The sequence below is a fragment of the Pyxicephalus adspersus genome, chromosome 2 (genome assembly GCF_032062135.1).
Source record: "Pyxicephalus adspersus chromosome 2, UCB_Pads_2.0, whole genome shotgun sequence".
In the NCBI taxonomy this organism is placed as follows: domain Eukaryota; kingdom Metazoa; phylum Chordata; class Amphibia; order Anura; family Pyxicephalidae; genus Pyxicephalus; species Pyxicephalus adspersus.
Window position 1 is genome coordinate 58,322,212 of NC_092859.1, and position 123,951 is coordinate 58,446,162.

At 38.4% G+C, this 123,951-nt stretch overlaps 1 protein-coding gene across 1 annotated transcript; it reads left to right on the forward strand.

The window, feature by feature from the left end:
• The first annotated feature begins 26,868 nt into the window (after nt 1-26,868).
• On the forward strand, nt 26,869-106,620 carry TGFBI (transforming growth factor beta induced). The gene is made up of 17 exons (XM_072400818.1): nt 26,869-27,057; nt 27,579-27,677; nt 55,324-55,388; nt 56,924-57,081; nt 57,220-57,384; nt 58,129-58,275; nt 59,677-59,821; nt 69,807-70,019; nt 72,390-72,527; nt 83,054-83,199; nt 86,610-86,746; nt 90,171-90,301; nt 93,483-93,607; nt 97,203-97,305; nt 99,275-99,348; nt 100,377-100,401; nt 102,467-106,620. The coding sequence occupies exons 1-17, from the start codon at nt 26,939-26,941 to the stop codon at nt 102,511-102,513; spliced, it is 2,037 nt and encodes a 678-aa protein (XP_072256919.1). The 5' UTR covers nt 26,869-26,938; the 3' UTR covers nt 102,514-106,620.
• Nucleotides 106,621-123,951: the final 17,331 nt, after the last annotated feature.

Below are 123,951 nucleotides of genomic sequence, written 5' to 3' on the forward strand. Positions count from 1 at the left end.
AATCCAAACTATAAGTGCCTGTCACTGGAGCATCTAATAGTCAACCCAGTTACAACTCTCCAACAATACACAATGCAAGATCACATTTTAAATACTGATGTAATAAAAAAAAAAAAAAAAAAAAGAAGAGCTACCTACAGATCCATGTTATCTATATATTTTGTTTATTAATAATGTTTATAAATAATGGTTCATTCTACATCCTCCTACCAAAGCACATCTTCCCAAGACAGTTGTAGTTCTGGAATGTTTGTTCCACTCAGCTGCAGCATGTAATTTTTTCCTGACAGTGTTCCTTTGTCGTTGGAATTAAACTACGAGAAGAAAAAAAAAAACTAGTATGGCATGCCAATTGGCTGCCTTATTAAGGAAAGTGAAATGGCAAGTGTTGGATTGTAGGAAGTCCACATACCCTTATAAAGCTGTGCAGAGCTCAATTGCAATAACAGTGTGTCAGCTTTCAAGAAACTTGGCATCCAGAAGACCCCCCTCTTACATCTGAATCAGTTGTCGTATATTGTATCTACATAAGGAATGGAACTGATTCCTATTAACAAAAGTAAATATTTATAGCTTTCTTTCATTGTGCTTATAATAAGGATTTATCTTGGACAAATATTGTGAGTTTTTACAGATCTTCAAAACTACAAATTAACATTAGGCATTCCATTATCTATAAAATTGTGAAAATGTAAAGGTTAATAGGGTATTGTAGGGTTTGAAGTTTTCTTCTATTAGAGCAGCAAAACTGTGTTCACCAAGAATATTTAATCATGTTCTAGGGATAAAAAAAAGAAAATCTTTTAAGTAACTCAAATAACATAGCTAACCTTTGCAATCTGCAGTACACATGTTGTATTGAAATCCCCAGGTTTTATGACACAATACGAGTCTGATTTTGTAGAGCTCTCCAAGGCTGGAGAGGATACACTTTCACCAGTGAATCTAGGTGATCCTGCAAACCTGGAATGGATTTCCCAAGTCATTTGCTGTTTGTTAGCATATGTTCTCAATAATGGACAAGATTCCAGGTTTGCTGGATCAACCAGCTTCACTGATGAAAGGGGATCTTCTCCAGCCTTGGAGAGCTTTAATAAATCAGGCCCAATGTGTCAACAAATCAACAATAGTCTTGTAGTCTAGTCAAGTAGTGGGGGTCAGCCTGTCAGAGTAACCAGTCAAAGGGAGAAACAGCATATATACTGAATACATCAAAAAAAGATCAACCTTAGGATAAAATCTGGCTAGTTAGCCCAAATCAAAGGAGGAGTCAAAGGTGAGATAAGATATAAATCCAAAAGCAGATGCTGTGTAGTACTATCTGAATTTAAATTGTGTTTTTTTTTTTTAATAAAGATTTAAAAAATAAATATTTATATAACTCAAAAAATGTAAATCTTATGTGTTGGTCAAAATTGTGTACATTAGTGGAATGTGGCACCCCCCGGGCCTTGTAATAAATGGCAAAGACCCCTGCAACAGCAGCCAATATGCAAAAGACAATGTACCACGCAGTGGGTCCTCTCCATTACACGTGGACTCTAAATCAGATATTGGATGATCAAATTGGGAGGGGGTGGAAGGAAGTTCATAAAATGGGTCCCAATATTGGAAGAGAATGCTCCGATTGTAATGTCCCTGCAGCTAGCCATTGGGAACCACTCAAAAAATGGCGCCCTGAACACTCCCCGCTCCCTCCATATACAAAATATCTGGTCTGTTATGCCCAGCTGAAACTGAGGGTGACCTAACAAGGGAGTCAGTGCAGATGGATATGTCCGTGACCCCGCTTCTCTGAAATATTTCCCTACAACACTGTAGGGGTCTGCCTTTTTCTATCTGCTTGCTAAGTTGTAATTTTGTAAATAGCAAATAAAGTTGTTGAAGTTTTTCTGCCCCTGATAGTGGCTTGGGAAACCCCATCAGGATATAGAGAAATGCAGGAGGTACAGGGACAGAGATGAGAACATGTGCTCAGCCAGGATGGATCTCTGCATCCCCTTTTTAGAACACACTGACTGCCTTGCCTTTATGTAGTGCATTATTATAATAATTCCCTCTGTAGTATTGGGGTATATGTGATATCTTATCAGAGATCACTTTGGGATATCCCTACTGTCAGTGTATCTGCTATATACACAAATATATATGTGTGCTGCCCTTTTCAATTATCTTTCCTGATCTGCACCCTCTGTCTAGTTACACCTAGCATAGGTTAGGCATCCGATGGCCCATAGGTAGCAGAGGTCCGGTTGCATTGGCAGATTAGTGTGATTGCTAGGGTTTAAGTGGTAGGGCAGATTGTTCCTGAACTCCAGAGACATTGCCTGCATCCCTGCAATCCAGGATCACAGCATACACAGCCCAATTGCCGGTTGGAGGATTTCCTTGCTGCTGTTTTGGAGGATCATCCCATCAGGACATCTTTACTACAGTCAACTCCAGAGGCCTCTGCAACTCATCCTGACACTGATCAGTACTGGAGGTATTTGTGGTAATAGACTGTATATATACCCGGGTATATCTGTGCACAATTCTTCTCAGGACTCTGCTATGTGCGTGTTATGTGTACTCATTGCTGTTCATTGACGGTATATATTGTTATTACTGTTTTTAGAGATAAAGCTTACAAATACTCCAACCTGTGTGTTCATTTAGCTGCAATGGTTAATGTTGTATGCTGGGTGTAGTGGTTCCTCAGATGTTTTATATTGCTATTATTTCTGGTTAATGTCCCAGGAAGGGAGCCCCTCTGCTAACAGAGACCCTGTCCTGGGTGGAGGCACTGCCAACTTTATTATTATCCCCACTCTTCCATATAGCGAAGGCTCAGGATCCTCTTTGTTTATCTACAGGTTAGCGCCATAGCCTGGTTTGTGGGAGTCATTTACATTACCCCCCCCATAACAGGGCTACAACACGTAATGTTGGACTAATAGGCGGATGTCGGGACTTTCCAGCCAAAACCCCAGGGGTCAACCATGGAGATCCCACTAACGGTACAGGTGACATTGCCTCCTCCAAGCCCATCCACTGCTTCTGTGCCATTTGCCTGCACAAGTCAATCAACCGTGCTAAGTGCACCGCTTCCTGGTATAACATCCGGTCTGGGAAGTTTATACCTCCCTGCATTTTGTGTAAACGAAAGATCTTCTTCTGTATAGGAGGGGTATCACCACCCCAGACAAAGCAGAGAAATTCTCGTCTGAACCTGCACAAAATCATACGGGGTATATGGTGTTTGTAACAAATATAGCAAAGGAGGCATTTCATTCATTTTAAGAACGTTGCATCTACCGAACCAGTAGAAGGTATGCTGTAATGGTAAAAAGTTCATGTTTACTAGCAGAGAGTGTTCAGCCAGAATTTGGGTCTCCAGGTAAGTCCATGATGAGACAATGCCTCAGATTTTTGAAGGTTGATTTTATAGTTAGATAAATGTGGTTCCAATATCAAAATCAAAAGAAGTGGTGATAAAGGTCATCCCTGCCGGGTACCATTACCGATCGATAATGGGCGTGAAAGAAAACTGTTGACTTTAATTTGGGCCGTGGGGGTGAAGTACAGGGATAGTATCCACTAAACCAATAGGGGAGGAAATCCTATATGGACCAAAGTAAGTGATAGGATATCCCAGGATATCCCTGTCAAACGCCTTTTTGGCATCTGCCGACAAAAGCATCACAGAATTTAACAAGAGCATGTGTAGACAATCAGATTTAATGTCCTAATGGTGTTGTCACGTGCTTCACGCCCAGGGAGGAACCCCCTCTGATCCGGGTGAATAATGGTTTGAAGCACGTATAGCTAATATAGTGCTGAACAGTTTAAGGTTGCAGTTGAAAAGGGAAATTGACCTATAACTGCCACAAGAATTCAGGTCCTTCCCCGATTTGAGGAGCACGGATACACGAGCTGCAAGAGTATTCAGCAATTCCGTCCCCTGTGTCAGGGCACTAAATGCTTCCAAAAAATATTTGGATAATCTAGGCAGGAAACTCTTATAATATTTAAGTGATAAAAGGAAGAAAAAAACTCTCTCCCAATAAGGAGGGGTGGGGAAGAGGCAAGTATATCAAAATACTCTTTGCAGGGGACTTCCAAAACAAAATCAACCCCCTAGTGAAGGAGGGCTATCCCTACTTGGGGAAGTGGTACCCAATGGCATCCCCCCTCTGCCATTGCAAACTTAACCTCCAACAAATAGTTGTGGGCACCTGAAGCTGAGCTACAGGCAACGAGATGAGCGCATCCTGAGAATAGAAAAACTTTAAAAATATTGCATTTTAGCCAGTGCAGCCAGCCTCAATGGCTACAGCTCCATAAAATTGAATAGCCTTCAGCCAATGTCATAGTAATCACAAAAACTTATAGAACCAAGGGGCAGAGTCACCCAGCACACCCTTGAACCTCAGCAGCTATCTTTAGGAGGATCTCCTGCAAAAACAGATCCACATCAGTCGGCTATAATCAGGATGCCATAACAGATAACCGAATCTGGCATTTTCGTAGATTCTCTTAAGTAGCATCAGACAGTGAATAAAATAAGTGCCAAACAAACAAGACCAGCATATTCTGGCAAAACAAGGTCAACTCCTCAATATAAATGCATGTTACGCTAACCATTGTTGCCGTCCAGACCGCTATGACTATACAAAAATGTGTGAACATCATATAAACAGGTTAGTCCTCATTTAGTCCTCAGTAAATCTCATCAGAAAAGTCAGCCAGTCAGGAACCTCTACTGGTGGGATCTGAAGAAAATCAAATAGAGCTGGCAACTTTGAGTGTCTATGTAGCAAAAAAATAATATCACCTTTGGACACTAGCAGGTGAAAGGGGTATACCTATTTATAGGTTGCTTGTGCTGTGCGAATGGTATCTAATAATGGGCGCACAACGCGCCTCATCCTCAAAGTATGGCTGGAAAGATCTGGCAAAAGCTGTATTAGGCCCCATCAAAATCAACCGTGCCATGCCTCCATGCTTACCACATTGCTTTCACTTTAAGATTATAAAAATGGATGGCTCCAGGGGTAGCACAAACTCCACTCACCCTGTGGACTCTGTCTTTCCCTATGGCTTTGTTTGGAGGGTACAGATTCAGTATTGCAGTGACAGTTGCCCTCAGATCAGGACCTCCCGTCGCCTCAGTGATGCCCTGGATCTCACATTGTTCCTATAATTCCTATTTTCGTTGTCTTCGGTGTGCAAGAAAAGTGAGGTAAGTTGAGCTTGCGTATGGGCTGTCGCATCTTCCAGGGCCTTTAGTCTAGTTGCAGTCGCCGTGGACCCAGAATACAGTACTAAAACCCTTGTGTCAACTGAGACAAGTTGTTGTAAAGATTCCAGCTCTCCTTTAAATGAGCTCTCAATTCTAGTGGCCAGGGCATTAAGATCATCCTTAGAAGGGAGATGGCTCAATATGACTTCCAGCTGCACGTGTGAGCAGACTGGAGCCTGCTCGGTCACGGCTGAGGATGTGAATTAACATGGAAGTATCTTGCCATCACTAGACAACAGCTGCCTAAACAGATGGTATATAGATAGGAATGAACAATGTCTCAATGCTGACGCGTTTCGCCAGTAGACTTCTTCAGGGGATACGCAGAGACCGTTTGAACAATTGTATATTAAAATACAATGATATATTTCAACATCTATGTACAAACATTAATATCAAAAAATACATATTAGCAAAAGCAGTTTGCCTGGACAGTCATACAGACAGATAATTATGATGAGCAACAATGTCACAATTGTTTGAGAGTGGTAGGTAGGTGAGAGGACAAAATTAAGACACCGTAAGGCTGTCATTTATGAATCAATGTGTCATTTGGGTTTATAGGGATACTATCAGATGAATTTATATTGATTGGTTTGTATTAAATAGTTTCTTGTGGTGTGGATACACTCCTTAGAGCTGAAAATACTCCAGCTCAATTCTAGAAAGAATGCCTACATACTGATAACTATGCCATATCATAATAATATACTATGTCAAGAGCATGGATTCAATGAATATATAAAGGCATAAAGATTGGCTTAATCAGCGTTTTTATAATCAAATCCTGAAGGAAAATAAATGAACAGGCTTACCAAGAGAAGGACAGGTGGGGAAATAATCTAACTTTTTATATTCTTCCCAAAATTCACAAGAACCCCACCAACCCAAGCAGTCGACCTATAGTTTCAGGGGTCAACTCCCTTACCACCAATGCGAGCGAGGTGGTAGACACATATTTGAGACCCTGGGTAGTTAAACTACCGTTGTATTTCAAAGATATGATCGAATTACTCACCGACAACTTGGTTGTGCCTTCAAATAACATACTAGTTGCTATAGATATAGAGGCTCTATACCAGCATCTCCCACGAGAAAGGGCTTGAAATGATCAACAACTGTCTGAACAGAGAAATCCCCCATGAGTACCAACGCAACTCCTTTATAATATCATGAAACAAAATGGATATTTAATCTTCAAGCAACAAAACAACCAGGACTCAATGATGTCCTCAGGTTTAACCTTTTCATCTTCAATAACCACCAAGACATAATACTGTACTTCAGTATTCTATGACCACTAATGCACACCTACCCCTACCTTTCATTTCTGTATTATCATAGAACCCCATGGTCGAATGGGTAAATCCATGGTCTTGACATAGTATTTTATTATGATTAAGCATAGTTATCAGGTGATTATTATCTATCGACCAGTACATTTAATATACTCAGTGCAGCAGTTTTATAGGTATGCTTACTAGCATACCGCTGTGCACTTCTATTTATACCTTTCCAATGTAATCAACTACATTAAGAGGAACTAAACTCAAAGTCCCCCAAAACAAAAACAAAAAAAAAACACTTACCTTCAACCCCGCGGGGCTGTCGATCGGTCCAGAGGTCTCTTCCATTGGGTTTTAATTTATTTATAAAACTTTTAATAATTATTTATTATATTATAATTTATGATTTGTGTTGCAAACTTTATCAAATCTGGGAGTTATTCCTAAGAATTAAACAACAAATTTCCACGCAAAACAATCTACCACTTTTGACATAAAAATACAGACATAATTAGAACGCCAGGGGGTCACTTACCTTCTCTTATTTTTTATTTTTCATGAAGTAATAATTCCCATCCAAATACTAAACATGTATGTATATTCTTTCTAGAATGGAGTTGAAATATTTTCAGCTCTAAGGAATGTATCCACACCACAAGAGACTACTACAGCTACCTAGTAAGTTTTCCTTAGTTTTTACTATCCACACGCATGTAATTTTCTATTGCTAATCAATATAAATTCATCTGATAGTATCCCTAAAAACCCATATGACACATTAATTCATAAACGACTGCCTTACGGTGTCCTAATACTGTCCTCATACCTACTTACAACTCTCAAACAATTGTGACATTGTTGCTCATCATAATTATCTGCATTTCTGACTGTCCAGGCAAACTGCTTTGTTAATATCGAAAAATACATATTAGTTAGAGATGTTGAAATATATAATTGTATTTTAATATACAGTTGTTCAAACAGTCTCTGCGTATCCCCTGAAGAAGCCGCCTGGCAAAACGCGTCTGGATGGAAATGTTGTTCACTCCATACCAATATACCATCTGTTTAGGCAGCTGTTATCTAGTGCTGTTATGTTAATTTGCATAGGACAGCCTGATTTGTATTATATGCTTAATGCACAACAACTGTATTTGTTTTTCACGTATTAATGGCTTCCAAGTTGATATGCTGAATACAATTTTGACATTTGTCTCTTGAAACTCCAGTCTTATTTGTGTTTCTTATTTTTTGCGCTTATCTCTGGGGCCGGCAACTATGATCAAAGTAATTTAAGTAGGGGTACACTCCTTTATTATTGTATATAGCAATGGCTTGGTAAAACTGGACAATATATTTATTTACACATGTATTACCCTTTGATTGATTTTCCAGGTGTAAGCAAAGTGTGCAATGTACATATGAATTAAAATCAGTATAAATATTACCATTATTTGCAGACAATTATGTCTTTGGTAAATCTCTCTCACATACACACATATCATACCATATCAAATCATTCATATACAACATACATAATAGGTTTGTGCTGAAGGTATGACCTCTAAACCCTCAAGCCTTTTTAAGTAAAAGGGCATGTATTTGTAATAACCTTAAAATGCAACAATGTTGTAATGTAAATTTTTATATTAATGTTTTTAGGTATATGCCTTCACCCACAATAATAGAGAGGCATTTGTATGTATCATATATACTGTATAGGATAACCTTTAATATATTTTGGAATATCTTAGCATTAGGCTTTTGTTTGTTTGGTTCCATGTGATTAAATGCTTTGCTTTGTGTAGACATACCAGTAAAGAAATGCTCCAGTAGACAAATAACCAAATTTTCCAAGATCTTAAAATGTTCCCTGCAATCTTTTTACCTGTATAATCTACTATTTACAGTTCTGGTTCATTAAAAATAATCTCTGTAAGTGCACAAGACTTGCCAAAATGAATTAAGCAGTTTTTATTCTCTTCATGATTTTTTAATTAGGTTGTTTTTAATCAGCATTTAATTCCTGCTGTGATAGCTGCAGTTACTGTAGGGTGGATTTGTTTCATTGAAAAGTTACTTCACAGATTTCTGCACAGATTACACAGTAAAAAAAATCAGGCTGTGATTAAAGCAGAATTTCCTTACTGACTAGAAACATGCATAGGAAACAATTATTTCATGCAGCTGAATTTTTGGGGACATTTCCAAAAAAATCTGGCTGGAGAAGATAGCCTATCATGGGGGAACCTCAGTGATTCAGCAAACCTGAATGGGATTTCTTAAAAATCATTGCTATTTGTTTGCAAATTTTTACAATGCTGGATCAGTCAGGTTCTCCAATGATGGACTATCTTTCCCCAACTTGGAGAGAATTGATAAATCAGGCTCAGACCACTGAATCTGATTATCACTAGCCATTGTCTGAAAAATTAGATACGCAGGGTATTCTTTTTTAAAATCAGAGAATGATGTTGTAAACGATGACTGTTTTTTGTAATATATTATTTTATCAATGAACTGGACCAGAGGGTAAATTATCAATCAAGTTAAGTTTAATGCAAACAAAAAAATAAGATGGAAAATTGGAAGCTTCATGACATTTTAAATTTTGCTGTTTTTTTACCAACAGAGGGCAGTAGCACAATATGTTCAATTTTATTCTATCACTGAGAAAGTCGTGTTTTTATTTTAGAGTGTCAACCACTTGAACAAATGAATATAGTTCACATAGTAGGTCAGGTTGAAAAAAGACATAAGTCCATCAAGTTCAACCACCAGGGAAATAAACATATTCCAGGTATAAAACCCTATGAACATAGTTGATTCAAAGGAAGGAAAAAAACCCTGGTACAATTTGCTTCAACAGAAGAAAAACATTCCTTCCTGATACCATGAGGCAATCGGATGTTCCCTGGATCATTGGTCTCTGCTATCTTTACTTTAAAGCCTTAATGCCCAGTTATATTCTGTGCTTCTAGAAAAGCATCCAGATTTTTCAATCAATCTGTGTAAGTTGCTGAAACTACTTCCTGAGGGAGCCTATTCCACATTTCAGACCTTACAGTGAAGAATCCCTTCCTTATCCCGGGCTTCAACTTCTTTTCCTTTCAGACACAAAGAGTGCCCTCTTGTTCTTTGTAATGATCTCACAATGAATAATTGGAAAGAGATTTCTCCATATGGACAGTTTATATATTTATACAGGGTTATCATAACCCCCCTTAAACGTCACTTTTCAAGGAAGAATTGATTCAGTTCAGCTAATCTCTCCTCATAGCCGAGTTCCTCCATTCCTTTTATTAGTTTATTTGCCCTACTCTGCACCCCCCAGATACTTCTCTATTCCTGACTCCCCCAAATGTATTCCCCCTAGACAGTATGAAGTATGCATGTTTTTAGCCCTCAAGTGCATAACTTTACATTTATCTATATTAAAGGTCATTTGCCACTTGGCTGCCGAATCAAACAGTACATCCAGGTCTGCTTGTAGATTATAGACATCTTGTATGGACTTAATTCCATTACATAACTTGGTGTCATCTGCAAACACAGAAATTTTACTTTTAATCCCACACTCTATATCATTTATAAAGATGGTAAACAGTAAAGGTCTCAACACTGAACCCTGGGGTACACCACTAATAACCTTAGATCAGTGGTCCCCAACCTTTTTGGGGAAGAAACTTCTCCGCCAGAGTAACGTCATGATAACAGAACAGAACCCGGCCACTCTTCCATCGCAGGGTTCTGTTATCATTAATCACTACTCTCTGGATGTGGTCTTTAAGCCAGTTCTCTAAACCTTTTGACCCTAACTTGCATATTAACCGTCTGTACAGTGTCAAATGCTTTAGCAAAGTCCAAGTACACTATATCAATTGCTATTCCACTGTCTACCTGTTTACTTACTTCCTCATAAAAAGAGAGTCAATTTGTTTGACAACTTCAGTCTTTCTTGAAGCCATGCTGACTATCACTTATAATATTGTTCTCTTGAAGAAACTCCTCTATGTGTTAACTGATAGATAATGCTAATCTAACATCCCTATAATTTCTTCGGGCAGCTCCCCTAGATGACATATCCAAATAGAAAAAAAAAGAGACAGGAAATAGCTGGGGTTTTTTGTTGCGGCATAGAGATATGTCAAATACACTAGCAATTTGCTAGCATATTGTGAGATCGCCCATAGCAAGGGGGGTGTTTCATATAGGAAACAGGGCCAGCAGGTTATCCGTGCAACCGTTTTATTCACAAATACTATACACACAAAAACAGGCAAAATTAAACAAACTGCAAAAATAAAGCCTGGTCCTAACCATACGGCTTTTCCAACAAAGTCTGAGTCTTTACTCAGTTTACCTTGGACCTCCTCCCAGCTCACCAGCCAAGAACAGAGCCACAGGAATAAACAGGCTGGGAGTTTATATCCCCAGCCTAAATTCCAGGATGCATTTCAGCTGGAACAGATACACTTGATCATACCCAGGCCTCTTTTGCTCCCCCACCTGGCCAAGAAGGTCATTGTCATTCAGCCTGGTACTTAAACCCCACCTTCAGGTCAAAAGGAAAACTGTCTTACTAAACAGAAAAATACTCTGCATATAACCTGTATCTGGGGCAAATGTACCTGTCACCTTTTGTTTCAAACTTTGGGTTGGGACACAGGCTGCCAAGTAGGTATGAACCCGAAAGATAAAGCATAGGCATTCCCCATCTGTACACCAGGACTATGCTTGAGAGTACAACTAAACTCTTGAAGGGCCTAGAACCATCTATTAGCCCTCCTGTTAGTTACCTTGTTTTGGGCAATCCCCTTTAATGGGGCATGATCGGTTATTAGCAGAGACTGTCTGCCCAGCAGATAGTACCACAAGGAATCAAGGGCCCACTTCACAGCCAAACATTCTTTTTCAATCGTAGCATAATTTAACTCATGGGCCTATAAATTCTTACTGAGGTAAACAATGGGGTGTTCTTCCCCATTTTGAACCTGGAATAGCACTGCTACTAGTCCAACATCGGAAGCATCCGTCTGCACCAAAAACTCTTTAGAAAAGTCAGGAGGATATAGCACTGGCTCGCTACACAAAGCCTTCTTTAATCACCCGGGACATAAACGGGGTTCCTTGATCAGTAAGTACCTCTCTGGCCACTCCTACTCGGCTGAAAACTTGGAACATCTCCCGGGCTATGGTTTTAGCAGAGATATTTCAAGGAGGAATAGCCTCAGGATACCGAGTAGCATAGTCTATTATGACTAGGATATATTGATGGCCCCTAGCTGACTATATCCATGGCAATCCTCTCAAAAGGGACCTCAATGATGGGGAGGAGATCCAAAGGGCTAAGAAAATGTGGCTTTGGGGCAGACACCTGACATACAGGACAGGAAGCACAGTACACCTCCACCTCCTTAGCGACCCCTGGCCTATAAAACCTCTGGACTATTCGCTCTCTGGTTTTCCCAGCCCCCAGATGTCCCCCCAGGAGGTGCCCATGGGACAGATCTAACACCAATTTTTGGTACGGCTTGGGTACCACTAGCTGGTCAACGGTTTCACCTCCACTTTGTGACACCCGATAGAGTAGGTCCCTTTCAATATTAAAGTATGGGAATGCAATCCCCTCGTCTAGGTGCACTAGGTTCCCATCAATTTTTACGGCATTCTCCCAGGTCTTTCAATTGCTCTGTAACAAAGTTCTCTCTATGTGCCTGGGAATTCCAGGGTTTGCTGCCTTTCCTCTGAAGTTGCCAGTTCTTCCCTAGGGTTAACTTTTTCCCCTGCTAGCACAGACAAATAAAACCCCGGAATGCCCCCACAATCATCAGAGGACTCCTCAGTAGCCTCATGCTCTGAGGATGCCAGCACTGCATGGGGTGGGTGATCCAAGAGCTCCCAGAATTTGGGAAAATCCCTCCCAATGATAGCATCATATGCTAAGTGGGGAACCAACCCCACCTGATGACACAGTTTACCTAGGGAGGTTTAAAAAGACACTGACGTCACAGGATTCTCCCTAGTATCCCAGTGTACACATGTAACCCCCACTGTTTTAAGACAGGATGTCTTTGTAACCACTAGCTCAGCTTTCACCAGCAATACCACACTACCTGAGTCTAACAGCCCCACAATTGGTTTGGTATTCATATACATTTTACGCAAATATTTTTCATCGCCCCATATAGGAGAGCATGCAATGGCGGCAAAAAGAGACTGTCATCTGCCGCTCAGAAAGCCACAGTGCATTGGTTCATCCACCACAGGGCAATTTGTAGCAATATGTCCTTGTTCTCGGCAGCAAATAACATGTTTGGCTCCCTCCTGAGGGGGCTAGCGCTCCCAGTCTCACCAGCAATACATTGACTGGATTCTGTTACCCTTAGCTCCCCTTTTATTGCTGTCTCCACCCCCATCCCTTGGTTCCCTCTTACCCACAGCTGGGGATGGTCCGGTCTTGGGGTGGAATGTCCATGAGTACTGAAGGGAGGTGTTTAAGTTCTCGGCAACCAAGTACATTTCCAGTAGGTCCACCGGCTTGTCGGCTGTCGACGGGTCTCACCCACTTTTGTATGGAAACGGAGGGATCTTAAGAACCAGTCCACAAGTGGGGCCACTAATCCTGCTCACTGTTCCCTAGGCCAACTTTCCCTCTTGGCCGTTCTTTCAAATGTGGTAAAAAACTCCTCAGGATCATCATCCGCAGTCATTTTTGGCAACAAATGGCTTACCAGAAAAACTGGCCAACGCCCAGTACCACCCTCAACGTCAGCTTGCTCTCATAAAAGATCTGCTGTTTTAGTGCATCTTATTGTTGTTGGTAGCTCTGTGCTTGTATTCCCAACAATGCCTTTTGGTGGGCCTCTGATTTTTCCAGACATAGCAGCAATTGTTGGTTAGTACTCTGTTGGTTGGCATTGACCTGCTGTTGGTTGGCATTTGCCAAAACACGCTGTTTTAGTATCTCCTCCATGCTGGCCTTCCAAACAACCACTTATAAAGCTGCTAGCATCCTCCACCATATGTGAGATCACCCGTAGCAACAAGGGGTGTTTCAAACAGGAAACAGGGCCAGCAGGTTATCCGTGTAACAAGGGCTTTTATTCACTAATACTATTTACACACAAAAACGGGCAAAGTAAAAAAAAAAGCAAATATAAAGCCTTGCCACTTGCCCTCTAACTCACTGTTAGATTCTTTTACTAACAATCCAGCCCAACCTAGTGCTGTGCAGGACTCTAAGGCCCTAACCATACAGCTTTTCCAACAATGTCTGAGTCTTTACTCACAGTTCACTTTGGTCCTCCTCCCAGCTCACCAGCCAAAACAGAGCCACAGGAATAAGCAGGCTGGGAGTTTATATCCTCAGCCTAATTTCCAGGATGCATTTCAGCTGAGACAGTTACACCTGATCATACCCAGGCCTCTAGCTCCCCTACCTGGCCAGGAAGTCCATTGTCATTCAGCCTGGTACTTCAACCCCACCTTTAGGTCAAAAGGAAAACTGTCTGACTAAACAGAAAAATACTCCGCGTACAACCTGTATCTGGGGCAAATGTACCTGTCATCCTGGACGAAACCCTGTGATTTCTTTGGCCAGCTGTTACAATATATTATTGATTACAATAAGCCTTTATTGATACTCTTGTATATATTTATTCATATTTTACATGATGGTATGCACTGATGTGTATTCGACATGATAATATACATTGTATTGCACAGTATAATAAGCTCAGCACATCCCCTGAGAAAGCCTATCGGCGAAACGCGTTGGGATTCAAGACGTTTCTCCTTGCTTTTTGACTAGGGATATCATTGTCCAGCCTATCGGACGATCCTCCCACAAATTTCTGTCGGAAAGACACCAAACGCAAACGCTATATTGTACTAAAAGTTCTTATTTAATATTTTGCTCTTTTTAATTCAATATTTTTATCTTTTTGCCGCAACAAAAAACCCTAGTTATTTTCTGTCTCTTTTTTTACTATTTGCAGCTCCTCTATGTGGTTCTTTATTAAACTCTTTAGGACCTTTCCAACTATGGAGGTTAACCTAACAGGTCTCTAGTTACCTGGTAATGACTTTCTGCAGCACTTCCTTTTTGTTACTGCCTGACAGAGTATGCAGCTGCACTTCCTGGTCTCACATTTCAGTGGGAATTCGTACCCCAGCTCCTTAGCATTTGCAACATTCCCTGGCACACACTTATCCTGTACCTGCCTTCTGTTTCCTGACCTCTTGCTTGGATACTGACAAAGCCTTTTTCTTATGGCTGTCTCCTCACTCATTCTTTGGTAGTACTTGCCAGCAAAGAGCCTGGTAGTCACCAGGTGCCAGGTGCTCTGTTGAAGACCAGGTACCCCTTAGACTCCACAGCATAGTTGATCCCACAATACCGTACATACTTGAGTATAAGTCGATCCAAGTATAAGCCAAGGTACCTATTTTTACCTTGGAAAACAGGAAAAATTGATTGACTCGTGTATAGGCCGAGGGTGACAAAGAGACAAAAGTAATTGATCCTCTCTCCTCTCTGTATTTTTGTATTTATATCCAGCAGTCTGGTGCGGTTATGTCATCCTACAATCTGGGTCCCCGGCACAGAGGTGGGGTACCGCCCATTGTCATTTTGCTGACTGTCCTTGGGTGGGCTACAAGGTCTCAGCATCCTGCCAAAATTTGCAGATATTGATCCGGGGGTCTGCGGGGGCAATGGCAGTGTGGGGGATGGGTACAATGTGGTCCCTGATGATGGTAATGGCACCCCTTAGATCAGTGTCCTGTGTAGGACTGCCCTGTGTGTCCCCTGTGTGTTGCTGTAGTCACTCAGCTCACTGCATGTGCCTACCACACTCTTCTCTTGCACATGCAAACCAAAGCAAGCAGGGACGGTGAGCCTAGGATCAGCAGCTGCAATCCAGGAGCCCTATTCTCCTCTCCAGCTTCACACAGGGTGAGTACCGGGCACAAGGAGGAGGGGGGTCTGCTAGGTACCAGGGGGGCATTCAGTCCTCCTGGGACCCTCATAGTGAACTCAGCCACCCAGGAACAGCAGACGGGCAAAGTGCAACTTTTTTTTTTTATTCTACAGCAACTTTAAAGGCAGCAACCCTGAGATTGGAACCCTGGGCAAACAAAAAGCTGACCCTTTGCCAGGCAACAGGGGCACCAAGTGCACAACCACATCTCTTGGCAGCAGAGCCTGTACATGGTGTCGTGATGTGCGGGTTCCGCACAAGCTGCGCCCTATTCAGTGATGTTGGGGATTCCCTCTGCAGGCAGAGGGCCACCAGTCTCATGGAGACTGGATCCTAAAGGTTTGACAGTTTGCCGTTTTTGAGCATTCAGTTGCCATTTTAACACAATGGCAACTAGGAAAGACACTAGCATTCATCTTAGAGAAACAATAATTGTTGCCCATCAATCTGGGAAAAGTAATAATGCCACTCCCAAACAATGTGAAGTCAGTGGTTCTACAGTTAAAAAAACTATTCAAGAGGAAAACATTCAAAACAGTTGCCAATATTCTCAGAAGTAGATGTCCCAGCAAAATCACCCCAAGATCAGACTGTGCAATGCTCAAACACTTTATACTGTTAAGAATGATGGTGGAAGGGTGAAGATTTGAGCTTCCTTTGCAACCACGGGACCTTGGCTCCTTGCAGTCATTGAGTCGACCATAAACCCTTCTATTTACCAAAGTATTTTAAAGTAAAATGCGATGCCACGATGCACAAAATAAAGCTTGGCCAAACTTGGGTCATGTAATAGGATACTGATCCCTAAGAACACCATCAACTGAAAAAGAAGAATTTGGTGTTGTAATGTCCCAATCAAAGTCCAGAACTAAATTTGGTTCTGCAAGCTATTGCATCAAGGGGTGTACTTAGTTTTTCACACGTCTTTTACATTTTGGCTTTATTTTTGTTAAATAAATAATGTGATAGTGGAATCTGGAATCATGAGTTAAATATTTTAATTGCCTGTATGACTCCTGTTATCTACCCAATGGGAAAATCTTTACAGGTAAGTACCTCCAAAAAAACACTTTCTTTTAATAAATAACAAATACTTTATTACACTTGATCTCCCTTGTATATGGGTACGGGTACTTCCTCTTATAAAGTTGCTAATTGAAGCCCAGTAAACAGCTGTAACCTGAAGCAGTGGGGTAACTAAAAGAATATGAGATAAAACATTACCTGGTCCACCGGCGTCTTCCATCCGTGCTGCCCGTCTGATCGCATCCTCTGGCCGTGTCTTCTGCCTCCAATCAGTCACCCTGCAGTATTGGGTGACGTCAGTGCGTGCGGCCATTGCGTTGGGGAAGTGAGTGTTACAGTGCTCTGCCTGTCTGCCATTACCTTTGATTACTGACTTCTGCCTGACTTTTGATCACTTCTCTGCCTGCCGCCTGCCCTGACCCCTGCCTGACCGCGTCTCTGCCTGCCTGACCCCTGCCAGACCTTTGATCATGTCTCTGCCTACCGCCTGGCTGACCTCTGCCTGAATTCTGAGCACATCTCTGCCTGCCGCCTGCACTCACCTCTGCCTGGATTCTGACCACGTCTCTGCCTGCTCTGACCTCTGCCTGGATTCTGACAACGTCTCTGCCTGCCCTGACCGCTGCATGCATTCTTACAACGTCTCTGCCTGCCGCCAGCCCTGATCTTTGCCATGGCTTCAAAAAGGGGTCTCTCAACTCAAGCTGTTTTTGAACAACTTGAAGGCAGCGAGAGCAACTTGGAATTGCTAGTAGAGTCAAGTGACTGTGATTCACCTGGAGACCTGTCATCGGACACCGAAGATTCTGTCACTGAGGCTAGTAATGTCTGGACTTGGTGCTCGATTGACATTAGTAAGGCTCAACCAATGCCCCCAAGATTCCCATTTACTGGGGCACCTGGCCTGAAGGTAGAGGTGGAACACAACCCCTTGGCGTACTTGAAGTCAATCATAAAATAGTTGAGAAAACCAACAGGTACGCCGAGCAACAATTAGCTGCTACACACAGGAGGTTTTCCAGAAGCAGAAAGTGGGAACCTGTCAACGAAAAGGACATTTGGCTTTTTCTGGGCCTAGTTATTTTCCAGAGAGTGGTGGGGAAACCCCTGCAGAAGTGGTATAGGTCCACGAATAAACTGTCACACCTTTTTTGGCACAATCATGTCAGAATCATAGATTTGGCTTGATCATGAAATACTTACATTTTTCCAATAATGACACTTTTGGTGAGACCACTCATCCTGCACTTAAGCCCAAAAAAATTTGTGAGGTCTATCAGATGATCCTAGATAACTTCAAAAGCAGCTATGTGTCACAAAGGGAAAGTCTAATGACCTACAAGGGGAAGCTCAGCTGGGTGCAATACATAGCATCCAAGAGAGCATAATTCGGTGTGAAATCATTTATGCTGTGCGAATCAGCAACAGGGTAAATTTGGAACTTTCTAATATACACTGGGAAAGGCACAAAATTTAGTCCCAGATTCAACAGCTATGGAGTGGCAACATCATCTGTCCTGTCAGGTACTGAGCCATCGCTCAATCAAGGCTATTGTGTCACTACAGACAATTTTTACAGCTCCCCTGAACTATTTGAGTTTTTCATCCAGCATTAAACGGATGCTTATGGAACCGTTAGGGCTAACCGGCGCAAAATGCCATCCATGTTCGCCAATCAGAAGCTCAAGACTGGGGAGGTCAAGAAGCTCAAGCTCAAGACTGGGGAAATCGTCACCTGGCAGAAAGGCAAAATGATGGGACTGACAATGATAGCGTGACAAAAAGGATGTCTGCCTTTTAAACACCATCATAACCCCGCCACTGCCATGACAAGAACAAAAGGAAACCACAAGTTGTCTTGGATTATAGTAGCACCATGGGAGGTGTTAAAAGAGCCGACCAGGCGATGACTTTCTATCCAGCCATTAGAAAGCAACAACAGAATGACAGGCGTGTACTTGATCATTTGGAAGGTTTGTTAGGCCATATGTTTGAAATACCAAGCACCACAATTGGATCCATGTTGAGTTGCATGGTGTGCTACTACAGTGGTGAACCCAGAACGCCTGAATGGTCGTCACTTTATGGAGCATGTACCACCAAGAGCAAGAAAGGAAGCGCTAACAAGAATGTGTGTGGTGTGTTGCTCTAAGTGGGATGACGCCGGGATAAAAATTAGAAAAGAAACCCGGTTCTACTGCCCGGATTGTGATGTTGGACTCTGCGCTGTCCCTTGTTTAAAAATATACCACACCCAGGATGTTTATTAGTTTATTACATAAATGGTCTGCTTTTTGTGTTTTTTTTTTCAAAGTTTATTTTTAAATTTAATTTATTATTTTGACATGATTTTGTGTTTCAAACTTTACTATACTCAGATCCGTGTTTGGACATATTCTGGTGAGTTATGCCTAAGAATTACGGCCAATGTAAAATAAATTTTCATGAAAAACAATGTACCACTTTTAGACATAAATCCAGACAGAAATGTACTGTCCAGGAGGTTAAAAACACTAAAGCAAGCAATTGGATATGCAGAGTTTTCAAGTTTGTTACTTACATTTATTTTATACAACATCCCAGCAGGTAACAGCTTAGGCATTGAAGACCCCTTTTAGAGTACCTACAGTAATGTTCCTTACCGGAATACATGAAATACAAAGATGTGGGGCACATGAAGTCCTGCCTGCCCCCTGCCTTCTATTTAGACTATTTCACTAATAAATCACTATGATGCACATTCATTGGAGCCCCAGAACAGTCAAGTTGTTTGTGGAGATTCCCACAACTTGGGTGCTGCAGAGGACTCGGATCCAATGCTGTGTGGCTGGCAATTCATCTTCCTTTGTTTCCTTCCTTATTTTTTGCTTTTCTTCCCTATTTTTTATTCCCCATTCCCCATGTGTTGCCACAGCCTTTGCCTATACTCCTATCCACCAAAACTGGAACTTATGTATCCCCCTAAAACAGTTGGCTTATTACTAATGCTCTTTGTATTTCTTGTATTGAATGACTATGTATATTGATATGAAAATATAGTTTTACATAAATTTTAAACCTCCTTTGATTTTATTTCTTCACAGCATCACAGGTAAAGAATGTATTATTGTTCCAATCCCCAGGAATCATTTGTGATCCAACGACCTTGAGCTTCTAAGAATGCTATCTCAGTGATTCAGAGATTTCAAAAGACCACATCCCATTATATGGAATCCAAACAAAAGGAAGAAAAACCTTTTACCATAAATCCAGGGACTTTGTGTTGCTATAACAAATATACAGATCTCAAAATGTTATTAGTAGGAAAACAATTAAAACTTAATGATCCACATGATTTCAATAGTAATAACCAAAAACATCCTTATTGTTGTGTTTGTTCCTCAACAAGGCTGATTTAACAAGATAAGGTTTTTTTTTTTACAGGATAGCATATTCAGTTTTGACCTTTTGTTTGCTTTTGCTCTCATTTGCTATTTGATAGCAAACATTTTCAATCCTGGACCAGAGCCATTTCAGGTTTGCTGGAACCCAGGTTCACTGATGAAAGTGTATTTTCTCCAGCCTTGGGGAGCTTTAATTAATCAGACCCAATGACCTCAAGTGACCCCTGTTCTCATGTGAACCTTTGTGTTCCTGTAACCCTGGAGGAGCCTCAGAAGCTCTTTGTGCTATCATGACCATTCCGGCTCCAGTGACCTATGTGCTCCAGTAAACACTTAAATTAAATTAAAAACTGCAATTTTCATGAGATTGCATATTTTTGTGAAAATACATTTCTCAGGTTTGCTCATTGCTAGGAAAGTAATTTTAACTGTATATAATTATAACTGTACCAGCTTTAGATAGGCATGGTAAAAGGTTTTGTGTAGAACAAGCTGAGTGGCTTGCGTACAGCCCTGACCTCAGTCCTACTGAACACCTTTGGGATGCATTGGAATACCAGTTACAAGCCAGATCTTCACATCTAATCTCAGTATCTTACCTCACAAATGCTGTTATGGCTAAACACAGACATTTTTAATTTTTACAGCCAAACTTCAATAGCTTGTGGTAACCCTTCCCAGAAAAGAGAATGATGTTAAAGCCACAAAGAGAGGGTTGGTGGAATGATGGGGGGTTGTCTGGGAAATCTATATTCATACCAATGATTTATGAACATTTTGCCATATAGTGTACTTGTGAAATACTAGTGATTGCCATCCATTTGGGGGTGATTTACTAAAAGTTTTAAAAAGATTTACTAAAACAAAGCATTTAACATTTGCATAACATAAATAAAATAGGAGGAATTTTAATGAAAAGAAAAGTAAAGATTGAGAGGACAGTACAAATCTGTTTTGGTAACACTACAACACAATTTCCACATTGTGAATTGCTGGGCGTAGATATGTCAGAAAACCATAAATTAGTTTAGTCACAACTTGAAAAAAGGGCAAAGAATTATAAAGAAAATAAATAGTACAGAGGAGCAACTAGCTCAGACATGTATGTAGCCTTTTTAGGCATAGTTTATTTTTTAGTCTTTTCCTACTCACTTCTCAAATGAAAAATTGAATATCTTTACAATGTATATATGGACAGACATATGAAGGTATCTTTTTTTTGTAATAACAGCTTTTGCTAACGTGTTTAACATTGACAAGGTTTACATTTTCCTTCCAATGATTTTTTTTCATTGGTATTATTGGTGCATCTATGCAAGTTCATAACCTCATCTATAATCAATCACACTAAACTGAGTTGCATAGAAGCACATCATTTGTAAGATGACCAAAATAAAATAAAACACTTGTATCTTTCCGGCAGAATCTTTTTACTATTTACAGAAATAATTTTACTGTTGGAAATAACCTTATAATAACGAAAAAATACAATCTTCAGGCTACTCATCTGATACACTCCTCACAAATTCAGTCCAATGGATTCAAATATGCCAGTATTTCATACTACCTACATTTACCGGTACCTGTTTACATTTACCTCTCTCTACAAAAGATTTGGTTCTGAACCTTTGAGCTCAATACACTGGACACATGGACTACTATTAAAGAAGATCAGCCTTGAAGACACATAAGGACTTCCTGCAAGGAAATCAATATAATTTGAGATGGAAATTGTGGGTTTATTGGTAAGTTTACCTCTATCCCTAAGAACATTTAAAAAAATGAGTACCATAGTACGTGTTAAGAATGAATATGTTTGTAAAAAAAGGAATCATCTTTTTTCTTGGCATACTAACTTATTAACATCAACATTTGGCTATTTGCCTCTTTGTTCTTCAATCCTTTCACTACAGTGACTATCATCACTTTTTCAACAAAGTAGCTAGATTAGTTGTAGCAATTCCAAATATGGCAACAAAAAACACAGTACAACCTTTAAACTTTATGCATTTCCCCTTTATATTCTTCTACATTATTTTTACAGTATATAATATGAAAAAGCAAAAACACTTTCATCACCAGAGTATCCTTGCACTCATTTATCTTCACATCCTCAGAGAACATGCTCAATCCATCTGTTTGCACTCTGCTTGCAAATCCACTCACACTTCTCTTCTCTACAGAAGAGCACTATAATCTACTGGCATTATTACTAGAATGTTCTTGAATACATTTATCTATGTACACTTGGGGCTTATGCACTTCATATGTTTCATTAGTGTCACACTCTCCCCCACTTTCCCATTTGCTTTGGCAATGTTCATGAGAATGCATATTTTTGTGAAAATAAATTTCTCAGGTTTGCTCATTGCTTGCAAAGTAATTTACAGTATGTTACAGCATAACTGTACCAGCTTTTAGTAGGCATGGTGAAATGGTTTTGTGTGAAACAAACTGAGTGGTTTGTGTACAGCCTTGGCCTCAGTCTTACTGAACACCTTTGGACCAGTTCTATGCAAACTCGGGGCTTATGCACTACATACCTTTCATTAGTGTCACACTCTCCCCACCTTCCCATTTTCTTTAGCAATGTTACATTCTTCTCCTGAATTGCCACATCTCCTCTGTTTTTATTGTCATTTTATGCTCCCACTGAGGTTCAGAGATTCTGGAGTAATTAAATGCCCAGTTAAAACACCTCCACTTAAAGCTGCATTACGAAAGGTAGCCACATCACCCACCCTAGCTCTTCCAACACATTTCCCTCTAATTGGCTTAGTAAAATAAATACAAAAACATGTTTTTTTTTTAAATGTGTGTGAGAAAGGTTTTCAAAATGAATGTATTTAGAAAATTCAAGGAGTTTTTAACTCACACTGCTAGAATGGTCCTGTGGTAACCGAGAAGAGGTGGTGCTTTTTTCCAGGTCTTCATGTACATGAGTTGCAGCTGGATCATATCCACATTTCCAACAAAGCTCTAGAGATTTAGATTTATTACAAGAATATAGCTGATAAGGAGATTGTAGATTTATAATAAACCACAAAGCTGATGCTGTAGTGTTGTTGGTAAGCCACCAATGGACACTCTATCATAAAGCAATGGTGCTAGCAGGCGAAATGTTAGCATACATGACCTGGTAAAGGAAAACAATAGCATTGAAGTATAACTAGTGGTGCCTACAAGTACCTATGTTAGGCTTCAAGCAATCTTTTGGCTTCATACACACGCGCAATTTTTTTTCTGAATTTTGTTAATCTGTCAAAAGAGTGACAGATGAACGAACAAATTCTGTACACACAGCACTGTTCTGTTCTGTTCTATGGAGAGGGGAGAGGAAGTACAAGCACCCTGCTGTGCTATTCTTATTGACTTGTACAGTGTTTTTTCTCTGTTGGTCATACATGGATCTGTCACAATAAAGTTATGAAAAACGTTGAACAACAGCTGTACGCATGTCAGATTCTCACTGGAGAGGATCATGACTGTAAAGATATCAGGACTTTGATTTCTTTTTAAGTTGAGATTAAACCTTGAACCTCCTGGAGCTAAGCAACTTCACCTGTCATTCAGTGTTTAATGCCAAAACTTCAATTGGAAATAGGGTCTTTGACTTAATAAGTTTGATGATGAGGAGGGGTTGGGGCTTAAACCGTCAAAATTGAGCAAATTGAAGACTATGTATGCTTATGTAGGATCCATCAACCTCTACAGTGATTATACTTAAGCACCAATGTTACCATAAAGCGTTCTATATGAAAATAACTATGCAGTATACCACAAAATAAACAAAGTCTAACAATGCAATGTTATTATTATTACACAAACACTGCTTTCAACTGCACCCCAGCATTGTGTGGAATGACAACAGGGCTGGTGTATGGAGATCAGTAACAGGAGTGAGATGTTACTGGTGGAATATTAGGATATGTTGATTAAAAGATGATAGTGTCGAAGGGGCGGGTGATCAAAATTTGATAATCTCCAGCAAAATTGGATCAATGAATAGGTGAAATGTTGCTTGTGTTCATTTGAATTGTTTCTCTAATTTATTTAGGAAGTAACTAGTATATGTACCTAAATTTGATTTAAGATCTCCCTCTTGCAATACCCTGCACAGCAGAAATAATTCTAGAATAGAGAGAAGCAGCAAAAGCAGTCAATCAGCTGTGTTTTGTTGACCCAAAACATGCTGACAGGAGGAGAACTCAGAGACAAAGTGATTAGCTCACTATTTTGTACAATTACTAGATGTTTAACCTAAAGCTAAATACCAGCCTAACCTTATTTTACCCTAATAGGGAGCTTGTGCTGGAATCAGGTATTCTTTTTTCCTAGGCCGGTCAAAGGTCATAAAGCAGAGCAAAGGCAGAAAATTCAAAATACAAAAAGTCACCAGGAAGTAGAAATTTTTAAATTGAATAGTGAAGCAGTTGGGACCCTGGTTGAGCCTGCGGTAAAACACTGCAAATAACCACCAACAATTAAGTCTGCAATTGCCCTAGAAACCCATATATTGTGACACCATTAATTTTACCTATACCTTTAAGACTAGAGGGGGGATCTCTTTACTGGACTACCCAAAAACAAGAAGCCTCACATTGGGATTCTACCGATTTACACATTTCCTTCAGCCCAGTCTTACCCCATTTCTTCCTTTTCCATGCAACTATGAGATTCTGGGGGTATTCTCTACATATTCCGCTAATACCTATTTCCCACTTCTGCGATTGCTCACTGTTTTTCAGTTATGCATAGAGCTACTGCAACATCAACTCTGTTTTTTAGATATAATTTCAAAGTATCCCCAATGGTTTGCTTAAATAAAATATTTCATAATGCTAATCTCAGACCAACGATATTTTCAAGCAGTACCACTGAGGTTAACACTTTTTCTACCTCATTTATGATTATTATTGAACCTAATGGGTTCATTTTCCTATTCTTTTTAAAGGTGTTTGCTTCTTGTTGCATTACTGTGTATTGCCAGTACATCCCTGAGAGCTGTAAATGGCGAAGTTATAAACCTAGCAGTCCCGAACATAACCACAACAGATCAAAAGGGTAAAGCCGCCCTATCAGTAAATTTTAAAGAGGTGCTATTAGTACAAACTTAGAAACCTTGTAATGTGTATTTTTACAGGATGTGGATTGTCCTATTTAATGAATTTATATACACAGATGAGATACATTTGCTGGACATGTTGATTTTTTTTTATAAAACTGCACTGTATTGTTGGTCCAAGTTTTAACTATATAAACCCTATAACAGCCAAATCTACATCCGGGGATACAGTGGGCCTAATTTACTGAAACTAATGCATTTGCAGTGCCCATGATGTGTGAAGAAGTATTCACAGCATAAACACCATAAATTTACTAAGAAGTGTGGTTGGCTATAGAATAAGTGCTCCAGTGTCCAAACATGTGCCAGGCAACTAAGGAAAAAAAAGTGACAAATGTCTTAGGCTGATTACTGTTAGGAACTTTACACATTCATCTCATGTAGGAAAGAGCTGTAGCTGCCTGTTTTGCTCTGACAATATGGTGTTATCATTATTCATTGCTTAGCATTATTTTATTTATTTCAAATAAAATGTTGCGTTATTAGTGCACTTGATCAGAACAGATTTGGAGGAAAGTTGCAAATTAGCTTTGGACCACATAAACTGTGCATCAATAATATTGAACAGTGAAAACTTGTGAAAAAGTGAACCTGTACTGAGAGAAACACATAGACTATCATTTGTGAGCTGAATGAAAATGGTAGTTGCATGGCTGCCTCTTGCTTGCTGAGTACTTGAGAGGTGATTTACTAAAGAAGTGGAGACTATTAACTTTGCTAAGGTGATTACCAAAAAGAGAGAGGGGCACCATAAGGAGTAGGCACAAAGCAGGGATGCAATTATTTTGCTGGTGGTGACCCATGATTTGTACATACACCACAGCCAGAGTGTTACTGAAAGCAGAATCAGCATGTAGCAAGAATAGTAGGAGTAGCTTTAGCTTTTATTAGCTTTTATTTTCTAAATTGATTTTAAAAATATTAATACCAATGGATCACATAGCTAAACAACTAGCATTTTCAAAGAATGGGGTCATTATTGGCAATCTACATTTTCTTTAAAAAATATTTCAGTTTTTTAAGGGTAGGTCCAGCCCAAAAATTCGATTTATTAGGTTTGTACAGTGTGGGTAAAAATTAAAATTTATGTTGGGTTATTGTTGGGTTATTGCTTCTGTCAGTGGCTCCATTATATTTCGTCTCACTCACCCATTCATCCCTAGGTAGCAGTAAGACCTGACAGGGGGTCTAACCTTTTTCTCATTCTAAATAAACCTAAAACAAAGTTTGGCTGAACATACATATAAGGCGTCTGGCTTCTTCCATTTAAAATTCTGGTAAACATACTTTGATTAACTTTCCTTATAGTTAATAGCTTGATTGTCAATATTCACATGGACTTTTTGTATGTTTTGTTTAACTCAAATGTCATTAGTCAAGTGATGCATTATCCCGCAGTTTACTTAATTCCTCCCTACTGACTCAAGTATACAAACAATAATCTCAGTGTTTAACAATCCCTTAGAGTACACTGGACAAAGACAAACTTCTAAACGCTTTGTAGAAGTTATTCAAGGCACTTATTTAAATCCAGATATAAATTTGCATTGCAGTGAAGTATCCAGTGACTAAAATAATGTCTGCATTTTGCATAAAAGGGATGACAGCTGGCAGCAAAGTCCAGGCCTAATAATTGTAACTTCTGAATTTCTAAAACTCTTTCAGACAAGCAGCCAGGAGGTTACATATTCCCCAAAGAGTCAGCCTGGAAAGTCAGGCTCATATTGCAGCAGTAGCTTGTTTTCTCCACCCATTTCAGCTCTCGGTCTATTTAACACAGCACAGTTTATGTTTCCTGGCTTTTGGTTCAGAGCTGTTGGAGTTCACAACCTGCACTTACTACTCTCAGAATGAATCAGATTGTGCTGCTTGCCTTGACTCTTACATTTCTGGCCACATCAGTAACTACGGCCAGGTATCCTTACCAACAAGTCTTGCAGCACAGCAGGATTAGAGGCAGGCCACATGGGTAAGAACTTTTTAATTTCTTTTTTTGTTCATTGCTAATTTTTTTAGGCAAAATATTTTTTTTTCTTCTTTTCAGTAAGTTAGCTAAATAAAAGTATATATCTTCCATATTTCTTTACAGTAGTTCTCTGCTTTGCAGTAAAACTGTGACTGCTAAGTTTTATTTGGAACTTCTACATAGCGAGCAAACAGGAATAAAATCTTATAGAGTACTATGCTAATTTATATAGGAAATTTTGTCCTGGATGGTCGGTTAGCATACAGTCTTAAGAGGTGCTTAGTGCTGATGTTTTTGACATTTACATAGAGTTTGGAGTTGTTGTTAGTTGTTATATATATTAGTTGTAGTTGTTATATATATATATATATATATATATATATATATATAAATTAATATTAATAATATTATAACAAATATTATTAGTATTATTATTAATAATAATAATAACAATAATAATATTATTAATAATAATGTTTTAGTTCTATTCTATATTAAATGTGTGCCTACTTTCCATGCTTTAGCCCTAATGTGTGTGCAGTACAGAAGGTCATCGGATCAAACAAGCAATACTACACAAACTGCAAACAGTGGTACCAGAGAAAGATATGTGGCAAATCAACGTAAGTCATCTTATATAATATATATATTTGCTGACAGTAATTTTTGAATTGGCATGCGACAATTATATGAGAGTTCGGTGTGCAGTGCTTTTATTGTCAGCCTTTAAATTATGAGTATTCCTTTATATGTTGCAGCTAGTCTGAATTGTGTTGTGGGGGGTTAGTGCTACTGTTTGCTGACTTGCTGGCTGTTAGGGAATTTGGATGTTAACTGTGGAAGTGCAGAGACCACAAACACCATGCTAACGCTAAAAGTTTCACTGCCAATCAAACTACTGACACTATGCAAGTAATAAAAGTTTAGTGAGAGTGTAAATATGAATATACCACCTATGTGGGGCATGCTGCATATGAAATGAACCATGGAAACAAATGTATATTTTTACAGCAAAACCACTGTAACATTCTCTGATTCCCTCTAAACATGCCATTATGTACACAAGATTATAATTTTATTAGTACTAGAATGGTATTTTATTAGAAATATCAAATTCTGTTTTTGCCTTTTGTAATTTAAAGTGGAATGCTTTAATATATATATAATGGTAAAGTGCCAGTTCAAAAGTGATTAGTGATAAGTGGACATTTTTGGCCTGATTTGTTAAAGCTCTCTAAGGCTGGAGAGGATGCACTTTCATCAGTGAATCTGGGTGATCAGCAAACCTGGAATGGATCTGGTCCATGATGAAAACATTTGCTAACAAACAGTAAATGGCTTTTAAGAAATCCATTCCAGATTTGATGGATCACCCAGCTTTACTGATGAAAATGTATCCCAGGGGTCGGCCAACTTTTATGGCCACTAGGTCATTTATGTGGTGGGCGGGAGTACATTAGACTGGACTCTGAGTCCCGCCCTAATGGCTCCGCCCCACCAGGGACCCCCCCGAAATGAAATCCCTCTTCTCCGCATATGGAGGGAGCATATTACCTTCAGGGAGCTTTCCCTATTTATCACGGCGGCGGAATATCAACACCCGTCGTGGTATATAGGGGAGCAACAGCGGCTCCAGAGCTCCAGCGACTCTGGTAGTTTCTAACGCCCCCTGGACTAATGCTGGCCAGATTGGCGGGGGGGCGTTAGGCTGAATGAAACTACCGGCTTGGCCTGCCCCGGCCCGTTATCTGGCCTAAAGTTTGGAGTTTGCCGACCCCTGATGTATCCTCTCCAGCCTTGGAGAGCTTTAACAAATCAGGGCCATTGTGTCAAAAATATCTCCCTGCCACATTTCCTTAATATTACTTTGAATATTTTTATTTATAAATGTTTATTTATAATTTCATCCATCACCACCGTTATGTGTGTTAGCACCTCCCATTCGATGGGACTTTTCACTCCCACTATCACCTAATAAAAAAAAAAACAGGCACATGAATATGGAAAACTTTTGGCTCTTTTGGGGTTTAACTAAAAAATTAACTTTAACTTTACTAACTCATAAATTATAAAAATAAACATTTTATAACCAACATTTATAGTCTAAGACTCAAGCAACATAAATCAAATAGAATTGACTATCTTAAACCCTGTGAACTACTGTCCACCTACAAAGTGGGCTAAATCATGTGAACTACTGTCAACCTACATTACCCTACAGCAAGGCTTTAAAAAAGCTCTGAACAAAAATGAGTATCATAAACCATGTAATAACTGCCTATTCACAAACAGGGCAAGGATACCTTTTATAATGATACATTGTGACAAGCTGGGTGAGCCAGAAGCTTGCTGTTTGTTGTTGTAGTCCAAATTAACAGCTTTTAAACTTCACGAGCAGCAAACCAGTCCAAAATTTAAAGTTTTTATACATTATAATTCAGTTTCAATAAAACTAATAAACAAAGAAATGAGCTGGGGTGGGAATTGACATTCTCATGGGGCTACTTGTTTATATTGGTAGCCCTGACATTTTTATCAGATTAGAGTCCATGGAGAGAAAAGGAGAACAGACACATCAGTGTCCTGAAAGAGTGATTACTGTGGTTGGCAGTCACTGGGTCATAAGCCAATTAACAAGGCTGAGGGTCATTGTGATTCTGTGATATTTTGATGGGGGTAATAACTAACATCTCCAGAAGTATTCATTATCACTATTCAGATAACTTACAAAATGTATAAAGGACAGTTGAAGATGATTTTTTTTCTGTACATCTGAATACCCAAACTACAACACTAACATTGATTTAGTGGTACAATGATCAAGAAAGACTGTTTTTATTGAACACTGAACGGTACAAAGCTAGTGGAAGAAATGTTGCTGATTTATTAAAGCTCTAAGACTGGACAAGATCTCCCATTATCGTGGGAGAACCTGGGTGATCCAGCAAACCTGGAATGGATTTCATAAAGATTCCCAAAAATTTTGGCAAATGTTTTCAATCCTGGACCCGATCCATTCCATTTCAGTAGCTTTAATAAATCATGTTCAAATGAAATCTGAAATTTGTTCAATATCCAGTGGATGAAGGCAGTCAAATGATCAATATTTCCCAGGAATTCATGTATCATCAGGAAAATATGAATCTTTTGCATAACCAAGCATACATCCATTAGTGTTTACCCAACTATAAAGGTAATAAAATTGGTCTAAAGCTGATACTTACACCAATTTTGAGTAATCTGTCAAACATTTCCTGCCACAAAGGGATGCATTTTGTAAGGCAGAACTGATGATACTGCTAGGATGGATGTACAATAGGCGCAGCATTGGATCAACACCCCTTTGACTTTCATTATCAGTGAAACATGGGTAGTTGTAGGATGCTGGGTTAAAGCATTGACTTGATTTTCAGGATACTATTTGCATGCAGCCCATACCCAAACTATGAGGGGGCTTGTATACAAAAGGTCCAAAATGGTATATAAAGACCCAACATTTTATTAGAAGCGCAGAGCCTCCTGGGATATTTGACTTAGCTTTTGCTTTTTGTAGCAAAGTGCTAAAAAGTGCAAAAAAGTGCCAATCTCACCTATGCGTAGTGACATGAGCACTCTTTTTTTTCCATTTGCAGCAGACTTTGTCCCAACCACCTTAAACCTCACAGGTTGCTCAGGCTAAAGGCCTGCCCTGGATGTAGGATGTTACTGTAGAGGATGACATGATAGATTGTCACCAGAACATTATCAACATAATTAAAATTTTTGAAGACTTCAGCTTACGGCTAGCAATGAGGGAGAAGTAGAGAACAGGGGCTCCCGGAGGTTCTTGGGCAGTTACCGTTCAAAAACCACCTGTGCACAGCCTGATGGACAGATTTGTGGCGAAACATGCGATTGGCGGCTTCTCGGTTTCGGGAAAACAACAGGAGAAAATCAAGGAGCCTAAATCCAAGATGGCCGACGGTGCTTCTGGTTCTCAGTCAGCTACAGGGGAAGACACAGACGGTGAGTCACCTCATGTTCCCAGTGATCATACTAGAATGGCAGAGGCAGTAGCCGAGCTGCTTAGGCCCACTATTCAGGAAACCATAGACTCTGCCATTGGGAAAGGTATCAAATCAATGAGGCAAGAACTTAAAGTTCAATCCACTAGGCTGACCACAGCAGAAACCCGTATATCTACTAATGAGGATGATCTCCTCCAGGCCAGAACGTATCAAGACGTAATAACTTGCACATCATAGGCCTGCCTGAAAGCATCAAGCCTCATCTGTTACCTGATATATGTACCAACACATCCCCCGAATTACTGGGCCTTGATCACGCTTGTAAAGTGGAGAGGACCCACCGAGTTGGTCCCCCAGCAAAGGATTGCAGGGGTCCATGACCGATCATAGTTAAGTATCATGAATATACCAATCGATCAGAAATACTTACCACATTCAGATCTCAACGCAACCTACACCTGGGTGATGCACGGATCCTTATCTTCGCCGACTACTCTGCAGAAGTGGCCCGTAAGCGAAAGCTCTTTCAACAGGTTTACACAACCCTTTTCAAGCATAATATTAGGTTTGCAATGGCTTATCCGGCCACCCTACACTTATTTGGGTTTCGAGGATCCAACCACTCATTCAAGCCCGCTGATGAGGCTGCGGATTTTCCAAACTCCTACACGGAAAACCAAGCCAGCTGGGATATAACTCATTACAACCCTCTTCCTGATCCACAAGTGTCCAGGGAATGTGAGAAACAGGTTAGAAGGAGAAAAGATAGGGGCTTCTGGCTTTTTTTTTAATTGTGTATAGTTTCTAAAAGCAGTTTAACAGTCTGGTGTCATAAATCAGTACAATAGTGTCTTACATTACAAAATACCATTCCCCATTGTGGAATCATGGGGTGGTGGTTGGCTAGGCTGAACAGTTGTGTTCTAGGCTAGAAAGAAGGTGTACATGAAAAAAAGTCATGTTACCCAAAGCGTTTTAAGGAAAATGGAAAGGTATCTGCCCCCATACCCCTGAATTTTGTCTCCGGGGAATAGCTCCTCTTCCTCTGGAGGGCACTTACCTTCTCAGCATCCAAAGACCTACCGTGACGCAGTGATGAGGAAAACTGAATAGTCCAAGAAGGATAAATCTCTTGGTAAGGGACGTTGACCTTTTCATCCAAGCTTCCACTTCAGGCAATATTTATTGATATAATGCCATACACAGGCTTTATCTTCATACTCTTCTTTTCTAGGATCTTATTTTCTATACCTCTGGGCACAAGTCCTGACTCGTTTTTAGCATCGCACTCATGGATAGAATAGAAATGTCTTCAAGGACATATGTTTTCTCAGTCACAGGCCGCTCATTTCTACATTTACTGGTTTGTTTTTTGGTGTTTTTTATTTTTACATCATTTTTGTCCTTTTAATTTTGATTTGTATTTCAATCCTGTCTGTTACTGTCAATGTGGCATCAGTGCTCCATCAACCTTCCATCTCAACCCTGGAGTATTGGATTAGGCTACTTATTTGCCTGGACTACCCCTCCTAGGTGAGTTCTGGTGGGACTCTCTGTGGACAATTTTCACTAACATAGGAAGGGGTGTCATCAATTCCACTCACGTTTCAATGCCAAAGTTACATAGTTAGGTTGAAAAAAGACATAAGTCCATCAAGTTCAACCACTAGGAAAATAAACGTATCCCAGATATAAAACCCTATCAGACATAGTTGGTCCAGAGGAAGGCAAAAAAAAACCCTGGTACAATTTGCTTCAACATGAAAAAAAATCCTTCCTGATTCCATGAGGCAATTGGATGTTCCCTGGATCAGCAGTCACTGTTATTTTTACTTTAAATCCTTAATACCCAGTTATATTCTGTGCTTCTAGAAAAACAGCTTTTTCTTAAAGCAATCTATAGTACTTGCTGAAACTACTTCCTGAGGGAGCCGATTCCACATTTTCACAGACCTTACAATGAAGAATCCCTTCCTTATCCGGAGCTTAAACTTCTTTTCGTCCAGACACAAATAGTGCCCTCTTGTTCTTTGTAATGATCTCAAAGTGAATAATGGGGAAGAGAGTTCTCTATATGGACCATTTATATATTTATACAGGGTGATCATATCACCCCTTAAACATCTCTTCTCAAGGGAGAATAGATTCAGTTCAGCTAATCTCCCCTCATAGCTGAGCTCCTCCATTCCATTTAGTTGCCCTTCTCTGCACTCTCCAATTCCACAATGTCCTTTTTGTGAACTAGTGACCAAAACTGGAGTGCATATTCCAGATGTGGTCTGACCAATGCTTTGTACAGGGGCAGGATTATGTCTCCATCTCTGCAGTCTAAAAAAGAAAGAAGAGAAAGTACTAGCTTTAGATATTGCAGCTTGGCATTGCATGCTGTTATTAAGTCTATGATCTAAAAGAACCCCCTAATCCTTTTGCATTCCTGACTCCCCCAAATGTATCCCCCCTAGACAGTATAAAGTATGAAGCATGCATGTTGTTAGCTCCCAAGTTCACAATTTTACATTTATTTTTATTAAATGTCATTTGCCACTTGGCTGCCCAATCCAACAGTACACCCAGTTCTGCTTGTAGATTATAGACATCCTGTATTGACTTATTTCCATTACATAGTTTGGTGTCATCTGCAAACACAGAAATGGTACTTTTAATGCCAAACTCTATATCATTTATGAAGATGTTAAACAGTAAAGGTCCCAACACTGAACCCTGGGGTACACCACTAATAACTTTAGACCATTCAGAGTATGAATCATTAATTACAACTCTCTGGATGCGACCTTAAGCCAGTTCTCTATCCATTTACAGATTGACTTTTCTAAACCTATCGATCCTAACTTGCATATTTACCGTCTGTGGGGTACAGTGTCAAATGCTTTAGCAAAGTCCAAGTACACTATATATCAACTGCTATTCCACTGTCTACCTGTTTACTTACTTCCTCATAAAATAACAGTAAGTTTGTTTGACAACTTCTGTCTTTCTTGAAGCCATGCTGACTATCACTTATAATAATATTTTTTAGCAGAAACTCGTCTATGTGGCTCTTTATCAAACTCTCTAAGACCTTTCCAATGGACGTTAAACTAACGGGTCTGTTACCTGGTAATGACTTTGCTCCCTTTTTGAAGATAGGAACCACATTGGCCTTACACCATTCCATTTGTACCTTGCCAGTGACTAAAGAATCTCTAAAAATTAGAAATATTGGCTTTGAAATAACTGAGCTCAGCTCTTTGAGGACACGTGGATGTAATCCATCAGGTCCTGGTGCTTTGTCAACCTTAATTTTTCCCAGCTGTTTCTCAATCATATCAATTCTGAGCCATTGTGACTCATTTAAGACAGTGACATTGATATTATGAATTTGGACTTGAGCTCTGCCATTTTCCTTTGTGTACACAGAGCTAAAAAAAAGTGTTTAGTAAATCTGCCTTGTCTTTATCCCCAGTTACCAACCTAGCCACATCCTTTAAGGGACCTACATGCTCAGATCTAAACTTTTTGCTAATATTATATTTGAAAAATTTTGGGGGGTTTGCCCTACTTTCCTTTGCAATCAGTCTTTCATTTTGAAGTTTTGCACATTTTATCTCCTTTTTACATCTTTTGTTATATTCTTTATAGGTTTCAAATGATGAAGGTGATCCTTCATTTTTATATTTTTGGAATGCCCTTTTCTTGTTCCTTATGGCTTTTTTAACATCAGCTGTAAGCCACATAGGTTTTAATTTTAGCCTCTTAAACTTATTACTCATTGGAATATATTTTTCAATTTGCTTTTGTAGAACACACTTGAAACATTCTAATTTCTGTTCTGTGTTCTTTGGACAATATTCTTAGGACAATATTGTCTCCCAGTCTTTGTTAGGTATTTGATTTAATGTTTTGCGCCTATATGCAGTTTAATGAGCTTGGGTGGCTAAGTGCTTATCAATCAGGTCTATGCTCTGCCAGTACAACCCGTATATGTTGTTATGAATGTATGGTATAAAAGTAATCTCATGGAATGTTAAAGGGTTACGATCACCTCACAAGCGCATAATGGTCCTAAGACACTTACAAAATATAAAAACGGATGTAGCATTATTGCAGAAGACTCACCTGACATCTTTGGATTTTTTCAGGTTGTCGAAGCTCTGGGTGGGGGAGGTGCTGGGGTCCCCGGCACTGAAGCGGAAAGCTGCGGTGGTAATCCTGCTCCATAAGAGGTTTCAGGGTAAAATTGTTACCACTGATCATGACAATAGAGGGAGATTGTTCAAAGTTGTTATCCAGCTCCCAGACAAGGGAAGTGTCTTTCCATAATATATATGCTCCCAATACTCCTTAGACAGGATTTTTCCAGCGCCTTACCCGGTGGGTACCTCAAGATCCCACAGTACATAAAATTATTGGGGGAGATTTTGATTCTGTTATGGTGCAGAGTGAAGATCGACTTCTATGAACAGCTGGTAGGGTGCAACATTTGACTAACCTTGTGCCGCCACCTACACATCTACAGATGTTTGCAGACTCTTTAGAGTTGAATGACATATGGAGACAAAGGTTTCCATTAGAACATCAGTTCACCTTTTTCCCACATGTTCATTATTCCCAGACTCGTATAAACTACTTGTTATGTTTCTCCACTCTGATCTCATATATTCAAGACTCAAAAATCCACCAAATAGTGATATCGGATCATGCTCCTATGGAGTTGTCTCTATTGAATGCTACTCCAAAGGGGATGCCATTATTTGGAGATTCCCCTCTTTTCTATATAAGGATACCTCTCTTCAGGCTGAGCTGCAATCATTTTGGCATACTTACTCCACAACCAATGCTGTTCACAGGGATAACCCCCCCCCCCCCTGTTTTGGAAAGGTGCTAAGGCATTTCTCCGTGGCCGCATTATTTCATATGTCACCACCAATAATTATTTCCAAGCTCTTTGAGCTCCAAGAACTTTGTCAAGCCCAACAATTGCTAACTGCCCAGCCCTCCCCAACCACAAGGGAAGGTTGGTTACTAGCCAAGCGCAAATTTTTATACTGGGCTTGAGAGGTATGAGAAATTTAAGTACAGGTACACAGAGGCAAAGTTTCATAAATATGACAACAAGTCTGGGAAGATGCTTGCCAACTTGGTTCGGACTTGATATAATGTGCAAGGTATATTTTCCCTGCTCTCTCAAACAGGCGAGTTGGAAACAAACTCAGGATGAATCAATTCTTTAATGGTGGAATTTTATCGCCTGTTGTATAGTAGAAGCCTAGACGGTAATATTGCACAGTTATTAGATTTTGCTTCTGTATATTTACCTTCCTTAACAGTAGATCAACTGGAGGTTGTGAATGTCTTGGAGGTCGAAATAAGCATGGTGAATAAACAATGGACTAATGGCAAATCACCAGGGCCTAATGGCTTTACGGCCGAATTCTACAAAATGGTTTGTGCCAACTTTCCTCCTGATATGCATAAATTATATGTGCATATGTGGGGGAGGGGTACTTATTTCCTATCGGGTCCTGAATCCTACATCAAAGTACTTCCCAAGAAAGATAAGGATCCAGGCATCCAGAGTCTTACCGCCCTATTTCTTTAATCAGTCTTGATGCAAAAATTCCCTTTAAAATTATGGCTAATAGACTAGCAGCATTTCTACCACACTTAATTCTTTCTTCTCAGGTGGGCTTTGTCTGTTGCCGCTCTGCGGTCACGAACATCTGCAAAGTGCTGTCGGCGCTAGAGTACGCCAAAAGATTCCCGCTGAAGAACCTTGCAATTATTAGCATGGATGCCGAGAAGGCTTTCAACTCCATAGGTATTCAATGTCTCTTCTTGGTACATCGGAAGATGGGGTTCAGTGTCCCTCTGCCTTTCACTACTTATGGCAATGTATGAGTCACCGAGTGCCGACTACCACACAGCGACCGAGTGCCACACAGCGGGGTTAATTTTTCAAAGCATACTTTTGGAGAGAGGGACAAGGCAGGGAAGCGTCCTCTCCATTGCTATTCAATTTGCCAGTTGCAAACTCCTTGGTTTTTTTGAATCCTCATCTGACCTACATGGGTTCAAAATGGGTGATGTCGAGATTAAAACAGTGTTCTTTGCCGATGACATTTTACTTTTTACTTCTGACCTAATCAAGGATATTCCCTATTTTTGAGATGTTTTTGCAAGATTTGAAGCATGGTAGGGCCTGAAGAATAATATCCATAAAAGTGAAATTTTGACTTTGATTTCATGTCGGCATTCGGATTGGGAACACTGTTCCCTTTTTGCATTGGCCAAACACAGTATTACTTATTTAGGGGTGAAGATTGGCAAATCTCCTTCTTCTTTTAATGGTTTAAACTACCCCCCATTGCTTAAAACTCAGTGAGAACTGCAGTTGTGGTTCAACTTGCCCGTCTTTGTTCGGCAGGGTACATTTGCTAAAAATGATGACCTTTACAAAATTACTATATCCGTTGCATACCATTGCATTGCTTTTGCAACGACAGGATGTCACAAAGATACAGAGAGATGGTTTCAACGTTTTATATGACATGGCAATGCCCTCGAATTTCCTTGCAGAAACTGTGTCTTCCCAGTTCAGAGGGAGGGGTTAACTTTCTCAATGTTCGCACCTATAACCTAGTGTGCCTCACCAGGCACATATTGGATTGGATCAGGGGTACTTCCAGAGCCTCAAATTTTCAGATGGAACAGGTGATGGCATACCCCTGAGATCTCAAACCTATTTTCACTCTCTAGTAGCGGACATTAGAGGGGCCCTAAGGTCAAATTGTTATGACAATCTGCTGTCTCTGTCTGTACCTTCCATGGCTGCTTTTGGGGTGGATAGTTTCCCTCCCCCCACAAATCGATTCGGTGATGCGTGCACTAAAACAGGTAATTTATAGAGAAGTGCTAGATGCCGAAACGACAAATACATCACAAAATTTTTTGATAAATGGTATCCATTTATACAACATACTTTTCCCCTCACGCTTCAGAACGAAATTCTGGAACCTTTTCGCCACTCCACGTGGTATATACTAAAATTTATTTAATTGCTGTGCTCCAGTTCTGGTTTGGGTTGAGGAAAATGACTGCTAAGGTTTCTATTATATTAAGCGCTCTGGGTGTTTGAGGGTTTATGGTAACAGGTGTTCTCCAGTACTAAGTTTGTCTAAAATGTGTTAATGGGACTGATTTTGCCATGTTGTATATGTGCCTCCACCCCCTTTTTCTTTGATTTCCGTGATTTATTTTGGTTACATTAATGTCTCTGTGTAGAAGGATTATTATATTATTTTATGATTCTTTTGTTAATTTGTGTATGTATATCTGTTATATAAAAACAAAAAATCAAAAAAAAGTTTTCAAAAAAAAAATTTTCTAATAGAGACTTTTATTTAAGTGGCAATTGTCTAATAAGGCATTTTTCTTTTGAGAGATTTCTCTGTCTTCCAGTAAAGCAGAATCTCTCTAATGGGACCAATATGGCAATCAAAAAGTTGTGCTTTGGAAATACAATGGGTAAGATGTTTGTTAACCTATGTGTTCATTTTAAAGAAAAAAGAAAGTTAGTAAACAGAGTGCTATTTTAACATTGTGAGAAAAAAAATTAAATCAACAATAGAAGAAATTAGGACATGCGACTCCTAAATGAAACAAAGGAATGACAACTGTTTCCAAAGGCCTTGTAATACAGAATAGAGGCAATTCAATCTCTAATACACTTCTTAGAACAGACTTTTTAGAACAGACATTATTTTATATGGTGTTAAGACAACTGGGGGATGGAGGTGAACATAAGGGATGTGTGAAATGTAGAGCTGTGAGGTGAATGAAAAATGGATAATCCAGAGCCAGAGGAATATGAACAGACTGTTAACAAGGAGTCCTTGGACAAAACACACTTTTAACAAATGATATATAACATGTTCTGCAAAGGGTGTAAAAGCTGATTCGATGAGAGAAAAGTAACAGAATTCTGCAACAGCTTAAAGCAGATTTAAAGCCATATGTATTTGTTTTTAATGATTAAAACCTCAATAGTTTTTTTTTCTTCTTTGTTGCTGTTGCGCAGAATCACCTTTATGTCCTTTCTCACAGACATATTGTAAAAATAAAAAAACAGTCCCTGCAAAGTGAGTTTAATCCCTTTATAACCCCTATTTGGACCCTGGACCTCTTTTTCTGCCATGGTTTCAGAGATGTGAATTTTAACAGCTTCTGAAATAAAACAGGCAAATTTATTTTTAACCACTTCCATTCTGGTACAGCCTTAATGGATCAAATCAGTTTTTTTCCCCTATTTTCCACTATAGGCCTGTTCATTTGGAAATCATTCTGTCATTACTTATTGGTATGAATACTTATAAACAGTCATAATAAACACAAATGAATGCAGAGGTATAACCATTAGTACCCCAATAAATTTATTTTTGTGGAAGTATGCCAGGTATCAGGAATTAGCTGCCTCCCATCCCTGTTTAGCAGAGCTGGAGTGTGAGATGAAGCAGTAGTGCAAGAAGCCAATCAGTTCTGTTTGATCTGCTAATAAGGAGGGTATTTTAAACTGACATAGAGATGAGTTCATCACTTATCTTATTATTTTTAGGCTTTTTTTGCAATATTGTTTTGCATTAAAAAAAGTTAAACAATTAAAAAAAGTTTTACTTTTAATAAAAATGTACATTTTCTCCTAAAATTTTATGAATTCACCCAACTCTAGACAATAATATAGGAGAGCCAGCAGTCTTGTACACACCGGACACTTTGCTTCCAAGATATTAACTAGAGTTGTCCTCCTTTATTGCTGATGTACCACCAGTTACTGCAGCTTGACAGCTGTTAGAAATGTCATTTTTCTACGTTGGTTATGGTCTATTTTTATTCACAGTATTAGGCCAATATATGGCAACCCTGTTATATGGATAATAACATTTGGTTAATTAACCCTGGGACTCATTAAGTGGATTGCATTCTGTGAAACATGTTACCATAAACACACGTGAAAAGACTTAATTACATGCAGGCTTTTAAACTTTACAACTGTAACAGAGATAACAATAGAAACCAAGGTTGCTAACTTCTTGAATGAATAGTTTCCACTACTGGACTGATATGCTCATTGGGCATACCTTTTATATGTTTTATAGTACTGTTAAATTTATGTTTAATATGTAATATGATGAAATACGTATTTTGTATTTTTTCTAAAAGGGTGTGCCGACATTCAGAATTTATAGTTCTTAATAAATAATTTAAACAAGGTGAATTAAGTCTCTTTTAAAATGTTCTTCTCTATGTTTTGTACCCAATATACTTATTTGATGTATATTTGATGTTAGGACAGCAGAAGGTAATGTAATTAGGCTAATCTGTATAAAATTAGTCAATAATAAATAAAGTAGGGCATGTAAAATTGCCTCTCATTGCACCTTTTGTTGTTTTATGGTGTGAAGAAAATATTGATGAAAAGTACTCTTCAGCAGAGAAACGTGTCCTGAAATAATTCAGCCTACTTTGTGTGTAATAAATAACACTGGTTAACAAACATTATCTTGCCAAACAGAATAAAGTCATTTTATGGTATGTTTGATGCACAGATTCCAAATATGGTATTGGTTTTTCTGGATTGGCTCTAGTTTTTGAAATATTTACCTCAATATTCTTATAGAAAACTAATGAAACATGAAAATTAAGCAAAATTAAACTAGATATGCCTACGTATAGAAAATTAAATTTTTGATACTTATTTCAATATATTCTATATTCAGTATATTTACAGAACTAATAACAAAAAAGACATTGAAAAACATCTGCCCTGATACCTTTCTTCCATCAGCTTTATATCTATTGAACCTCTCCCTTTGTTCCTCACTGAAATCGCCAAGGTTTCCTGTAAATTTTTGCAAATGGCTATGGAGATAGTGTACCTTTATGCTCATAGTGGCACCCACATTTTTAAAGTTTAGAAGCTTCAAGAATCATTCATGTAACTTGTGAAATTTGAATCAACTATCAGCTTCTGAATCTGGGGTCCATCAAAATTTCTGCTTTTAATTTTTAGTACTCAATTTCAGGGAAGAATCTACAAATGTATTTGAAGCAATCACCATCCTTGTTCAGAGCTCTTACAAATTGCTTCATTAATCCCAACTTTATGTGTAGTGGAGGGAGAATGAGTTTTTCTTTTTCAACCATTGGCTTGTTAATGATGTTCGCTGCACCTTTTTTCATGTTTTTCCTTGGAGGCCATATCACTTTTTTCCAGTGATCCTGCTTTGCTCTACTATCCCACAAGCAGATGAAACATGGGTACTTTGTGTATCCACTTTGCTGTAGGAAGTTCATAATTTATAAATCAACACATATGGACCATTGGTGTTCATGATGGCAAAGCTTTTGTAAGACCATTTTGATATTTTCATTCTCTTCTTTAAGTTTTGTTGAGTGACCAATTGGAATTAATGCAAAGCAGTTGCATTATGCAGTAAAACCAGTTCTGTTCCAGAGTTCTGTTCCAGAGTTCTGGTACTCCCATATAGGCAAGCAGTCCAACTGTTACAACAGTACACAAAGTCTCTATCTTCACTGAAATATGGTAGGAGTGTCATCTCTCTTGTCCTATAAACTGTTATTTTAACTTCCGCTCTCAGACAGTTCTTTTCTTTTAGCCTGGATGCTAAAAGTTCAGATGCTTGTTTTGACAGACTTAGGTCACATTTTAAATCCTCGAGCTCTTCTTGGGAAAACTGCTGGTTTGATGAAACACTTCCTTCATATTCACTTCTAGTGCTAACTCCTGGATTACACTCCAAACCCTGTATATCCTCCATGTCGGATACAGAAATATCAGGGAATATACTGAACACTGGTATAAGCACCATGCGGCACAGGTCGTCTTGCTGATTATAAATTTTTGTAACAATTGAAACTTTTTACATTCACATTACAAAAATAACAATCATTATGATGATTAGGTCATGTCAATGCAATAGTCCCTGTGTTATTATTTTACTATTGGTTTCCAGGGACAAAAAAAAAATTTATTATTTTCTCTAGGGGCAGAGAACAATGAACGTATAGTGGTTGGTAAGGTTCTGGTTTTTGTTGTTTTCATGTTCAGACTCCTTTAAGGTTAAGGTTGCAATCAAGCTCTGACTTTATGTTTTACTGTTAATTAGCTGGTAATTCTCTGATTGTAGTGGTAGCCAATCTCAAACTGTGCTGGTGTTAGCATGGTGACCACAAATCTCAAACCCCAAGGATTCACCTTGATTTCATGGTGGTAGAAAACCTAAACCCTCATTTCCTCATAAACCCTTCATACCTATTGCTAGCCCCATTATGGCCACTATGGCCACTATATTACAAGTTTTACCCAGGTCTTGCTGTTACAAGAGGACCGAGACTTCATAGTGAATATATATAATGAAGAATATATCCACATTTATGATTTTAACAAATATTTTCTTCTAAAACACTTACATATAGATATGTTGAAAATGTATGTTCACTTCATGTTATTTACTTTGCTTTTTTTTAAAATATATTTTAAAAGAAAACATTAAATCTTCATTCAAACATTCTTTATAGATAAATGCGGTGTACATTAATGAAGCATTATTTCTATTGTTGCCTTTTTTAAATCTCTTACAAAATTTTAATGGAATTCAAATCAAGAGTGGGGCCAGCCTATAACCCTCCATTTCTTCTTTTGAGCCATTCATTGGTGAATTTGCTAGCATTAAAGAGGTGCTAAACTCAAAACTGCAAAAAAAACTCACTCACCTTCAATCCCGCAGGGCAGTCCGATCCATCCACCCTTTTATGTAAAGTGAAATCTCAGAAGTTAGGTACGCTTTAAAGTCATTATCGTGTGAAAGATCCACTTTTGCTTTCAATTCAACTTTTAGACAGATTGTCTCACATTCTCATTCACTTGGGTATAATGCCGAATTTATAGTTTAATGGATGTCTGCAATCCATAAACCAGCAAAACAACTCTAATCCACAACATTTCATTACAAGATTTTATAGCAGGTATGAAATCAATTCCTAAAGCACGTCTTCAAACTTCTTGTTGTGTGCTTGATAAAGATTTTTTGATCAGATAATGAAAACACTACATACATCAATAGCAGAAAAACAGGAGCAAACCAATAGTTAAGGTTTAAAAAGGGACTAAACTGAAAATTCTCAATTTCTTCTATTGAGCCATTCCTTGGTGAATTTTCTAGCTAGCATAAAGAGAAACTAAACTCAAAACTGCAAAAAAGAAATTACCTTTATATCGCATTAAAAGGCTCTGAGATGCTCGAGCATGCGCAGAAGGAGCACCCAAGAGCCTCCTGGGATGCCTGACGTAGGTATCCCGGGAAGCTTTGCCCTCCCATTCATTCTCGATCACTTAGGTAAATGAAAATTACTTTACATAAAAAGGTTTTCTACCTTTAAGACAAGATCTCCCAGCAACCCCCCAAGCAGATTCGTAACAATGACATCTAATGTGGAAAACCTGTTTCTAATTTTATGAATTTTAAGTAGTGGTAAATTTTTGGGAGTACTTTTTTTTCCATATGACAAATCTTCATTTTTATTCATTTAGATTCGAGAATAAATACACAATATCAGCACGGTTTGAATGTAGATTGTCAGGTAATCTCCAGCCATACCATTTTTTGCACACTTGTAGATAGTCCTCTCCTGTACTAAAAGTAATTAGTCCCATTTCTCTGCACAGTATATTTTTTACATACCAAGATTTATAAGCTGCAGCATATATCTTGAATCCTCCTCATTTCCTGTCTAATGGACAGGAAATGAGGAACAGCCTGTTCCTCCCCATCTTCTATCCTGGCCCTCCACTTTCAGCAATCTGCTTTCTGTTCTTCAGTTATTTAGTCTCAGCTTTATGTGTGTGCATTTCCCGGGGTGATGTATGCAAATGCAGTTAGTACAGGAATACCTGCGTGCTGAAACAGTGTGTGGGAGGCTGTGAGCTGAGAAATCCCCTGCTCTCAAGCCCCTGGGGGGTTACCCTGAGTGTGACTCGGGGTAGAAAAAAGAAGCTAGGAGTGGTAACCCCGAGTCACACTCAGGGTAGGTAAACTTATGGAAACAATAGTAAATAAATCACTTACCTGATCTGCTGGCGTCCTGCATCGTCCTTCGTGTCTTCTCTCTTCCCGGAGTTCCCGGTGACATTGTTGCGTAAAAGCAGTACAGTCTTTCATGAACATTTATTTTTCAGTATAATATAATAGTATGAGTAAATTATTAATTTTTTTTTAATTTAAATCAAATCAAAAAAACATTTTTTTAAATTTATTTAATTTAGTATTTTGACATGATTTTGTGTTTCAAACTTTAATATACTCGTACTATTAAAATATACTGTATTTTTGTACATGTAAATTAATGTAAATTTTCATGAAAAATAATGTACAGCATTATACATATAAAACTGGACAGAAATGAACCGCCCAGGAGGTTGATGAAGTTTGTTCTACTGTTATGGTGTTTATTTGGACTGGAGTGGAGTCACAAAACAGTTCACAAAAAATTGGGGATAAGCCATCTTTGCAAAACATGTACCTGCACAAGCACACATACTGTCAACAGTGGCAGAGCAGATCTGAAAATATGGGTTAGTGCAAAAATATTTGGGTAATATGTGCAGCATAGGGAGGGGAAGAAAAGGGACTAGGGGATTTTTTACATTTGCCCGGAGCTCAGTGTTCACAAAGGGTTGTTCTGATTTCAGTAAATTAGATATATAAACGATTACCTGCACACTATAATAAACAGCATTCCTACAGAGTGTGAGCTAGAGGTAATCATTGCTTTGGCTGTAGGAAGCTGTGATATTGGTGGTAACATCCATCTAAGTTTTTCCAGCAATGACATGTCCCCTATCTTTGATTAGTGACTGGCATAGACTTTAGACTCCTCCTTATGGCTTCCAATAACATAATTTTCCAACTTCTGTATTGATGGCACAGGGGCTCGGAAGGACAGTACAAGGTCAAGGTAAACAAAAAAGTACCAAGGGACACTACACTAGGGAAAGAAGAGGGAGGTTTAAGGATACCTTATGGTGGTGACTATTTATCTGATTTGATATTTGCTTGTTCAAATTTGCTTCTGCATTTATTTATTTTTTGATAAATGACAGTGAAATCATTGAGTATCAACTCAAAAAAAAATATAAAAAAAAATATTTTTTTTTGTATGTAGGGCTAAAATAATTTATGTGCGTAGTGTATTTTACTAACTTATTTTATTGCATATGCAAGCTGTCAATTTTAACATTCTGTTCTAAAAAAATGTACCTCAATAAAAACGTGTATAAAAACCATTATTTAGATTCAGAGAGGGCTGTGCGGGGCTGAGCTGCTCACACAGACAAAGAAAAGGATTTCTTTATGCAAGCATTTTCCACATGGATTTTTCTATGTCTAGACTAAATGAGTCTGGTTTTGCATTGTAGTTTACATTATAAAAGTGTGACACATACATATCTTTTCTCCGATACAATGACGTGAATGTTACTGTACACAGCTTAAATAATATACTTTCTGCCAGTGACTCCATAAATCTAGACTAACACTGAGTTTTACAGTAAAAGTGTGTTTAGTTTTATTTAACCACATAACTGTTTAGACTAAAAAATTCCTGTGTCCCTAACCACATGTGTTATCCCTATCATGTATTCATGTATATTGGGAAATACTAGATATTTTTAGACATACTGTTAATATGAATTGATTTGTTATATTTTGGTACATTGGATTTGTGGTGTTTTTGTGAAAAGTTTGTTTAATATTGCATTGATATTACAGTACATATGAGTAGTAATATTGTTCCAAAGAGTTCTCATGAAGTATCTGTTATTTTGTCATTTGTCAAAAATGCTATTCTAATAACAGCTGTTTTTTTATTATTACTCTGTGGGTTTTTTTAAAGCTGAACCTCAGGCTATAAAGGTACAGATGAATGCAGCTCTGTAAATATATCATGCTGATAGGAGGAAAGCACAAAGTGACAGAGAATAGGTTCATGAGAGTTTTGCTTCTCTTTTCCCTAAGGGTGGGAAGGGTATTTAAAATAAAAAGTTAAATCATGACAGAGAAATATTGGATATCTTCCTCTGCTGGGCAGGACTATGCTTTGTTAATTAAAATGTGTATTTGGCAAGTAAAACTGCTAAGAGGTTTATGCAACTGTTTGTTTGAAGTTCAGCTTTAAATATGAAGTTAGACTACTTAGCTACTTATAGACATATGGCATGTATTAGGTCCAGGAACAAACAAATTATTAATTCTCTAAAGACTATAATTAGAGATGGGACAGTTTGCCCAAATCAATCCAAATCTGTTGGGTTAAACCCACAATTTAACAACTAATGTTTGATCAAATTTCTATGCATGGGTTACTATTTTTGTCACCCTATTCAAGTTGATTGCAAACCCTTTAAACCTAGTATTGTTTTTAAAATTTCTGGAGAGGTTGGAACCCATACCCAAAGGGTGGTGTAAATTACAACACACAATGTAAAAGAATAACATGCTTTATTCAAAGCCCTCCAAACACAGACTCGACCCTGTGCCCCAACAGGCACTACCTACAGCACAATATAGTGAAATTACATATTCTGTTGTAGATCTCTACCTTTCTAGATTGTAAAATAAAAAATGATATGTTTCTACAATGTGTCTTTACTTGGTAAATAATAAAACTGATATTTTATTCCCCCCTTTAAAAATTTATATCAGTAGTAAGTATAGATTTTGTTCACAAATGACAACATGATGGAAATGTCTAGTAATTGTAACACTGCAGTATACATACAATTCTTTAAAGACATTATTGTTCATTTACAGAACTAGATTGATTTCTCTTTTTACAACTTAAAGCCAACAGGATGTTTAAAAGCTTCAAAATAAATAAAAATTTGTTGGCATATAGTGAATGGTTGTGACTCTAACCTTACCAAAAAGCGTTCCATAAAGTGCGCCATAATCTGTACAAAGGGAAAGTTTGTAGTTTCATTTAACACATGCTACTGAAGGATTTCAAACTAATAGATACTTTGTAAGTGGATACTCTCTCTATTACAAATTGTAGGGTATGTTTATTTTGTAGTTTGCCAGGAAACTAAGGTATTAGTTTTTTTTCAGATCCATTGGCAATAATCCATTTTCCTGTGTTGGTGTAATGCTGGACTCCTAAATACTCAGATCACCTTTTTAGTACCTACATACCTTAATTGATAAGGTTCCTGATTGATGAACCCACACTTAAATTGATTTATACTGAATAGAACACTTATTTAAAGTTTGACTATCATAAACCTTTGGTTTCATGGCAACATTTGGCTTTGGTGCGATCATACCAAAGCCTTTCACCATTACTATGCTATATTATATAATTGTTTTATAAGAATTACACATACTTGCAAGACAGAACTGGTCACTGCTTGTACAGACTAAAGGATACACATGAAAGATACTGAGATTAGATTAGATGTGCAATGAGCTGAGTTTTAATGTAAAAAATGTGTGCAGAACAATAGACACAAGTGGAAATTACGATGACAGAGCAGTTACATATAAATTGTAATTTTCCAGCTGGTATAAGTAATTTGTATTGACCTTCTTTGAAGTAAATTAGTAATGGTTGTGCTTACAGGAGTTTGTGAAAATTAACTTTAAAATTAGAAAGAATTGTATTTATGGAAAAAATTGCCCTTATTTTTTTATCTTTAATGAGGTAAAGTCTCAGGCATGAGAAATTCAAATTAAACTACAATTTTCTACCTTTTACATTAAAGCGGAACTGTACATATTAGTGAATGGTGAGATTCTGCCATACATCAAATATGGCACAGGGTTACTTGTGTGCATGCACTACTGCATCCTTGGGAACTGCCATCCTCCTGAGTCTTCTCTGGCCCATTGGAGATCATGTCCACATGAAGCTGCAGTCTACACTAGAAGGCACACGCACTATGCAAAAAGTCACCATGAGTCTGGGCTTTATTTTTTTGTCACAAACTACATTGCATGTCTTTTTTATTAACTAGTTTTACCTCCTACTGACTTTTTGCTTTTTTAGTTTAGGTCCACACCAAACACACACAATGAAATGAAAGGGTATATAACGAGGTAAGGTATATAACTGGGTACCGATTGTCTGACTTGGGGGACCTCCCATTTCTGACTCATGTTCATACAAAAGTAAGTAAACCTAAGAAGGCAACTATTTTGTTAAATAATAATAATTAAAAGCGGGGCTAAACCATGTTTATACTCACCTGTATCTGTTTTGTTGTTGCAATGGCCATCTTTCTTTGGCCATTGTCTTCCTTGTTTTCATGTTCAGCCATTGATTGGCTGGGTTGGGATGTGCCGGGTATGCCTGCTACCAGCAGTTTGACAATTGAATCAGGATTATGAGTATATTTTATTGGAACATCTGACCCTGCCTGGTTGCATTTTTATTTTTTAATTGTGTTTACTTTAGACAAGCCTGCATTAGGCTTAGTCTACACGAACGTTTTCCCTAGCATTTAACCCGAGGCTTTAAAAGTCCATGTTTGAAATTCCCATGCATTTCAGTGGTCTAATTTACACCGTAGCGTTATTTATACAATGTTTGCAGCGGTTTAAAAATTAAAATGCAGGGTTAACGTGGGAAAACACGGGTAAATGCGTCCATTGATTTTAATAGGTGTGTTTTTTGGCGTTTTCCTGCATTTCTAAGTGCTTGAAACATAAAAGCAGTAAAAACTAATATAAATGTAGTAGGAACGTTTACATGCGTTTTTAAATCCGCCGTGTAGACCCAGCCTTAGGTGGTAATGTTAGCATTCATTTACTGTGTTTGCCAGTGGTTGGTGACTTACAGCTATGCAACTAGTATTTAAAGTTAACAGTGGTAGCCTCCATGTTTCTCAATTTTTGTTGACAAAAAACATAATTTATAGGTGGAATGAGCAAGAACAAACACTTGATTCAGACTTGAATCAATAGACTTGAATCAGAAAAGTAACCCACCAGAATTAGGATGTGCTGTTACAAAGTAACATTTATGACATTATCAGTTAAGTTCAACAAGATTTATAAATATGGTCACATAACTGAAATAATGGGATTCATCCATGTGCCAAAGTTTTGTAAATTCCCACCCAGTGTCTTTACTGTAGCTAACTAGGATACATTCAATATTCACCATAATTTAAATGATTATCATGCTGTTTACATTTCCCTAATGCAACTCAGTTGTTATAAACATTTGTAGAGGCGTTATTATTAGGCTTTAAATGAAACCAAAATATTTATTAAGCATAAGATGACAGACAAGGAGAGTATAACATTTTAGCTATTCTTAGAATTGTTCATTTTTTTTTACCAGTATAAGGGAATTTGGCTAAGAATTTTTTAAGTTTTCACACTTACTGTCTTTTGTGAAAAGTAGCATTTTAAAATGCATATAAAGGCCCTTGGTCTTTACATAGCATTATTGTCATACTATAAGCAATGCCATTTCTTTGGAGGATGTATGGTCTGCCACAACTGAAATCAGAAACATTAGTTTTATTCCCCCTAGACCTGCCTTAAACGTTACCTAGGCTCCACAGGAGATCCAGACTTTTCTTCTTCCTTCTGTATAATTATTAAAACAGACAGAGACTCTAGCCATTCCCCATTTTTATCCAAAACAAAGAAAACTAGTGTTGGCTAGCGTTTAGCTTTTAATGGTCTAATGTACTAACATTTTAAACACATTATATGTGTTTAAGAATATAAAATTTCAATATTTCTTTTCGGATTATTAAAACAATCCTATCATATACCCTCAAATTTTATTCTAAGCACTTGCAACAATAAAGCATTATAACTACTTACACATTGTTGTCAAGTAAATATCAATCATTCAACAAGAGAGTATAAAAACACATTACATTTTATTCAAGGTTTACATAATCGAATCTATATATAACAATAAAGAGTTGTATTTAAAATGACATATTTGTGTAAATCTCCTTGTGGAAACCTCTTAAACTGAGATATTCCACAGTTTCTACATGTTTCGCGAATGCCAAGTCGGCTTCATCAGGAATTGGAGATCTACAGATAATAATCCAAGAATAATCAATTAGTATGATATTTTTCCATGGTTAAATAAAATGTAATAACCATATTTCTCAAAAATTTCAATTACTAATAAACTTACATTCACATTGAGTGCTAGCGATCGCCTGTATACCCCTTTCTCATAAGATATTAGATACAGCCAGGACACAGCGTGGAGGGAATTTAATGCTTCAAATTTATAATTTAAATGAGGATAAATAGAAGACAGAACAAAAATGATCAATTAGTGCAGATAAGCTCTAAGTTCTCCATTGAGCCAACAGCTGATTGACATTCTATTAATTGAGAATTATTTTTTTTTAAAACTGATAATGCAATCACTAAACCACATTTCAATTTCTTATCTCTAACGATTAAAGCTACGTACACACTTCCAATTATTATCGTTGGAAAACGAACGACGAACGATCCTGCACGATATATACGAACGATCGTATAGCACCGATCCTGCACATAGAGATAACGACACGATCGTTCGTAGATATTGTACACACAATAGATACGATCGTTTAAGCGATAGAGGAACTATGTGCACGACAGGAAAGTAAACGAACGTTCGTTCATTACGCATGCTCTGAACATGGACGATCAACGAACGACCGTACACACGAACGATGTTCAACGATCGTCGTCCAATCTGATCCGCCGGTCCGGTCGTTCGTTTCCAACGAGTTTCCTCGTTCGTCGGCGTCGTTGGTTACTTTTTTATGAACGATTTTTTGCCCAATCGATCGTTCGTCGTTCGATTGGAACGATAAAAATTGGAAGTGTGTACGCACCTTAAGGGTGTTTTCTCCTTGTCCTTCAATTATCCCAAATTAGCTAGTTACTTTATCTGAGCAGTATCTATTTACTTGCCTTTATCATTCCCACTTATAAAGTCTCTACTGGTCACATCGGGCTATTTTCCCTGTTTTGATTTGGTGTAACATAGCTATCTCTCTCTCTCTCTCTCTATATATATATATATATATATATATATATATATATATAAATATATATAAACTCAAATTTAGACAGCATTTAAACCATATAATAAAGTGAAATTTATTAAACTTATTTTCTACAAAATTTATACCCCATAAGAAAAATAGAATTCCAGGTAAACTTTTATAAATGTGTGCTACACTCATACCTAAAAAATCAAAATAGTGTGAGATTTTCCAAATATTAGTACAGTTTATGTCTTCCTGTTAAATCAATATATCATACAAAAAATAGCCAAAATAGAAAAACTATAGCTAATATACCATGCTACCCTGTCACACTTAGCTGGCCACTTACCTTCTCTGGACCCTAATTTCTCAGAAACGGGGAGATGTAGGGACCTAAAGATGTAGTGGTATAAACATGTACCGCTTGGCTATCTGTCACATAAATTCAATTTATCGGGAAGTATCCATTGCAGCGATTCTTGATTTGTCATCTCTTTTATTTGGTGCATGTATTTCATGTGTTTCATTTTACATTTTAAACATACATCCTTAACATTTGTTTGCATTTTGGCTTGCACGTTTTATCCAAATGTCAACAGCAGCCCCCAGATGAAAAAGGGTTGGACACCACTGCTATAGAGCATTACCAAAATGACAGATGTTCCTCTCAGGTCCAAAGATGTGAGGCACCTAGCATTGGTCTGAGGCCTTCTTTATTTGCAGCACAAAATAATACTACTGTATTTACTAAAAGAGCTAAACTAAAAAATAAAATATCATTACCAATATCGCCCCCAAAAACTTTGCATATCTCTAATTCAAAATAAATGCTTTCCCTGGTAATTTTTAGATGGGTGTACACTTTTTGTTGTGCATGCCCAGTGCGGGGTTTACCCCAGTTCGTCCACATCTGTAATAAACACAGTAGGGTGCCATGCTTGTGTTAAATCAGAAGTGTTTGTAAGTAGGTCATCAGAGACATGAGACCTAGAAGGCATGATGGAGAAAATGATGACAAAGGGAGAGGTAAGGCCCAGTTTTGATCATCTATACATAGGTAAGTACAGTTCTGCTGTAAGTAAAGATGACATCAGAAGACTAGAAGAAAATGTTGTTTTTTTGTTTTTTTTTTAATGAAAGATGAAAGATCTGTGTCTTTAAACAAACTTATTTATTTTTTGTTTTTATTCAAATACAATTTTGTAATAAATAAGAACATTTAACACATGGTAAGGGATTTGCAGAGCATTTTCTAAGTACTTGATTACACACAAGTAGTTTGTTCTTTTATTCATTCTGTCACACTGAAACCTCAGAGCAGAGTCATTAGGAAGAAGGGAGAGAGAATTTGGATCTACCATGATGTATTTGTATTAATCCAAAATGTTTTTTTTATCTTTGTAAACAACACTTTATCACAACACGAAGTAAGAAATAAACCAAAAAAGTGGCAGGAGCCTAAAAGGCCACCTGCTGCCCCTGTATAGTTCAGAGACAGGCCAAGGTCAAACACAAGAAGGTCAGTCTGATAAGGTGAGGTACAGAATGATGAGGCAGAAGGCGTAGTCAAGGACAATCGAAAGTCAGGGCAGGCAGAGTTCATGCAAAGTCAGTATTTAGGCCGAGTCGCTGTTGGCAACAAGTCTGAGCTGGTGACAAGACACGGGTAAAGGCAACAGAGGTTAACACGGTAATCAAATTCAAGAACACGCCCAAGCACACTGTAACACAGAGGCGAAATTGTGCAAAAACTAACGAATCCCCTGCGGCCGCAGGAAATTCAAACTTACCAAGCTCTGCCCCACGCCGAGGCAGCCGACTGCCTCGCCCCCGGGGGTACAAGAGGCGCACATAGTAGCGCGCGCACCTTCTACAGCAGGGCTTCTGGTCCGTACTGTGCTGCACACGTCCACAGGAATGCTAAAGATGCCTCTGCCAGAGCGGGGAGACGCGCTGCTAGCAGAGCAACGGCGGCCTCGGCCAGGCTGCCTGCTGCAGTGGCCTCCCCTACACTGCCTGCTATCCCAGGGGCTGCCGTGGACGACGCAGGATCGCCAGAGGGGTAAGTATCTTACAGTATTTTTTAAAAATTTTTTAGCCCCGGATATATTAATTTAATAGAAACACATGTTTAAAGTAGTTATACATTTCCTTTCAACCTCTATCTACATACATAAAAATAACAGTCCTTTGCATAGAGTTTTCAACTACTGGCCACTGTGTAGATCTATTGAAACCATTGACAATGTAAATAGCTTCTAGTTAAGGCCATTAATCGTTTTGATGCTGTTTTAAATTGGAGAGAAACAAACACAGCTGTCATTGTCTTCTCAGGTCTGTAAATCTTGATTTATGATGTGTTTTATTTATTTATTTTTTAGTCTGTTAAAAAGATCTAATTCCTTTGACCTGTTCATATATATTTATATATATATATATATATATATATATATATATATATTTATATATAAAATATTTCCAACTGCGAATAAACACGTTAAGTCTATAAATATTGTAAAGTCACTAGCAGCCAGCTCTGCGTGGATCTTAATCTCAGCAGGAGAGACCTNATATATATATATATATATATATATATATATATTTATATATAAAATTTCCAACTGCGAATAAACACGTTAAGTCTATAAATATTGTAAAGTCACTAGCAGCCAGCTCTGCGTGGATCTTAATCTCAGCAGGAGAGACCTACTGTATTAGCCTCCCAGGTCATAGGTTGGAAACCCCCATTGCAAGTAAATTAAAGACTTCTGTTTTATGTCAAAATTTTTATGGCTATGACAGTACAAATTTTTCCTGGCTTTGTCATCTGCAACTATTTATGGGCAGTACTAAAGAGTTATAGTTTTAGCAAAAGACTTAAGGAAGCTAGCATTAAATAAAACAGAGTTTGTTGGCCTGATTTGCTGCTTTAGCCATTTGTCTTGTGTTCATCAACACAGAGCTTAATGTTAACTCTAAATACTTCTTTTTTAAGAAGTGAGTTCATCTAAACAGGGAAATGTTTATGCACACCGCATAATATGTAATGGAATCACAAGGTTGTTTTTAGTTCAGCTGTTATTTATCTTCAAGTAAAAAAATCTGTGTAACATCAACAGTGAGAACAAAACACTGAGATACTTACGAAATCCAGTGCCTTTTATACACAATCTACTAAAAAAAAAATGGCTGTTGCAGGAGAGGTAACTATGTAATGTTACAGGCCTATTCTGCTAGTTGTCCATTTCAGAAGCACATTTGGGAAAGTCCTTTCAAACTTCAAGCAGTATATAACATTCTCTGTTTGTGATGGTCTCTGTTGTCACTGGGAATGAAAGTAATGTAAAATCCACAATTTTGAGTTTTCAAAAGATCAAAAATAGAGGGAAAATGTTTCATTGAGGGCAACTGCTCTGGTGCTTCTGAGATGGTATTCAATTTATTTTTGATCAGTTTGACATGACACAGATACATTCAGACACATGACAAATTTAAAAAAGTGTAATAATTCATCACACTTTCACACTTTCCTGACTTTTTTTTGTACACATCTTCCAGATTTCAAATTTTCTTTCAATGGACCATGTTGGTATGGCTGTTGTCGCTAATGACCAGTAAACTACTGGGAACTGTCATTATTTGACTAGTGAACAGTGGTAGTTCTTGGGCATGTAATGGTGCTAGATGATTTAGAATGGTTTATAAATCAGAACTAGCAGGGTTTTTTATACCAGTTGTGTGAGGTATGACATGGTTCCTGAAAGGCCCTTTTAGGTTGCTTTCCCTTCTTTGAAGGAAGAACCTCACAACCACCACGAATGCAATGGCAACAAATGTAAACTCATTGGCCCCTGGTGCAGTTTACTGTCCTGGAAGCATAGCAGTTTGAAAGATGCCTTCGTGTGACAGGTAACAGTCATCTTAACAAGTCCCTTATGTATCCATGCACAACAGATTCTGGTGTATTTGAAATACTGAAGCTGATAAAATATACGAACAGGCAATTCTTAGTCACCAAATCTTTACATTTGCTTTGGACAAATGACTTAAAAAGTGTCAGCAAAAAAGCCAGATATGACCCCCCTATATAGTGCATGACAGATATACATATTAAAAAATTTTTCTGGTGTTGCATTTAAAAAAAATGCTAATGTTTTATTTTTATAGAATGATTACTTATGAATGTTGTCCTGGATATGAAAAGGTACCTGGAGAGAAAGGCTGCCCAGCAGGTAAATTTTATTATGTTTTTTTTTTTACACATGTATGTGTTCCTAAGACAGAAATGTATATCTGAACTATGAAAATAATTTATGAAATTTTCATCTGGTAATAACATTTCTGAAGGTTCTCTAAATGGGCACCACTTGCAGTGAGCCCCAGTATGAAGTGTGCATGGATCACAATCTTTAAAGATATCTCTAATAAAATGAAACCTACATATAAAAGGCCTTATAATCAATGTTTATTTTAAAGTTAAAAGACAGCTAGTAAAGCAAGACATTTCCTGTATTTTACTGAGCAATCTACAGAAAGCTTCTATACCAAGTGCTTCTATATCAAGTGCTAGAACCAGGCATATATATTTATTGGTTCTTTATGAAGCTTGTGTTTGTAATTAAATCACAATGCAGGCTGATTTGCTCCAAACAGACCGCATCAGTACATATGAGAGACCATATATGACACTGAATTTTGGTGTCTGTAGGCTAGACAGTGGTTGCTTTGGTCCTAGCTATTTCACATTTTAATCTGGATTGCCGCTGATTTTGCACTTTTGTTGTGGTAGATTATTAAGAAGAACATCAGAGGAAACCTGCTTGGAAACATGGTCATGTCTATTGTTTTTCACAGTTATTGCAATAAAACTACATTTTGTGTGGGAAATTTACTTCATGGGCAATAGAGATTGTGAGAGAACTGTTGTGTAGTCACGTAGGACAGAGATGATGGTTTCCACATGGAATGGTGACTTCAAATGTCCAATGTGAACACCAGAGCTGACTCATTAATTTTTTTAATGTTTAGTAAGCCAACATATATGTTTCATGTTATGAATGATGTTGAGAAGGTTAACAACCACTGGTTAGGTTTTCCTTTTATTCAGGTCTCTTGTTATAGAGATTTCCACTTACTATCTGGTGACAACCAGTCATGAAGTCAGAAGAAAGCTGCAACGGGCACACACAGGAATAAAACGTTGGCAAGCTTCTAGTCCTCCTCTGTTATTCGAAAAAATATATCTGTTCTGTCTTATAGGAAGATTTTTCCTCACTTCCTCATGTCAAGTGCACCTATTGTCACAATGAACTAACAGAGTAGGTAAAACTTGAAAGGGTTTGAAATCTTTTCTCATTCTATCAAAATCTAAAGAGTTTTTCTGTACATACACTTAGGAATAGATTAGGCAAACCACTGTTTTTTTCAAAGATAGGCATGCTATATAAACCTTGCATATTACGGGATATTGATTTACCTGTACATATTGTACACATATTGTACAATTGATGAAGTACACTTATTTCTAAATTAAAAAAATAATTTCTCAGAATGGCCCAGTGAACCGATGTTAATAATAAAATGAGCTTGCTAGTTTCATCTATGAATCTGCTCTTTTTCTTTTTTGCAAAGGGGGGTTTAGATGCAATCAGAGATTTGAGGTAAGTGAGCCATAAAGGATGTAATAAAGGGTCATTACAACCAAAATAATTAACAGTAAACATCCCAGTGATTTACTGATGTTTACCAACTTTAATGTCATTTACAGCACTTCCTCTTTCAAACATTTATGAAACTCTGGGAGTAGTTGAAGCTACTACAACACAAATATACTCAGAAAAGGCCAACCTAAAACCTGAAATTGAAGGTCCTGGCAGCTTTACTATTTTTGCACCAAGCAATGAGGCATGGAAAGCTTTGCCAGCTGTAAGTACAGTTTTCTCCTAAATAAAAAAAATATGCAGAACTGTGCTTGAAAAAAAAAACTAGCACAATATGTACACATTGTCTTTTTGTCTAGCTTTTTTTTTTTTTGCATATTTATCTCTACATTATATCCTACAGGAAATATTGGATGCCTTAGTGAGCAATGTTAATATTGAGTTACTGAATGCACTCAGATATCATATGGTCGACAGGCGCCTTCTCACAGATGAGTTAAGACATGGAATTACCATACCATCGATGTACCAAGACCTTAGCATACATGTACACCACTATCCTAATGGTGTAAGTATATTTTAATTCAGCTTTAGAATCATAACTTAGACGTTAACAACTAGTCACATAAAAATATGCAATCAAGAAAATGTAATGTAACAGTGCATACAAATATATATATTGTACATTGAGTATGTTTAATGCTTACATTTGATTGAAATTCATAGACTTTAATTCCCAGGCCCGAGGTTGACAAAACACGTCGAAGCATTTTCATAGAGACAACACTATAATGCGATGTGGGCTATTGTACATATGCTTTCTTGCTGTTTTTAAAAGCAAGCCATTGTATTTCATCAGACCAATGATTGTGTACTATTTACTAAGTAGGAAGCAAAACCAGTATTTGTAAGAAGCAAATCTGGTTGTCCTTTTGTACTATTAATACAAAAATGAAATTGCCTGTAGCAAATTGCCTGTAGTTAAATTAAAAGACAAACTGCAAAGTAGTTGTAACAAATTAGTTAGCGATATTAGATTTCCCTGCTGCTACTAAAAAGAAAAAAGAATCAAGGAAATAGATTTCTATGAATGGGTAATGGTGCAGGCACATACAGCGGATGCAGGCCTGTCTGCATTCTCTTCTCACAGGAGACCAGCCAGGGGCGACAAAAATCTGCTGCCTAATTGCAAGGCAAACAAGCAAACATTTTTCAAATGGATATATATATATATATATATACACAGTATATACAAATAGACTTCTCCCTAAATTTTTGAGTATATATTTAGTCAATTTTTTCTCTTTTAAAGATTGTTACAGTAAACTGTGCCAGACTTATAAAGGCAGACCATCATGCTACAAATGGCGTTGTTCATGTGATCGATAAAGTAATAACAGCCGTCACAAACAACATTGCCCAAGTGGTTGAAACTGAGGACAGTCTGGAAACCCTACGAGTAAGTTCCTATTTCTTATATAAGAAAATGCTGAACATGTAAAAATCTCTTTACAGTGGTTGAGTCACCAACAAAGTGATGTAAAGTTACAATTTATTGAACTGACAATGACATATGGGATTAAAACCACTTCCTTGCAAATTAGTATGACTTATGTTTTTGCAGAAGTTAATGAACAGCTGGTTGTAAGAAAGGTTAGAGCAAAAAAAAAGAATAACATTTGTGCAAATACAAAGGGTTCATTTTACCAAGCTTTAGGCAAAGTAAGCCACATAGGGAAATAAACATATCCCAGAAATAAAACCATATAAGACATAGTTGGCCCAGAGGAAGGCAAAAAAAACCCTGGTACAATTTGCTTCAACAGGGGAAAAAATTCACTCCTGATCCCATGAGGTAATGTCGGATGTTCCCCTGGAACAAGTCACTGGTATTTTTACTTTAAAGCCTTATTACCCAGTTATATTCTGTGCTTCTAGTAAAGCATCCAGCTTTTTCTTAATCTATAGTATTCTTTTCTGCAATCTATAGTAGTTGCTGAAACAACTTCCTGAGGGAGCCAATTCCACGTTTTCACAGACCTTAAAATTATTTTCCTCCAGACGTAAAGAGTGCCCTCTTGTTCTTTGTAATGATCCCACAGTGAATAATGGGGAAGAGAGTTCTCTATATGGACTGTTTATATATTTATACAGGGTGATCATATCCCCCCTAAACGTCTCTTCTCAAGGGAGAATTTTACCAAGCTTTAGGCAAAGTAAGCCACATAGGGCCTCCTGTATGTCAGTGTGTCTCCATTAAGAATTGTCAGTATTACATCTCGCTCAACTTTTTTATTTTAAGTCATTTTTAAGGCTATGACTGAATCTGACAAACTCATACATAAGGCCTACTATAAGGAACCATTTACACTTCAACATGTTAGCGAAAGGTAATACATTTACGTAATGCATAGTGTAATTATAATTGATTTTGGGGTGCGAATTCACATCTGTTTGGTAAAGTCACATGCGCACAACACACAATACAAAGGTCACAAATGAATGCAGCACAATAAAAAACCATAAAAAAGTGTCAAACCAGTCCTAGATGTCCAGCATGTAAAGTATTCAGTAATTTAAAATATTACATAATGAATCAATTACATCTTTTTTTTATTCATTTGTTACTTAAGTTAAAATACAGTTATTTAAAATCCTGTCTGAATAACATCATCTTTTCTCTCTTCAAGAGTTAAAGGTGCAGTTCTGAAAAATTATATAAAACTAAAGATTTGCATCCCTACAAAAAAAGTTAAGAAAAATAGGTTCTAACATGAGCTGTTTTGGGGTGAATGTGTCAACAAAGTACTTGAAATGCACACACTTTACTTTACATTAGGTTTTGTTTTTTTAATTTAAGGCTGCTGTAGCTGCATCAGATCTTATTGATATGCTGGAAGCTGAAGATAAACAGTACACACTTCTTGCGCCCACCAATGAAGCCTTTGAAAAAGTTTCACCAGAAACACTCAAAAGAATCCTCAGTGATCCAGAAGCTTTGAAAGGTAACCTACCTGTATAGAAAGCTAAAAAATGTAAAAATATAATATAAATATAAAAATATAAAAGTAGAGCTTGTGTTGAATATATAGATTCCAATGCCAAGCCTCAAAATTGAACTCGATGAAAATGAAATTGTGCACAGATTACACTTTAAAACATATACATGTGCTCTATTTTGAAAAAGCTGTGGCTCTAAAAATATATTGCTTTTCAATGGCTTGCAGGCTGATAACTAATATGTGTGGTGCAAATGTCATTTTTATATGTGTGTACACTCAACACAGACATTTGCATTCATATGTAAATAGAAAGGGAAAAAAATGTAAGGGGTTGTATGTGTGTGTTCTTGGGAAAGGGGGGGGGGGGATGGGAGGGTGCGTAGGAGTACAGCAGGTTGACAATTTCTGATCAAATGTGATGAAGCATTTTACCAGGAGGGCCTTCACATAGTAATGTAATACACAAATGGTGCTCAAGCTTTTTCAAAATGATCTCTGGTGGGTAGGAAATTAATAATTAATACTTTGTTTGTATGGCATCACAATGCACTGATGTCAGTGTTGTGGTTTGCAATTGTTAGTTTCTAATAAATGATGGTTTTAAATACACTCATTGTTTTGAATGAAGGTACCTAAAAAGGCCCAATAATGGACCTAATTTATGAAAGCTCTCAAAGGCTGGAGAGAATATACTTTCAGAAGTGAAGCTGGGTGATCCAAAAAACATGGAATGGATTTTTAAAAGACATTTGCTACTTGCTAGCAAAGGTTTTGAATCCTGGACCAGATTCATTCCAGGTTTGATGGATCACCCACCTTCACTGATGAAAGTGTAATCTCTCCAGCTCTGGAGAGCTTTCATAAATCAGGGTCATAATATCTTTTCAATATTTTGGAAAACATGTAGATATTACCTCAAGATCTTTATTATTTGTTATTATGCATATTAGGCGATCCCAACAATATAGTTACATAGTAGGTTAGGTTGAAAAAAGACATAAGTCCATCATATTCAACCACTAGGGAAATAATCATATCCCAGATTTAAAACCCTATAAGACATAGTTGGTCCAGCGGAAGACAAAAAAGCCCTGGTACAATTTGCTTCAACAGGGGAAAAAAATTAATTCATGATTCCATGAGGCGATCTGATGTTCCCTGGATCAACAGTCACTGTTTTTTTTACTTTAAAGCCTTAATACCCAGTTATATTCTGTGCTATAGAAAAGCATCCAGCTTTTTCTTAAAGCAATCTATAGTAGTTGCTGAAACTACTTCCTGAGGGAGCTGAGTGTGACTCGGGGGTTTATTATTAAACCTGCCTTTTCTTTATCCCTAGTTACCAACCCAGCGGCATCCTTTAAGGGGCCTACATGCTCAGATCTAATCTTTTTGCTATTAATATATTTAAAAATATTTGGGGGTTTGTCTTACTTTCCTTTGCAATCTGTCTTTCATTTTGAAGTTTTGCACATTCTATCTCATTTTTACATCTTTTGTTATATTTTTTATAGTTTTCAAATGATGAAGGTGATCCTTTTTTTTATATTTTTGGAATGCCCATTTCTTGTTCCTTATGGCTTTTTTAACATCTGCTGTGAGCCACATAGGTTTTAATTTTATCCTCCTAAACTTATTACCCATTGGAATATTGAAAATTTGCTCTCCTAAAATTAATGTTTTTTTATCTGTCCTGTTTTTGCTTCCTGTTTAAAGCTTACAATAAATTAATTTAAATTATGGTCACTGCTACCCAGATTCTGCTTTTTTATGCACATTTGTTTTAAGCTCTGCATTGTTAGAAATAACTAGGTCCAGCAGAGTATCATTTCTAGTTTGGGCTTCTATAAACTTTAGCATAAAATTATCTGTTCCTGAGGTGCCCCCAGGCATTGTCAGGGTAGTTGGAATCTCCTATGATTAAAACACTTTTTGCTGCTTTTTCTATGTGTGCTAGTTGTTGATTTTCTATTTCTTCAATAGCACTGGGGGGCCTATAGCAAACTCCAATAATTAACTGTGAGTTTTTCAACTCCACCCATAATGCCTCAACCTCATCGCTTGTTCCATCCGCAATTTCTTCTTTCACATTCACTTTTAGATCACTTCTCACATATAGACAGACACCACCACTCTTTCGTTTCACTCTGTTTTTACGAAAGAGAGTATACCCAGGAATATTGACAGCCCAGTCATGCAAAGAACAAAGCCAGGATTCAGCAATGCCAATTAAGTCATAATCCTCCTCATTCATTAAGGCTTCCAACTCCCCTATCTTGTTTGCTAGACTTCTAGCATTGGTGAACAGGCTCTTGAAACCATTGCTGCATTTACCAGCATTGTTTGCCAAATCCTTTTGCATAGTTCTCCCCAGCCCTATTTTGGTGGGCAGACCGCCCAGCTGCCCTGCCCACTCCACCCAGCACTTATCAGCAGCTCTAATCTAGCTGCTGATTAGAGCCCGTGGCAAACAGCACAGCCACAATGAGATCAGGACACAGCTTGCCCCTCCCCCATCTCATTCCATATTTCCATAATTGAAAATGCAAATTGGGATCCTCTGGGGCCACTTACATAGCAAGGAGCATTGGGGTGGGGCCCCTAAATTGATATCTACTGTTATGTCACGAATATAATTTGTGACAGTTTATTAAAATATTAATGGGTTGAATTTGAGTACAAAGAGAGATAACACATAGACTTGAAAGATTTTACTATTTAATAATAAAGACAGATAAAACAATGCAGGAACAAAGAGTTAGATATAACAAAAATACTTAGCTGCGGAAGTGAGTTGCATTCATCCAAGGAGTCTTCCAAATTAATGGCTTGGCAGATGATCAAAAAACATGTTGCATCCAGTTAGTTCTGGTCAAGACTAGTTAATTAGGTATGGCACTATGTTTTTAACTTCCCAGGAACTAAGACAATGGCCAGTGATTGACCAGTACTGACTAATGATCATCCTTTAACCAGCATTTTACCTTATAAGGATACCAGTTAAAGGATATGCTGCATTCCTTTAGGATGACCTCATATATGGTATACATATACCAGTATATACTGGTAAAGCATTACTGTTGGTGAGACATAACTGATATTAAATAAATTGTGCTAACCCAACACTCCACTCCCTGGCTCACCAACATCATAATGAAACACCAACAGTACGCAAAGGCAGAACTTCCAGTGTTGAAGCAGTACACTTAGGTATAAAACAGAAAACAAACCAACACATAAATAATTAGCATAACAATTACTATATACCATAAAACATGTAATATAGCTTCACTTATAACTCCCAACCCTTAAGAATCAAATGACAGGATTTAACCAGGATTAGAAATTTGGCCATTTTAGAATTCAGTCACTCTTTCTGTTATTTGATTCCTGTTTTTGTATAATATAACGTTCCCAAAGTTAGGTCCCCATAAACAATCCATGTCCTTTTTAAAAGTTCCTCTGGTAATACAGGGATGACAATATATGGCATAGTTCTAGATGACAATGGACTACATCTTATTCATCAGCTGGGCATAGGTGATGCATATACAATAATTTATTTTCAAGAGTGTCCTATAAAGGATGTTGATAATCAGAATCTACTCCAGGTCATAGTGAAACGAATTAGACCCACCAAGATTGGAACTAGTCTGTGGGAAGGAAAACAAACAGGGTTAACATCAAAATCTCTGAGTTTTACATTATTATTAGCTTTTACTAGCAAATACTTCATCTTTCTTCTTACTTTCCCTTCCTCTATCTGCTATACTGGATATTATCCATATCCATGCAAATAATCACATACCAATATTGAAAAATGTCTTGGGTCAAGTCACTGTCATATCAGTCAGGCAATTGGTCATAGTTACATCATCTTTTTTATGTATGCCTGATAGAATACGTTAGTCCAATTTATACAAACTCACAGTTTTTCTCCCACAATGGACCCCCAAAAATGTCTATCTTGTCCTGTAACTTAGTTCACTTTTTACCATTAAAAACTAGTTCAGAAAATTTTTTGTTGTCCCTAACCTAACATGTGAAGGAATAGTGTACTACCCCCAACACCCACTGATTTAACAAAAATGAGGCTTGTGACACAACCCAAACCCAATCTATCAATGTATTTGTGGGGGTCAGCTCTTTTTTGTTTGAGCAGGCCATTATAACTTTCATTAAGTCCAGATGAACTTGCAGTATCTTCAATCTTCATGTCCACTGCATGTATTTCAGCATATCAGCTAAACCCTCCCTCTCAATCTGATAAAACATTGGCCCTGATTTATTAAAGTTCTCCAAGGCTGGAGATATTACACTTTCATCAGTGAAGCAGAGTAATTGAGCAAACTTCAAATGGATTTCCTAAAATCAAGCTATTTGTTAGCAAATGTTTTCAATCCTGGACCAGATCCGTTTCAGGTTTGCTGGATCACTCAGCTTCATTGATGAAAGTGTATTCTCTCCAGCCTTGGAGACCTTTAATAAATTAGGGCTATTGTCTCTGTGGAGGGTTGAAAAGCAGTAGTAGTCCAAATTTGGGCTTTCGGTGTGACTATAGCTTAACCATCAGTGTATCACACAATTGTTTACTCATCAGCTGTCAAATGCTCCCAATCCGAAGTTTCCCATCAATCACAATCACAGGTGCTTCCAGTTCAACAGGTGCAGTCACCAGTCCCGCTAACTGTTGATTCAAAATGGGTGATTCCTGAGCAGAAATACCACCGCTTTAACCTAACTCTGTCAGTTTTACCACTGGTTGTTGTTTGGTACTTCATCTAGGGCTGTTCCAGATAAGAAATTGTTGGAAGCTTTTCTAGATCTTTAGCAACCAATCCATGACAAACCGTTGGGCTGTGTGGGTAACCTTGTAATAATCCAATTGTGGCATGTTGTCTTCCATCCCAGGTAAACACAAATTGATCCTGAGACTCTCCATTAATGATCTTTGGAAAGAAAATGTTTGATAAATCAAGTAACATATGTCACTCCCCCACTGTCTGAGCAACAGCCTCTACAAGTGTCACCATAACCAAATCAGCAGCAGCCAATAGATGGACCATTTTTTTTAAACTCTTGATAGTCAGTGGTCTTTTTGTAGTATCCATCAAGTTTATATACTGGAAAAACAGGAGCAATAAAAGGACTGACTGATGGTCTGAACGCCCTAGTTTCCAACAGGGCCTGGATAGTCTCTGTAATTTTATTATGTACCCCAATATTGCTTTAAATAAACTGGGTGCTTCAGGGGTAGAAAGTACACTGATGGCCATTTAGCATGACCCCTCACAATGGGTTTGGCTGCAAACACAGATAAACAACAGACTGAAGTGCCAAACACATACATCCCTGTCATTGTATGGATAGTCTGGCCCTGTAAGATATCCTTTTCTGTTATGTTGTTTGGCAATTCAGATGCAAATATGTTGGCATTAAAGACAGGACCATTGCCTATTTGTAGTCTGCAGTGAACCTTAGAAGCCCATGAATTCTGTCTTCCAAACCTTCAACTGTCACCCATGTAGTGTCTGTCCCCAAACTTCGGGTTCTGATCAATGCAGCAGGGGATTTATCTTTTAGTCAATGATATATAGACTGTGGAACCCCCCACCCTTTTTCTCTCTTGGAGGGTGTATGTGTTGTAACATAATCATATAAAGCAGTTTGTGCCTCCCCATATGGGTTGTTTCTTTTTGGGGAGGTGTAGAAGGAGGGGTTATTTTTTCTACATCACTAGACGACACCTTCCTGAGTCTGGCTGGCTATCCTTCAGTTGTTTCCAGTGCTTGAACAAATCAGTAGTAGGAATCCCATCAATGTCTGCTTTGGGAACACCACTGTTAAGCAGATGAAGAAACAACTGTTTTCTGGTTGTTTTAAACCTCTTTATGAAATCCCCCTTTTCTGTCCTTTGTATCGGTCTTTGCTTATGTCCTGGTCCTGGTCCTTTTTCAATCTCTCTAACTGACCCATTATTGCTGCTGCTTCATGCACATTCCCTTGCCTCCCATCCAAAGCACTTAAAACTGTGAATAATGCAGGGCGTAAATGTTGTGGCGCTGTCTTAAGGATTTTCTGTCTCATTAAAGGAGAAAATCGGGACATGTCTGGCCCCACCCAGGTGGTAGATACCCCATAACGTCCATCTATAGGAAGGGGATTCCTAACAATCCTGTAATACACCCAGCCTCTCGTACTCTCTGAATCCCCTTGCCCAATGTCTGCCAAAGTGACGTATCTATCAGTTCTGCTGGGGTCTCATATACTTGAGCCACGGAGTCTCTAGGCAAATGCAATAAACTGAAAGGGTGATCAGTATTGCGTGCCCTGTGCATTTGAAGATGGACTTTGGAGTCAAGGGATACACTTCTCAGTCCAATTGCTTCAGTATTAGTCACCATCACACTGTCTCCACCCTGATCCCAAATTCGCAATAACCAAGTCAAAATTCCTTCTCCAGGTATCTGTCTATATTTCTGTCCTAGCTCAGTCAGCTCCCCTGCAGTATATGAACGAGTCTCCTCTGTCATATTCTGTTCTGCAGGCGGTCCCTGTGGTGGTCTCATGTCTGTATCGCCATTAGTTCCAGTCATTCCACCAAATCTCCCGCTCACTTCACATCTCTGTCTAGTTGTCACTATTGGTCTCATAAATTCTTCTGTCTCTTCAATCTCAATTTCTTCATCTGACTCAGAAGATCCTGACCAATGTTCAACCTCCTCCCATTTTCCTCTTGAAATCAATGCTCTAACATGCAACTTAGCCCTTTTCTTGTAAGAGGCCGTTTCTTACGACACTGTTTTCTCTTCACAGCATTAACTACATACTTTGAAAACTGTGAAACAACTTCTTCTCTCTGCATATCAGTATCACGCAAACACATTCTTAATAGAGATAATTGCTCTGTAAGAACCTGCAGTTCAGATTCCAATATCTCTCTTTTCTCTGTCTCAGCTTGGAGCGCCTGAAAACACAGCCATCCCACCTGTGCAGCGGCCTTCTGCTCCTTTTGTCATACCGAGACAGATCTAATTCCCTCACCGACTGGCAGGGATCTGCCAATCGGATCGGTGCAACATATTTATTACACTCGCGAGCAATTGGGTTCCACTGTCCAGATGTGGACACCCAACTTGGGAGTGGACTCGCACTCTGATCATCTTGCAACTTTCTTTTACCCCAGCTAAACAACTTCTGCATTTTATTCTGATTGCACTATGACTTACAATACAAAAACCAAAATAATAAATAAGCACAAACACAATCAAATTTCTCCCACTATCAATCTTATCATCACTATCTCTAGTTTGCACACATCAAACCCCACTCCTGGTACCAACTGTTATGTCACGAATATAATTTGTGACAGTTTATGCAAATATTAATGAGTTGAATTTGAAGTGTACAAAGAGAGATAACACAAAGACTTGAAAGATTATACTATTTAATAATAAAGACAGATAAAACAATGCAGTAACAAAGAGATAACAAAAATACTTAGCTGCGGAAGTGAGTTGCATTCATCCAAGGAGTCTTCCAAATTAATGGCTTGGCAGATGATCAAAAAACATGTTGCATCCAGTTAGGTATGGCACTATGTTTTTAACTTCCCGGGAACTAAGACAATGGCCAGTGTTTGACCAGTACTGACCAATGATCATCCTTTAACCAGCATTTTACCTTATAAGGATACCAGTTAAAGGATATGCTGCATTCCTTTAGGATGACCTCATATATGGTATACATATACCAGTATATACTGGTAAAGCATTATTGTTGGTGAGACATAACTGATATTAAATAAATTGTGCTAACCCAACACCTACCTGTCACAAATCTATACCTGTCATAATATGTTACCCTGTCTGCTTCTCTTCCATGAATCCCAACTTCCCTAGAATGGTGGTGTGTACAAAACCCAAAACCCCCCTCCCCCCATCCCCACACACACAGACTAAAATTTAATTACTATGGCAAACGCACTGCCCTGTTACACATCACTGGCCACTTCCAACACTGGAACGCCAATTTCCCTGGAATGGGGAGGAGTAGGAAACTGAAAATGTTTCACTATGCTATCATTAGAACATCTCTGCCCAGTAAAATCAAAAAGTGGCTCAGGTACTGGTAGGGTAAAGTCATGTGTAACAGCAGCGTGTTTTGATGGGCAGAGTTTATGTTGTAATGATGCCATGGTGATGAAAGTTTCCCCCTCTTACACCTATAATTTTCTTTACCTGCACCTCTCTGTTCTAGCGAAATTAGGGTCAAACTTAGGGGAGTGGACAGTTATGTGTAACAGGGCAGCATGTTTTGATGGACAGAGGTTTTTTATGTTTTAATGATGCCAGGCTAATTAAATTGCACCTACATTTTCAATTGCCTGCACCTTCCCATTCCAGGTAAATTAGGGTTCAAGGAACAGAAGCAGAAAATGTAGTGTAGCATTACAATTATAGTTTTGTGAAAGACGGGTAAAAAATTTAGGGGTCTCACCCAAATGCTCCTTGCTATGTTAGTGGCCCCTTGGGGTCCTTATTTTGCAATTCCAATTTTGGGCTCCTAGATGCTCTTTCTTATGAAGCAGCAACCCAAATGTTCAATCCCTACCAGTTTTTAAAAACGTGATCCCCTTATCTTGATATTCTTTAAAGAAATTTTAGTTTTTAGTAGCTATGAGAGTCCTCTGTGTACCAACAATTAGGAGATATGAAGGTTTGATCACAGTGAGTTGTTAGGCTGCAGAATATGGCAAAAATACTTTACACACACAGCTATCACACTGCAGGTTAAATAAAGTTTTGCAGTTTTTTTATCCACGTAAATCTGCAGCCACCTGGGGTATTTGTGTCACATATTCCAGGTGTCTCTAGGCTACTCCTTTTGTGCATGCCTGACATTGGGAACACATAATCAGGGGCTTTCCTATAATGTAAGAAACATGCTCAATCTCACACATGTCCAATGAGATCAGCAGTTGATGGAACGGTGAGCATCGGAAAGAAGCTGGAAGCTGAGCAAGCGTGGGACTCACTGGGCTCAGTTCATGGACAGACAAAAGTTTTGCGTTATCTAGATATAACTCTAGGAGGCCATATCTGAAGTTAGGCTGAATTCACATTGGCAGTAAGGTTGCATTTGCTGTGTTTACCCCTCAATTACCTCTCGCCAGGAACTACTGCTGCTTGAAAAACTGCTAGGCCTGAAAAAGTCTATCTTAACCGTCTGTTACCAATCCCAGGTGCTCAGCAGTTACCAATCCCTAGCACTTGCCAAGTAGTCACTCAGGAGGGGTAAATGGCCCAGTTTTTTACTGCTAATGTGAACTAAGCTTAACTGGTTACACCACACTGTTCACAATATTACACTTCTACAAGGGATTACACTATTAAAACATGGAACACCAGGCAGTTGAATTAAAATACACAGCACTGAACAGTCTGGGCATAATAGCAGGCATTATAAAGTTGTAATGAAGTATGGGGGAAGGGAGAACACTGACACAATAATAGGGATACTGGATACCTGTGGCATAAATAACTGGGAGCACTAAATTTGCTGTGTCTTGCCCCGCCCACTTTTTAGCACCCGGCTACATCTTCCCACCACCCAGCTGAAAAATTTCTGGGGCGAACACTGCTTTTGTTTTTTCAGTACAACTAGTACTGAACAATCCAATGTTTGTTTGTAACATGGGAAGCTCCATACACTTATCCATGACCCTCGCCCAACTATCCCCAATCCACCCTCCACTAGTGTCTGACCCCTGACTATCCTTCCTGCCACCTTATTTAACTGTCCAACCCCCATCCCCCCCCCCTTCCCGCCTCTGTCCTAGTTTAAATATTTCTCCACCATTCCCCTAAATCTTTTCCCTAGCACAGCTACAGGTTGTACCCCAATTAAAAATGTGGGACATGTGGGATGTGAGCTTATTTCATATGTAATTTCTTTCACTCTTAGTGACTAATAAATATGTTTATAGATCTGTTGAATCACCACCTCTTAAACAATGCCCAGTGTTCAGAAGCAATCATTGCTGGATCATCTATTGAAACACTTGAGGGAACTACACTAGAAGTTGGCTGTCATGGAGATGAACTCACACTCAACGGAAAAGCTATTATTTCTAAAAAAGATGTTTTGGCTACAAATGGAGTTGTTCACTTTGTTGATGAACTGTTAATTCCAGATTCAGGTATGAATATATCTTTATATTTTGACTTTATTTATGAATAATTTATTGTGTTTGGACACATATGTACTGTTTATTAAAAGCAAGGAAATATAAAATAATTATATGTAAGTACAGGTCATGAAAAAATGTTGCCTATTTACCTTATGTAGGCATGTAGAGGATAAATAAAAGCCATTTTACAACAGTTATTGCTGTTTTATACTCAAATAGCTGAATTCTGGCTGTACCGTTTCTGACCCACCTAACCTGTCAGTTAGAGCCTACCTTATTTACAGACTAGGAAACATCCGGCAACACCCAACAGATATTCACTGAGATGAGCAACACAAACCAGTGTACTTTATAAAGAAAATTGCATACAGGCAAGTGAGTTTGCTTTATTGCAGAATATACCAACCCTGTCTCTCCTGAGTTACAGAGCTTGCCTGTATGTATTTACAAAAAATAATCACTTAATTTCACATCACTAATTCCACATTAGTTACTTGTTTGATACAGTAAGATCATAAACAGGGTTTATACAAAACATAAAAAGGCACATGGAATGTCCTTTTACAAATGAATTTTAGATATGTACATTTAGAAAACAGTAATCTCATTTTGTGCTACTTATTTGTAGGTTCTGCTAAATCTGCAGTTGCTCATGCAGCCAAAAGATTATTATTATTATTATTATTATTATTATTATTGCACAGTATTTATATAACGCCATCAAATTACTCAGCTCTGTACATAGTCCATAGTCATGTCACTAGCTATCCCTCCAAGGAGCTCACAATCTAATTTCCTTACTTCAGTCTTTAATACAGTTTAAGGTCAATTTTTGGGGGAAAGCCAATTAACCTGACTGCAAGTTTTTGGGATGTGGGAGGAAACCTGAGTACCTCCCACATCCCAAACGCTTCCAAACGCAGCACTCATTCTCTGTCTCTGGCTGACAGAACATGCAGCACTTCCGGTTCTGCTCACACTGATACAGCACAGGGAGGAAGAGCTCCTTAAAGTAGCAGAGGCTATTTAGTCTCAGCAGTAATGGAGGCTGGTGCTGTGACTTTGCACGTGATTCCTTTGTGATTTCTGACCTGACCTGCTCTTGGAACCTTACTCTGCCTGTCTGCCGCCTGCCCTGACCTGTGCCTGGAACCTGACTTTGCCTGTTTGCTGCCTGTCCTGACCTGTGCCTGGAACCTGACTTTGCCTGTCTGCCGCCTGCCTTGACCTGTGCCTGGACTGCATATGCCAGCCACCTGTCTCTACACCAAGGCGGCTCCAGCCTTCCTCCTCAGGTAGGGTGACCCCAAGGGTCACAACCTGGAAACCCCCAGCAGCAAAGAGCCCAGGAGCCTCCTGGCTACTGGCCCATCACCCCTTGCAGGGTGCCCTGGTGAAGACCTTCTTAAACTTCGTGCCTTGGGTGATCCTGTTCTACTTGCCTGAGGAGATCCTGACAGATAGTGTCCTCGCCGAGATTTAAACCTGGGACCAAGCGCTGCAAAGGACTAAGCACCTACCATTTGGATGGTAAAAAATACAGGAAGCTTGATCTTTCTGAAGTTTTATCTTACAAAAATCCCATAGATCAGTGGTCCCCAACCTTTTGGACATCACAGACCACTAAATTTACGGACTCCGGGCAGAGCCAGACTTACAGACTCCGGCCAGCCGTGTGTCATTTAAGCCGTGTGTGGAAGAAAGTTCCCCTACAATGACGTCATGATGCCAGAACCCACCCACTCGCCCATCGCAGGCTTTGACCTAGTGTCTAGAGACACAATCCGCCCACCACACTGAGCCTGCGATGCATATGGGAGACATGGTCCGTGGCTCTGTCCAGTGCGCCCCCCCCACCTCTGGTGGGTGCACCGGCCAGAGCCATGGACCACAGTTTGGGGGCCGCTGTCAAAGATTCATTAGGCTAAGAAGTGTTTCTAACATTAAATTTTAAAGCAAAACAATTGCTACATACTTTTAAAAATGTATGAGAAGCCCTATTGTTTCATTAAGGCATCACTGCACAGCATTGTCTTATATGCTGACTTATACCATTTATGGATGATGATACATATAGTATGATACATACAGTATAGGCAAAAAAGTGTTTTTCCTTGCATTCTTCTGGAATGCAACTGGATGCTAGCAGAAGAGCTATATATTTTTCTTTTTTTGTTTTTTCAGTTTTAAATTTGATTAGGACTGTGCAAGAAATAACTTGGCACATCTGTATTCTGTTTAATTTGCATTTCCCAGCAGGTTTATAACACTAGGTGTGGAGATTTTTATGGCTGTTGTCTACAGCTAAATGAAAATGATTATTATTCACTGTATGAATGTATTTCTAGATTTACATTTTTTTTCTTTTTTCTTTTACAGCTAAAACTTTATCTGAACTTGGGAAAGATTCAGTTTCCTCTATAGCTATTGATCTGTTTAATCAAGCTGGATTAGGCTCTCACCTTGCAATAGATGAACGAGTCACAGTGATTGCTCCACACAACAATGTATTTAAAGGTTTGTCTTTTTTTATATTTCAATATTTTATTAAAGTTTTCATATTGAAAAAACAAACCAATTACAGTATTATCATTAGAAGAATTAACGGACACAACATCTATGCATTGTCATCAGAGCATTAAACACTGTCAACTTTGCCCAACCGTAGGTATGCATTCCCTTTCTTTTATACAGTAAGTATTTTGCGTATTAAAAAGCAGTACATGTAAACCGGGAATGAAAATGTTAACATCAGTTATCAAAGGTATAACAGTGCTGAAACCAAACTCGTGTCCTAAGCATAGGATAAAACAAACAAAGCACCTAATACTAAAGGTGCATACACGCTTCCAATTTTTATCGTTCCAATCGTTCCAAAAAATCATTTGTAAAAAAGTAACCAACGACGCCGACGAACGAGGAAAGTTGTTGGAAACGAACGACCGGACCGGCGGATCGGATTGGGCGACGATCGTTGAACATCGTTCGTGTGTACGGTCGTTCGTTGATCGTCCATGAGCTGAGCATGCGTAATGAACGAATGTTCGTTCACTTTCCTGTCGTGCACATAGTTCCTCTATCGCTCAAACGATCGTATCTATTGTGTGTACAATATCTACGAACGATCGTGTCGTTATCTCTATGTGCAGGATCGGTGCTATACGATCGTTCGTAGATATCGTGCAGGATCGTTCGTCGTTCGTTTTCCAACGATAATAATTGGAAGTGTGTACGTAGCTTAAGGGAGGGAACATAAGACAAAGGAGACAATAGACAAACAAACAAGAAAAGATAGGAGAGGAAGAGGGGGAAAGAGGAAGTGCAATTCAGGATTCTAGCCAGTTTAACAAGCCTAAAGTCAATTTCACAGCGCGTGCTAGCTATAAATCATTGAAAGAAATCCACGGTTCCCAAATATCCTCAAATTTATCCAACAAGTTCTTTAGAGTATGAGTAAGTCTATCATTTACCATAATCCAATTTAATTTGGCAGTGATGGGATCCAAAGGTATCGAGGACGACTTCCATGCCTTAGCCAGTGAAATCCTTCCCACCAATAAAATTACCTGACCAATTTCTTTGTGGGTTTAGGCAGGGCCACAGCAATCTTGTTGAACAGGGCCGCCTCCACTGTGCTGCAAATCTCTTGATTTAAAATTTTAGATATCAACTTAAACACTTCGTCCCAAAACCTTCTCGCAATCGGATATGACCACCAAATATGTAGCATGGAACCCCTGACATCACAGCCTTGAAAACACTGCAGAGCTGCCGATGGAAACATCTTTGCTAATCTAGCCGGGGTGAGGTACCACCTAAGTGCCACCTTGTAATTAGCTGCCACCACAGCGGAATTCCGAGATATCCTGGAAAGAGAGTATATCATATCCCACCACTCTTCCAATTCCCAGGTGGTGCCCAGTTCAGATTCCCAGTCTAGCATGTATTGCAATTTAGTGGTAGGGGCAACTAGGGCTAAGTATATGACAGAGATTTGACCTCTCGTGGAGTCAATGGAAGAACATGTGCTTTCAAACGGGGAAGATCTCATAGGTCTCGGGGCCTGTCCAATTATCGAATTAATATATGAGATCAATGGCCTATAGCGAAAATATTCCGTGAACGGAATTTCAAATGCGCTGGTTAAGTGGTCCCATGTGAGGATTGCCCGGATATCTATCAAATCCTTCACCCGACGAAAGCCTTCAGAAATCCACCAATGAAAGTCAGCCGGTCGTTGGTCCGGCGGGAAGTCTGGATTATTCCAGAGTGGGGTCAAGGGTTTATGTCTGGAGGACAATGTCGGATGGTCCCTGAATTTGCTCCAAAGCTGAATGGAGTGAGATAAGGCCGGGCATTTTATTGATCCCATCGAGATTATTGATCCCCCTAAGATTATTTCAAATATGGCACTCCCAATCCTCCCATGCGTTTAGGAGCAAATAGGGTTTCTTTTCGAATTCTGGCCTTTTTTCCTGCCCAGATAAACCTCATTACTCTAGATTGAAGGAGTGCTATCTCCTTCATAGGAACCTGAACAGGAATGGTACGAAATAAATAAAGCAATCTGGGGAGCAGATTCATTTGAACAGCAGTTATGCGTCCCAACCATGAAGGAGGGGAAAGGGACCAGCGCCTGAGGTCCGCGTAAAGTTTTCTAAACAGGGGTGCATAGTTAAGTTTGTAAAGTGCACTATATGTAGGGGTCAACTGAATGCCTAAATATTGAATAGAGTCTTTGTGCCAGCTGAAGTCAAATTTGTCCTGAATCACTGCCAACGGTCCTGCGGGGATATTTATGTTGAGGGCCTGAGACTTAGTATTATTGACTCATAGGCCTGAGCACTGTGCAAAATCATCTAGGAGTTCCAGAAGATTGGGTAAAGTAGTAATTGGAGAAGTAATAAACATCAAGATATCGTCAGCAAATAGGGCACATTTATGTTCAACCTGACCACAATGAATGCCTTTGATGTTAGGGTGCATCCGCATAGCTATTGCCAAAGGTTCAATCGCCAAGGCAAATAAAAGAGGCGAGAGAGGACATCCCTGTCTGGTCCTTCTTTTAATAGGGAGTGTTTTAGAAAGAAAACCTCCCAATGATATTTTCACTTCTGGGGAATTATAAAGCGCAGATAATACACTTGTAAACTGGGCCCCAAAGTTCATCCTGGAAAGAACCTGAAATAGGTATCTCCATGATAAACTGTCGAAAGCCTTTTGGAGATCCAATGACAGCAACATAGCTTGACGTGGGAGACCTCCGTCCCAGCTAGAGTTAACCACTGATATTAGGTCAATTGCCCTTCTCGTTTGGTCTGGAGCCTGCCTATGTTGCATAAAACCCACTTGATCTGGATGAATATATGTGCCTAAAAATGAACCCAATCGGGTCGCCATAATCTTTGTCATAATTTTTAGATCACAATTTATCAATGAAATGGGCCGGTAGTTAGCTATCTCAGAGGCATCTTTTCCCGGTTTGGAAATCACACTAATAGATGCTCTATTGGCATCGCCCATCAAGAAGTTCCCTTCCCGTAGATAAATAAAGTAACCAATCAGATGCGTGGCCAAAACCTGGCTGAATGTTTTATAGTACAAGTTGGAAAAACCATCCGGCCCGGGCGAGCTACCCAATTTATTGACTTTTAGAGCCCCATTCAGTTCCTGGATTGTAAACGGACGTTCCATTATCGCTTTATGTTTAGGATGCAGCTGGGGGAGTTCAATCCTGTCCAGAAACCCTTCAATCCCCATTTCAGAAACAACTGCCTCGGAGCTGTATAGTCGACCATAAAAGTCTTCAAAGGCTGCCAATATTTTTTCAGGGTTCTGAGATAACTTACCATCCTTGATCTTAATTTTAGGAAGGGCATGGGACCTAGGTCTAGGGTTAAGCTTATTAACCAATAGGCTGCCTGGTTTGTCGCTCCATAAGAAAAATTTATGAGAAGCCCAGCGTATTGATTTCTCAGCCCTAGTCGTCAGGAGCAAATTAAGCTCAGTGCGTTTGGCCTCCAATCGGGATTTCAATCCGGTGTCAATCAATTTAGTAAGTGTCTTTTTGCTGGAAGTCCCTATCTTGATCAACTCCCCCGGATATAAGCTTTATGAGCTTCCCAGTTAATCGCTGGGGAGGTCTCGCTTGCCACATTATTTGAAAGTAGCCAGTTAGCAGTGAATCTATTTCCTGTTTTACCAATGTATCCGACACAAAATATTCATTAAATCTCCAGCAGAATCCGACCTGAGGCCGGCTAAAGCCCGTTAGATACAGAGCTAAGGGATCATGATCGGACCAAGGGGTTGACAAGATACGGGCCCCAAGTACATTAGGAATCATGTTAGACTGGACAAACCCATGATCAACACGGGAGTATTGGTTATGGGCTGCTGAAAAAAAAGTATAGTCTCTGGCTGATGGATTTATCTCCCGCCAACAATCTATGAGGTCATATTTTCTCAGCAAAAGTGATAAGTCATGACTTTTTCTGGGAGGGTCCCTATATCTGCTTAATTTAGATTTATCCAAAATATGATCCAGAGCCAAATTAGAGTCACCTAACAAAACAAGAGAACCCTGCACTTTGGGCCAAATCTCATTCAGAAAAGCACAGAAAAAAGTTAGTTGACCCTCATTGGGTGCATAGTACGAAATTACTGTAATGAGCTGTGATCCCACATAACCAACCACCAACAGGAATCTGGCCCCTGGGTCCCTAAACACCTCTTGAGGTGCGAAATTCAAACTCTTCCATAAACACAAAAGAACCCCACATTTTTTCCTATCTGAATTCGCATGATAAAAGATAGGATTATTTTTATGAAAGTATCTTGGAGCCGAGTTTTTCAAGAAGTGTGTTTCCTGTAAAGCTAGTATGTCCACCTTCAAGGAGTTATAGTAGTGAAATGCTTTTGACCTCTTGATAGGGGAATTAAGGCCTTGAACATTATGGGAAAGCAATGTTAGTTTTGTAGGAATTGGATTTACTATAGGGGGTTCAGTCATCACGACTATTTGGAACAGTTAGCGTCATGTTTACACTTCCTCTTAGGGTGGGGAGGGGCATGGAAAAACCATGGGGGAACCAGAATAAAGAAAAGCACACAGAAGACAAGTAACAAACAGAGGACAAACAAAAAACAAGCAAACCGCACATCAATAAACGTTGTTGTAAACCAAGGAGGATCGGGTCCCTCCCTGACCCCCGGGATCCAACCGATCCCGGACTCCGGGGGGAAGCCTCACCACCCGTGCCCCTAGGGAGAGTCTAGCCAGGTCAGAACAAATAAATAAGACCCGAACCAGAATCCCTGTTAGTTGAGGGCATGTGTAACCCCCCAGAACCCATAGCCCACCAAAATATAGATACTAAGACACGTGATCCCGTCAAACCCAAATTGGCAAAACAGTCAATACAGCAACCTTTAGAAATCACATGTTTGATGATGGCTCGGCAGCCACTGAGAGTATAGCAGAGGGAGAAAACAATATTAGGCAACAGCAGATCGACTACCAAAATATTACAATCAAGTCTTTGCCAGCAATACAAAAACAGCCTGAAAAGCTTAGCAAAAATTCCGCAAAAAGCAATGAAGAAGTAGTCATCAAAAAAAAAAATAAAGTAGAAAAAAAGAAAAAACCTGTTACAGGATAGCGTCCCATCGATAAAGTCAAGGCGTCTTCTGAGAGTGTTTCCCAGACGTCTTGATGGTGTTCCATAGCGGATACAAAGATGTGGGAGCTTCTTTATTCGGCGCATGGGGGGCATCCGCCTTCCGAATGAGTTCCAGTTCTTTAAGAAGTTGTTCAACTTCTGCAAAGGAGGAGAAGGAGAAACTCCTTCCCTGAAGCTGAAAGATCAATTTTAAAGGGAAAGCCCACCGATATTTGATCTTGTGGTCGATCAATACTTGTAATGGGGGTTTAAGTGCCCTCCTGCGTTGAATAGTAAATGGCGTGATATCGGTGAAGATTTGTACCGGATGGCCTTCCATCTCAATGTGATCCATGCCCCTGGTTACTTTCAACAGGGCCTCTTTCGTAGTAAAGTAGTGAGGCTTAACGATTACATCTCTGGGCAGGCCATCCTGCCTAGGCGCAACTAAAGCTCTGTGTGCCCTGTCAATTACAAAATGTGATTCAGGTAAGAGATCTTGCAGGAAACGCCTCACAGCCTCTGTAACATCTTTCACTGATTCAGGGAGACCCCTGATCATAAAATTTTTTCTCTGAGATCTGTTTTCCATATCATCAAGCCTAAGCTGCAAGTCCTCAATCCGATCATGTAAAATCGAAATTTCCTTGGAATTTTGGTTAACTTGTGTCACCGTTTCATCTACTTTTTTCTCAAAAATATCAATTCTGTTGCCCAGATTCTGTAGATCTTGGCGCAGTTCAGATGTAATAGTCACGGTGACCTTGGCCAATTCTGTTTGTAACAATTCAGCCAAATTAAGGTACAATCTGTTCTCTGCCAAAGGAAGATCAGAGGAGGGTGATGAGGGTATGGGGTCCTGTGTCAGACCTTTAAATCTGGACCCATTCACAGGGGTGAAGATGTGAGGGCTCTGAGAAGACAAATCCTCTCTTTGTACAGGCTGAGAGTCCTGCAGCACAGACAGGGGCCATGATGAGGGGGGAGGGGGGGTTGTGAGACACTGATGCAGGGGGAATCCTGTGTGTCTTGAACGCTGGCTGGGGAGGAATAAGGAGAGCTCCCTTCCCACCCCTTGTCCACCGGTTCCCCAGCTTTACCTGCGGATGACTTCAGCTCCTTCTCCATCTCTGCAGAGCCTGCAGCCACGTGCATGTCCTGGGGCGCGGCCATCATGGATGCCGGCCGCTGGGACTGTAAGCGGGGATTACGATCCTTAAGCTACATACACACAGCAGATTTTTATCGCCCGATAATCGGCATCGGCCAAATATCGGGCGAAAATCTGCCGTGTGTACAGTTGGTGTCGTCCATCGTCCGAACGACCGTCCTGCAGGATCCACGGATGATGGACGACAACCGATCCTAATGAAAGGGAAGGGGGAGAGCGTGCAGCAGGGTGCCGCTCCGTCGCTCTCCCCCTTCCCTCTCCATAGAGCATGAACGGTGCTGTATGTACAGCACCGTTCATGCATCCTGCAGTCTCCTTTCCAACGACAAAAATTGCAAGTGTGTACGCAGCTTTAGACTTAACCCCCGACTTGCCAACCATCCTCAACAGCAGGGGAGAGACGTCCGGGGCCTGTGCTGTGCGTGGGTGGCGTGTCTGCCGAATGCCGCTACCATAGGAGCCTGCACGGGGTCCAGGGGATGCCGAGCCGTCTATTGAGCGTCCTCCATAGACGGCGGCGCATGCGCACTCCGGTTTGCTTTTTATTAAATGGCATTTTTACCTTTCCTTGGTTTCCTTGGTTTTGCCTTGATTGCTAAAGAAGAAGTTATAAAACAGCTCATGGGGCTACTTCAAATTGCAATGGTGCTAATAAACATTTCCATGGTCTAAAGGGACATAAATAATGATGTTTTTTGTACCCTTCAAAGAAGGCCATCAGATGTAGTTGGTATGAACATATTTGGTCATGGTTTACGGTACCAATAATACGCATGTAAACCTTCCTGCTGCGTTTTTATGCACTTTTACCAGCATTTTAAAGCTTTTGCCGTTAAACCACTGGAAAATGTCTGTGACGTGTTACCCTGCATTTTTACTGGATTTACGTTTCAAACACTTATAAATGCAGGAAACTGAGAAAAAACACGAGAAAATGCCCCCATTGAAATCAGTGGATGCATTAACCCGCATTTTCTTGCGTTAACCCTGCAATTTAATTTTTAAAACGTTGCAAGGAACCTTATCAAAAATGCTTAAAAATGTGCCTGAAAGAAACACCTTGGTGTAGATTAGCCTATTGGAATGCATGGTAATTTCAAACATGGGCTTTTAAAGCCTCAGGTTAAACGCTGGGGAAAATGTCCATGTAGACTAAGCCTAAGTACTGTCATAGTGGTTCTTGTATGCAAATTTGAATGTTACAAGAAAACTTAAATGTGGTAAAATTCAGTTATAGCTTACCGATTACATTACAGTGTTCCTCAGCCACATTAATTCAGTGATTAATTGTGATTATTTTCCATGCATTTCTAAAAGTTGCAAAGTGGTACCACTTGGAATACCGGATTATGTTACATAGATTTTCACAGATTTACATCCATTCTGTAAAAAAATGTAAGAGGTGATTGTAATTCCCAGTGTTCCCATTATTTTTCCCTTACTTCTTTACTTACCTTTAATCCCCCCCCCCCCCACTCACCTTTCAATGTTTCATATATATCAGTCCTTTTGGCATGAAATAAAAAAATAAAAACGTGTGAGCAGACAGGTTGTATCTGCTAAATGAACTGGCTTTCATGCTATGTTTGAATGAACGTCCTATGTTTTGTGTTATTCCTATGTTATTGTACTTCACTTAAATATACAAATTAAAATAACACTACTTATTTTTACAAAGTCTGCCTAAAAATTCTGTATTTTCTCTCTCCTCCTTATTCGAATTGTTAAAATTATAGGCTTGGCAAATGAATAGTTTTTGCACATTCTGATTTTCTTTTTGGACACCACTTTTCTTTACTTAAAAGTGACCAACAAAAGATTTTGTTGATATGTTTTTCTCTGATTTTCGTGTTTAACAATCTTAGCTTAAGGGTATAGTTACTGCAAACTAAGAAATGTGATTAGTCAGCTAAGCATAAAGTATTTATTGCTTTTTTAAAAAGAAACATTATATCACAGACAAGTTTCTTCAGCTTTTTATGGTCTGTGCCTCTACAAGCAAGTACTTGTAACAGACCTTCATTGGAAAAAGGAAAGGAATGATATGCTACAGCTTTATCCTTGTAAAGTGCCTCACATAGAAATCTCTAAAACTGGTTAATTATACCACCAGAAAAATACTTATGGTGCTCTTCTGGTACTTTTAAAATGCCTTAGAAACCTTTCTAATATGCTCAAAGGGCCACTAAAGATAAATACCTTCTGCAATAAGATAAACTTACCTGTCTGTTTGCAGGAGATTTTTTGATTTAGATAATAAACATATTAAAACAGGAATCTGTATTTTCAAATGTCTTGTCTGGTGTTTCCATGTTACCCTTTCATCAGCAAACATATAACAAATAGAGATGCGCAAAGCTAAGAGTTTACATTCCTGATTTTCAGTGGCATTTTGTTATTTTTGGTTCAATGTAAAATGAAGGTCATCTTGGCAGTTTTGTAAGGGTGCTTTTGTTTTTAAAAGGATGCTGAGGCTTACGGTTTCTTTTAACTGTCATGAACTTGTTATTGTACCAAAAAATAGTTTAGGTTTTGAACAACAGAAAAGGTTTACATACATTTTAGATGTTACTGGTATTGTTATACTTTTAATGTCAGTTTATGATTTTAAGGTCAATGTTAGTTTAACCTAAAACGAAATAATGGTAACTCTATTTTTATGTCATAAAAAGGCATTGCACAAGTACTAAGGAGTCTTTATCTTTAAGCAGTAGGCCTTTCAACCACCTCACATTTCACAGGTTGGCATAGAATGTTGCACCTTTTGTTCTCATCACAGGAATCAGTACAGAAAACATCCTGAAATATGAAACTATTATAACTAAATATTCCAACAGCTGTAAAATATTGAGAGCTATCATAACCATCTTTGTTCGGCTTCTTAATACCCTTACCATTTGCAAAGAGGTCTCTGTGGTCTTCCTAGAAAAAAAGCACATTTCAGCACATTTATAAAGAAAAAAGGCACACCAGTCAATACATGATATAGGCGATATTTGTTACTAATTAAAAACACATTTATGGTTATCTGTTTATGTGAATAAGAAAGTCATTGTTTAGTCTATTATGGTGGCTAAAGTGAAGAAGTTTTTTTCTAACAACTTTGTTCACAACTATACTTGGTGTTAGTATATTCTTGGGTATTTTTTTAGAATGGCCATTGCACAAGTATACAAGATGCAAATATTTAGCTAAGACCCCTCCATACAGAAAAAAAGGGTAGAGAAATTGGGAGTGCATTATTATTAAGATTTAAAAAATAGTCTACTTGCAGCATCCCAGAAAGTTTTTTGGCTCACTTAATTTGCAGGATGCATTTTCGTTTCAGGGACAAAGCTCAGGAATAGTTCACCATAAATTGTCATTATTGCCCTGGGCTTGTGGCTATGTCTTGTTATAGAATTACTAAGGTATTTGCCTGATTTTATGATTTTGTTGAAGTTGCTGCTACGTATCTGTTCTGCTTTTAAAACATGATTAAAAGTCAAAAATCCTTTTTTTTTCTGGCCTTAAGCTGAATTTATTTTTTATTCTGCTATAAATGTGGAAATGCAGTTGAGGTGATCTAAATTCGCACTGCTTTAAATAGTTTATATCATACTGAAAGCTAACACCAAAGATCACTTATGAAAGGGGATTCCTTTGGTAAACTTTTTTCTACATCAGATTTTGCTGTTGCAGCTATGAAAATAAAATTCTGACTGGGAATTACTACAGAGAATAAACATCCATATTTTTATAGATCCTATTTTTTTTTTAAAGAACCTTTTCCACAGATTGCTTCATAATTTATGTTAAAGTAGTAGTATTATAGTATTGTCACGTCTATACTTGCCTTGCTTTTTTAATATTGCGCCTACACTATGGTCCGGCCTACCACTGGCTCAGACCCATTTGTTCATTTGAACCAGGTCTGTAAGTGACTGCATTGCAACCAGCCACTTTAAAGAAATGCAGTGGGTGGTTACTGTGGCAAAAGGATTTGCTCACATGTGACAAAATAAGATCCCACACACCTGTCAACTCAACTTCTTCAGACATTCCTTTTTTAATGATGAATATTCAAGCCAGCAGATATGTGTTTTTCCACAGGTAGATATCCAAGCAGTTATTGTCTTTGGATCTGTGCTACGATTATACATTAAATTAAATAAATTTAAAAGTTGAGTTGTGTTAATGTTTCACATAAATGTTACAACTTTTGTACTTAGATGGAACACCAAGGGTTGACAGAGACATGACCAGTTTACTTCAGAATCACATTATAAAAGATCAACTTTCTTCCAAATATCTTTATCATGGACAAGTTCTGGATACAATTGGTGGAAAAAAACTGAGAGTATTTGTATACAGAAATGTAAGTATTTATTTAAAATATACTGTATCTTATTTCCATGTGCTTGCAGGAATTATATACTGAGTGCCAGAATAAGGAAAAAAGCCAAAATTAATTTTTACCCAGATGGTAACGGGTACAATATTAAAAGGGTTGACAACTTTTATTTTTTATTTGCCTATCTACTCTTTTATTATTTTAATTTATAGCTGAACTTCAAAAAAAGGTTTATTATCAGATCAGAGCCTATTTTTTAAAGCTGTCCAAGACTGGAGAGGATACACTTTTATCAGTGAACCTGGGTGTTCTAAAAAATCTGGAATGGATCTGATTCAGGAAACATTTACTAACAAATATCAAATGGTTTTTTAAAAATTAATTTCAGGTTTGCAGGATCACCCAGGTTCACTGATAAAAGTGTATCCTCTCCAGTCTTGGAAAATTGTAATAAATCAGGCCCTGAGTACACAAAAAAGAGTCTATTTCTCATAAAGTGTTCAGATAAAAGATTCCCAATTTTTTTTCCTGATTGCCACTTTCATCACCCCACATTTTATAAATAGGTAATCAGCTTTTCTACAATGACAATCAGTGATTGATTTCTGTATCCTTATTAGGTTAAAATAGTACATATATGTTAATTATCTCCACATGTAAATGTTTTTAGACTTACATATAATTGTAGCACCCCCTAGCAAATGTACCTTCATTGCCTTAAAAGTGGTGATCAGGGCGTTTTGTTTCAAACACCATCTACTACCTGTCTGCTTGACCCAATTTCCTGATCTACTCTGTGCCCTTTTCTCCACCCTCTCCCCCGTCCTAACCAAACTATTTAAGCTCTCCCTTTTAACTGGTATCTACCATGCCAATATTCTCCCTATCCTGAAGAAACCCTCACTAGATCCCTCCATACCTTCTAGCCACAGTCCTATCTCCCTTCTCCCATATGTTTCCAAACTTTCTGGGCACAAAAGACTCACCGATTACCTGAGCACCAACTCTTGACCCTCTCCAGTCTGGCTTTCTAGCTGCCCATTCCACCGAAACAGCCCTTACTAAAGTGACCAATGACCTCATCAGAGCTACGTCTCAAGGCAACTTTTCTCTCCTCCTTTTCCTTGATATTTCCTCTGCTTTTGACACTGTTGATCACCCCCTTCTAATACAAATCAAACGCTCCATTGGTATCAGTGACACTGCTCTCTCTTAGCTTGCTTCCTATCTGTCTGACCACTCCTTTCAAGTTTCTTTAAATGGTAATTCCTCCTCTCCTACTCTCCTCCTTGTTGGTGTTCCCCAGGGGTCAGTTCTTGGATCGGTTCTCTTTTCTCTGTACACCACCTCTCTCGGTAGTCCCATATCCTCCCTTGGCTTACAGTACCATCTGTATGCTGATGACACTCAAATCAACCTGTCCACCCCTGACTTATTTCCCTCAGTCCTGGATAAGGTCTCATACTGCCTGTTGGCCATATCATCATGGATGTCTGACAGATTTCTGAAACAGAACTCATCATCTTCCCCCTCTCAAATTCTAAATCTCCCCCTGACATATTCCTAACGGTTAACAACACTGTAATTTATCCCTCCCCTCAGGCATGTTGTGTGGCGTCACCTTTGATTCGGCCCTCTCATATACAGCTTAAATTCAGGACAATTCCAGGCCTTTTCTTTTTCACCTATGCAACATCTCTAAAATCCGCCCCTACCTTTCCCCAGAGACCACCAAACTTCTTGTACAGGCTCTTATCATATCTCATCTGGACTACTGTAACTTCCTCCTCTGGCATTCCACTAAACCGACTCTCTCCTCTACAATCTAATTTGAATGCTGCAGCCAGACTCATCCATCCGTCCCACTGCTCTTCTTCTGCTGCCTCTCTTTGTAGTTCTCTTCATTGGTTTCCATTTCACCTTAGAATCACATTCAAGCTCCTGTGCTTTGCCTTCAAATCCCTACACAGTTCTTGTTCCACCTTTCTGACCGGGTAAAAAAATACTCCCCTAGCCTCTTCGCTCCTCCAATGACCTACTAATGACTTCCTCACTAATAATCTCATCACACGCACAACTTTTCCAGAGCTGCCCCAACTCTCTGGAATGGCCTTTCTCGTCCTATTCAACTTGCTCCTACTTTCTGCTCATTTAAAAGAAGCACTCAAACTCCATTTTTTAAACTTGCCTACCCATCTTCTTCTGTCTTTGGAAATAGCCACTACATATCTTCTCTCCTATTGTGTGTTACTTCCCCCACCTTCTAGATTGTAAGCTCTTGGGGGCAGGGTTCTTTCTGTTACCGTCTGTATTCGTCTGTCACTTGCAACCCCTATTTAATGCACAGTGCTGCGTAATATGTTGGCGCTATATAAATCCTGTTTATTAATATTATTAATAATAATATTAAAGATCCTGAACACCAATGTAACCAATGGCATTTGCGACTAAAAAATTGCGGAATACTAAATGATGATCATAATGTGGCTATCAGTTTGATCACCACGTAATGGGCCTGATGTATTAGAGTTTTCAAGACTAGAGAAGATAGACTATCATGGGAAGAATCTGGGTGATCCAGCTTACCTGGAATGGATATATCTTCTCCAGTGTTGGTGAGCTTTAATTAAATCAGGCCCAATGAATTTAGTGATTACCATGTTTCAACAGAGAAAGTTCTATTTTTCTAAAAACAGTGATCCCTTTAAAAAGTGGGGATCCTATTATTTGAATGACACTTTTATAATCAGTAAATAGTATTAGCAAAGCATAAGTTATTACCTAGTCCTATACTGTATGTAAGGAATCACCCCCTAATGGATGTACATCAAAAAGAAGAAAAATAGACCTAGTAAGAGGTCTACTGAAAAGAAGAGAGATTTTTTTGTGTATAATTGTTACCATGTGGTAACAGTTGTACCTCACCCTTTATAGTAGAAATGAAATTGTTATTTTGTTGTTATACAACCACGAACCAAAATATCGCAAAAGACCTTGTCTATTAATTTTTTATTTTTCAAACAGGGCAAACTAGAGTGTCATTTTATAAACATTGCCATTTTTGGTGAACAGTTCACCCTTCATAAAAAAAAAAAAAAACAGTTTAAGTCAAACATCTGCCAATTTTTATTAGTTTAGAAACATTAGATGTTTGTTTACATTAGATGATAAGCATCCAACGCTTTGCTGCAATGGAAACAATTAAAAAAGAGCTGTCTCTGTGGTTCAGTGTCTGTGTTGTGAACTTTGAAGATGAATTTTACTACAATGCATATAGCCACCAATGTGAACAAAGTTTAGTTTTAACAAGTTGTAACATTTACTGCTAGTCCAGATCATGCAAATTCTGCATGCGTAGTTATGACACAGGTTTACATAGCGATAGTATCCATAAATGTTGCACAACTTGACTTGAACTTAATCATCTTTTCTAGGCCCTTTGCATTGAAAACAGCTGTATAGATGCACATGACAAAAAGGGAAGATATGGTACTATGTTTATTGTTGACAAGCTTTTGACTCCACCTTCAGTAAATGTCATGGATGTTCTTAAAGCTGATAATCGCTTCAGGTACTAATCATTTTTGTTCTTATAATGTGAAAACTCATGGTAATATTGGTCAACCAGGGGGCTGCTTAAAACTATATCAGATTTGTATATTTTCCTTTTGTTTTTTGTCTTGTATATGCTTTTTAGCAATCAAAAGCTTTCCTTTTAAAATACTTTGGGAAGACAAAAAAAAGCTGAATAATAATAAATAAAAATGTGGTTGCAACACAAACAAGACTGTAAAGCACCCTTTCTTGACCTTTTTTCATGGAAAAACCCGTTAGGATTAACTTTCAGATCCTAGGAAACCCCTGGTATACCTATTATAGCCAAATTTTATATCAAAAGGTAGTCATTGGGAAGAATTCCCTTTACATTGCTGGTCACTGGGAAAAATGTCTCACTCTTACAGATAGACAAAAAGATCACTGGTGTCAGTTTACCTGTCCTGAGAGGTACAAATTGCTAGTGGTGCAAGGAACCACCAGAAACCTTCTTTTAAAACACTAAAAAGAGTCAGTTTCCTATTTACCTTTAAAAAAGAGTCAATGTGAACTTTCTGCGGGGGATTGCTCATGACAATAGGCTTGCAGCTATTTAGTGAGGCAGCACAGGGTCAATTGACTTGAGAAATGAAGTTCAGGCTCCTCTCTGGGTTCTTTATTTAACACAAGAAAGAGAAAAAAAAAGAACAACAAAGCAAACTATAGCTTAGCTGGGCCACTAATTACCTCTTTGATAAATCCTGCTCTATTGATGAAATATCAGAGAAATACAAAACAAAGCCTGTTTGCATTAAAGTTGTCATTAAAAACTTGACAACTTCATCCTAAACAGTTGTTTTTGGAGCTCCTTTCCCTTCTAGTTTTGGGAAGCCACTGAACTCCCAGCATTGTTCTGCTGATTCTCCTAAATTGGACCTAAACTAAAATTTGTACTTTACATAGACAGTTTTATAAAAAGCAAAAATTACCTTCTTTCTTGTGTTAAAATGGGAGTGTCCTGGAATACATACATTTCACAACCCAGGAGCTTTTTCTTCAATGGAGGAGGTGAAAAGCTGATCTCACGCATACAAAGTCAGATTGGCACTCTTTTTCCTCCAGGAAACCTCAGAGGGAATAGGTGAGCGAGTTTTTTTTTGTTAATTTCCGCTTTAATAGAGCACCTGTGCTCTTTGAAACCAGGTGCAGACCTGGACATGTACCAGGTGGCCATTGATCCCTCCCAACTATTTGTTGACTAGCTTCAGGGCCCTTAGGCTGGCTCTAAAGGACGGTTTAAAAAACCCATTTAAAAGTTCCTGTCTCGTTTATATACGTTTCTATGCACTTTTACAAGCATTTTAAAGCTTGTGACGCATTTTACATAAGCGATTTTACATAAACGTTTATAAAAAGTTTACTTTTAACCCTTTCAGGGAATGAGTACAGGGGTACATGAAACCCCTTACTCATTCCCTGAAAGGGTTAAAATATGGGTAAAAAATTGGACGAGGCTTTGTTGTTAAATTATTTTTTTTTAAATGTGTGTTTGTGTAACTAAACTTTTTTCCAGGTTATCCTAATGCCAGGATGATTCCCACGGCTGCAATCATGACATGAGCACAGCCATGGGACTCCTCCTGACAGTGAGGGATCCCCAGGCACTAGGGGTTAAATGAGGACAAGGCTCTCCATTCACCTCTAGTGCTCTGTGATTGGCTGAGGTTTTCCAATGCTCAGCCATTCAGCACTAGACTTGAGGCTGGCTGAGAAATAGGAAACCCTGATGACAGCTCAAGCATCATCAGGATTTCCCTTTCCTCAGCCAATCAGGGAGCAGAGCAATCAGCAGAGCTCTGCTATGATGACAGCTCCGCTCCCCTAATTGCTCCAGCAGCCCTAGAGGAGCTGTAGTATGTGCTACAGATACATGTCACATCTCCTCTAGGGCTGCGGGAGCAATCAGGCTTGAGCTGTCATCAGGGTTTCCTATTTCTCAGCCAATCACAGAGCACTAGAGATGAATGTGGACAAGTCTCCCCATTCAAGTCTAGTGCTGAATGGCTGAGAACTGGACAACCTCAGCCAATCACAGGCACTGGAGGTGAATGGAAAGCCTTGTCCTCATTTAAACCCTAGTGCCCGGGATTCCCTTACTGTCAGGAGGAGTCCCATGGCTGTGCTCATGTCATGATTGCAGCCGTGGAATCATCCTATCATTGGGATAACCTTTAAAAAAAAAAGTTTAGTTACACTGACACACACATATTTAATAAAATACTTTATTATTAGAGCCTCATCCTATTTTTTACACATATTTTAACCCTTTCAGGGGATGAGTAAAGGAGTTTTATGTACCCCTGTACTCATTCCCCAGGGTGGGGTGGTGGAGATCTGGAAGTCTCTTTAATAAAGGGGGCTTCCAGATTCCAAAGACCTGCTAAAAACCCTTATAAAAGCCCCCATTGTTTACAATATAAGCTTTCATAACAAGCTTTAAAACGCTTGTAAAAGCCTCCATTAAGTTCAATAGGAGTGTTTTTTGGCATTTTCCCGCGTTTACCATGCATTTTAATTTTTTTAAATGTTGCAAGCAATGTTTAATATAAAGCTCATAAACGTGCCCGAAGGAAACTTCCTGGTGTAGATTAGCCCATTGGAATGCATGGGGATTTCAAACATGGGCTTTAAAAGCCTCAGGTTAAACGCTGGGGAAACAGTCCATGTAGAGTAAGCCTTAACATCAACTTTCATTAAAGACACCTGTCTGCTGAACCTCAGCAAAACTTTTCCTGGATCATATGCAAAACGCCTCAGCTTGGGTGCTATATAAACACTGTACAGGACATTTTCATTCAAAACTTGGGACACTGTCACACCTTCCATTCTTTATTTTTATAGTTTATAAAAATAAAGTTTATATATTTATTTTTATTTTATATATATATGTTTATATATTTATTTTTAATTTTATAGAGTAAAGCCTGTTCACATTTTGGGTTTCCAACTAGTGACAGATATTTGGAATGTTCAAAAGCAAAAAGGTTAACTACAAAAGAAATTATCTCCAAAATATAAAGACCGTTGAACAATTCTATGTTATTTATCTCTTTTGCTTGTAGCAAGAAGACCAGTGCATACCCTTCTATAAATTACTCCTTCAGCTTCACTTCTGAAATAAATATTACTCAATAGCTATGCCAAAAATACAGTAACCTTATCAATTAAGAAATATAATACCAGGGGAGCCAGGTAACTTCATTAGTTAACAATTAGTCCACCTAACTTTTTTTTTTTTATTTTAGATTTTATTCCCCTTCACACAAAATTGTAGGAACCTATCTTTATTCTTCCCTGATAATTTTATCGAAATAGAGAGGTTAGTAAAGGGATTGTTTAGGTGTTGTAATGTACTTTTTTTCACTTTGCTAAAAGACCAAGTCATTCTCATGTTTTTGTAGTTTATTAGTGGCTGCAATCCAGTCTGCTGGACTCACTGAGACACTGAACAGGGAAGGCACTTTCACAGTCTTCGCACCAACCGATGAAGCTTTCCGGGCTCTCCCTAAAGCAGAATTGAACAGACTATTAGGTATGAATGGTGACCTTAGCGGTCATCAGGCTTCCCCAATAAATTAATTGTTTAAAATATACACATTAAATCGAAAAATCCAAAACTGTGCATGCATATGCAAAAGAAAGTGAAGTGAATCAAATAAAAAGGATTGGTTGATTGTTTAATACTTGTAAACTAAGATCACATCATTAAGAGGTTAAAGGGTTGGCATGCAACTTGGCTTAACTTAAAATAAGTTAACTGGATCCATCACTCCCTAGTGTTAACTGCATTGACAATACTGTGTCATACTGAAAGCAATCACAGTCAGTCACTAGAACAACTGAAATGCTATTGCATCAATTCATCTGGATTGCATCTTGTTCATTTTGACTTTATGATTCTTATGATAGGTATGCTTGTAATTTCTTTTCCTTTTTTTCCTCTGAATTTCTCTCTACTGTTATCATTATGTCTTCTGTCTATTGTTATATTTTTCTTCCCTGTCCTGTTATTGTAATCTGCATTTGTCCTAGAGACAATATAGGACTGTGAGATACCCAGAAAACCCTGGTATTTTAATCTGCCTTGGCCCTGGAGAAATGTTGGGACCGTGAGCAAACTATAAAACTCTGTTATTTTAAAATGTTGGGTTTGTAATATGCCTTCTGGAATGGTGGGTATGGCTAGATTGCTCCTAACAGTGGTGGCATAAATGGGAATTGTAAATAAAATCTGAGCCTACTTATTGTATACACTGCACACTACTGCAGCCCTGGTACAAAAAAAAAAAAAACATCTGCTATGAGAAACAGTCTCAAAGAAGCACATAAACCTAAAGGATGCAAAACATGAATTTCTAAATACATCAACTGCTGGCTCCATGCTGTAGATTTCATAAAAAAAAAGAAAATTAAAAGAAAATGTAGAAACTCAAAGTATTCTGTACTTGTGACCAGTTGATAAAAAATAAATTACAAAAATATACCATAAATACCATATCTTTTTATAAAAAAAAAGTTGCAGCAATGTTATTAGACATTAGCATTTGACAATTTACACATATAGAAAATGAACATCAAGAATCAACATAAAGACTGAACATCATTTTAGATCAAGTATTTTACAACCAACTCAACATTTTTTAAAGAAAGTGTTGCAATGCTAGCTTTTTGTAAAATATTAATGCATATGCATGTAATGTTATGACACCGCATGAGGTCTAAATTCATTTAATTATTAAGCCAAACTTACAGTAAAGATGGATTCAAATTGCATGTGAATTGCTTCCCACAGAAAAGTGAAAGAACAGCATGTATGAATGAATGGTTTACATTTGTCCCAGAATACCCTGATACTCTATGCTTGTGTATGATTTCTAATTCAGTACAGCTGATATCTGTTTTCATTTAGGCAAATGCAAAACTGCAACTTTATAACAGGCAGCAGAGATTTATACAGAACAACATTCTATGATGTAAATTAGTAGTGGTTTGAATAAAGCAAACTATTCATAAAGGGCTTCCGTTATTAATACTATATCTAAAACCAAAATGTATCTTATTTAAAGTTGGCTTTGGAGCAGAGATTGATTATCCTTGACTTCATGTCCTGCAGACACAACAAAAAATAATCGGAAATATTTTATTAGAAATTAAGTTAATTCTTATTTTACAGTTGCTCCTATTGGAACATTTCCAATCTATTATGGTTCTAGTTACAAATTAAAATCCCAGATTTCCCATTTCTTTTAGTCCCAACAACCATGGTCACTAAAACAAATAAAGAGTCAATGCCTCCAGTGGGAACACAGACAACAATAAAAGACATATACTTTAGTACTTTAAAGGCTATACTACCTAATCCCTTTGATCTGACTTTGATTTACATGAAATTCAGTAAACACAACCTTGATAAACGAGTGAACCCACCACACCACATTTACAAAACTTTTAAGCAGTTGTTTAAAACTCTCAGTATTGTTAACATACCTTAATGAGTAGGTTCTGAGTCAAATAAAAGAAAAAAAGTGGAAGATTCAAAGAAAATGCTATTCATGATCTGTTGTATTCCACAGTCTGTTGTATTTCTGTCCCCCAAAGTTATTCCTCTACAAAAAAAAATTGGCTATTTGGCTCCTCCGTATAATACTTTGCAAATATTATGGAAACCTCAGATGATGATAATCTATGTTCTCACTTCCTCCAACCTCTGTGGGCTTGGCACTGTTTACTTCTATTGCAGCTGTGGCAATGTCCAGTACAGTTAGCCAAGGGTTTCTACTAATTGGATTTAAAACAGACAACTTGTTGCACATGTTTATTGGAGCAGAAAAGTTGTACAAATATGGGGCAAACATACAAACTTCACACTAACTTTTATAGTGAACCCAGGGCTGCAAGGCAAGAGTTCTTACCCACTATTCTAACATGCTGTTCTATGTCAACTCTGGGGCTGTCTATACTTTTAGTTAACTTGTCAAAGGATTTCTCCATTTTTTTTTTTTTCATTTTATTTTATCAGGATTGGGTGTTATGGGTTCCCCTCTCTGGTTTTGGTCATACAGCCCTGTGTTAATCAAATAGACTGAAATGGAAAAAACATGTAGTACACTGTTGGCTTTCTAATTAGATCAACAAGAAACAGTGGATTGAATTACTAATCAGCTATAGTTTTCATCTGCATTTATGTTTACTGTTTTATTTTATTCTGTTGTGTGGCATTTTTCTCTGAATCTAGCCAATGTATAGCACTGTAGCTTTATGAAGATATCTTTTTTATGTAATGATTGGGAAGAGAGATGTGACTGTTGATGATGGAAGGACCAGTAGAAAATCTAATGGTGAAAAAGATAAGGAAACAGCTGATTCCATAACTACTGTTTCATAAACATGTTATGTCCATGTCCCACTAGTTCTGCTGTTATGGACAATATATTTTAACACTGGTGCTTTTCCAGGTATGTACTGACACTTCCACTTTTGTATGATTGTCGGTTCCCTTAAGCTAAATCTTGAGGAATATTAACCAATGATGCTATGAGGTTCTTCTAAGTAACCATTTTCTGCTATACTTTCCATACCTGGTCTATCTGTATACAGGTTTACATACAGTTTGAATTCCTATACCAACATGACTACATTTATTCCCAATGTACTTTGCCGAAGCATATTGTTTTTCAAGAAAGGTATTATATATACTTTGTGTTCCTTTAAAGGTAATGCCAAAGAGCTTTCCAATCTTTTGAAGTATCACATTGGTGATGAGATCCTGGTCAGCGGGGCAGTTAGCCAACTTGTAAGATTAAAGTCTCTGCAGGGTGGTAAACTGGAAGCCATCTCAGTAAGTTACTTTTCCTAATGATATCAATGCTCATTTTTTAAATGAATTAAAAAAAGAATACATTTGCAAAAAAATATATATACCATTTATGAAATACATTTAGTATTAGTAAGTATTATACATAGAACTGCATCACTTACAATTAGCTCTTATACTTTAGACTTAGTTTTTACAGATAAGATTATGTCACTTCTTCTGAACGCTAATTTGCAATCCCTATTTATTGTACAGTGCTGCCTAATATGTTTGCATCATTTAAATACAGTTTATTAAACATAACAATACCTCTATGAAAATTATGGTTGTGGAAGTTTGTTCATTTACACCGCATATCGCAAACAGTGTTCACATAAAGTATACCCAGCACACACAGAATACACAACCTGCACTAAACAGAACACATACTGGCATGGCCAAAAATATTGGCACCCTTGCATTTACTGTATGTCAGAAAATGCACCATTTCTCCCAGAAAATCTTTGCATTTTTAAATGGTTTGGTATCGGAGATATTCCACACAAAACATCAAAAATGGCCTAGACAAAACTATTGGCACTCTCAACTTAATACTTGGTAGCACACCCTTTGTAAGAAATAACTGATGCTAATTGCTTTCTGTATCATTTAATCAGTCTTTTACATCTATCTACTGGAATTTTGGATCACTCTTCATTTGCCAGCTGCTCCAGTTCTCTCAGATTTGAAGGTCTGTGTGTAATACACTGAGCATGGAGAAAAGAAAGAAGAGCAAAGAATTGTCTGAGGATTTGAGAACCAAAATTATAAAAAAGCAAGTACAATCCTAAGGCTACAAGGCCATCTCCAGAAATATTAATGTTCCTGTGTCCACTGTGTGCAACATTGTAAAGATTAACATTGTTTACCGCCCATGGTACTGTAGCTAATCTCTCTAGACGTGGATGAAAAAGAAAGATTGATGATATGTTACAACGAGGATATGTTTGAATGCTGGATAAAGAACCTTGATCAACTTCCAAACAAATTCAAGCTGACCTGTAGACATAGGGCACAGCAGTGTCAGCTTGCACTATCTGTTGCCCTTGAATGAAAAGGGACACTATAGCAGGAGACCCAGGAGGAGCCCACTGCTGACACAAAAATAATGAGTTTGCTAAAACTAACCTGTGGAACTCACAATCCTTCCAGGAGAATGTCCTCTGGACAGATGAGAAAAGAACACACCTTTTCAGTAACTCACATTATTTGAATGTTTACAGAAAACAAAAGCCTGCAAAGAAAAAAAGAGGGTTCCTACAGTCAAGCATGGAGGAGGTTCACTGATGTTTTGAGGTTGGTCATGGGTCTGACAGCAGGACAATGACCCAAAGCATACTTCAAAAATCAACCAGAAATAGTTTAAGAAAAAGTGCTGGGGAGTTCTGAGGTGGCCAGTAGATATGAGCGAAGATATGAAACTTTCTAAAGCTACGTACACACGGCAGATTTTTATCGCCTGATAATCGGCATCGGCCAATTATCGGGCGAAAATCTTCCGTGTGTACAGTCGGTGTCGTCCGACCTGCCGGATCCACGGACGATGGACGACAGCCGATCGTAATGAAAGTGAAGGGGAGAGCGCGCAGCAGGGTGCCGCTCCGTCGCTCTCCCCCCTCCCCTCTCCATAGAGCATGAACGGTGCTGTATGTACAGCATCGTTCATGCATCTTGCAGCCCCTTGTCGTTGGAAAGGATCGTGAAAGATCCTTTCCAACGACAAAAATTGCAAGTGTGTACGCAGCTTTAGACTACATAGTAAAATCACAGCACGGCAAGAGTGATTGCTGTTGCAGCGCTGTTCAATGTATTCTTAGATAGAGTTTCACTATCTAAGAATACAGAGCACTACAGGTGATGAATGGGGACAAGTCCTGTAATTCCTGGACATTGTAGTGGAACTGCAGAGGACTGCAGTTCAGTTTCCCACGTGAAGTCACAGTCCCCTTTAGTGACGTGACGTCCCCTTTAGTGCCCTTTATTCTTAGTTAAAGAAACTCTATCTAAGAATACATAGTAAAATCACAGCATGGCAAGAGCGATTGCTCTTGTAGCGCTGTTCTATGTATTCTTAGATAGAGTTTCACTATCTTGTCCCCATTCATCCCCTTTAGTGCCATGTATTCTTAGATAGAGAAGCTCTATCTAAGAATACATAGTAGATGTACTGCACGGCAACCACGAAATAGCCGAAATAACCGTAAATAGCCATTTTTAACGTGATTCGCCGCAAATAAACTCGTATCGAAGCAAATCTTTTTGGAAAATTCGGCAAACCGACCAAATCGAATTTTCAAGAAATTTGCTCATCTCTAATGGCCAGCAATGAATCCAGATCTAAGACCCTAGAGCACCTGTGGGGAGATCTAAAAACAGCCGTTGGGAGAAGGAACCCTTCAAATCTGAGAGATCTGGAGAAGCTGGCAAGGTAAGAGTGGTCTAAAATTCATTGATTGTTAAAGAAACCAATTAACATCAGTTATTTCTTCCAAAGGGTGTGCTACCAAGTATTAACTTGAGGGTGACAATCATTTTGTCCAGGCCATTATTGACATTTTGTGTGGAATGTCTCAGATTTTTTCTCTCTGCTTTTTTGTTCTCTTCCAGTGCCACCAAAAGAAATTAGCATGGCAATGCCAAAGCATTTGTAGTTGCAACAATTTTTGGGAGGAGTGGTGCATTTTCTGACATAAATGCAAAGGTGCCGATATTGGCCATGACTGTACATTTTGGGCAAACACAAGACAAATTGCTCACAATATGAACACTATGGAGGGAAGACAGCATGCACAACACAAGCTGCACAGGGCCTTAACAGAACAGAACATACACACCATTTACAGAACATTAAAAAACACAGTGAATACAACACAGAGCAAACACAATACACACAGTATACATACTGGGCACAGCACTGAATACCCAAGACAAAAGCGCAGAGCATAAACAACATACACAAAGCAAAGATGCATGAAAAAAGAAACATGAAAATATTTTGTTAAACTTATGGATGCAAAAAAAAAAAAAAAGTCACACTATCGTAAAATGTTACGTAGTCTGGTGTTTTAAACATATGATGTATTTAACAGAACAAAAGGAAGTCAATAAAAAGAATTCATTTTTAAGCTTTGGATACATTTTAAATTATTTTAACAACATAGCACAGGTGCAGGTGATAACATTGATTACACATTTTTTTGATATGTAGGGAGTTTTAGCGATGAACAATATATTATGTCATACATACACTGATACCATATATGTTATTATATGTAGTGACAATGTAATCCTGTTACCTGTACAGCTGTCTTTGATAGTCTCACTAAATTACTGGAGCCTATGTGCTGTCATTTGGATAAGCACATTAAATAATAATCTGAGCATGTGAAAACATCTCCAGTGTTTGGGAATTCCATTTTGGGCCATAGCACATCATCAAAGTTGGATGTATGAATCTAGCACAGACAGTTTTTTTCATTTTTTAGGTCATTATCTAAGCTAAGGATAAAATGAAGTAACAGTTAAAAGTTTTTTTATAGATTAGAAAATCAAGTACATTTCATATGTGTTGTTTTTACAGAGAAACTCCACACTGTATGTCAATAAACAGCGTGTTTCTGAAGCAGATCTGATGGCAACAAATGGTGTAATCCATGCTATTAACACTGTGTTACAGCCACCAAGTAAGTGTATATAAAACTTATTGGATATTCTCCATCTACCCCCCTCAATCAACCTAACCCCCCAATCCAACTAACTGCTGGCAACAAAAAAGAATATCTAAAACCAATTGGTTTTTACTTACTGGCACTCACTAGCATATTTCTTCTGTCTTCATCTGTTTATATCCAGCGAGGCTTTCCTCAGGTGTTGACAATTACTGACTGCTTGATCTTGACACGGTGTTGTCAAGTGTCTGTGGCAAGTCCATTTTTTAAATGAACAAAAAGACCACAGTGTTGATGTCAGTAAGAAGGGGTGGGCAAGGAAAGGTGAGTGTGGGTGCCAGTGGTCCCCTGTACGGGAAATGACACAGTCAAAGAAATCTGTAAGGTACATTTAGGTGAATGTATCTTTTTTGACAAGTTAAGACATATATGCTGTTTGTTGGGTTAGAAAAACATGGGAGGAAAGAGTGGGAAATTTGGGGTTTTAAATCAGTACTGCATTTATAATTTTTTTTTACATTTTTATACGCAAGTGATGTCCTTACTTGTAAACATAATGGTAAGCCATTGCGGACACCAGTGCATGGAGTATTTTTCAATAAAACAGCTAAGAAAAAAGAGGTTGATTATTTGCTGCATTCAGTTTTCCAAATTTTTTTTAGTATAAGTGCAGTGAAAGAGTTCATTACATGTATGGATACACTGATTCAAAGACACATTAGTGCATGTAGGTTACATTCAAAGTCCTATCACATCAGGGGGCTAAAAGCTCACTCTACTAAAACTATTAGTCTGGTTAATCAAATGTAGAATTATTTAAATTTAATTAACATTTAGGCCCTCAGACTCTGGTAAGATCACATTTGACTGCTAAATAGGCATTTTAGCAATATATTTGGTTCAGTCTATGCTGTAACTGGCCACAAGGAATGTCGATTATAGTCAACTGTAGTTTCATGAATGCTGTCTTCCATACTAAACTGAAGTAGAACCCCATCTGATGCAAATTAAGCATTGAAAGGGTTTCTGATTTCAACTTTACCAGCATGTTATGCATATAAGAGAGAAACAGAGTAAAATATATGTATGTAGAATCTCTGGGTTGCATCTAATAGTAGAAAAACATACATAACATAACAACAAAGATCTTCATTAAGATTTAGAAAAGAAGTGGTGAATTACAAAAGAGTATACTATATTTAGTTAGGCAAATGTTTCTATACACAGGGTGCCATCAGCTGGAGTGTAGTTTTCTCCAGCTGTAGTTGTCTAAACAGTCTGTCTAAAAAAACTAACAGAGCTTATGGAAGATCTGTCATACCTGCCTGGCCAGATCCCACTAATATGGGGTTAAATCTAGAAACAGATATTATAGATATAGATTACCACACATATTATACAACCAGCAATAGTTCATACTTTTTGTATACTGACAAAATCAGCTAGATCATATTACTTTACTTGTGTTCTTGTGATGTTACTTTCTAATTATGCAGTGTTGGTGGACATAAAGATAAGGAAGGAAAACACTGATATTTATTTATTCTCTGCACTCACAAATTGTATGCAAAAAGTGTTAAGTATTTGCATTCACTGTAATATGGTGTCACCCATAATTACACAGCCTATAGGAAAAACAGGATCTTTGTTCATACATTTACAAATGTTATCCCTGTTAAACCACTAATGGTTGCCTCCAGTTCAATGGGCATCAACAGGCACAATTGGTCCATAGAACTATTCACTGTTCTTTTCTGTTATCAAGATGATTTAGTGGTCATATTTAATGTGGAGGGCCAGCCATGTTTAGACATCTGTAGGCAGCTTAAGTTGTTAAATCCACATTTCTTTTTGTACAAGAAATGGTCAAAGTGTAGAGGAGCATTAACTTTCACTGAAAATACATGATCTTGTAACATTTTTTTGTTGTAACGTTTTTTTTTTGTTGTAACGTTTTTTTGTTGTATTTTATTTTACTCTACAGAGGCCCAAGAAAGAGGAGATGAGCTCTCAGATTCTGGACTTGATATTCTGAGACAAGCAGCTGCATATTCAAAGGTAAATTTCAAAAAAGAGGTCTGTTTAAAAATATTTTCACAAAAGATTTACACAACGTTCATCAGTCATTCATACATTTTCCTAATTGAATTAATAAAAAATTGTAGATTTGTAGGTGATAGTTGTGTGAAACCATTTGTAAGTCGACCCGTGTAGCAAAATGTGGGATATTAATTTGCTTCCATTAGCACTTTGTTGAATATATGAAGCCATCAGCCATAAATAATGTACTTCCATTGCTTAGCCATTTTCAACCAAGGTTCCGTGAAACCCTGGGTTTTTTTTCAGTGGTTTCTGGAGGTTTTGCATATTTTGCTGTTCTTCATTTTATGATGCCTGCATGGTTCTGGGACCAACACCATTTGGTAGAGCCAGCAGCACAATTCTGCCTAAAGTTGGTATTTTATCTACCATTGTAGGGGACAATCTTTCTACTGGCTCGCAAATTAAGAGGCAAATTAACCAGAAAAGTGTTGTTTTAGTAGGGATTCCTCATGTTCTTGTCATTTGTTACCTAATTGTAAAAAGGTTGAGTAAAGTTGCCCTAGCTGCTTACTACAGTAATATAGAGCACTAAAGTGACTTATACTTTGCTGTCGCTCTCGACATTCACCTCTCAAAATTATGTTGGGGCTTTCAATTTATTTATAAAGACTTGATACTGGTTACTTCATTAAACAAAAAATAACCACTTTTGAGGTTATCAACAATCAGTACCCTTTTTAAGGCACAGAAAGATAAATTAGAAGGCTCTTTTTATATGTGGCACTATTTATTTAGAGAAAATTACTTTCCAATATTATACAAAAATATGTTGTAATTGTATTGTGTCTTATGCTTATCTGGCTTTTTTTGTAAAGCAAATGCATTAATATTCATTTTGTGCAAGCATACCATTAATAGTGATTGTGTTACTGATATGGAATGGAATGCAGAACAATGTGGAGTCATCAGTCATAAACTGGAACACATATTCATGTACATTTTTTAACAGTTTCTTACTTTGTTTTTGTTTTGGTTTTTTTCAGGTTTCTCAAAGGAACGCTCGATTAGGTAAAGCATACCATAAGAAACTTCAATATATTCATGCTGTTTGGTATACATGACCACACATATTCTCTATTTCACTGTAACTCCCCCACCCCCCATTCTTCACAATATATTTATATTTCAAAAGAGAAAATGGGTTCCATCAAAAATATAATGAATATTACAGAAGAAAATTCTTTTTGCAATACTAACGATTTCTATGATTTTGAACTAACTACAGGCCGTGAATAACTAACCACAGGCCGTAGCAAAATATTTCACTATAGTGTATAAATAGCATAAAGTTTCTTCCTTTTATATACTTGAATGGCCCTGAATGGTCAAGGTTCTTTTCTTATTACATATTTAACACAAATTATTGTATTCTCATACATCTATGTGGGGAGGTTTATGTAATGTAATTACAACTAAACTTCAGCACCTGTATGAAAGTGCTATAAGATCTATCTTTATATTTACACTACAAGCCTTTTACATGTTACAATATAAAACCTACTAGCAACTAAGTAGTAAAAGTGTAAACCCAAAAAAAGATCCTGCTAAGGTTGCTAAAAACATAAACGGTTTTACTACAGTGGGTACCACAAAGCACAAAAATTGGATAAAATTGAGTGTGTGTGTGTCTTTATGGGTTCAGTAAGGTTGAGAGATCTGTTAATGGCAGGGTTGCTTTCGAATAGGTCAATGCATTCTGTAAATACGTGGGTTGATTTTCTGAAGGCATTTAGGTGTCACAGATCCCCGCAGGCCTAGGTCATCTGTGCCTCCTTCTGGCTCGCTCTCCTTGCAGTCCCCTCATCCCAGCACCATCTCTGCCTCTGGATCCAACTCCCTGCACACTTCCTGGTCCAGGTCAGGTTGTTCTCTGTCAGCTGCTCCCTTGCCTCAGAGAACCAGGGTATTCCGCAGATGCTCTCTATCTGCTGGTAGGCATCTGAGGAACACGTGAGACTATTTCATCACCAGCACTCCCTCTGCTGGTGGGATTAGTGTCTGCGGCTCACATGGCCTACACCTATCACCTGACATCCCCTTTTTAAGGAAGTGACCTGGCAACAGGAAGTTGCCTGGACAAAGGCTTTCCTTGTGGTTCTACTCCCAGGTTTCTACTGTTCCAGTTCCTGCGTACTGTTCCAGTGGTATTCATGTACCGACCCCGCCTTGTTTCCAGACAACTCTTGCTTGCTGCCTGTCCTGACCTTTTGCTTGTTTCCTTACTACCCTTGTTTTCTGCCTACCCTGACCTTTGGCTCGTTTGACTACTCTTTTGGATTTCCCTTTGGCACTACGTTTTGGTTCCTGCTTGTTAGCAGTCACCTGCCTCGGCGGGCACGGGGGCCACAACCTGGCAGTAGCTTGCCTCACAACAAACTCACCTCTAGATGCTCTGGAGAAGACCAAGCTACTGCTTACACCCTGTGCCCCTTGCACGTCCCCACCCACTGGGTAGGTCACACAGTGGGTCCACCACTTGGCCCTGTGTAGCCGTGACATTAGGCTGTTTACTTGAGTGAAAAAACACTATGCAAAGAAATTTTCCTCTAATTTTTAGTAATTTGTGGTTAACATAAATCAGCAGAGCTTCATCTAACTCACTAAGTTAAATAATTATCCCTTTCAGAGGGAGAAATCAATCAATTTTCAATGGTAACATCCTAAAGTTCTTAAGTTCATTAACTCCACTGTAAAATTTGCCCGAACTCTAGAAAATGACCTATAAATATATAATAATAGGCTGTGAAATGCGTGGTGTTGCTGTTAATAAAGATAAACTGAGCTCTGTCTGTAAAGATTTAATACTTACCTGTCTATTAATGTCACTGCCTTGAAGAGACAGGGTGCTTAAGGCTCTTCAACATACAACACACTTCTGATTTTGTTGGACATGGAGACAGTTTGGTAATTGTGTTAAGAAAAGCAGATTCCAATACTTATGAAAAGCATGATGTAAGTGACAACAAAAACAATTGGTAGACGCAGTGGGCTCATATGCAATTACTTAGAGACCAACACTACTAAAATGTAGGAACCTGTATTTAAAACTTTTACCCCCTCGTCTTCTTTTCAGCACCTGCATATTCTCGGCTCATGTCAAGAATGAAGCAACAGAACTAAAGCCTCCGGGGTGAAAAACAAGAAACAGCCATTGCCATAAGTGCCCCTTTATTTTTAAAAAGAAGAACTACATTTTGTTATTTTGACTTTGTTGTTTTGATGTTTTTGTTTAAAACTTTTAAGATCTAGCCCAAATTGCTCAAGAGTTATCCTTTCTCAAGGCTTGTGTGCTAGATACACATGGTGGTGATCTAAAAAAACATGCCTGTTAACAATAAAGTGTTCCTGAGATGACATCTCTCTCCTGTACTTTAACCAAGAAATATTCAAAGAACAGTACTTTTAAAAATGAAAAATGTCTTTGTATGATTGTCATTTTTTCTAAACAGAATATATGGGAAATATTAGTCTTATGTTTTGGCATTTGAAATATCTTTTTTTCATTTCATAAAAGGGTTCATCTAATTTTTTACATTGTCCTTCTGGCTAGGCAATATATTTAACCTCCCTGGCGGTCTGAATAATGAATATTTTTAAATGTAAAAGTGGTACATTTAAAAATACCCATTATTTTAAATTTCCTGCCTGGTCCCGCCTACCAGCCCAACAGTCCTGCCCTCCAGCCTAAGGCTCACGAGCAGATGCCCGGCCGGCACACGCCAGCGATGCAGATGCCGGCTGGCATCTGTGTAGCCTGGTGATGCCCGGCCAACATCGCCAGGGGAAGTAGATGCCAGGCATCCCTGGAGGACGTCGTGGGCATCACTGGAGGACACCATGGGCACAGTTGGAGGACGCTGCTGGAACATGGAAACCAGGTAGGACTTTAAAACTCCCTAGCAATTTCACCCTGAGTGTGGCTCAGGGTTACTGCTTTTGGCACTAAAATTGAACCCCGAACCACACTCGGGAATACCGCCAGAGAGTAATTTTTTAGAAATATTAAAAATTAATATTTCTGTAAATATATGTCAGTGCTCATTTATTTTAAATATATTCAACAAAAAATAGCTGTCACGATGGGCCTGATTTATTTAAGCTCTCCAAGACTCAAGAGGATACACTTTCATTAATGAACCTGGGTGATCCAGCAAACCTGGAATGGATTTCTTAAAAATAATTTGCTATTTGTTAGCAAATGTTTTTAATCCTGCATGGGAGTGTATCTTTTCCAGCCTTCAAGAGCTTTATTAAATCAGGCCCAATGTGTGTGAAATTAGAAAACCACACTACAAAAAATATAACACATACAAAGTAATTTTATATATATATATATATATATATATATATATATACATTTATACACAAAAGATTTTAAAATTTATTGGTATTAAAAATACCTTTACATTTCATGGTACAGCTGCTGTAATTTTCTAAAACCTGTCAAAGCTTAAATGTGGTATGGCACCTTGAATGCATTCTGTACACCTTTGGTGTACATAAAGCTCCTATAAATGGTATTTCCTGGCTGTGTTGTTGGCTCACTGATTTTTAATATAACTCTTCACTAAAATACAAAGTGAATTACAGGCATTCCTTGGAATAGGACTTTAAATTCCGATGAGCTATTCCATATAGAATAGCTATTTTAAAAGGATTCAGACACTTAAACTTCCTTCATCAAAACACTAAGCAGTTTATTTAAAAATCAATGAATTTGACAATTACCAAACTTTCGCTGGTGGAGAATCAATTACAGGTAGTCCCCAAGTTAAGGACATCCGACATACGAACGGGGCTTCCCTGCTAGTTTGTGTGCAGGATGGAGACTTGATAGGGGGGAGGGGGGGGTGGTGGCTCCCATAACTTGCAGAAGAAATCTTTTGCTAAACAGAGCTGAGACTGAGAAGCTGTCTCAGCTGAGACAGCTTGTAACTCTTTAATGACCATGACAAACTCAGCAGTTGTTTTTTTGTATCAAAGCACAGCTTGCTCCAGAAGTTAATGAATGTCTAGCCTCCATAAAGTTTTTTTGCTTCCTTTTTTTGCTTTGCTTGTTATTAACCCACAGTGAGGATTTTATACAGTAACTGACACCATGCTGCCTAATAATATTTCGAGACAAACATCAGTCCTAATTGCATTTATTAAAATAATGTACCTTTTCCGCCTTACATACAAATTCAACTTAAGAACAAACCTACATTCCCTATCTCGTATGTAACCCAAGGACTAGCTGTACTGCCATTAAAACACATGGACCTGAGTGATTCTCCACCAGGAATTTTTTAAGTGAATGTTAAATTCGTTGTTTTGCAAATAGACTTTTAGAATTCACCAAGTGGACATAATGAACCAGCTTCATCCCCAGGAATCCCCAGGCTTCAGGAATCAGCATACAAAGGATATGATGAACAGATATTTCTTCCAATGATAAAAAGATATGAATCTGCATTAAAGTGTGTTAAAATCCTTGCAATGTACATAGTTCATCCAAAGGGAATTGTTTTTTATTTTAACAAAAGTGTTACATTTTGAGTTTCTAATTATTAACAGTGTTATTAAATTGCTTTAAAATAATCTCCAGTAGAATATAGTAATATTAAAGTAATCTGACAGATTATAGCAGAACATTTATGCTATGGGACATGTGGTTTGTTGATTTCATCATCCCTTGCTTTTTCCCTGTGGTGAAAAACATGTAACATATTAAAGCGGCATACTAATCATGTAATCATCCCCATATCTTGCATTGTTCTTGCTGATTTGGTATTTGAAATACAACCAACATGCCTAAAGCTACGTACACAAGTCCAATGGTTCTCGCCTGATAATTGGCTCAGGGCCAATACCGAACGAGAATCTGGCGTGTGTACAGCGTCCATCGTCCGAACGTCTGTCCTGGCAGATCCATGGACGATGGATGACGAATGATCCTAATGCAAGGGAAGGGAGACAGCGTGCAGCGGGGTGCCGCTCCGTTGTTCTCCCCCCACCCATCTTTATATATGTACAGCACTCGTTCATGCATCGTGTAATCCTTTGTCGTTGGAAAGGATCGTGACAGATCCTTTCCAATGACAATAATTGTACGTGTGTATGCAGCTTAACCAAATGGGTGAAAAAGGCTGTATAAAATGCTTTGTAAAGAGATTTTCAATTTTCTCATTTGTATGAATAATTTATCACTTTGTAAGTAATCCCAGTCATCAGACAAATTGCTGATGAGGTATCGATATCACTTTGTGCTAGGTGAATCAGGATTAATTATATGCATGTAAACAGTTAAAGGATCTACAGGAACTGTCTACAGTAAGGATAATAGGAGGAAAGTGCTAGTTACATCAGTACTATGCTTTCCTAGGTAAAAACTGTGCAGTGAGAGTAATGCCACCAGAATTAGAAGCCTTTGGAGCCGTGAATTAGTAATAAAATCCATTTTCAAAATGCTAGTGACAGTTAGGAAATAGCACATATGCCAGTGCTAACAACCTAACTGTAGAAATGTATAAATTATTCTAACGATAGCCAGAAATCATTTGTAAAGAAATTTAGGGGATCTCTTTTACGTTCTAAGCTTTGTAACAAATATTACAATCACTAATGTTAAAGTAAAGCGAAAAAATGTTTTTTGTATTGGTTCAAGGAGTTTTCTTGCATCCTGCAACACGTAAATTGCTGTGTAGTCTTTGCTTACTTTTCAATTTTGTGTTTATGTACTTACTGTACATTGACAAACAGTTATTCTATTGTTTAGAATTAAGCTAAAACTACTTTAGAACTCTGGTCAAAGAAAATAGTGGTAGCTTTTTCTTCTATGCAAAGGAAATAAAGAATGCTCCAGAAACTGGTTTTCTAAAGCCAAAAATGTCAGCCAAAAACACATCTAGTGCCATATAGTGGCAAATGGAACACAATTGTTGTCATTGCATGGGAAACTTAGGTTTCAGCTGGTAATGGAAAATATTTAAACTTTTCTAAATCTTATTCACATTTTAGAATAAATGTGACTATGGCAATACTAACATTTTTGTTGTCTGTTCTTTCTGTATATATATATATATATATATATATATATATATATATTGTATATGTACATTCTCTGTGCTATTTCTTTTCTATTTTTTGGAATTTTGAGTTACAAGTATGTGAAAACTATTGACATAATAAAGAATTCATCACAACCATCTGTCACAAAAAAATTGAAAATAAACACATTTTAACATGTATTTTCTTCACGTCCATACTTCTTGAATTGCATTATGAATGCTAGCATTTAAAACAAATATTATTTGAAAACAATATAGAACAAGTTAGACTCTTCAAAATGGGGGGCTGCTTAGGCCAAACATGTTTGATTTATTGCTAGCCAGAGCCATTTCTGCTGGACAACAGGTGAAAACCTTGCCTCACTATTCATTGCATCAAACATTTAAGGTTTATTCCTTGCCATTTCATTTTGTTAAACTTATTGCAGAATAGCATCCAGTATGTTGGATTGTTTCCTAATTCATGTTTAAACACTAGTATTAAAGTTAAGTTTGATAAGAAACATCAGTCTCAAATTTTAAGGCAAAACTGTAAAAAGGAAAATGTGGGCTTCTGAACTCCTAATTGCTTTCCCATATGTATATACTTATCCAAAGAAATGCTTTACTTTTTGCCTGATCACTTTTTAATGAATGCAGGGGTTGTTCTGTAGTTGTGATATTTTATTATACTCTGGCATTTCCTTTAGTGTGCTGTAAACAGCCAAGATAGGCACCACATATCGAGGAGGCAGCATGGCCTTCTCTCTGCGTTTGTAGGAATATGTTAGATCCAAACATAATTTTATGCCTGTTGGTATGCTGTTAACAAAAATGAATGTTTATACAAAAACTCTAATACTCATATAGGGAGGGCTTTTGCAGTACTAAAGTCACATTAGGTTGTTTTTCTGATTTGAACAGCAAACATCCAGTTTTTCTCTGCTACATGGATTAGGGGTTTTATAGGTAACAAAATAAAACTGGGAAAGCTGATAACATTGTTTGAGATTTCAGTTATTTCAGGTATTTGTTGGTACTTACAGCAATTGTACTTGTGATTGTAAAAGAATATTTCTACAAAAAGCGTTAATTCATGCATTCATAGGGAATGCTGACAGTTTTCACTATTTCTGGCTTAACACCGTTAGCTTTCTGCCTACATGAAAAACCACACAGCCCATAATTCCTTGTATTGTGTGTCATAGATATGGGTTTTTACAATTGTGGTGTCAGCACTCTACAACCCAATTGGTAGGATACAAATGAGGACATTCAGAACAGAGCATTAACTGTAGCCACAGACATTATAGATATGCAGTTCTTTGCTAATATATTTATGGGGACTAAGTGAACACATATTTTTAAAACAACAAGTGGATGGAATGTGACAGTATGCTACAAGTTTTCTTGGTATTGTAGATTTTACTGGAGAGAGCAGTATCAATGGGTTTTAAAACAATATAGTGCACAACACAAGAGTAGAGATGGGCAGATGATTTTTGCAAACTTCACTCAGCTGCTAATAATTCTCTTTTTGCAAATGAAGAATGGTTCATGAAAATTAGGCTAATTTTTGCCACATAGCAAATTTAATTTGCTGCCTTTGCAAACTGATTGCAAAGCCTCTGAACATGGTATTGTCACTAAAATTGTTAAAGAGATCAGAGGGGCCAGTGGAAATATGTTCAAAGACATAGCATTTCTATAACTCAAAGTATAAGCAGAAAAATGCATTTTTGAAGCCATGCATAGGTTAATCATTTACCTTAAATAATGCTTCATAGAAAAAATAAACATTTGGGGTTCCCCTCTTATATTGAGACTAGGCCTTAGGAAGCCTGGCTGGCCAGGATAAGAGAGACAGCAAACATGTAGCCCCCCCCCCCATCCTGCCCGGAACCTAGTGGGCCTTGGACAGAAAAGTAGGGGACCAGCAATCATGCTACAGCTTTAGGGCATTTTAAGCATGTTATATGAATGATGTGTGCATTAACTTGTTAGAAATGTGTCCCTTAGCATCATTCAGCAGGTGTCCCAAATACTATTCAAATTAGTAAATAATAAAAGTGTCAGATTTGAATGAGCTACATTCAGATGCATATGACCACTGCCCGGGTTAAAAAAAAGTGTTTTATAATCTATAATTAGAATTTTGTGCGAAGGGATTCCCACACCAAACTTTGCTTGCCATTTATTTAAAAAGTAGGCATTCATCAACAGACATATGTTTTATTGCCTATAACTTATTTCTACTAAAATTATTGGGTTTAGTTACCAAAGATCCCTCTGCCTACCCCTCCCCCCTCCATATTTTTTAAAACATAACTTTTTTAACTACTATGTTTAAGATAAATGGGTTTGTGATTAGTGATGGACAATAATTTACTATCAAAGTATTCAGTTCATGTGGCTGTGAGTAGTAGGAAAAGTAGGCCTGCAGCAAACAAGGAAGAAAGATAGATGGAGGGCCTGCATGATGGGGTGGGAAGAAGAACCAGGGAGAGGAGGGGTTAAATTCTGAGGATGGGGTCAGAGAGAGGTGGGGGAGAGTTATAGAACAGTTTTAGAAAAGGAAAAGTTTACCCACCCTGCCCTTCACTTGGGTATTGGGAGGGGGTACAAGGTGTTGTGGTGTAGCTGTTGGGGTCCTTAAGGGCAAGGGTCTTGGTCAGTATGTAAAAGGTGTGAGGAAAGCAGTTTTTGTGTGGTCACCCTTTAAAGAGGGAAAAAGGTGTTTTGGACGTGGAAATGAACAATTAACGGTGCCTGAGGTGGTTTTGGTGGTTTGGTGGACCATGCCTTTCAGGACCTGCAGCTTTTTGGTGTAAAAACAGGGAATGGTTTATGTTATTGTCTACAGGGGTGGAGTTGTTATGTTGTTAGGATTCTAAGATGGGTATTTCCAAAAATAGTGAGTTTTAAGTTATAATATTGTGTTTATATGTTTTGCTCACTTAATAATATTTTTTTAAATATTTTAAATAAATGGCTGTCCACAGCCATTTTACATTTCTTAACTGTGGGAAGAAGGGTGTTGAATTTTACTGGAGGTGTTACAGATGGTTGGAGCTGTGGTTTTGGGGGTGGCATGAGCAACTTCTGTGCTACCCTGGTCATGGTAACCCCCTAAATGATGTGATTATGTTTTAACCTAGCATTTATACCGAAGCACTGTCACATGGGAGGAGATCACATGCTCTTCTATATATTTTTATGCAGCAGGTATGTTTCAGTGGATAATACAGAGGAGTAAGGGATTACGCCTCTAAATACTAAGGTAAGTATCAGTGGGCCAAGGGTGGACTGTTAGGAGACACAATCATTTTGTCTTGAATAGGCTGTCAATGCACCCCAATGTGATCAAAACCATGCCTCTTTTCTTTTCAGAAATGCTTTTTTTCAGGTCTTTTAGGGTTCTCTTGCAGTATCAGATCACTAAACAGACCTCCCTGTGAGCTTGGGAAAATGTTCATAATTTAGCCATCAATCCCTTCCTAATTAACCCAGAAAAGTTCAGTCCTGACCACTCTTGAGTATATTTGGAAACTAACTATCAAACACACAAAAAAGTTCACTGATGATTTTTATCCTGGCACAGGCTTAATATTTTTACATCAGTGTATATACAGTATATATACCAGTCAACGTTTACAGAATCAATTATCCTATTTCTGGGAAAGCACTGTTGAAATGGACTTCTGAGTGGATTTCTGATCATTTGCCTGGAAAAAGAAGGTATCTTTAACATCAACACTAGCAGCTCCAGAGCAGGATCAGCTTCCTAAAGTGTATCTGTTTGAATATTTATAAATGCAAAAAAAGGAACAGCTGTTTTTGTCAAGTGCATTGAGAGTCACTAACTTTTTGATTTTTAAATAACAGGAAATTGCAGTCCAGATTCCCTAGCAAGCTTCCAGCACAGAGGTTATCTTAAGTGCAAGATCAACAAAATGAAAACATTAGGAAATGTGTTTACTTGGAGCATTCTAAATCCATCAGCCATGCCACATTATATAAGCCATGCTTTCATTTTGTCCTGTCCCTTTATGTAGCTATGGGAATCTCTTGATTCTTAGGTCTAATTCTAGTCTAGACTATTGATAATACAATACAAACACCTGCATTCTTTAACAAACAGACTGTCTGCAAGTAAGCTTTAAAAGGAAATTCTTGGTATTCCACAGTGTGTATGAAAAATGTTTCTCTCTGTAGTTGTACATTTATTTAAAAAAATTACAATTATTTTAATGTTGCAAGTGGAACATATGGATTGCACTTGGCATCCGCCTCTTGTAATTCCCTGAGCAGCAAGACTAGGAGTGGTAGGTACAGCACCAGGCATGCTGTCTGCATAAAAACTGACAGAATGAAAAAATACATTGTCAAGGGGACTCATACTAAAATTAGAAAAAAATTATAAAGTGTCACATTGTTATGTCCATTTTAGTCAGATATATTTCTATTGTCCCATATGGCAAACAGTTCAAACACTGATAAGCTGCAGGTTTTCCTTAGTAGACATATGTTGTACTTTTTTGCAGTACATATAAGCTGGGCTTATTAACAACACTATCAGTTTCAATCTTTTTTTGAATGCTGATTATTTATTTGGAATGCTAAATTCCGTTCTGATTATGTAGTTATCAAATCTTGTGTTTTTACGCAACTCTGTGCTCTGACCTACTGAATCATTTTAATGCGTGCATTATATAGCATTCTTACTTTAACAATGTTTGAATATGACCCCCTTATGCCACCAGAGTCAGCCTCCTTCCTCATGCTTAATGTTCAGGGCCCAAAGTGCAATTTGCTAAAATATGCAGTACAAAAAATAGATCTTAAAGTATATCTAACTTTTTTTTTTCTAGAGTTGGACAGAGTAGTTGGATGTCAGATTTTATTATAATATCATTATACTGTATTTATATAGCGCCGACATATTACACAGCACTGTACATTAAATAGGAGTTGCAAATGTCAGACTGATACAAACAATGACACAGGAGGAGGAGAGGACCCTGCCCAATTTACAAAAGAGGTGGGGGAAGTAGCACTGAGTAGTGAGGGGGGATGGTGACTGAGTAATGAGGGTTTAAGAGAGAGAAAAGACAGGTTGGTGAATTTGAAAAGATGTTTTTTTTTTATCAAGTCAGAAGGGCTGTGGAGGTGTGAAAGGATTAGAAGGCAAATCACAGAGAGGTAGCAGGAAAGGATTGGTGGAAGGGTATATAAATATGGCTGCAGCATTCATAATAGATTGTAGAGAAGACAGTCAGGTTAGTGGAATACCGGAGATGATGTTACAGTAGTCCAGAGGAGAGATGATAAAAGCAAGGATGTACAAGGATTTTAATGGTCTCTGGGTACAGGTGGGGGCAAATTTGGAGGAGGTGAAAGTGGCAGGACCCAGGGATGTGCTGAATGTGGGGTGTGAAGGAGAGGGTGGAATCAAAGACTTTATGGCTGACTGTGTCCCTGTTGGGGAGATTAATTCTGTTCACCCGTCTTAATCACCATTTTCATCAAAAATGTCATCGGGGGTAAATTGAACAGCTTAAGTTGCCCTTAGAACAGAAAAAGAGGGGACATTAGTGGAAAAGGAGGGGACCAGTGGAACACTATCTTTCTAGTGACAAGTGTATCAAGAGAAATTTCTTTGAAATTGAAAATATAATTTTACTCCCTGTTGAGTGAACAGAACAGTGAATGAAGCACATATCACAAGAAAAGAAAAAATAAAATCAGTTTTAGCCCTCACATATTATGTTCAAAAAGTTTAGTAGTGGCTTTATACGTTTAGGGCTTTTACTGTTAATTTATGAAAGTAACAAGAGGCGAATAAGGTCTGAAGTGATGTGATGTGAGATAAAATTGTACGTAAACAGTTCAGATACATAACTTTATAACCAGATAAAATAATTCAAATGTAAATGATGGAAACTAAACTCATGAACACCCATGTACAAAGTATAAATATATTTAGAAGTATTTATGTTCATTCAAACCAGATATTTACAAAATAAGTTCCACTGCATGGAAGCATCCATTGTGTACTAGTTATGAGTTATGTGTACTAGTTATGAGTTATGAAATAATACTTTTTTTCAACATATTCCCCCCGAGACTGATGCACTTGGTACAGCATAGTTGCAGCTTTTCTGGACCGTTCAAATACAAGTCCTTTGGTTCGGCCGCAAACCAGCTTTCAGCAGCATCTTTGACGTCAGAAATTTCCTCAAAACGGGAACAGATAATAGTCCGAAGGGGCCAGGTCAGGTGAGTAGGGGTGATGGTGGACCAATTAGAAACCTAGGGTGTTCAATTTGGCAGCTGCAACGTTGGACGTGTGCACAGGTGCATTGTCCTGAAAAAAAAGGATCCCTTTGGTCAGCTTTCCACAGCGTTTTGTCCTAATTGCCTCCTTCAGCTGGTCCAGGAAGTTAGCATAATACTGTCTGATGATACTAGAGCCCTGAGGTAGGTACTCCTCCCACAGAATACCTTCTTTGTCCCAGAAAACTGACGCCATGACTTTTTGGGCAGATTTTTGGGTTCAGAACTTCTTCAGCCGCTGGGACCCATTGTGGCGCCATTCCTTTAACTGTTGCTGGGCTTCAGGATAATAGATGTGGAGCCAGGTTTCATCCTCAGTCACTAACCTAGCCAAAAAGTCTGTGCAGCTTCAAAATGGGCCAAAACAACGTTGGATGCTTCAACTCGTTCCTTCTAATTACTTTTCAAACATTTCGGCACCCACTTCGCTGAAAGCTTGCACATGTCTAGGATAGTGGTGATAACAAACCCAACATGCTCCCGTGAGATGTCAAATATCTGGGTTATCTTTTTTGCAGATATTCGCTGGTCCTCAATAATCAGCTCATGGACAGCATCGCAGGTTGCTGGGTCAGTTGAGGTTGGGGGGCGCCCACCGCGGGGCTCATCTTCACCGATGAAATGCCCAGTCTTTAAACGAAATATCCAGGTTTTGACAGTGCTGTAGGAAGGACACTTCTCCCCCAGGGTGTTTGTGACATCTCTGTGTGAATCTCCTTTGCTGACTTTCCCTGGAGAAACAAAAACGTCATGACGGCCCGTAACTCCAACGACGTAAAACTTGCTTGTGCCTCTGCCATCACAGCTTCTCATTAAAAGAAAAAACAGTTTTAAAAATCTCAAAGACCTAATATTTTCACAGTTACATACTAAGATATTAGGCTGTCATATGCCCCCACACTCATTTTTCTATTTCATCTGGAAGGGGGCAAAGCCAGGAACTTCTCAGCACCCCCTCGTAAGTCTTTTCTCCAATAACTTAGATCCAGAGGGAAAGTAATTGAAGGGAGCAGTTGCCACAGCATGAAATATGCTTATCAAGTGGTTATTCCTAAAATGTTACAAGAATGAAAAATTATCCTGTTCATAAATACACCATATGTTCAATTTATTTTTGCAGGAATGGTAAGGAAAACAAGAGCATTCAGTACATAAATGCAGTAATCAAGCCTTTAAATGGTTTGGGAAAAAGGAATCACAATGGTGGAGTTTTTCAGCAAACAAAGCAAAAAAGCAAAGAAAACAAATAGTTACAATGTGGTAACAATTTTAATAATCTTTATTTGACGTTACTGCATTTAACTCTGCAGTCTTTAATTAGTTGATTTAAAGTGGAATTAAAGTTCCACTTTTAAGAATCCCTTCTGCAATAATGTCTGACCTGGCTGATCGCTTTGTGTTTCTGGCCACAAAGCTGCTACACATAAGCAGCATCAACTTTGGTTGCCATGGAAACTTGGCAATCCGGAATTCCCTTGCCTGTGTCAGGGATGAAAGAATATCCATCCATGCCATAAATTAAAAAAGCCTTGGGCCTTTAAGGATAGTTGTGCACAAGTGCAAAGTTTTTTTTTTCTGTATAATATGTCCTTAGGATCATCAGCCAAAAAACATGTTTTTTTTTTAGTCATGTCATTAATTGGCTTGCATATGTTTAGATGCTGTAGCAAGTATATGATAGAAACCCCCCCCCGTTAATAAATTCTGCGTATACACACTATAGACTGTGTGTGTGCGTTCATGTACAGTGTAGGCGCAAACTAAATTATTTGCAAAGGATTTGCTTATTCATGCAGCGTTAGTAAATCTGGCCCATAATAACTGTCTTGGATACATTATTGATAACTTACATACCTAAAATATATGTATAGTACTGTTAAAAAAAGTGTACTAGGCTGATAAAACTGAATACATTCTGAGAAATATTGGTGTGATATCTCCAAATGCCAGTTAAGGCTCAGTGACCATCTGGAGCTGTCATATTAGTACCCCTCAGAATCCCTCCAGTTTTATCAGTTATAACCCATCAAAAAAAAAAAAAGTTTTGCTTCAGCATAGGAATTTTAAATTTTTTTGTTTTGTTTTTGAGATTACTATACACCTAGGCTTTATTATATAACATACGTTTTTTTATTCACATTAGGCACTTTTGGCATTTTAATGGGAGAATTAACTTCCACCTCGGGAGAAAGATTTAATTTATCTCATCTTGAGCTATAAATAAATGCCTTGTAAATTTTTATCCAACTGTACCTGTAAACCAACTAAATCTGTAAATAAACTCATGATGTGCCTACATGTATTGCTGGATTTTTTGGGTTATCCTGTTTTTGAGGTGGATTAGGTAGCGCTGTGCCCCAGGATAAAATTCAACAGGAATATTTAACATTTGTTTAAAGCAGAGCTAAGCATACAAATCAAAATTGCAACAGACAAGCTCTTTATTGCAGAAGGAACATGTTATATATATTTTGCACTAAAGCAAACCTGACTACCTGACTGTTCGCAATCTGCTGTAGAATGTGCAGAATCTTAGCATACTTTGGTGTCAGTAATAAATGAACTGCGATATACATGTGCTGGAGTCATGCCAGAAAAGGACCAAGTAAATAGGTCAGTGCCAGCAAAGGACCAAGGGGCATAGTGCTTACTACCACTTTTACTACCACTTTACCAGTAACCTGTATTGAGTAAGTGTAAAAGCATCTGTAGCTGACCTCTCCTTCTGAAGACATAAAAAGTTTGAATGGAAACCATTTCTCATGGCCTTGAAATACAACACTTTTTTTAAAAAACAGCGGGACTGAATGTGTGGAGTCAGCAAAATAATTAAAAAGGGAACATTAATCTTAAAATACATTTTAAGCATATAAAGAGGAAACTTAAGCTCATGAGTAACCCTCGAGGTGGGATATTACCAGATTTGGGAATTACTGCCTCGGGTAATCATATGAAGCTGTCATAAACCCAAACAGAAATAATTCAGAAACTGGAACAGATTGCAAAATTTAGAGAAGACTGAGGAGGTAAAGATCAATGAGATAAACAAACAAATTAAAAACATAATAAAGAATTTGCAAGGCAGGTGTACAACACACAGAAGAATCTGCACAACAGTTTGTCCAGCAGAACAAATATGCCAAGACATAGTCCAAACATTACAACTCCCTCCATCCCCCAACCCCTTCTGAGAGAACTCCAGATGTTTTAGGTTTATATTGTATATGTCAGCTCCAAATCATACATTTTAAATGTCTGGATCAAATATATCTGGCAGTCACCTGTTAGAGTTATTATTTAAGACAGTATGAAATAGTTTGACACAGAAGTCAAAGTAACTGGTTTCTTCTCTGGTGAGACGATTGAAAGTTAAAATGGAGTTACAAGTAAATGGGCAGATCTGTGGCAGGGAAGTGTCTTAACAGTCTTCAAAATCAAACATTATATATATATTACAGTTTGTCAATGGTAAGGCCCCATGTAGCACAGCTTCATTACTTTGTTGATCCTGACAGTTTCATCATGTTAAATCATCAAATGTTGCAGTTATAGGGTTGGAACAGACTATTTATCTTTTATTCATTTATCTTCCTAAAAAAGGAACTAATAGTACTGCCACCCTGGTGAAGGAAGTGCTGGTGACAGCCTGCAACAAGAATGTCAACCTCCTTAGTTTATCAGATCACTGGATATCCTAATTGTATCATTGCTCTCAGGCAGGAGCAAAGGTTGTGAGAACCGGACAGAAGTGTTTTCTGCCTATGATGCCAGATTTAAAAACTTTCCACAAACAATATCTTTTACAAAACAGGACTTTTAAGGCCATATAAAGGAAATATGCGATACTTTTAATTGGCAACATCATCATATAGTTTAAAACATTTTTCAATATTTTAATATTTACAGTATAATAAAACCATTAAAAAGACCATTCTTGAAGATACAAACTGATACCGTGCTAAACACAAATATCTCCTAAATAATGTGAATATCATTAGAGGAAATATCCAATTGTACATGAAATGAACCAACACAATTTTGATTCAAATTACCATCACATATAGATGGGATCTTCAGTAAAAACACATTGATTCACATTCGCTATGTGTTTCACTGAAACAGGTCTGCTTCCTCAGAAGTATTGGAGGTGAGTACTACAAATAACAAAAACATAATTGTATACAGTACCATAGTATATTTAAAAAAATTATTATTAAACCAAAAATGTACATAGCATGTGTCACACAACAAATTCACCATCAAAGCTGTGGGCCCTGCATGACCGCAGCACAACAAACGGAGGGGCTATTTGGCCAGAGGAGAGAATCCACATCAAGAAAAGATTTTAATTACGGTGGTGCGGATGGTTGCCTCCATGATAAATAGCAGAATTATTTGGATAGGTCACATAGACTGATGCCAGGTTTGGTAATCTCACTATATTAAAAGATAAATATACAACTAAATATGTTATAATTTAACAAAATGAGTATAGAATATATCTATGAAAAACAAAAACCAAGCCAAGAGTTTAAAAACAAGATTTTCAAGAAGCAAGTGACCAGCAAAAAAAAAGAAAAGTTTATTCACATTTTTAAAAAAATCATTAAATTGGACTAGCCAGTTCAGTATAAAATGGCACCGTTTACAACCTGATCGAATCAAAACCAACCTCTAAGATAGCCCCGTAGCCGTAAGAAATTAGACGCAGGGCCTACATGACAGGGTGCTGGGCCTAGCCCAGGGGCGTTAAGAGTTAATAAAATGAATTAAGGCTAGGGACTGTGCTAATTTGGAGGGTGAGGTAGGAGGGGATTAAGCATAGGACAGAGTTAAAAGGGGCAGGACGGAAGTGAGAGGCCCTGAGTGAGAGTATGTGTGCATATCAAAAGTGTAAAATGTATTTATTTATTTGTCATTTATTTATTATTGGATATTTGTTGGTTAATTACTTGAATAGTAAATGTATTTAATGGTGGGTAAACTGCTGCTTGCCAGCCAATTTAAATCCAAGATTGGTGTCTGGGTATTTAATGGTGGGGGTGTGGTTGGTAAGCAGGTGGGGGCTCTGGGGAAGGCGGAGGTTCTGATGGGGTGATAAAAGATGGGCTAGAAGGTCCCAGCTACCCTTGTCATGTGAAAGCTCTCCCCCGTTCCAGGCCCCTCCAATCAAACATAAATATAATAGCTTGTAGCATAATGATTAACAATGCACATGCTCTCCTTTTTGTTCCAAACCTTTACACAAAGTATTTAGTATGCATACAAAGTCACCAACCATTCTTATCATACTAAGCCAACACCCTCCATATGTAATCAAGCACCTTATTTAAGCAGAGAAAACACTGCATCACAAAAAAATAAACATTGTCTACTACTTGATTCTGCCTAGGACCTCAGGACCCCAGGATCTTAAGTTAATTACGCATAAAGACAAAATTAGCTACATTCTTCAGTTCAGCAGTTACTATGTAATCTCTATACATAACTTAATAATATTGTTTAAAATAATAATTAAAATCAGGAATAGCCAAGCCTTCTTTTGCATTTTTCCTGGTCAATATCTGATCTTTTATCCGAGCATTTTTTTCTCTTGCCAGATAAAGGAGTAAACTACCTGATCTAATCGAGGTAAGAGGTGAGACTGCCAGTGTATAAAAATAATACAAACAGCAAAATATCCATCTTAATGAAATTTATCTGTACCAGCCAAGATAGGTGGAAATTATATGAACGAATCGCAGCTTCTATGCCTAATAAAAAGGGCTTGTGGTTATATCTGCAAGGTCTGACAGATTTGATAGAATGGGGACGAAAGCGGATGGCATTAAATCGCCATCTAAAGGGAAAATTCCCATTCAAAGACGCCACTTGGGGAGTTGGTACAGAGATATTCAATGCCTTAATTTTATCATGATTGAAAGGATCTGCTTCTACTTCTAGTTCCTCAAATGCACACTGACTTCTCCTTTACCAGAGAGACAGACGTCTGGAGAGATATCCCAATAACACACACGCACACAGTATGGTCCTAGGAATAGTCTCTGATCTTTACTTGTCAAGGCGGTCTTTTTATACACATTGGTACAAGGGGATTGTGGTTTTTACGTACAGCTATTTAAGTTTTAGCCATATATAGTGTCACTTGATACATTGCAAGGCATACATTGTACTTCAAAAAGCTTTCGTCATCTGGTTAGAGAGTAGACACAAATAGAAATGCAACTAGTATATACTACAAGTATATTTAACATTAATATTAACATTAATTAGCTATACAGTCCTTGTTAACCCTTCAATGATTGACTTTAAAATTACTCAAGGCTTCAAATTGATCCATTTCCTGCATAATTTTGGGGATGGATGTATGTGGAGATGTAATAAAGAAGAACATCATCCACAAAAATATATAATTTACAATGTTCCTCTCCTATTAATAAAGCTTTAATATTAGAAGTAAGCCTAATGGCTGTGGCCAGATGCTCCATCACTAATATATATAACAATGGGGACAATGGACAGCCCTGTCTGGTGCCGTTGTGGATTGCAAAAGGATCTGATAATACACCATTGGCTCGGATGCTTGCAGATGAGCCCGTATATAAAGCTTGGATTCTATCTAACATAATAGGACCTAGTGTCACAGTCCCTTCGGTGATTGAGATTAGAAGATCTCTGAGACAAGCTGCACGTGAGGTTATATGACACTCTCTTTGTTTTCACTTGTTTCTGTGTTGTTGTTTGTAATGACCACACCTCTTGTCCCAGCTGCAGCTGGTGGTCATTACTGCTCCTCTATTTAGTCTGGCCTCACACTTCATGCTATGCAGTTGATATTCACTACTTGGAAGTGGAAGAGCTGGTGTGTTGTCCTCTCCAGAGTTCCTGCTCCTCCATATGCTATTTAAGATAAGTTGTACTGCTCTTGGTGTTTTGTTGTTCTCTTGTGTTTGTTGTTACTAGGCCTCAGGGAGATGCTGGTTCATTCATCAGGGAAGGAACCAGTAGTCTCAAACTCTGTCACTATTCCTAGGGCAATTCAGGGCTACTCGGGCCTAGGTTCCAGTGTATGAGTATTCCCACCTTCAGGGGATATTCATACTGACAGGAGTCAGGGCTAGGTTAGGGTGTCCGTAGGTGGTGACTGTTTCCCTCTCCCTAGCCTTTGAAGGCCTAGTCCCTTGTCTTTATCCTTGTGTTCATTCTGGTGAACCTTCCCCCCTCCCCATAATCCATGACACCTAGTCCCATTTGGATTATTGTTTCATGAAGGAATACCCAATTAACATGATCAAAAGGTAGTCAATCCATATTCAGGACCCAAAGCACTGGTCATGTGCCTAAATCTATGTGCCAAATTATAAGTGCAATAATAAATAATCCAGGGAATTGATTCAGGAATTGGAACAGAATTGGACATACAATTATACTCTGCAATTCCCATCTCTTGCCTTTGGACTGATTCATCCACCTGGATTCCAACACAACCTCTATTGCTGCCATTATGAACTGCTATTTCACCAAGCCATCTCTGTGACTGACTGAATATATCCCACTCCTGGATCCCAACAAGCTGTAAGCCTCACTACAACTCATATTACAGGACCTGCTCACATGGACTGTTTGCCACATTGTTTATTGTATGCATATGGTTCTGAATTATCTGTTAAAATGTATTATTCACACTGCACTCTCTTTGCTGGCTGTACTCCCTCTCCTCCCCAGTCTGTTAACTCATTGTCTCTTTGCTCCTTAACTCTCATGCTTTCTCTGTCTGTACTCCTGTACCTTTTTTTTCTACTGTTACTTTCTGGTGACAGAATCCCCATTCAGTCTACCCATAAGTTCTTACCCCCTTTCTCAGGTAGTCTATGGAATGCCAGATCTGTTGGCAATAAATTAACCTCCATCCACAACCTTCTCCTTTCTAAATCTCTGAACATCCTGGCTCTCACTGAAACGTGGCTTTCCTCCTCAGACCCTGCTTTCTTCCATGGAGACCTGTACTTCACACATACCTCTAGACCTGGCAACAGAGTAGGGGGTGGTGTGGGTCTCATTCTCTCACCTAACTGTACATACAGTGTCCTTCGTACCCCCCCTCTCTCATTTTCACCTCTTTTGATGTCCACTCCGTCCGTCTCTTCCGCCCCCTACTCCTCATTTTTGCTGTCGCCTAATCTTTGGATAACTTTGCCTCCTGGCTCCCACACATTCTTTCCCATGACCTGCCCACCCTCATCCTCAGTGACTTTAATGTTGCAGTGGATAAGCCCAACCATCCTTCCAGCCAAACTGCTTTCTATTACCTCCTCCTTTGGACTCAGAACATAATTGGGCCCACACACATCCCTGGACACACTTAAGACTTGGTATTTTCCAAACTTGGCAACTCGCCATTTCCCCTTTCTGATCACAAACCTATCGCCTTCAACCTATTGATCTCTTGCCCCCCTTTGCCACATCCCAGACCTGGTAAATGGCAGAGAGATATCCGTAACCTTGACCACAACCTATTCTCAAACCCCCACCCTCTCTAAAATCACATCTCCAGAAAAAGCTGCCACTCTGTTCAACCACATTCTTTCTCTGGCTACTGGTATCCTCTCTGGCTACTGGTATCCACCCCTCCGCTTTCAACCATGCCAATTATTCTCCCTATCCTAAAGAAACCCGCACTAGACCCCTCCATACCTTCTAGCTACCATCCTATCTCCCTTCTCCCATATGTTTCCAAACTTCTTGAGTGCCTTGTCTACAAAAGACTTACCGATTACCTGAGCACCAACTCTCTTCTTGACCCACTCCAGTCTGGCTTTCAAGCTGCCCATTGCACCTAAACAGCCTTACTAAAGTGGCCAATGACTTCATCAGATCTATGTCTCAAGGTGACTTTTCCTTTCTCCTTGATCTTTTCTCTGCTTTTGGCACTGTTAGTCACCCCCTTCTAATACAAATCATGCTCTCCATTGGTATTAGTGACACTGTTCTCTCTTGGTTTGCTTCCTATCTATCTGACCACTCCTTTCAAGTTTCTTTCAGTGGTAATTACTCCTCTCCTACGCTCCTCCTTGTTGGTGTTCCCCAAGGGTCAGTCCTTGGACTGGTTCTCTTTTCTCTGTACACCTCCTATCTTGGTAGTCTCATTGCCTCCTTTGGCTTACAGTACCACACGCAAATCTATCTGTCTACCCCTGACTTGTCTCCTTCAGTCCTGGATAAGGTCTCATGCTGCCTGTCGGCCATATCATCATGGATGTCTGACAGATTTCTGAAACTCAACCTGGATAAAACATAACTCATCATCATCCCCCCCTCAAATTCCAAATCTCCCTCTGACATATTCCTAACGGTTAACAACACTGTCATTTGTTCCTCCCATCAGGCTTGTTGTCTTGGCATCACCTTTGATTCTGCCCTCTCATTTCCGCCCCATATTCAGAACATTTCCAGGTCTCATCACTTTCACCTATGCATCATCTCAAAATTCGCCACAACCTGTCCCCAGAGACCACCAAACTCCTTGTACATCCTCTTATCATCTTTCGTCTGGACTACTGTAACATCCTGCTCTCTGGTATTCCACTAACCTGACTCACTCCTCTACAATCTATTATGAATGCTGCAGCCAGACTCATCCATCCTTCCCACTGCTTTTCTTCTGCTGCATCTCTTTGTAGTTTTCTTCATTGGCTTCCATTTCACTTTCGAATCAAATTCAAGCTCCTGTGCCTTCAAATCCCTCCACAGTTCTTGTCTCACTTACCTTTCTGACCTGGTAAATAAATACTCCCTTAGCGGTTATCTTCACTCCTCCAATGACCTACTACTGGCTTCCTCACTCATAACCTCATCTCACGCACAGCTACAAGACATTTCCAGAGCTGCTACAACTCTCTGGAATGGTCTTCCTCATCCTATTCGGCATGCTCGTTAGGGCTAACCAGCGCGAAATGGCATCCATGTTCGCCAAACAGAAGCTCAAGATTGGGGAAAAAGATGTCTGGCAGAAAGGCAAAATGATGGCACTGCAATGGCTTGACAAGAAGGATGTCTGCCTTTTGGGTACAGTGCATAAACACCACCACTATTATGCACGACTAAGAGGTGGGAAAGGGATCCTGAAACCACAAGTCATCATAGACTATATTAGCACCATGGGAGGTGTTGACAGAGTTGACCAGGCGATGACTATCTATCAGGCCGTTAGAAAGCAACAAAGAAAGTACTCTTGTGAATCAATGTTTGTGGAATGCCTACATTCTCTCAAACAACAGAATGACAGGCCTGTACTTCACCCTGAGTTCATTTAGAAGGTTTGTGAAGCTATATGTTTGAAATACCAAACACCACAAATAGCATAACTCACTGACACATGTCTAATAGTTAATAAATTTAATAATAAACTTTAAAAAAAATCTGTTAAAAAAATAATGTATAATGTAAAATAAGTGTACAGCAGCATATATAATATAATTATTTATATATTATATGAATATTTCTTTGAATTGGACTCAATACAGCTATTTTATATTGAATCCAATACAAACTATTAGAATTTCTAGCCCCTAAGTCCTGGCCGCACCGACGCATGCACTGACGCCACCGGGAAACCCCATAGGACGTCTCTGCACTTCGTGGCTGGACATCGGAGGAGGCAGACATGTCCCCAGGACCTGCGGGGACCAGCAGGACGCCCAGGGACAAAAAAAGGTAAGTGGGTTTTTATTCTGCTTTTAGGTACCTCAAGTCTGACTCGTATTAACACTTTTTGCAAGTAAAATCGACTTTGAGACTCGGAATTACCGCTAGGGGGGAGTTAATTTATTATTTTGACATGATTTTGTGTTGCAAACTTTATTATACTCAGGATGTCTACTAGACCCTTGTTTGGACATATTTCAATGAGTTATGCCTAAGAATTACAGGCCTACAATGTAAAATACATTTTAGACATGGGGGAGTTTGACTGGGGCGGTACACCTGTTAAACGGTTACGCAGGTGTCCTAAGGCAAGCTCAGAGAGGACAGAAACCTCCCGTGGAGCAGAAGGGCAAAAGCTCACTTGATCTTGATTTTCAGTCTGAATACAGACTGTGAAAGTGGAGCCTCTTAATCCTTCCTATTTTTGGGTTAGGAGCAGGAGGTGTCAGAAAATTTACCACAGGGATAACTGGCCACAGAGTGGCACAAT

Coding starts and splice junctions, on each gene's coding strand:
- TGFBI (XM_072400818.1), top strand. CDS start 26,939: ATGAATCAGATTGTGCTGCTTGCCTTGACTCTTACATTTCTGGCCACA. Junction 58,276..59,676: donor ACAGTCTGGAAACCCTACGA/GTAAGTTCCTAT, acceptor TTTTAATTTAAG/GCTGCTGTAGCTGCATCAGA. Junction 100,402..102,466: donor TCAAAGGAACGCTCGATTAG/GTAAAGCATACC, acceptor TCTTCTTTTCAG/CACCTGCATATTCTCGGCTC.